This window comes from Artemia franciscana, chromosome 5 (assembly GCF_032884065.1).
Source record: "Artemia franciscana chromosome 5, ASM3288406v1, whole genome shotgun sequence".
Classification (NCBI taxonomy): domain Eukaryota; kingdom Metazoa; phylum Arthropoda; class Branchiopoda; order Anostraca; family Artemiidae; genus Artemia; species Artemia franciscana.
This window is the reverse complement of record NC_088867.1, coordinates 7,535,934-7,680,112: the sequence shown is the minus strand read 5'-3', so window position 1 is coordinate 7,680,112 and position 144,179 is coordinate 7,535,934. Positions and strand designations below refer to the sequence as shown.

Here is a 144,179-nt window from a genome sequence, read left to right as displayed (position 1 = left end):
AAATGTATTACTTTTCGACTAATCACGCATTGGAGGTTCAAAATTTTTTTTGGGATTAAAGTATGATCCAGAACATTAAGACCTCTATATAATCTTATATATATATATAACCCTCTTTAGTGCCGTGTTTTTAGATTTTTAGTTGTCCGTGACCGGACAACTATCACCCAAGTGACATCCCAAATAGAACCAACTACTTACTATCATCATTCATTTCTGACTGAATAACGTAGACTAGAGAAGACGAAACATCCAGCCAGCGGGTACAACCACAACATACCCACCACGAAAACACCATAAATGATAACCCAATTCAATATGGAAACCCTCACAGACCTAATGAAGATTTAGAACAGGACATCCTAAATCCTAATTTTTTTAACTTAGGAATCAACTACCAAGTAAGGTCTTACATACTACTTCAGTCTATTGAATTAAATTAAGATAACGCCAAAGACAATTAAGATAACGCTTAAAATGCAGAAGAGAGTGGGAACAGGACGGAAGAACCGCAGTACCGTTGTACATTTGTACTTAAACTGCTGGGGATAGGTGATTCTGGGTTCCGCGCTTCCCATTTTGTAAAAGCGTAAATACAAACAGTCTTTACTTTTGCTAAATGGTGATAAATTAGAAAATAACATTATATTTGTTCAATCAGTAAATAGGGCAAGGACACGAAAATTGTGATTGGTGTTAAATTAATATCCAGAACTAATAAGTGATGAACATTTAAAAAGTGCCAAATAGTGAATTATAAATTTAATTAAATAAAAGTGCCAGTGGAAATCTTTTTATATTACGTTGTGTATTTTTATTTTTATTGTTAAAATACCTGGGATCAATTAAAAATCAAATATAACAGTTAAAATTTCAAGTAAAAATGAACAATTGGAACCAGGTATTCGTGTGTAATAACAGTTAATGTCAAGTGTTGTGGTTAAATAATTTTTTTAGTGCTAAGTGCAGGACATATATATAAGGTGAGGGAAAATATTTCTTAAATTTTGAATCATCATTTACAAGGTTATGGAATTATAATAAAATTTTTATAGACAATAAGGATTAAATGCAATATTTAAAGAAAGAGATTAGACTGATTAATGAGGACATCAATCTACAACGGAAAAGGGGATATGTAACATATAGACCAGCCCCCTCCCCTCTATAAAATTCAGGGCCAAATCCCTCATTCACACCCCCTTAGAAATCCTCAAATATAGGACCAAATCTCTCATCCATACTCTTCTAGAAACTCTTAAATTCAGGACTAAATTTCTCAGTCATACCCTTTACTAAATTTCAATTAGAATAAGGTTTGAATAAAATCATTTAGAATTTAGCAGTTGCTAAATTTAACAGTCTGCGTAGTCCAACGCAGTTGGACTACGTGCATTTAGAAGTTAAATGTTATTTAACAAGTTAACTAACTGGTTATTCTGAACTCTGGGTTTCTTCAACTCAAAACCAGAAAGGAAATCCTTGCCATAAAAATAACTTTTGGATGCGGGACTAGTCACATGATTGAACAATACCAATAGTAGCGGAGGTCAACCGCCACAGGTCACCAAGCCTGTTCGGTGAGTTCTTGTTTTTTAGAAATCGTGCGTTGGATATATCAGCCCAACGCAAGGAGCGAGGAGTGAGTTTTAAGGAGAGATTCGAATAGTCAAGATCAATTGCTCATGTTCACCTTTTCATGCAATAAGTCATTGAAGCTATTTGTCCAAAGTTGTATATTGTAAGTAAATAAACCTTATTGTATATAATCATCTTCTGTCTATGTATTAGGGCATCATGTACAGTTCCTCTAGTCTTCAGTTACGGTCCCAAGGGAATCTATATTTGTTTTAGGAGACCTCGAACATCATTGAGATGGTTCTGTCTCCCAGGCTACTGGGGATTATATATAAAGCTGTTTTGTTCTATTAATAATTTAGCTCCCATTTCCTATATCCACATTAAGCTATTAAGACTTTAGAAAAGTCCCAAGCACCTCAACGCAGACCCCCCTTAAGATAAATCCCACTCCAAACACATTATTCAACAAAACCACCCCGTAACAGATACTGAGCCTCTTCAATAGCAATGTCCTATCAGTACCAACGTATAGTTCCAAAGGCTCGGCGCTGACAAAACAGCTAGAGGAAAGGATCAGCAAAAAGCCAAATGGAACCAGTGAAAGCCTACAACTAGATTATGAGTAAAAACATTACCTAAATTAAAGCCACCAATTTTATCCCCCTTTCAAACCAGGATACAATCTGTCTGGTTTCATTGCGTGTGTACAAAAACAGCTAATTTTTTACAGAGCTTTTAGTCAATTAGGTCTGAAGGGACAGTAATTTGGCCTGAAAGCTTACCTATTGTAATTCCCTGATTTACTTCTTTACATATTAGGTCAAATTCTAGTTTACTGACTTTCGGCTATCTGGGAAAGGGGTTAGGTTAGGAAAATGAAACTTTCAAGGATGGGTCTACAGGCTAAAGTGTATCCCAGGAAGGTATTTTGAAGTACCTACCTCCACTCCCTCTTTCTCCCTCTAGAGGACCCTGAAGTTCACCTACATGACAGGTCTATACCTATTGAAATTTTAACAAAACAACATTTTACCTTAATTTTCAGTTACCAGTTGCTTTTTCTCTGCCTTTAGTTCTGAAAATGCAATTCCTGTTATTCAAGGAATTTCTAACACTCCTGTTGAGTAGAATTTCAAGCCATGTCAGTGTTTTTTTTCAAAATTTAGGAAATGTTTTTGTATATCTTTAAAACCTTATAAAATGGAATTGAGCTAAGTTATGAAGCTAAAAACAATTTTGTTGTGCTTAAATTAAGCAGAAGATCTATTCAGCATGGTTTCACTTTTATAACACACATGTTTTTAAAAGTCAGGGCCCTCTAGAGGTAGAAGTGGAGGTAGGTACTTCAAAATATCTTCCCGGGACATACTTTAGCCTGTAGACCCATCCCTGAAAATTTCATTTTCCTAACCTAAACCCTTTACAAGATAGCAAGAAGTCAATTAACTTGGATTTTACCTATTTTTTAAAAATTTAGGATATGTATTTGTATATCTGTTTTTGCTTTATTATTTGCATTATTTCTAATCTTGTGGTACCCTTAGTGTTAATTTAAGGGACCTACCACAGTGTTGGACTTTATATATTCAGATTTCTAGGAGGGTGTTCCAGGTAAAAAATCAAGTAACTTTAAAGTAACTAGAGAAGTTACTTGAATTTCACATTCACCAGGAACGGCTTTTGAAGTAACTAAGGTCTTATTCAGATAGAAAAAATATTACGACCAAGATTTTGTTAACATTTCCTTTAGACTCATTTAGTCGAAATCGAATAATAGAGAAACGCATAATAGATGGAAAGAGTATATCCACGGAACATTAAATTTTGCCCTTCCTGCAGATCCCCCAGATGGTCGACCCCTTTTCCAATTAGACATAAGTACAGAGGCGATTAGTATATATAATATAGAGACAGTACTACGTAAACTAAAGAATGGAAAAGCTGCTGACATCGATCGTACGCATCCTGAACTATTGAAATACGGTGTTGGAGTGCTACCTGAGCCACTACACGAAGTGTTAATGCAGATATGGGACACAGAGGATATTCCCACAGATTGGAAGAAAGGGTATATATTGAAACTAATTAAGAAGGGTAGAGTTGCTGATTACGACAATTGGCGAGGTATCACCCTACAGTCTGCTGGAAGCGAAGTCCTTAGCCAAGTACTTTGGAAACACATCAAGACAAAAGTTGAAGCCATATTCAAAGATGAACAGCATGGCTTCCAACCAAGTAGGTCATGTGCTTATATCATCTTTATTCTTAGAATATTTATTGAAGATTCAAATAAATGGCAGACTGAAATAATAATGGCTTTCATGGAATTCCAGAAGACTTTCGACTCAGTCCATAGAGACTCACTAAGGAATGTACTGCGCTACTATGGCTTCCCTGATAAAATGGTCAGAATTAAAATGGCGTTAAATGATAAACAAATGTGTGCTATTCAAACTAATGATAAGGACTTGACTGAGTGGTTCAAAGTCAACTCAAACGGTCGACAGGGGTGCATTCGGTCCTCAGTGCTGTTTATATTACTCATTGGTTTCATAAAGCGGACGTGCAACTTCATAAGTGGCTGGCACGTATGCAGGGGGGTGGAGGGGCCTTCGGGCCATGGCCCCCCGAAATTTTGTGAAATGTTTAATTTCCAAATGGTTTCTTGGGATTTCTGGCAAAAACAGGACATTTATTAAGAACCTAGATGCATATGTGAAGCCTTTTTTGGGGGATTTTACAGCATGTAATCATCCGTTCAAGTCACTGCCCAATTATTAATCCATTTTCTTTCTAACTTTTTACCATCTTTGAAGTAATTAGCATTTGTACTATTATTTTTGTTGTAAAGAGAGTTTGCTGTCCACAGCAAAATAGAATTATCCTTGATATTAGGGCGTTTATCCCCCCTTTTCAGGATAAAATCTTTTCAGGATCAATTTCGGAAACTATCATTTTTCATTTAAATCTACGTTTTTGCAATAGAAGAACTACCCCCCGCAGCACCCATATTGCACTGTTAACCCAAAATTTATTTTTCAGTGGGATATACTTGGTTAATCACTGGTTCTAAATCGCTATGAACATAACCTGAGCCTAAAACTAACTTTTGAGGCTTTAGTCTTCTCCCCCCCCCCATCCGCTACAATACTACATATTAAAAGTTAATCTGTATTTTCCAATATACGTGCTTTTTGCATTACTAAATAAAAAAGTGCTACTTTGCATCTGCTGTTTCGAAGGTTTCCCCCCCCAAAAAAAAAAAATCCTGCGTACGTGCCTGATAAGTGGCATCCAGTTGAACAAAAATCGAACTTTATTTGATGCAGATTTCGCAGACGATATAATTATTTTTAATTATTACAATCTCTCACATAAAACAAAACAGTATTATATTTCTCTTTAGTCCTGATTCCCCAAAGCAAATTTCTTAGCAATTAAACTCTTTGCTTTATAAAAAAAAGATTGTAATCTTGTAGCGGTGTAACGTGGTAATAACGTCTTAACACATAAGTGCATTGATCTACTCAATCACAGATAATAGTAAACAATACACAAATGAGAACCACAACATTGATGACGAACTCAGTAAAAACTAAAAGTTACATTTAATATTAAAATAGGGGAGGGCTCAAAGAAGATATTACAAAAATGGCAGAGATGATTGATTATTGGATTATCTGGACATTTCATGCCAAAGTGAAGTAACTTTATGTTATTCCAAGAATAAAACCCCAACATAGCTTAATCAGTCTTACATGTAAATTGTCCATGCATATAAATTGGTCTTACAATGACCATAGAACATTGAATTACGATAATCATAGAAAATTGGTCTAATAAAAGTCAACTTAGCATACACACATTTAACCAAAAATACAATATTCAGTTCTAGTCACTTCCACTCAGGTCCTTGTCTTGAAAATCCCCTTTCTGGACCTTTCCCACTATATTATTGAGGCTCTACAAACATAGGCTACACTTTAGTTTCTATTTGTCAAGATCATTTACTTGGTTATATTTCATAAGCATCTGCTTTTTTGGTTCTAGCCTGCAACTGGTATTTATAAATTCCTGAAATTTCAAAATTGGCTCGGAAGTTTTCCGAGTTGTCGGTAATACTCATTATAAATAATGTGTCGGTCTATTATAATTTCATCATATTTTGGTATATTTCATTATAAACCTAGCCTAAAATAAATATTGTTAATGAATAAACCTGAAATAAGCCAAATCAGATCGGTTAATTGCAGACAAAATAATTATTATATATAATGATATTATATATATACTCAAAATTACCGACTCATTCATTAGAGAGAAGACTAAACAGCCACTCGTTATTGATAAACTCATAAGCAGTCAGTGCCGATACTGGGGACTCATAGTTAGAATGGGTAGCAATCGTCGACCTCATGATGTTCACAATGCTTTAGTCATACCTGTTCAGAAGCGTAAAATTAATTAAGCTACACTTTAGCTTTTATTTGTCAAGATCTTTTCCTTGGTTATATTTCATAAGCATCTGCCTTTTTGGTTCTAGCCTGCAATTGGTATTTACATGAAATTTCAAAATTGGCTCGGAAGTTTTTCTTGACAGTCTTGAACCATTTTGAGAATAATATGAGGACCAAAGTTGTTTAAGGTTGGTTGGGAACTACAAATAGAGACCATTTGAAGTGCACAACAGTGAAAGTGAACCTTCACTGTGCCAGCCAGAGGGGAAATTTAAGAGGCTAAAATTTCAATAGCAAGAATTACAAAAATATAGGGCACATACACCAAATTTCTGAAATTTGGAGTTGGTCATGATATGACAACTCGCTATGAACAATGTGAGATAGAAATACTTTTTTTTCTATAGTCTGACCCATGCCGTCTTTATTGTCTTTACTTAAACTATTTCTGAAGCATAAAATTACACTTAGTATACACCTTTATATTATCTAACCTAGCTGTCCATGAGGATACCCTTCCCTTGATTGGTTCTTGCTTAAATACAAAGAAGAATGTAACTTATAGGTTAAATAAAATTTAAGTTGGAAATTCTCATATTTAGGAAATGGTCAAATGATAAGTTATTATAAACTGGCTACTTGAAAAAAAAATTGAGGGGAGGGGTTTGATATTGACTCTCTAGTTACAACTAAAAATTATTCATAAGACAACAAACAAAATAACAAACTTTCCAAGAATCAATAGATTTTCAAAATTATATCCATTTCCTGAGTCTAACCTAAACAAATATAGCTAACCTAAACAAAGCTAGGTGCCTCCTAGCCTAAAATAAATATTGTTGATGAATAAACCTGAAATAAGCCAAAACAGATCGGTTAATTGCAGACAAAGTGTGTAAATTGGAAAAACACTTACCATTTCAATAAAAAACTATAAAGCTGACTTGTGTCTAACCAATTCAGCACTGCAATCAAGATTAGTCTTTTTACAACTCTAAACTTCGTGTCTTATGTTGTGGGATTTTGGAGTTTTGTTTAAGAATCTAAAGCTGATTGGCTGACGTTGTTTCTATGTGTTGTCAGAATGATACAGCAATTCTGACGTAACAATGTCTCCATAAGTTTACAGTGAAAACCAAAAAAGAAAACCGTTTGCGTTTTAATTGGGATATATATGCTGTTTTGGTACATATTAATTATACAGAACACACCCAAGAAGTGAAGTAAGGGTAATCATATTGAAATATACCCAAATATGATGAAAATATAAATACTTTAGTAACAGAATTATGGGAACTACAACAAAGAATTATGGAAAACAGGCCGTTAATTTCCATAATTTTGTTTCTAAACTATTATAATTTCATCATATTTTGGTATATTTCATTATGATTAACCTAACTTCAATTCTTAAGCGTGTACTAGCTAACAAGAAAGTACCTAAGCTAATTATAGCCGAATACAAGAGAGAAAATAGGTTTACTCAGATCAAACAAAGCAAACCTCTTAAGCATGTTTTGGGTAACTAGCAAGTACCACATTTTTCACAAAATCCAACCAGCAGAAAAATATATTTGAATTTATCAGTCATCTTAAGAAGAAGCTAACAATGATCATTTGTGTGAATATAAGATTGCGACAAAGAACTGTGTTATCTACCTAATGGGAAAAAATATTGGGTTTGAACATATCCTTTTTTAAGCCTACCACTTGATTCCCCATTCAATACGCTTTTCTAAACATAATAACCACTATAAAAGTCTTGGCACCATCGGCAGTGTATTCCTCATGAGCGCACTGCCAGTGGTCAGATACTTGGAAGGATGACCAGTGGCTGGAGGTTGACAGAAATTAGCAGTAATAGGCTCCTACTTGTGCCTGCTAGTCCCACAAAAATGTTGTCATTATTACTCCCTATTAACTTAAAACTAATATTTTTAACTCCCTGGGCTGTCAAGACCCCAGTGCAGAAGAAAAAATTGGAAAGGAAATTTGGCTCCCCCACAAGAAGGCTAAATTCCATTTTTTGTTAGGGGACAAGCCTCCTGAATCTGAGCACTGAATAGGGCCTAATTTTTTTTTCTGATAAGTTGAGATTTCCAAGGTTCATGGTCTGGACTAAAGGACCTCAAATTTTTCATTTGAGGGGAGAGGGTGGTAGGGTGTCCAGAAGCAGGCCATACATGACATTGTCCCTGATAAATTTGCAATTGTAAGCCTCCTTACTAAAAAGACACTAACATTATTTTTAAGGCATTACCCCCCCCAAAGAAATCCCAAAAAGGACCATCATGTGTTTGTTTTTCCTTTTTCCGAAGTGGCTTGAAATCTTTACATTTAAGTTTTAAATGGGTTTAAATGGTGAAACACCTACACTTATTTGTGGCAATCATTTTCATTATGACTTGAGTATCCATTTTAATTTATATTTGCTTAGGCAGTCATCTAATTATCCATAGCATAGGGACAGATATAAACCTGTCAACTCAGGCAAAGAATCACATTTGGTTCCACCAGTTGACAAACCAATTATAGGCATCAGGTTATGGCTATTTTACTTCTTTGAAGAATATAGTTATTTATTGTATATATATTTAGTTGTTTTAGTAACATTAGCATATTCTTCTATTTATGCAAACCCTTATGGGTGAAGAGTCTTAAGAAAAACATAATGATTCATCATAATAATATTTTATTGCTGATAAATACAATCAATTTTATCCTGTAGATTAAAATTTAACTTTAAATGCTTTTATCAAAGCAAATGTCTTTATAGTGTTTTCATGTGATAGCTTTGAAGCCATAATGTGTTCTATGTCACATATGAATGAATGAATGTATTTAATACCCAGCATTGGAGAAATAAATTGAGCACAAAAAAAAAGAAGCACAAGACACTAATTCATCTGACACAAAAAAACAGATGCCAACTACTGCTGTAAAACATTGGCTCATAGGTGGGTCTTGGCTGATGAATTACATTGGTCAATTTGCGACAGAATTGCTTCTTCAGGTTTAGTAACACCATACTGGCCTGTAACATACATATTCCTTGTCCACAGTGATAAATGCAGCAAAAACTTTGCAAACTTGTAGTACATTGAGTATTCGAGTGTAATTTCAGTTTATCTGTAGCAAAATGTAAAAATGCACAAAAAGGGACTGAGATAAAGATAATGAGGAATAATCATAGCATTGTACACCTGGGCCAAAAGACAACAATCAAATTTCTGCTTATTTGCCACTATTCAGCTATACATAAAAAAAAGATCGCTTCTGAAAATAAGAGAGCAGTAACCACCATGTCTCTAACATTGATTGTCCAATAGGGAGGTGCAGATATACAATATCATCCACAAACTCAACAATAGAACCACCAAGTATGATGCTCTGAGCAGCATCTGATTTTGAGTTAAAAAGCAGCACTTCAGACTTTTCAGCATTGAAATGAAGTCCAATATGGGCATACTTTTGTTGCAACTTAATAAAATTAAGCTTCTAGTCCATTTCAAATCAAAGACAAATCAATACCAAACAGAATATAAGTCATAAGTGACTTTGATTGTGGCCTTACAATACTGTTATTAAATACTGTCAGTGACAAAATAGCACCTTGTCTTACCCCTTCTTTACTGAGAGAAGGGAATTTCCACGTGAAGAAAAAGCGAAATCACATAAGAGACTGGTAGTAAACTCGTTAGCTAGTAAAGGGAGTCTAAGTTCTACTTTCAGATTTTCATACATGTCAACCAGCAGGGCTAGGATGCAGGAATCAGCACTGGTGAAACCCAAGTCAAATAAAACCCCCTTATGGAGAAGCAAATGAAATGCACGTCTTACTATCGTGAGCAGCTAAAGCAATACTTTCCCAGTATTTTTTTTCATCAACTAAAGCAGATACCAAAGCAGAAAGGACATGACCACACCCCAAGCAAGACTGAAAATCAAAATGGTGGGCCTAGACTGTACATTTAGTTCTCAATTCATCAACTATCAATTTCTCAAAAATTTTACAAAATAAAGTTGCAACTGTTATTGGGCAAAAAGACAAACGTTCAGAAGGAGGTTTATTCTTCTTTGGGATAGGAGTCAAACATCCAATTGAAAAAGAATCAGGGACAAATCCCAAATTAAAATATTATTTGGTAAAGGAATACTAAGGGTTCCATAAACAGTTCACCACACAACAACAAATGCTGTGCAGATATCCTATCAAATCCTCTAGACTTTTTTTTCTTCAGTTTACTAATTGCAATTGGTTATTAACTCATTATTAGAAATAATCAGTCAAGGACTAGAAGCATGCTCAAAAAATATTCGAGTTTCCCTTTGAAACTATTTTGCAGATATGGAATTGGAACAGAAAATTCTCCTTTTATAATACTCAACCCATGAGGAAAGTGGTGTACAAGATGGTATTTGACTTGGCATATCTTTTACTAGACTGGACCACAACTGATTTGGCCAAGACCAAACTTCTTCCAAACAAGACAAAATAATTGAGCTCCAATTAAGAGAAATGTACTTTGCCAATTGGCATTTAGTATAATACAGTTTAGGCAACCACCCATTGTGTGGTTTATCTGCTTCAATCCAAACTGAAAGCCAAAACTTAGCAGAAAAGCAAGCATTTTGTAAGTTACCATTAGTTGACCAGCCAGGCTCTTCAGTTTCAACTTTCATTCACCTAATAGGTACTACCAATTTTTCTGCAAGAGCTAGGGCATGAGTAAGTTCACTACAATAAATGTTTAGTCTAACTCAAAAATCATACATATTCTTCCTTCAACTCTGCATCAACAAATCAAAATGGACACAAATCTTTGTGAGGAAATCATTACACGATTTCTGGAAAAGATCTAGAGATGCCCTATCCCAATTATTAGCACAAAATACAGATTGATTTTTTAGAAGCCATTTAGAAGAAGAGCCACAATCACCAATCAGAGCACTAAAAGACAAAGGGAAGTGATGTGACATAAAATTGGAATTACTAACAACAACTTAAAACACTTAAAACTCGGCTGAATCAGTTATATCTGACGTATATGATTCTTTGATGGTCGAATACTCGCCAAAATTTGATTTTATCGAAAAGCAACTAAAATCGCTAAAAAACAACTTCATGATACTCGAAGAGAGAGTGAGAAAGATCGAAAGTAGATTTGACGATATTGAGCAGGAAGATAGGTTGGATTCACTTATTTTCAGTGGTGTCAAACAAGCTCCGGGTGCTGATGTAAAATCTTGTATTAATGATATTATCTCGGACAAGATGGGCGTACAAGTTAATGTTTCGGAACTAACCAAAGTTTATAGATTTACCCTTCCAGCGAATCCTACGCGGCCTGATATGATTACACCGGTACTCGCCCAGTTTTCGTCTAAGGATGTGGCTAGAAAGGTATTTGCTGCTAATAGCAAACTGGCCAAATCTGGTATATTTGTGTCAGAAAGTTTAACTAAGAAGCGACAAGAAATTCTGCAACTGGCTCGTGATAGGTTAGGTAACCACAACGTATGGTCCGATCACGGCCGTATTTTCGCTCGATCTGGAAATGACGCTCGGACACGCCGTCTGTGGAGTTGTGACGACATCTAATCTGAATTTTTTTTTTTTCGTTTTAGTAGTTATAAATGTGTACTTCAGAATTTACATTCTTTCGTAGTAATAGTTCCTTAATAGGAAGTAGGATAATTTATTTATGAATGTTTTCACGATTACTACAGTTATAATATTTCGTCGAGCGATGTTGGTAGCCGGTCGGAATTTTCGGATAAACAGCCTGCAAGGCTTAGTAAATATGTTGCAGTAGATGATGTGAGTGCACCCGTTATGCTGTCCGGATTCCAGATTCTCCACTGGAATTGTCATTTAACTACTTCACATGAAGATGTAGTTGATATAATTAATAAACTTGACAGTGAGGTGCAAGTGATAGGTATTTGTGAATCATTTATTAGTGAACAGTGTCCTGCTTCGTTATTTAATTTTCCAGGTTACACACTTATTTCCAAAAACCGGTCATTGATGGGATGGGGAGGTTTAGCATTCATAATCAAGGATGATATAAAATTTAAAGTAAGGGAGATTTATCTTTATGGATTGAAGGTAAGATTGAAACTTTTGCTATTGAAATAGTGACAAGTAATAATAATCCACATCTTATTTCATCGGTGTATAGACCCCTTGGTGCTAATCCGGATTTTTTCCAAGAGGAATTCGAAATTTTAATATCTGAAATAAATCGAAATTTTGATAAAATTGTAATCATCGGTGATTTTAATTTTGATTTATTAGATCTTCAAGCCAAAAATTTGGATTTCCTTAATGTCATGCTTTCTTTTGGTCTTTTCCCATTAAATTCTATCCCATCCTAATTAACAGACCATTCTGCAACTTTGATTGATAATATTTTCGTCAGTGAAGTTATGGTGGAAGATAGCATGTGTGATGTATTAATCTATTCTGGTTCGGACCACTTACCGCTTCTTTGTTTGTTGCAGAAGTTATCAAATTGTAAAATTAAAAGAAAAAATAAGATTCTTCGGCGTGACATGAAAGAAGTTAATCTGGCTAAATTTAAAAATGAAGTTAGTTCGTTGGATTGGGAGGTGGTTTACAATGAAAAGGATGATGCTTCAAAAGTTTTTAATATTTTTTCAGATATTCTTTACCCTGTGTTTGAGAAAAATTGCCCATTGAATAAAATTAATTGCAAGAAAGCTAAACCGAGAAAGCCGTGGATAAATGATGAAATTTTGAGTTTAATATGACAAAGAAATAAGTTGTATTGTCAATATCTTGATAATCCATATGAAATGATTTTAAATGAGTTTAAAGAGTTGAGAAATTATGTAAATAATTCGAAAAGAAATGCAAAGAATGAGTATTATTTAAACCGTTTGAAGATTAAGGAAGGTAATATAAAAGATACTTGGGGCATTGTCCGTGAAGTGATAGGATGTGGAAAAAAGATATGTGTATAACCAATTTACAAACTAGTAATAGAATTATTCATGATAAATTGGAAATAGCAAATTACATGGGTGATTATTTTTCGAAAATTGGTAGTGTTATACAGAATGAAGTGTCTAGAGGTGGTTGTGCCGTCAACATTAACGCAAATCCTTCAAGCATGCAGATTGGGTTTGAATTTGTACCATGTAATGTAGAAGAAGGTGAAAAAATTGTTTGTAGCCTTAAATCAAATTCTTCTGGTGTAGATGGATTGAACCTAAAGGCTTTTAATTATGTGTCGGTGTATCTTTTACCGGTACTGGTTCATTTAATTAATCTCTCAATGGTTAAAGGGCATTTCCCGTCGGAACTTAAGCGATCTAAAATCATAACTTTACATAAAGGTGGGGACCCCTCAGACCCCTGTAATTGGCGACCAATTTCCATTTTACCTTTATTTAGTAAAATTTATGAAAACGTTATTTATAAACGATTGTATGATTTTTTGGATTCGAAGAAAATTTTGTATAATGGACAGTTTGGTTTCAGAAGTAAACATTCCACTAGTCATGCAGTACACCATCTTTTAAGTTTTGTTGATAATGCGTTTGAAAATAATATGGTTCCTTTAGCTGTTTTTGTAGGTTTCCGTAAGGCTTTTGACACTGTTGATTTTAATACTCTTCTTAGTAGACTAAGTGGGCTGGGGTTAGGTAGTACTTGTGTAAAGTGGTTTTCATCGTATTTGCATGGCCGGACTATCAAAGTTGCTTTATCAGATATATCAAGCAGAGAGTTCGGTGTTAAGTGTGGAGTGCCTCAAAGTTCCGTGCTGGGACCTCTACTTTATCTAATTTATGTTAATTCGTTGGCTTCACGTGTTGGTGTTGAAGCGCTGACCTCTTTCGCGGACGACACTGCGATAACAGTAATTGGTAGTTGTTTGGTGCAGGTTGCACATGAGGGTAATTTGGCACTTGAACGTTTGCGCAGTTTTACAGTAGGTAGTTCCCTAGCAGTTAATGCATCTAAAACAAATTACATTATATTTAGTAGAACAGGTAGGTTACTTAATGATAACAATAACATTTTTTTTGGAAATTTACCCGTTAAACAAGTTTTTGAAATTAGGTATTTGGGGTTTTATTTAGATAATAATATTAGTTGGAAAAAGCATTGTAGTGTTAATTGGTGCTAAAATGGCTAGGGGTCTAGGATTTTTGAGACGTGTAAAAAAAACTTTTCCGTTCAAGATTTTAAAAATCATTTATTTTTCCCTTGTTCATCCTTATATAGATTATGGTTGTGTTCATTGGGCTAGCAATTTCTTCTCTAATTACAAAAGGATCCAGATTTTGCAAAATAAAAGCATTCGATTGATTGCGGACATAAAAGAGCAGGTTGAATCCAAAACTACTGCTAGCTTTTCCCAGTGTAATGTTTTAAATGTTGGTCAGATTCGTGACTACCAGGCATCAATTTTTGTGTTCCAGAGCATGAAACATATATGCCCTGAGTATTTTCATGATTATTTTTCCATGAATCAGGAGTACCATAATTATGATACAAGAAATTCACAACTTTTAAGCTATGAACAAAGAAAAACAGTTCGATTATCATATGTGGTTCGTAATCTGGGGCCTTCTGTTTGGAATAGTTTGCCGGCTGGCATCAGGGAGTCTGTCACTTTATATGGGTTTAAAATTTTTGACATTTTTTTTTGCAGTTTATTGATGTGGGGTGGGGGCTGAAAACCGGTAAATGATATTTAATATGAATATTTTGTTGCATTTTGTTCATGTGTATGTGTTGTTATTTTTTATATATAAGATAGGCTAGGTGGTTATTCATGAAATGTTATGTTTAGATATTTATTTATAAGATGTAAATCATAATATGAAATTGCAGCAAAAGTCCTTAGGACTTTCTTTTTGCTGCAATAATTTATTAGTGTTGTCATTTTTTTATTTATGTTTGTATTGTGGATAAAATAAAACTTACCTACCTACCTACCTATTGATTTCTCTATTATTCGATTTCGACTAAATGAGTCTAAAGCAAATGTTATCAAAATCTTAGTCGTAATATCTTTTTCTATGTGAATAAGACCTTAGTTACTTCAAAAGCCGTTCCTGGTGAATGTAAAATTTAAGTAACTTCTCTTGTTACTTTAAAGTTACTTTATTTTTTACCTGGAACACCCTCCTAGAAATCTGAATATATAAAGTCCAACACTGTGCTAGGTCCCTTAAATTAACGCTAAGGGTACCAAAAGATTAGAAATAATGCAAATAATAAAGCAAAAACAGATATACAAATACATATCCTAAATTTTGAAAAAAAGGTAAAATCCAAGTTAATTGACTTCTTGCTATCTTGGAAAGGGTTTAGGTTAGGAAAATGAAATTTTCAGGGATGGGTCTACAGGCTAAAATATGTCCCGGGAAGATATTTTGAAGTACCTACCTCCACTCCTCCCTCTAGAGGGCCCTGACCTTTAAAAACATCTGTGTTATAAAAGTGAAACCATGCTAAATAGATCTTCTGCTTAATTTAAGCACAACAAAATTGTTTTTAGCTTCATAACTTGGTCTACAGGCTAAAGTATGTCCCGGGAAGATATTTTGAAGTATCTACCTCCACTCCTCCCTCTAGAGGGCCCTGACCTTTAAAAACATGTGTGTTATAAAAGTGAAACCATGATAAATAGATCTTCTGCTTAATTTAAGCACAACAAAATTGTTTTTAGCTTCATAACTTAGCTCAATTCCATTTTATAAGCTTTTAAAGATATACAAAAACATTTCCTAAATCTTGAAAAAAAATACTGATATGACTTGAAATTCTACTCAACAGGAGTGTTATAAATTCCTTGAATAACAGGAATTGCATTTTCAGAACTAAAGGCAGAGAAAAAGCAACTGGTAACTGAAAATTAAGGTAAAATGTTGTTTTGTTAAAATTTCAATAGGTATAAGACCTGTCATGTAGGTGAACTTCAGGGTCCTCTAGAGGGAGAAAGTGGGAGTGGAGGTAGGTACTTCAAAATACCTTCCTGGGATACACTTTAGCCTGTAGACCCATCCCTGAAAGTTTCATTTTCCTAACCTAACCCCTTTCCCAGATACCCAAAAGTCAGTAAACTAGAATTTGACCTAATATGTAAAGAAGTAAATCAGGTAATTACAATAGGTAAGGTTTCAGGCCAAATTACTGTCCCTTCAGACCTAATTGACTAAAAGCTCTGTAAAAAAATTAGCTGTTTTTGTACACACGCAATGAAACCAGACAGATTGTATCCTGGTTTGAAAGGGGAATAAAATTGGTTGGCTTTAATTTAGGTATTGTTTTTACTCATAGAGGGCGTTCCAGGTGAAAAATCAAGTAACTTTAAAGTAACTAGAGAAGTTACTTTAATTTTACATTCAGCAGGAACGGCTTTTGAAGTAACTAATGTCTTATTCAGATAGAAAAAAAATATTACGACCAAGATTTTGATAACATTTGTTTTAGACTCATTTAGTCTGAATTTAGAATAACTTCCTGTGCATAAGTCCTTGTAAATATTGTAGCTGAGGCCACCGACGAGTAGAGGAAACTCTTAGAATATTTTGGAACTGATCTTGAAATCAACAAAATTAGATACACTAGGGGTGTATGAATAGGATATTCTAGGCTAGTTGCATGTTTAAACTTGTTTGTCTTGGGTATAGTTTAAATAACGTAACCTCTCGCCAAGATAGCAAAAAGTAGCTAAACTAGAATTTTACAACAATTATTTTTTCTGCATTGTTTCCTGATTGATTAAGCTAGCCTAACCTATATCTTAAATTTAACCCACTGTATAAAATTGACCTACATTGTTCACAAAAAGAAAAGCAGAATGCTGCATAAATAATTTAATGCCAAATTCATTATGGAAAGGTATTAATTTTGCAATAAATCTGTGGGTATTAACCTAGATTTGGTTTAAATATCCTGTTTCTATATTAATTTCAGTGCATTAGTGTCTGAGATAGCATACAGTAGTGTTGACTATTGAAACTCTTTGGCTTAGGCCTATCACTTTCTTACATTTAGTTGAAATATTAAGGTTAGAAGTTTAGACTTGGCTAGTTAAAATTTCCAAATGATGGCCTTTTTGCTAGGCTATCTTGAAAAGTATTTGAGCTTACTAAATGATTTTTTAATGATGGATCTGCATCAAATGAGAGGGAGTTCCCCTAGATTTGGCAACATACTTTGGGAATTTTCATTGAAATATATATATTTTGGTACATATATCAAGGAACACCCCTCCTCAGATTTTCAAAATACATTCCCTTCCCCCTCCCATTTACAGTTTTGTAAATTAGTGCCATTTGTTAATTAGCATAGCAGAAAGACTGGTTTTGTCCTGGATTTTGTTTTATTTTATACTTGACTGATTCCAGCTTATTCATAGAAAATTGTAAGGGTTTCATGTTTTCATTTTTATGGAATTTGTTTTTTTTATTTATTTGCATAATTTTTTAGTATTTACTTATGAATAGGTTAAACTTGTATCAGATCAAAGGTATAAGCTATATAAAAAATGCCAATTTTTCATGATAATTAAAAATATTTTCTTTGGCATTAATTTGTGAACACTAAACATTTTGTTGTTAGGGCAATATGATTTTCAGAAACTTGTTTAATAACCAAATCAGGCTGATACTTAGGCCCATGACCTAAACTTAACAAGAGAAAGAAACAGAAACTTGCAGGTAGGATTTAATTTAGAGTAAAGTGGATGACATATATTTGAAATATTAAGTTCACCAAGTTTAACCTTTATAAAGCAGAGTAGTCACAACACAGTTTTCAGTTTACTGTATTTGTTTCTAATTAAATCTAGGCTTTCTTTGAGACCACAGTCCAAGATAAAAATGATTTATTCAAAGCCCAATATAGGAACAAAATTTTACAGCCTCCATCAAATATTCCAAAATTCATGAAAAATATAGCATAGAGATGGGTGCATAAAAATTCAATGGCTGATTTAGGATTTTTCTGTGAAGGGAAATTTCACTCTTCTGATGGCTGTTGAAAAACTGTTGTCTTTTGATAGGTAGAAAGCAAAAATAACTGAACCTATAGACTTTGTATGCATTCCTTTCATCTTAAATACTTGATACTCTTCAAAACACTCACTATTATTGAAACAGATATCTTACAAAATCCTAAAATATCAAATAACTTCAAAAATTCAATAGATTATCTCAGCTAGAAACAATTTTAGATTTTACAATTTTACAGCTTTTGTCAAATCTTCATACAATGAACTCTGCCAGTGGTACATCAGAAATGGCACAACTTGCTTATTGATGAAATAATGGATACTGATGTAGGATCAGATGAAAATGAAGAAAAATGGTGGTAAGTTTTAATATAATATTCAATTTAATCTTGCAAGTTATTATTTTTCTAGACACAATCTTGTATATTCAGGTATGGACAAAGTTCCAAAGCTGCCAATAGCACAATTAAATAGAATTCCAAAAGCTACTGACACTTTAGCAACAACTGCCAAATAGCATTACTACTTAGCTACCCCATTTTCTCTATTGTGGGGTATATATATAAATGAATGTTGGAGTGGAGACAAGTATTATGTTGACTAATAATTTGTATTTTTTTTTTATTTCATAGAAACAGTTTTTTAGGACCTAGAAAAAAGGATTCTGATTTTATTTAAAAATACATTATTTTGTTTTGCTACAAAGTCATTTATTGTTGTAACCTGCAATTATGATGTTATTCATCATCTTGTATACAAAGATGTCATCTTGTATACAATCATTGTGAGTCTTTATTTTGATGTGCATATTTGAAGAAAAAGTTTACCATATGTATAGACCAACTAACCCAAGAGGAACATTTTGACTAAATACCTGACAGCCTGTACAACCAACAAGTCTCTTTTTGCTTCCTGGCTTTTGGCTATGGTCTGTTATGCTTTCTATTTAGCTAATTTTGTTTTGCTGGTTAAATAGCAGAAATATTCTTTATTTGACTATGTTTTTGAGTTTAGGCTATTTTATGGTTTTCATTTAGTTATTTTCTTTTTTCCCAAGAAAGAATGTTGGTTAAATAGCAGAAATAATCATATAGGCTACATCACCTATCACTGTCTTTGTAGAATAAACTTCTAATTTCTTGGAATTAATTTTTTCAGGTTTGGCATTAATAAATTTACTCATAGATAACATTGGCCTCCAAAATTACAGTTTTGAAAATTCCGTAAAGTATTTTGCCAAGTTTCATGCTATTTGATATGTTAATTCCAAAAATGGTTCCCGTCATTCCCATAATGTCAGGATTTTCTTGAAAAATACATATTATTTTAAACAAAACCCAATTTGGAAAAGAATGATGTTGCCCAATTTCTCGTGTACTATCTGGTAACATTAGTTTCACCCAAAGCCAATAATAGTTTCCCCCTCCTTAATAACTCATTTTTCACCCTGAAGTTTTTAATATCTTATAAAAGTTTCTTAGGGGCCATTTTCATAAGGATTCAAGTTCAACTAAAATCCTTGTGAAACCAACAAAAGATGGATAAAATTCATCTTTTGTTCAACTTAGAGATGGGCTTCATAATCCAGTTAAAAATGCGGCAAAAAACATAATCCATCTCAGTGATACCTTAACTCATATAGCAAATTTCAAGCAGAACTAGCTTAGCCTACTAGCAGTTGTCTTTCATTTTGGAGAGGCCAGGCCACCCAAGCAAAGGGTGTATTGTCATTACAAATGAGCTGGTGGAAAACTATTAGGAAATTTACTGTTTAGAGATTAGGATATCACAAAATTAAGCATTCAATATGCTTGTTTGTAAATCTTAAGTAAATACAAACTCTGTTGGAATTTTGTTGATATCCATCTCACAATTAGTGTGTCTAAAGAAAGTTTCCAAAGAGCATTCAGTTTTCAGCATGCATTTATCTTTATTGATGGTTAAAGAAAGCAATAGATATACCTGCTGTAGCTGATTAGTAATAAATAACTTGCTGCCTTTCTGAATAAAAATGAGCATTTTTATGCATAATGTATAGCTTTTAAAGTCATTAATTCCTGAGAAGCCCCTTCTCCAGTTATGCCAGCTTTATGGGTAGTAAAGCCTTTTTAAAATAATCTGAAATTATTCTTTGGGGGTCCTTACCAGTGGCTTTCCTTTCTACTGCAATTAGTAATGGGTGAAATATATTGCAGTCACTAAAAATTTACAATCTTACCTATTTTACCACTATTAAGTTGCAAAAGGAGTGAACTAAATATTTACCATTGAATTTGCCACAAAAGAAATTTCTAGCTTCAAGAAATTCAATCATGCCTTTAGAACAAGGGATCCTAAGTTAGGTCAAAGTCTTGAAAATGTGCTTCTAGTATAAGTAATTTGTAAATAAAATTTTTTATCTTTCTAAAAAATGAGAAAAAAAAATTCCTGCAGAAAAGAAACAAGACAGATTAATAAAGGAAGAAATACCATGGATGCCCATGAAATGTAAGATAGAAATGAACAAAACTTCAATTATGCATCTGTTTTCTTTAAACAGACAGGAGGAATAAACCTCCAAGCTTTGACAAATTCAATCTCACTATTGGAACCAGGCATAAGACTAATTTCCAGAGAATGAAAACAGTAAATCCCTGGCTTTTCTATTGACACAGGCACTGAAGGGAATAAAAACACATTTATTGTTCTACCTATTTGTTCAACTTCTCTGTCTGTTCTACAAATTCTGTATTATATTTATTTGAAAAAAAAGGCAAAATGTCATAGATAAGATTTATTTGCAAAAAAGCCTGCAGGCCATAGCAAACACATGCAACTTTATACAAGCAAACAAACTTTCAAACACTTTATGAATTCAGAAACACCCATAAATAAACTCTTACCAAGCTAACTCCTCAAACATGATTCCCTATGCTTAATCCCTAAACAAAGATTAGATAAAAAAAAACTAGTTTTTTAAACTGATAGTAAGGAGCAATATTAAAACTTAAAATGAACAGAAATTACTCCGTATATGAAATGGGTTGTCCCCCCTGCAATCCATCACTTTTTACATTAAAGTTTTTAATTGTTTTAAAAAGTAGAATTGTGGCAAAGAATCAAACTTTAGCATAAAGAGCAAGAAATCGCAGAGGGGACAACCCATTTCATATACAGAGTAATTTCTGTTTGTTTTAAGTTTTAATATTGCTCCTTACTTTCAGTTTGAAAAACTTTTTTTTTTTATTTGATTTCTGAACATTTTTGAATTAATGCATTTTTGATTTTGGCTCTCCACACATAAATTATTAAAATGAAATTTGCATATTAATTTTTTTTTGGCTAAACGGGTTTCTCTTAGTTTTGATCAGATAATTTTGAGAAATAAGGGGTGGGGAAGGAGGCCTAGTTGCCCTCCAATTTTTCAGTTACTTAAAAAAGCAACTAAAACTTTTAATTTTTAACAAACGTTTTTATTAGTAAAAAATATACATAACTTAAGAATTAACTTACATAACAAACTTTTATACTCTTATATTTTTTTTTATTATGTATATGAGGGGGTTTGTCCCCTTATTAATACCTTACCTTTTATACTAAATCTTAAGTTTTGTCCCAATTCTTTAAGAATGACCCCTGAATCAAAAAGGCTGTGGAATAAATAGTTGAAATTACCACCACTACTACTATATCATCTACAAATAATATATATGATAGCCTGAACTGATCCAAAGATACAAATGGGGCTCCATTATTTTTTCATAAAACTGTCTAAATCATTAACAAACAAGGAGAAAAGCTTTGGGGATAAAGTACATCCTTGTTTCACACCCAAATGAGACATAACTAGTCTAGAAAATTTCCCCATCACCTTTACAACAAACTTCACCCTCCTATACATAGCTGCTATTATTGCTACAAAACAAGACGGCAAGCCTATTTCTAACAGGCTTTCAATTAACAACCTCCTATTTACTGAATCAAAAGCACTTATCAGGTCTAAAAAGATACAAATAGCCAACCATTTTTCCATCTCAATATTTCCAAAATAAAAATATGGTCAATAGTGCTGAATGTCAATCTGAATCCCACATGTACTGAACTCAGTATTTCCTCTTTATCTAACCAATCTCTTAGCCTAAATTTCAAAACCTTATTTGCACATTAGGGGAAGGGGGGGGGTGCATTATATCAAATACCTAACCTAACCACCTTTATATATAAATATTAATTTAAATGTAATTGCATCATAGCTTGTTTCACAAAAGAACCTAACTTTACTTATTGAGTGTGTTCTGAATAACACACAAGTACCTAACAACCATATTGATGCATAGCTTAGATTTTTTGTTATGCACTGATGTATACAATTCTTCTCAATTCCTATTTTGATAGCAATACTTGAGGGTTTGAGTTTCACATTATTTTGCGTAATTGCATAGCCTACTAGTTTTGACCCTATTTTCTTATGTAGCAAAAAGTTAGGCCTACTTAAAAAAGAAAAAAATTATATGCTGACCAATAGTCAGCATTGCACAGCAAGTGATATCCTGATTCAATGTCTGTAGCTGGGAGTGTTACAAAACATTGATTCTTCATTTGAATTCATTTGAGTGCAAAAACAATTTGATTCTTCTTAAGTTTTTCCTCTAAATTTCTCCAGGTAGGCTAATCATTATAGCTAGCTGTACTGTGGCTAAGCTTACAGAGTCACACCATTGACCCTTATCCCAACCAAAATAACAGCAACACCAGGCCTTAAACTCCTAAGCTTAGGTTTTCAGACCTGGAGTAGCCTATGAGAAACTTTGCTAGGAGGGCTCAAATGTATCTATAAATTAATATTAAAAAGTTGTTACAGGCTACCAATAAACTGCAAAGTTTTTTGAAGCACTTCAATGAATTGCAGGATTCAATCTAGCCAAGGCTAGCTCAAGTAATAATCATTGAATGTTTTAAATCAGCTTCCAGAGTAACACAGTGTTTCTTTCTGTCAAGTGGGATTGAACTAAGCTTTCTTTGAACTATATACATTTTTTTCTGGACAATTAGACCTATTACTCACTCTAGGCTATGCCACCTCTACAAAACAATTTACCATTGACTTTGGATAGGCTAGCAACTGTCCAAGGATTACAAGAATTTAATTAGAAGCTTCCTAAAGCAAGACCTGAAGACTTCACCCCAACAAACTATTCAACCAAGCTTCTCTAGATATGCCCATATCACATTAATGCTTTAACTTTACCAATGAATTTTTTTGTAAAAATCATTTTAAGGTCAAAATAAGATTGTTTACCATCACTAGTTCTCTGAACGATTGCAGTTCCATTCTCTTCCCTGCATAAAGGCTCATGGTCTTCAAACTTTTGTTTTAGCCACTATAAAAGTTTTATATATTATTCTGGTGATGATAATGATGTTAAGTTACTTAACTAAAGATGCTGGTTAACTATCTTTAGTAAAAGTTACTGAAAAAGTTACTTTGAAGTAACTTTTCTGTCGTTCCAGCTGCTAAATAGCATCAGCTGGAACGGAAAAAGTTACTTTTAGTAACTTTTCCGTAACTTTTAGTTACTTTTTGTCTCAGCTGGAACACGCTCATAATCTAGTTGTAGGCTATACATTATAGACCTAGTTAGAGCTTTCACTGGTTCCATTTGGCTTTTTGCTCCTTACTTTGCTATCTTGTCTGCTTTTTCATTTCCTTCTATACCTAGATGACTAGGTATAGGCTATATTGAAATTTAATAACAAAGCCTAATTTTCCAAGGCTGTTTAGGTTTTCTTTGGTTTGATTTAGGTTTATGACCAATGTTTCAAACTTAGGGTTTCTTAAGATATTGAGAGCAGATTTAAAGTCAGAGAATATTACTATGCATTAATTGCTCTGCTTTGGTTCAATTAGGGTCTCTAAGCCCAAATTGACAGCAGCTACTTCAGCTGTTGGGATACTAGTCCCTGACTTGTGTTTTCCATAATGCATAGGCTGTGCTCTTTTAAAAAGCAACCACTTCCACAACCCTCTTCACATAAAGACCCTTCAACATATAGTTAGGTATTTCCATTATATTCCTTTTCTTTGAGCTGATGAAATGATGGATTGCATTTTGGGTTTTTAAGTTTTATTTTAACCCTTGCAAGCAGTTTGTGTACAGAATTTGTCCTGACTCATTGGAAATAAGTGAGCTAAGAAAGTTTAAACAGGACTGGAAATTGTACATCAAATCTAAATCATCTGTTGAGAAAATGAAAGCTAGTTAGCCTGAGATTACTGCTATGCTCAAAGAGAAACTGTTTGTTGCCATCCTGAAGCAAGTTTCTCCTAACATGACTTGTACTGATGTAGAATTCCTCGTTCCAAGGGCATCAAGGACAAAAGAAATCAGCAACTTTGAGCATTCCAAAGTGTTTAAGCTGTATTTTGGGACCAGGAAGGACCTTAAAGATTTTCTTGTGGTATCAGTTTGGGTTGGCTTTGAGAAGCTGCCTGCAAGATTTCAAATTTCTCCCAAAAAGTTTATTTTCCTGTTATGAAGTTGGTCATATAGTGGCCAACTGTGTATTAGTGCCTATTTTTGGTTATTGTAGTGCTTCTGACCACACCTCCACAAAGGATAATAAGTGCACAAAAGATATGTACTGCATTTTGTGCAAAAAAAGGCCATACATACAACAGTGTAAGATGTCTGGCTAATCAGGCAAAAAACAATGCGAAACTCCATCAAAATGACTCTGAAACCTACCCACTCAAGGCTCAATGAAGAAATAAACCAAGGATCCTCCATCTCTTATACAATTGTCTCATAGAATTTAAATGGAAATTTGCTAAATCATTCTGTGTTTTTAAAGGACTTTTTATCTAAGTGTGACATAATGTGTATTCAGGAGCAATTTGCAACTACTTTGAGCCTGAGCCTTTTGGAACTGTCAACCAATCATAAAGTGTTCTTGGTCTCAGTCTTTTGGCCAGCCTTGTGGTAGTCTAGCAACCTTTCTGAAGTCAGTTTATCCTTCATCCATTTTCGACTCAGCAAGTGACTTTTTGGCAGTCAGAATCTGGAATTTTATTGTGCTAGAAATTTATCTGCCCACAAACTACCATGACAACCAATCTGAGAGACTTTTTGCCATTAGTGCTTCTTGTTTATCCAAATGTTTGTGAAAAATAAAAGAGCACAGTTTATACTTTATTGCAACTGGTGATTTCAATTTTTGATCTAACCAACCCACATAATTCTTCTGGTGATTCTGATTGCTCAAGTATTATTTTTGGACTGTTGAATGATGATTGTGTAGTTGCACTGAAGAATGAGAGTTTTACTTATGTCTATAATTTGGGTAGTACATCTAACTTAGACCATGTTTGTCATACATCATCTGTAACTATTGCCAAAGATGTTGTTAGTAATTCCAATTTTATGTCAGATTACTTCCCTTTGTCTTTTAGTGCTCTGATTGGTGATTGTGGCCCTTCTTTTAACTGGATTCTAAAAAATCAATCTGTATTTTATGCTAATGATTGGGACAGGGCTTAGATCTTTTCCAGAATGTATGTAATGATTTCCTCACAAAAATTTGTGTCCATTTTGATTTGTTGATGCAGAGTTCAAGGAAGAATATGTATGATTTTTGAGTTAGACTGAACATTTATTGTAGTGAACTTACTCATGCCCCAGCTCTTGCAGAAAAATTGGCAGTACCTGTCAGTGGTTTAGCAGGTAGTCTATTCACATTGCGCATGATATTTGTCTTCTGCGTGCTTATTGTTAAACCTACTCTTTCACCTAATTTCAAGAGCTCATTTATGTTGTATTGAAGCTCCTCTCTTCAGTGAGAATGAAGTGTTATATCGTCTGCGAAATCTGCATCAAATAAAGTGCGATTTTTGTTCAACTGGATGCCACTTATCGGGCACGTACGCAGGAATTTTTTTTTTTTTGGGGGGGGGGCAAAATCTTCGAAACAGCAGATCCATATCCTTCATCCATTTTCGACTCATTTATTTTAGTGAACTTACTCATGCCCCAGCTCTTGCAGAAAAATTGGCAGTACCTATTAGGTGAATAAAAGTTGGAACTTAAGAGCCTGGCTGGTCAACTAATGATAATTTACAAAATGCATGCTTTTCTGCTAAGTTTTGGCTTTCAGTTTGCATTGAAGCAGATAAACCACACAATAGGTGGCTGCAAAAACTGTATTATACTAAATGCCAGTTGGCAAAGTACCGCAGAAGTACAAGCAGATCCATATCCTTCATCCATTTTCGACTCAGCAAGTGACTTTTTGGCAATCAGAATCTGGAATTTTATTGTGCTAGAAATTTATCTGCCCACAAACTACCATGACAACCAATCTGAGAGACTTTTTGCCATTAGTGCTTCTTGTTTATCCAAATATTTGTGAAAAATAAAAGAGCACAGTTTATACTTTATTGCAACTGGTGATTTCAATTTTTGATCTAACCAACCCACATAATTCTTCTGGTGATTCTGATTGCTCAAGTATTATTTTTGGACTGTTGAATGATGATTGTGTAGTTGCACTGAAGAATGAGAGTTTTACTTATGTCTATAATTTGGGTAGCACATCTAACTTAGACCATGTTTGTCATACATCATCTGTAACTATTGCCAAAGTTGTTGTTAGTAATTCTAATTTTATGTCAGATCACTTCCCTTTGTCTTTTAGTGCTCTGTTTCGTGATTGTGGCCCTTCTTCTTACTGGCTTCTAAAAAATCAATCTGTATTTTATGCTAATGACTGGGATAGGGCATCTCTAGATCTTTTCCTGAATGTGTGTAATGATTTCCTCACAAAAATTAGTGTCCATTTTGATTTGTTGATGCAGAGTTCAAGGAAGAATATTTATGATTTTTTAGTTAGACTGAACATTTATTGTAGTGAACTTACTCATGCCCTAGCTCTTGCAGAAAAATTGGCAGTACCTATTAGGTGAATAAAAGTTGGAACTGAAGAGCCTGGCTGGTCAACTAATGATAATTTACAAAATGCTTGATTTTCTGCTAAGTTTTGGCTTTCAGTTCGGATTGAAGCAGATAAACCACACAATAGGTGGCTGTAAAAACTGTATTATACTAAATGCCAGTTGGCAAAGTACCTTTCTCTTAATTGGAGCTCAATTATTTTGTCTTGTTTGGAAGAAGTTTGGTCTTGGCCAAATAAGTTGTGGTCCAGTCTTGTAAAAGATATGCCAAGTCAAACACAATCTTGTATACCACTTTCCTCATGGGTCGAGTATAATAAAAGGAGAATTTTCTGTTCCGATTCCACATCTGCAAAATAGTTTCAAAGTGAAACTCCAATATTTTTTGAGCATGCTTCTAGTCCTTGACTGATTATTTCAAATAATCAGTTAATAACCAATTGCAATTAGTAAACTGAAGAAAAGAAGTCTGGAGGATTTGATAGGATATCTGCACAGCATTTGTTGTTCTGTGGTGAACTGTTTATGGAACCCTTAGTATTCCTTTACCAAATAATATTTAATCTGGGATTTGTCCCTGATTCTTTTTCAATTGGATGTTTGACTCCTATCCCAAAGAAGAATAAACCTCCTTCTGAACGTTTGTCTTTTTGCCCAATAACAGTTGCAACTTTATTTTGTAAAATTTTTGAGAAATTGATAGTTGATGGATTGAGAACTAAATAAACAGTTTATGCCCACCATTTTGGTTTTCAGTCTTGCCTGGGGTGTGTTCATGTCCTTTCTGCTTTGGTATCTGCTTTAGTTGATGATCCTAGCCCTGCTGGCTGATGTGTATGAAAATCTGAAAGTGGAACTTAGACTCCCTTTACTAGCTAACGAGTTTACTACTTGTCTCTTATGTGATTTTGCTTTTTCTTCACGTGGAAATTCCCTTCTCTCAGTAAAGAAGCGGTAAGACAAGGTGCTATTTTGTCACTGACAGTATTTAATAACAGTATTGTAAGGCCACAATCAAAGTCACTTATGTCTTATATTCTGTTTGGTATTTATTTGTGTTTGATTTGACACGGACTAGAAGCTAATTTTATTAAGTTGCAACAAAAGTATGCCCATATTGGACTTCATTTTAATGCTGAAAAGTCTGAAGTGCTGCTTTTTAACTCAAAATCAGATGCTGCTCAGAGCATCATACTTGGTGGTTCTATTGTTGAGTTTGTGGATGATATTGTATGTCTGCACCTCCCTATTGGACAATCAATGTTAGAGACATGGTGGTTACTGCTCTCTCATTTTCAGAAGCGATCCTTTTTATGTATAGCTGAATAGTGGCAAATAAGCAGAAGTTTGATTGTTGTCTTTTGGCCCAGGTTTACAATGCTATGATTTTTCCTCATTATCTTTATCTCAGTCCCTTTTTGTGCATTTTTACATTTTGCTACAGATAAACTGAAATTACACTCAAATACTCAAATGTACTACAAGTTTGCAAAGTTTTTGCTGCATTTATCACTGTGGACAAGGAATAGGTATGTTACAGGCCAGTATGGTGTTACTAAACCTGAAGAAGTAATTCTGTCGCAAATTGACCAATGTAATTCATCAGTCAAGACCCACCTATGAGCCAATGTTTTACGGCAGTAGTTGGCATCTGTTTTGTTTGTGACAGATGAATTAGTGTCTTGTGCTTCTTTTTTTTTATGCTCAATTTATTTCTCCATTGCTGGGTATTAAATACATTCATTCATTCATATTTGACATAGAACACATTATGGCTTCAAAGCTATCATATGAAGACACTATAAAGACATTTGCTTTGATAATTGCATTTAAAGTTAAATTCTAATGTACAGAATAAAATTGATTGTATTTACTTTAAGTGTTATCAGCAATACAATATTATTAGGATGAATCTTAAAGTTTTTCTTAAAACTCTTCACCCATAAGGGTTTGCATAAATAGAAGAATATGCCAATGTTACTAAAACAACTAAATACATATACAATAAATAATTATATTCTTCAAAGAAGTAAAATAGCCATAACCTGATACCTATAATTGGTTTGTCAACTAGTGGCACCAAATGTAATTCTTGGCCTGGGTTGACAGGTTTATATCTGTCCCTATGCTATGGATAATCAGATGACTGCCTAAGCAAATATAAATTAAAATGGATACTCAAGTCATAATGAAAATGATTGCCACAAATAAGTGTAGATGTTTCGCCATTTAAACCCATGTAGAACTTAAATGTAAAGATTTCAAGCCACTTCGGAGAAAGGAAAAACAAACATATGATGGTCCTTTTTGGGATTTCTTTAGGGGGGGGGATAGTGCCTTTAAAATAATGTTAGTTTCGTTTTAGTAAGGAGGCTTACAATTGCAAATTTATCAGGACAATCCCATGTATGGCCTGCTTCTGGACACCCTACCACCCTCTCCCCTCAAATGAAAAATTTGAGGTCCTTTAGTCCAGACCATGACCCTTGGAAATCTCAAGCTTATCAGAAAAAAAATTAGGCCCTATACAGTGCTCAGATTCAGGAGGCTTGTCCCCTAACAAAAAATGGAACTTAGCCTTCTTGTGGGGGAGCCAAATTTACTTTCCAATTTTTTCTTCTGCACTGGGGTCTTGACAGCCCAGGGAGTTAAAAATATTAGTTTCAAGTTGATAGGGAGTAATAATGACAACATTTTCGCGGGACTAGCAGGAACAAATAGGAGCCTATTACTGCTAATTTCTGTCAACCTCCAGCCACTGGTCATCCTTCCAAGTATCTGACCGCTGGCAGTGCGCTCTGAGGAATACGCTGCCGATGGTGCCATGACTTTTATAGTGGTTATTATGTTTAGAAAAGCGGATTGAATGGGGGATCAAGTGGTAGGCTTAAAAAAGGATATGTTCAAACCCAATATTTTTTCCCATTAGGTAGATAACACAGTTCTTTGACTCAATCTCATATTCACACCAATGGTCATTGTTAGCTTCTTCTTAAGATGACTGATAAATTCAAATAGATTTTTCTGCTGGTTGGATATTGTGAAAAATGTGGTACTTGCTAGTTACCCAAAACATGCTTAAGAGGTTTGCTTTGTTTGATCTAAGTAAACCTATTTTCTCTCTTGTAATTGGCTATAATTAGCTTAGGTACTTTCTTGTTAGCTAGTACACACTTAAGAATTGAAGTTAGATTAATCATAATGAAATATACCAAAATATGATGAAATTTTAATAGTTTAGTAACAAAACTATGGAAACTAACGGCCTGTTTTCCATAATTCTTTGTTGTAGTTCCCATAATTCTGTTACTAAAGTATTTATATTTTCATCATATTTGGGTATATTTTAATATGTTTGCCCTTACTTCACTTCTTGGGTGTGTTTTGTATAATTAATATGTACCAAAACAGCATATATATCCCTATTAAAACACAAACGGTTTTCTTTTTTGGTTTTCACTGTAAACTTTGGAGACATTGTTGCGTCAGAATTGCTGCATCATTCTGACAACACATAGAAACAACGTCAGTCAATCAGCTTTAGATTCTTAAACAAAACTCCAAAATCCCACAATATAAAACGCGAAGTTTAGAGTTGTAAAAAGACTAATCTAGAATGCAGTGCTAAATTGGTTAGACACAAGTCAGCTTTTTAGTTTTTTATTGAAATGGTAAGTGTTTTTCCAATTTACACACTTTGTCTGCAATTAACCGATCTGATTTGGCTTATTTCAGGTTTATTCATCAACAATATTTATTTTAGGCTAGGAGGCACCTAGCTTTGTTTAGGTTAGCTATATAGACTCAGGAAATGGATATAATTTTGAAAATTTATTGATTCTTGGAAAGTTTGTTTTTTTGTTTGTTGTCTTATGAATAATTTTTAGTTGTAACTAGAGAGTCAATATCAAACCCCTCCCTTCAATTTTTTTTTCAAGTAGCCAGTTTATAATAACTTATCATTTGACCATTTCCTAAATATGAAAATTTCCAACCAAAATTTTATTTAACCAATAGGTTACATTTTTCTTTGTATTTAAGCAAGAACCAATCAAGGGAAGGGTATCCTCATGGACAGCTAGGTTAGATAATGTAAAGGTGTATACTAAGTGTAATTTTATGCTTCAGAAATAGTTTAAGTAAAGACAATAAAGACGGCATGGGTCAGACTATAGAAAAACAAGTATTTCTATCTCACATTGTTCATAGCGAGTTGTCATATCGTGACTAACTTCAAATTTCAGAAATTTGGTGTATGTGCCATATATTTTTGTAATTCTTGCTATTGAAATTTTAGCCTCTTAAATTTCCCCTCTGGCTGGCACAGTGAAGGTTCAATTTCACTGTTTTGCACTTCAAATGGTCTCTATTTTTAGTTCCCAACCAACCTTAAACAACTTTGGTCCTCATATTATTATCAAAATGGTTCAAGACTGTCAAGAAAAACTTCCAGAGCCAATTTTTGAAATTTCAGGACTTTATAAATACCAGTTGCAGGCTAGAACCAAAAAGGCAGATGCTTATGAAATATAACCAAGGAAATGATCTTGACAAATAAAAACTAAAGTGTAGCCTATGTTTGTAGAGCTTCAATAATATAGTGGGAAAGGTCCAGAAAGGGGATTTTCAAGACAAGGACCTGAGTGGAAGTGACTAGAACTGAATATTTTATTTTTGGTTAAATGTGTGTATGCTAAGTTGACTTTTATTAGACCAATTTTCTATGATTATCGTAATTCAATGTTCTATGGTCATTGTAAGACCAATTTATATGCATGGTCAATTTACATGTAAGACTGATTAAGCTATGTAGGGGTTTTATTCTTGGACTAACATAAAGTTACTTCACTTTGGCATGAAATGTCCAGATAATCCAATAATCAATCATCTCTGCCATTATTGTAATATCTTCTTTGAGCCCTCCCCTATTTTCATATTAAATGTAACTTTTAGTTTTTACTGTGTTTTTCATCAATGTTCTCGTTCTCATTTGTATATTGTTTACTATTATCTGTGATTGAGTAGATCAATGCACTTATGTGTTAAGACGTTATTACCACATTACACCGCTACAAGATTACAACCTTCTTTTTTTTATAAAGCATAGAGTTTAATTGCTAAGAAATTTGCTTTGGGGAATCAGGACTAAAGAGATATATAAATACTGTTCTGTTTTATGTGAGAGATTCTAATAATCAATTCACTTGAGTTTTTTTTTTCTTATTAATAAAACTTGAAATTGCTGCTTGTAATGTATCCTTAAACCTTCAAATTATGATTTATCTAGACTTACATTCTACTTAGGCTGCATTAAAGCTTTTAAAGCACCAACATAGCTGTTCTAGTGTTAAGTTGCTTTGGCTTTTTATATTTTTTTTCAGAATAAGTTGAAGAGTGGAGGATAGCGTATATACTGCACATATACGTTTTTTTTTCAGGCTTCTCAATTTACTGATGTGCAAATAGAAGATTTGAGAGCATCATTTGCCCTTTTTGATCAGGATGGAGATGGTCACATTACCACCTCAGAATTAACAGCAGTCATGAAGTGTCTTGGACAAAACCCTACAGATGCTGAAATCTTAGCCATAATAAAAGAAGTAGATGCTGACGATGAGAAGTTTTTATTTTTTTTTTCTCAATCTTCTCCTTCTCCGCAAATTCTTTGCTGTGTTGGCCTCAGGTGGCTTTGGTTAGGTTAGGTTAGTACGTTACTGCAGTAAGTTGTTAGTAGTAGAAGTATTGTGATTTTGTTTAGTGGTGATTCTGTTTTCAAGATGGGTTTTCTAATTTCCTCTGAAAGATGTCTTTGAAAGACTTGTAATTCATGAATCTTTGTTAAGATCTATAGCAAACAATTTGAAAGCCCTGTTGTATTCTTGGGTCTTTTAGACGCTGAGGACAAGGAGCAAAATTTCTACCAGTCAAACATAGTGGTTAGGAAGTAACATGGAAATTGCTTGGGAAAGGAGTTGTTAAAAAAAATTGCAGGTTGGGCTGATCTCTTATGTTTTTATTGATGGTTTGTGAAATAGCCTCGCATTCTCTGCTGTCATGGCTGTCTCCCTGCTTTTCTTAAACTCATTAAAATTTGATTTGATATATCATGGGTGCTTACAATTCATGTTAAATGCTAAAACCAGACTAAAGCAATATATACATAGGTTGTTTTTGAAGCTGTGAGGAATTCAAAACTAAAACGATAGTTATTTATGTTATATTATTCTCTTTTTAAAAGTATTTTAAGAATAGTAATACATCCTGTCTGGCTGTAACGACAACGCAGTCTGACAGTTGCTTTTTGGATTTGTTTGTAGACAGAAGAGAATCATTTGTATATTTTAAAGGAATTGACATGATCCGATAAAAAGTAAAACAATATAGTAGAAAACTAGATAGCATCTTTCCAGATAGTAATGGCAATCTATTATACATTTTTCACTTTTTTTTTATTTTTTTTTTATTTTTTTTTCTTTTTTTTTTAGAACAGTGATTCAGGGTAGTAAGCTTACATGAGCACGACAACATAGGTAAACATGATTAAAAGGCAGGTAAAAGAGCATAAGTAATAAAATAAGACTATTTTGAGTGCTCTGAGGACAGGGTTGTAAGCATGAGCTATGACTTGTGAAGTAAAGAGATAGTGCGTTGCACCGCTCAAGTATTTTTCGCAAGCAGGTGTAGAGGGACGACCAACGGCTTTTACAAGTATATCATGTAAACAGATGGATGAAGTGGCAATCAACTACATGTAGCAAGTACAACCCAAGGATAAATGTCGCTGATCAACTTTGCCACAATTTTGTCACGCCCCATCATTGAATTTGTGGTGCCAGAACAGAACCCTGCCTAGTTTTGCAAATGGGCAACTCCTTGGGTACGCCCATATCCGTCGTCTCATCTGCCATTATAGAAAATGTTGTTTATCTAATTTGTTCAACAATCTTTTCTTAAAAAAGACGGTTAATTCTTAGTGACTCAAAAACTAAGTTCGTCTAAACGCACGTGGAAGTTTTCTTGAGCCAGAAACAGTGTTTTTTGCTATCCAATGTCAAATGGACGGTTATGTCTGGATTTTTTTTTTTAAGATGAAAATTTCTAAGATAAAAACTTTGGGTCTCTCCTACGAGAACGACCTATTTTTTAGCAACTTTTTTTTTAGTCTTAATAATCGTAACAAGTGTTTTGGATGTCAAAAGCAGTTTTCAACCATTCGTGAAAGCGAGAAAATAAAGACTTTTGACGTATTTTGAAAAACTACAAGCCCTTGACATTCTTACAGACCAAGGTAGACATCCTCCTGGATTACTGATTAATCAAATTGATCGATCATATTGAGCTGACACCAAAACGTCACGTAACAAGAGTTCTGTAAAATCCCAATAGGACAACATATTTGATACATAGAACAGAAAGCTATAAAAGAAACTATTTTTAGGAAACGGTACGATCGAGTTTTCTGAATTTGTGATTTCGATGACTAAGAGTGTCAACGACATTGATGCTGAAAAAGAAATCAAAGAGGCCTTCGACGTCTTTGACAAAGACGGCAACGGACATATCAATGTAGAAGAACTTCGATACGTTTCTGTAAATTTGGGCGAAACATTCTCTGATGAAGATATAGCCGAGATGCTTAAACAAGCTGATTTCGACGGTGATGGTGTTGTAAACTATAAAGGTATTTTTTTATGCTTGGATATTTTTCTAAAACCTTTAGATGGATGCAAAAATTCAGCTTATAAACTTTTATTTTAATGCACATAAAAATCTCACTTTAATTTGAAACTAGAATTTTTCATTAAGCGATGGTCTTATGCTTGTCTAGCCAGAATGTCATGTCTAGACATGTGTCTGCCCAGAAATACAAGTCTTGGCACCTACCATTCACAAGTAAAATTTAGTATTTCGCTTAAAACAAAACAGCTTTTCCTGGCAACAACACGATATTAATAATATTACGGGACCTAAATACCCAGGCTAGTACAAAATGGGGAAATATGGTATCCTAGTGTACACTGATTTTGTGCTAGGGCAGAAAATAGTAATGACAATAGACTACTACAATTTGGTAGGTGGGATAATCTGGGTAGTTATAAACAACGTGATGTTTAGTCCCAATGCAGCCCATGAGTTAAAATAGTGCTTGCATTAAGTCTCGTTCTAACTTATTTTTTACTTTCTTCAAAGTTTTTTTTTGTCATTCCTCAACTTAATTATGACATGGAAGGAATTATTCTTTAATAAAACAAGAAAAATTTGCCTATTTGTTATTTGTCAAGTAAAGTTAAGACCATTCCTTTATAAAAACAAAGCGAGTGAAGAATTCACTGAAACGAGGATTTCGTAATAATAAAGGCTATTAGGGAGGATAACTGCCAATAGAGTAGTTGAGGTGTTGCTAGACTTCAGGAGGACAATTTGAGATGAATTATTCTTTTAAGGAGAAAAACTGGATGAATTTCGAGCAATATTAGCTTGTTAGAAGAGACAATGATTTTTTGCAAGAGGCCTCCGGGTGATAGATCGTAAAAGAGCAAGAAGGGAAAAGGAAGTAGGGAAAGCATTAAAGTATGAGTTTAGGTGTCACTAAATGGATGCCATAAATTAGATCAATCAAGATCTGGAATACGCAACCAGACAGCTTAATTAATTTTACGCTTCTGAACAGGCATGACTGAAGCATTGTGAATATCATGAGGGTGACGATTGCTACCCATTCTAACCATGAGTCCCCAGTATCGGCACTGACTGCTTATGAGTTTATCAATAACGAGTGGCTGTTTAGTCTTCTCTCTAATGAATGAGTCGGTATATTTGTCCCTCCAGTAGATTCTGAGAAACCGTCGAAGACAATTATTTTCAAAACTTTGGATCCTTTCCTCTAGCTGTTTTGTCAGCGCCCTGCTTTTGGAACCATACGTTAGTACTGATAGGACATTGCTATTGAAGAGGCTCAGTATCAGCTTCAAGCAGAAAGTGGCACTTCTCCAAACGTTTCTTAACATATCAATGGCGCTTCCTGCGTACGTGATACATGTGGCAATTTCATGCTCAGGGCTTCCATCAGTGCTCACTAGACTCCCAAGATATCTAAACATATCTGTCTCTTCAATTTTCATTGCTTTAACTGTCAGTGGTTTAGCAGGTAGTCTATTCACATTGCGCATGATATTTGTCTTTTGCGTGCTTATTGTTAAACCTACTCTTTCACCTAATTTCAAGAGCTCATTTATGTTGTATTGAAGCTCCTCTCTTCAGTGAGAATGAAGTGTTATATCGTCTGCGAAATCTGCATCAAATAAAGTGCGATTTTTGTTCAACTGGATGCCACTTATCGGGCACGTACGCAGGAATTTTTTTTTTTGGGGGGGGGGGCAAAATCTTTGAAACAGCAGATATAAAGTAGCACTTTTTTATTTAGTAATGCAAAAAGCACGTATATCAGAAAATATAGATTAATTTTAATATATAGTATTGTAGCGGATGGGGGGGGGGGGAAGAAGACTGAAGCCTCAAAAGTTCGTTTTAGGCTCAGGTTATGTTAATAGCGATTTATAAACAGTGATTAACCTAGTAAATCCCACTGAAAAAGAAATTTTAGGGTTAACAGTGCAATATGGGTGCTGTGGGGGGTAGTTCTTCTATTGTAAAAACGTAGATTTTAATGAAAAATAATAGTTTCCAAAATTGATCCTGAAAATAGTTTATCCTGAAAAGGGGGGATAAACGCCCAAATATCAAGGATAATTCTATTTTGCTGTGGACAGCAAACTCTCTTTACAAAAAAATAGCAGTACAATTGCTAATTACTTCAACGAGGGTAAAAAGTTAGACAGAAAATGGATTAATAATTGGGCAGTGACTTGAACGGATAATTACATGCTGTAAAATCCCCCAAAAAAGGCTTCACATATGTTTTTAGGTTCTTAATAAATGTCCTGCTTTTGCCAGAAATCCTCAGAAACCATGGGGAAATTAAACATTTCACAAAATTTCGGGGGGGGGGGGCGGGCCCGAAGGCCCCTCCATCCCCCTGCATACGTGCCAGCCACTTATGAAGTTGCACGTCCGCAGGATGAAACCAATGAGTTATATAAACAGCACTGAGGACCGAATGCACCCCTGTCGACCGTTTGAGTTGACTTTGAACCACTCAGTCAAGTCCTTATAATTAGTTTGAATAGCACACATTTGTTTATCATTTAACGCCATTTTAATTCTGACCATTTTATCAGGAAGCCATAGTAGCGCAGTACATTCCTTAGTGAGTCTCTATGGACTGAGTCGAAAATCTTCTGGAATTCGATGAAAGCCATTATGATTTCAGTCTGCCATTCATTTGAATCTTCAATAAATATACTAAGAATAAAGATGATGTCAGCACATGACCTACTTGGTCGGAAGCCATGCTGTTCATCTCTGAATATGGCTTCAACTTTTGTCTGGATGTGGTTCAAAAGTACTTGGCAGAGGACTTCGCTTCCAGCAGACTGTAGGGTGATACCTCGCCAATTGCTGCAATCAGCAACACTACCCTTCTTAATTAGTTTCAATACATACCCTTTCTTCCAATCTGTGGGAATATCCTCAGTGTCCCATATCTGCATTAACACTTCGTGTAGTGGCTCAGCTAGCACTCCAACACCGTATTTCAATAGTTCAGGATGCATACGATCGATGCCAGCAGCTTTTCCATTCTTTAGTTTACGTAGTACTGTCTCTATATCATATATACTAATCGCCTCTGTACTTATGTCTAATTGGAAAAGGGGTCGACCATCTGGGGGGTCTGCAGGAAGGGCAAAATTTAATGTTCCGTGGAAATACTCTTTCCATCTATTATGGATTTCTCTATTATTCGATTTCGACTAAATGAGTCTAAAGCAAATGTTATCAAAATCTTGGTCGTAATATTTTTTTCTAAGACCTTAGTTACTTCAAAAGCCGTTCCTGGTGAATGTAAAATTTAAGTAACTTCTCTAGTTACTTGATTTTTTACCTGGAACACCCTCCTAGAAATCTGAATATATAAAGTCCAACACTGTGGTAGGTCCCTTAAATTAACACTAAGGGTACCACAAGATTAGAAATAATGCAAATAATAAAGCAAAAACAGATATACAAATACATATCCTAAATTTTGAAAAAAATGTAAAATCCAAGTTAATTGACTTCTTGCTATCTTGGAAAGAGTTTAGGTTAGGAAAATGAAATTTTCAGGGATGGGTCTACAGGCTAAAGTATGTCCCGGGAAGATATTTTGAAGTACCTACCTCCACTCCTCCCTCTTCAGGGCCCTGACCTTTAAAAACATGTGTGTTATAAAAGTGAAACCATGCTAAATAGATCTTCTGCTTAATTTAAGCACAACAAAATTGTTTTTAGCTTCATAACTTAGCTCAATTCCATTTTATAAGGTTTTATTAAATTTTGAAAAAAAACACTGATATGGCTTGAAATTTTACTCAACAGGAGTGTTATAAATTCCTTGAATAACAGGAATCGCATTTTCAGAACTAAAGGCAGAGAAAAAGCAACTGGTAACTAAAAATTAAGGTAAAATGTTGTTTTTTTAAAATTTCAATAGGTATAAGACCTGTCATGTAGGTGAACTTCAGGGTCCTCTAGAGGGAGTGGAGGTAGGTACTTCAAACTACCTTCCTGGGATACACTTTAGCCTGTAGACCCATCCCTGAAAGTTTCATTTTCCTAACGTAACCCCTTTCCCAGATAGCCGAAAGTCAGTAAACTAGAATTTGACCTAATATGTAAAGAAGTAAATCAGGTAATTACAATAGGTAAGCTTTCAGGCCAAATTACTGTCCCTTCAGACCTAATTGACTAAAATCTCTTTAAAAAATTAGCTGTTTTTGTACACACGCAATGAAACCAGACAGATTGTATCCTGGTTTGAAAGGGGGATGAAATTGGTGGCTTTAATTTAGGTAATGTTTTTACTCATAATCTAGTTGTAGGCTATACATTATAGGCCTAGTTAGAGCTTTCACTGGTTCCATTTGGCTTTTTGCTCCTTACTTTGCTATCTTGTCTGCTTTTTCATTTCCTTCTATACCTAGATGACTAGGTATAGGCTATATTGAAATTTAATAACAAAGCCTAATATTCCAAGGCTGCTAAGGTTTTCTTTGGTTTGATGCAGGTTTATGACCAGTGTTTCAAACTTAGGGTTTCTTAAGATATTGAGAGCAGATTTAAAGTCAGAGAATATTACTATGCATTAATTGCTCTGCTTTGGTTCAATTAGGGTCTCTAAGCCCAAATTGACAGCAGCTACTTCGGCTGTTGGGATACTAGTCCCTGACTTGTGTTTTTCCATAATGCATAGGCTGTGCTCTTTTAAAAAGCAACCACTTCCACATCCCTCTTCACATAAAGACCCATCAACATATAGTTAGGAATGTCCATTATATTCCTTTTCTAAGAGCTGATGAAATGATGGATTGTATTTTGGGTTTAAGTTTTATTTAAACCCTTGTAAGCAGTTTGTGTACAGAATTTGTCCTGACTTATTGGAAATAAGTGAGCTAAGAAAGTTTAAACAGGACTGGAAATTGTACATCAAATCTAAATCATCTGTTTAGAAAATGAAAGCTAGTTAGTCTTAGATTACTGCTATGCTCAAAGAGAAACTGTTTGTTGCCATCCTGAAGCAAGTTTCTCCTAACATGACTTGTACTGATGTAGAATCCCTTGTTCCAAGGGCATCAAGGACAGTAGAAATCAGCAACTTTGAGCATTCCAAAGTGTTTAAGCTGTATTTTGGGACCAGGAAGGACCTTGAAGATTTTCTTGTGATATCAGTTTGGGTTGACTTTGAGAAGCTGCCTGCAAGATTTCAAATTTCTCCCAAAAAGTTTATTTTCCTGTTATTAAGTTGGTCATATAGTGGCCAACTGTGTATTAGTGCCTGTTTTTGGTTATTGTAGTGCTTCTGACCACACCTCCGCATAGGATAATAAGTGCACAAAAGATATGTACTGCATTTTGTGCAAAAAAAGCCCATACATACAACAGTGTAAGATGTCTGGCTAATCAGGCAAAAAACAATGCTCAACCCTATCAAAATGAGTCTGAAACCTGCCCACTCAAGGTTCAATGAAGAAATAAACCAAGGATCCTCCATCTCTTATACAATTGTCTCATGGAATTTAAATGGAAATTTGCTAAGTCATTCTGCGTTTTTAAAGGACTTTTTATCTAAGTGTGACATAATGTGTATTCAGGAACAATTTGCAACTACTTTGAGCCTGAGCCTTTTGGAACTGTTAACCAATCATAAAGTGTTCTTGGTCTCAGTCTTTTGGCCAGCTATGTGGTAGTCTAGCAACCTTGCTGAAGTCAGTTTATCCTTCATCCATTTTCGACTCAGCAAGTGAGTTTTTGGCAATCAGAATCTGGAATTTTATTGTGCTAGAAATTTATCTGTCCACAAACTACCATGACAACCAATCTGAAAGACTTTTTGCCATTAGTGCTTCTTGTTTATCCAAATGTTTGTGAAAAATAAAAGAGCACAGTTTATGCTTTATTGCAACTGGTGACTTCAATTTTTGATCTAACCAACCCACATAATTCTTCTGGTGATTCTGATTGCTCAAGTATTATTTTTGGACTGTTGAATGATGATTGTGTAGTTGCACTGAAGAATGAGAGTTTTACTTATGTCTATAATTTGAGTAGTACATCTAACTTAGACCATGTTTGTCATACATCATCTCTAACTATTGCAAAAGTTGTTGTTAGTAATTCCAATTTTATGTCAGATCACTTCCCTTTGTCTTTTAGTGCTCTGATTGGTGATTGTGGCCCTTCTTCTAACTGGCTTCTAAAAAATCAATCTGTATTTTATGCTAATGATTGGGATATGGCATCTCTAGATCTTTTCCAGAATGTGTGTAATGATTTCCTCACAAAAATTTGTGTCCATTTTGATTTGTTGATGCAGAGTTCAAGGAAGAATATGTTTGATTTTTTAGTTAGACTGAACATTTATTGTAGTGAACTTACTCATGCCCTAGCTCTTGCAGAAAAATTTGCAGTACCTATTAGGTGAATAAAAGTTGGAACTGAAGAGCCTGGCTGGTCAACTAATGATAATTTACAAATGCTTGCTTTTCTGCTAAGTTTTGGCTTTCAGTTTGGATTGAAGCAGATAAACCACACAATAGGTGGCTGCAAAAACTGTATAATACTAAATGCCAGATGGCAAATTACCTTTCTCTTAATTGGAGCTCAATTATTTTGTCTTGTTTGGAAGAAGTTTGGTCTTGGCCAAATACGTTGTGGTCCAGTTTTGTAAAAGATATGCCAAGTCAAATACCATCTTGTATACCACTTCCTCATGGGTTGAGTATTATAAAAGGAGAATTTACTGTTCCAATTCCACATCTGCAAAATAGTTTCAAAGTGAAACTCCAATATTTTTTTAGCATGCTTCTAGTCCTTGACTGATTATTTCTAATAATCAGTTAATAACCAATTGCAATTAGTAAACTGAAGAAAACACAAGTCTAGAGGATTTGATAGGATATCTGCACAGCATTTGCTGTTGTGTGGTGAACTGTTTATGGAACCCTTAGTATTCCTTTACCAAATGATATTTAATCTGGGATTTGTCCCTGTTTCTTTTTCAATTGGATGTTTGACTCCTATCCCAAAGAAGAATAAACCTCCTTCTGAAAGTTTGTCTTTTTGCCCAATAACAGTTGCAACTTCATTTTGTAAAATTTTTGAGAAATTGATAGTTGATGGATTGAGAACTAAATGTACAGTTTAGGCATTTTGGTTTTCAGTCTTGCCTGGGGTGTGGTCATGTCCTTTCTGCTTTGGTATCTGCTTTAGTTGATGAAGAAAAACACTGGGAAAGTATTGCTTTAGCTGCTCATGATAGTAAGACGTGCATTTCATTTGCTTCTCCATAAGGAGGTTCTATTTGACTTGGGTTTCACCAGTGCTGATTCCTGCATCCTAGCCCTGCTGGCTGACATGTATGAAAATCTGAAAGTGGAACTTAGACTCCCTTGACTAGCTAACGAGTTTACTACTAGTCTCTTATATGATTTTGCTTTTTCTTCACGTGGAAATTCCTTTTCTCAGTAAAGAAGGGGTAAGACAAGGTGCTATTTTGTCACTGACAGTATTTAATAACAGTATTGTAAGGCCACAATCAAAGTCACTTATGACTTATATTCTGTTTGGTATTGATTTGTCTTTGATTTGACATGGACTAGAAGCTAATTTTATTAAGTTGCAACAAAAGTATGCCCATATTGGACTTCATTTTAATGCTGAAAAGTCCGAAGTGCTGCTTTTTAGCTCAAAATCAGATGCTGCTCAGAGCATCATACTTGGTGGTTCTATTGTTGAGTTTGTGGATGATATTGTATATCTGCACCTCCCTATTGGACAATCAATGTTAGAGACATGGTGGGTACTGCTCTCTCATTTTCAGAAGCGATCTTTTATATTTATAGCTGAATAGTGGCAAACAAGCAGAAGTTTGATTGTTGTCTTTTGGCCCAGGTGTACAATGCTATGATTTTTCCTCATTATCTTTATCTCAGTCCCTTTTTGTGCATTTTTACATTTTGCTACAGATAAACTGAAATTACACTCAAATACTCAATGTACTACAAGTTTGCAAAGTTTTTCCTGCACCACCCTCTCCCCTCAAATGAAAAATTTGAGGTCCTTTAATCCAGACCATGACCCTTGGAAATCTCAAGCTTATCAGAAAAAAAATTAGGCCCTATTCAGTGCTCATATTCAGGAGGCTTGTCCCCTAACAAAAAACGGAATTTAGCCTTCTTGTGGGGGAGCCAAATTTATTTCCAATTTTTTCTTCTACACTGGGGTCTTGATTATAAGATTACAAACGCTACAAGATTACAACCTTCTTTTTTTTTATAAAGCATAGAGTTTAATTGCTAAGAAATTTGCTTTGGGGAATCAGGACTAAAGAGATATATAAATACTGTTCTGTTTTATGTGAGAGATTCTAATAATCAATTCACTTGAGTTTTTTTTTTTTCTTATTAATAAAACTTGAAATTGCTGCTTGTAATGTATCCTTAAACCTTCAAATTATGATTTATCTAGACTTACATTCTACCTAGGCTGCATTAAAGCTTTTAAAGCACCAACATAGCTGTTCTAGTGTTAAGTTGCTTTGGCTTTTTATATTTTTTTCAGAATAAGTTGAAGAGTGGAGGATAGCGTATATACTGCTCATATATGTTTTTTTTTCAGGCTTCTCAATTTACTGATGTGCAAATAGAAGATTTGAGAGCATCATTTGCCCTTTTTGATCAGGATGGAGATGGTCACATTACCACCTCAGAATTAACAGCAGTCATGAAGTGTCTTGGACAAAACCATACGGATGCTGAAATCTTAGCCATAATAAAAGAAGTAGATACTGACGATGAGAAGTTTTTATTTTTTTTTTCAATCTTCTACTTTTCCGCAAATTCTTTGCTGTGTTGGCCTCAGGTGGCTTTGTACTGCAGTAAGTTGTTAGTAGTAGAAGTATTGTGATTTTGTTTAGTGGTGATTCTGTTTTCAAGATGGGTTTTCTAATTTCTTCTGAAAGATGTCTTTGAAAGACTTGTAATTCATGAATCTTTGTTAAGATCTATAGCAAACAATTTGAAAGCCCTGTTGTATTCTTGGGTCTTTTAGACGTTGAGGAAAAGGAGCAAAATTTCTACCAGTCAAACATAGTGGTTAGGAAGTAACATGGAAATTGCTTGGGAAAGGAGTTGTTAAAAAAAAATTGCAGGATGGGCTGATCTCTTATGTTTTTATTGATGGTTTGTGAAATAGCCTCGCATTCTCTGCTGTCATGGCTGTCTCCCTGCTTTTCTTAAACTCATTAAAATTTGATTTGATATATCATGGGTGCTTACAATTCATGGTAAATGCCAAAACCAAACTAAAGCAATATATACATAGGTTGTTTTTGCAGCTGTGAGGAATTCAAAACTAAAACGATAGTTATTTATGTTATATTATTCTCTTTTTAAAATTATTTTAAGAATAGTAATACATCCTGTCTGGCTGTAACAACAACGCTGTCTGACAGTTGCTTTTTGGATTTGTTTGTGGACAGAAGAGAATTATTTGTATATTTTAAAGGAATTCACATGATCCGATAAAAAGTAAAACAATATAGTAGAAAACCAGATAGCATCTTTCCAGATAGTAATGGCAATCTATTATACATTTTTCACTTTTTTTTTTTTTTTTTTTTTTTTTTTTTTTTTTTTTTTTTTTTTTTTTTTTTTTTTCTAGAACAGTGATTCAGGGTAGTAAGCTTACATGAGCACGACAACATAGGTAAACATGATCAAAAGGCAGGTAAAGGAGCATAAGTAATAAAATAAGACTATTTTGAGTGCTCTGAGGACAGGGTTGTAAGCATGAGCTATGACTTGTGAATTACAGAGATAGTGCGTTGCACCGCTCAAGTATTTTTCGCAAGCAGGTGTAGAGGGACAACCAACGGCTTTTACAAGTATATCATGTAAACAGATGGATGAAGTGGCAATCAACTACATTTAGCAAGTACAACCCAAGGATAAATGTCGCTGATCAACTTTGCCACAATTTTGTCACGCCCCATCATTGAATTTGTGGTGCCAGAACAGAACCCAGCCTAGTTTCGTAAATGGGCAACTCCTTGGGTACGCCCATATCCGTCGTCTCATCTGCTATTATACAAAATGGTGTTTTATCTAATTTGTTCAACAATCTTTTCTTAAAAAAGACGGTTAATTCTTAGTGACTCAAAAACTAAGTTCGTCTAAACGCAAGTGGAAGCTTTCTTGAGCCAGAAACAGTGTTTCTTGCTATCCAATGTCAAATGTATGGTTATTTCTGGATTTTTTTTTTTAAGATCAAAATTTCTAAGAAAAAACTTTGGGTCTCTCCTACGAGAACGACCTATTTTTTAGCAACTTTTTTTTTAGTCTTAATAATCGTAACAAGTGTTTTGGATGTCAAAAGCAGTTTTCAACCATTCGTGAAAGCGAGAAAATAAAGACTTTTGACGTATTTTGAAAAACTACAAGCCCTTGACATTCTTACAGACCAAGGTAGACATCCTCCTGGATTACTGATTAATCAAATTGATCGATCATATTGAGTTGACACCAAAAGGTCACGTAACAAGAGTTTTGTAAACTCCCAATAGGACAACATATTTGTTACAAAGAACAGAAAGCTATAAAAGAAACTATTTTTAGGAAACGGTACGATCGAGTTTTCTGAATTTGTGATTTCGATGGCTAAGAGTGTCAACGACATTGATGCTGAAAAAGAAATCAAAGAGGCCTTCGACGTCTTTGACAAAGGCGGCAACGGACATATTAATGTAGAAGAACTTCGATACGTTTCTGTAATTTTGGGCGAAACATTCTCTGATGAAGATATAGCCGAGATGCTTAAACAAGCTGATTTCGACGGTGATGGGGTTGGAAACTATAAAGGTATTTTTTTTATGCTTAGATATTTTTCTAAAACTTTTAGATGGATGCAAAAATTCAGCTTATAAACTTTTATTTTAATGCACATAAAAATCTCACTTTAATTTGAAACTAGAATTTTTCATTAAGCGGTGATCTTATGCTTGTCTAGCCAGAATGTCATGTCTAGACATGTGTCTGCCCAGAAATACAAGTCTTGGCACCTACCATTCACAAGTAAAATTTAGTATTTCGCTTAAAACACAACAGCTTTTCCTGGCAACAACACGATATTAATAATATTACGGGACCTAAATACCCAGGCTAGTACAAAATGGGGAAATATGGTATCCTACTATACACTGATTTTGTGCTAGGACAGAAAATAGTAATAGCAATAGACTACTACAATTTGGTAGGTGGGATAATCTGGGTAGTTGTAAACAACGTGATGTTTAGTCCCAATGCAGCCCATGAGTTAAAATAGTGCTTGCATTAAGTCTCGTTCTAACTTATTTTTTACTTTCTTCAAATTTTTTCTTTTGTCATTCCTCAACTTAATTATGACATGGAAGGAATTATTCTTTAATAAAACAAGAAAAATTTGCCTATTTGTTATTTGTCAAGTAAAGTTAAGACTATTCCTTTATAAAAACAAAGCGAGTGAAGAATTCACTGAAACGAGGATTTCGTAATAATAAAGGCTATTAGGGAGGATAACTGCCAACAGAGTAGTTGAGGTGTTGCTAGACCTCTGGAGGACAATTTGAGATGAATTATTCTTTTAAGGAGAAAAACTGGATGAATTTCAAGCAATATTAGCTTGTTAGAAGAGACAATGATTTTTTGCAAGAGGTCTCTGAGTGATAAAATGTAAAAGAGCAAGAAGGGAAAAGGAAGTAGGGAAAGCATTAAAGTATGAGTTTAGGTATCACTAAATGGATGCCATAAATTAGATTAATCAAGATCTGGAAAACGCAATCAGACAGCTTAATTAATTTTACGCTTCTGAATAGGCATGACTGAAGCATTGTGAACATCATGAGGCCGACGATTGCTACCCATTCTAACCATGAGTCCCCAGTATCGGCACTGACTGCTTATGAGTTTATCAATAACGAGTGGCTGTTTAGTCTTCTCTCTAATGAATGAGTCGGTAATTTTGTCCCTCCAGTAGATTCTGAGAAACCATCGAAGACAATTATTTTCAAAACTTTGGATCCTTTCCTCTAGCTGTTTTGTCAACGCCCAGCTTTTGGAACTATACGTTAGTACTGATAGGACATTGCTATTGAAGAGGCTCAGTATCAGCTTCAAGCAGAAAGTGGCACTTCTCCAAACGTTTCTTAACATATCAATGGCGCTTCCTGCTTACGTGATACATGTGGCAATTTCATGCTCAGGGCTTCCATCAGTGCTCACAATACTCCCAAGATATCTAAACATATCTGTCTCTTCAATTTTCATTGCTTTAACTGTCAGTGGTTTAGCAGGTAGTCTATTCACATTGCGCATGATATTTGTCTTTTGTGTGCTTATTGTTAAACCTACTGTTTCACCTAATTTCAAGAGCTCATTTATGTTGTATTGAAGCTCCTCTCTTCAGTGAGAAAGAAGCGTTTTATCGTTTGCGAAATCTGCATCAAATAAAGTGTGATTTTTGTTCAACTGGATGCCACTTATCAGGCACGTACGCAGGAATTTTTTTCGGGGGGGGGGGGGGCAAAACCTTCGAAGCATCATATATAAAGTAGCAGTTTTTTATTTAGTAATGCAAAAAGCACGTATATCGGAAAATACAGATTAACTTTGATATGTAGTACTGTAGCGGATGGGGGGGGGGGAGGAAGAAGACTTAAGCATCAAAAGTTCATTTTAGGCTCGGGTTATGTTCATAGCGATTTAGAACCAGTGATGAACCTAGTATATCCCACTGAAAAAGAAATTTTAGGGTTAACAGTGCAATATGGGTGCTGCGGGGGGTAGTTCTTCTATTGCAAAACCGTAGATTTTAATGAAAAATGATAGTTTCCAAAATTGATCCTGAAAAGGGGGGATAAACGCCTTAATATCAAGGATAATTCTATTTTGCTGTGGACAGCAAACTCTCTTTACAAAAAACAATAACAGTACAATTGCTAATTACTTCAGAGAGGGTAAAAAGTTAGACAGAAAATGGATTAATAATTGGACAGTGACTTGAACGGATAATTACATGCTGTAAAATCCCCCAAAAAAGGCTTCACATATGTATCTAGGCTCTTAATAAATGTCCTGTTTTTGCCAGAAATCCCAAGAAACCATGGGGAAATTAAACATTTCATAAAATTTCGGGGGGGGCGGGTCCGAAGGCCCCTCCACCCCCATGCATACGTGCCAGCCACTTATGAAGTTGCACGTCCGCAGGATGAAACCAATGAGTAATATAAACAGCACTGAGGACCGATTGCACCCCTGTCGACCGTTTGAGTTGACTTTGAACCACTCAGTCAAGTCCTTATCATTAGTTTGAATAGCACACATTTGTTTATCATTTAACGCCATTTTAATTCTGACCATTTTATCAGGGAAGCCATAGTAGCGCAGTACATTCCTTAGTGAGTCTCTATGGACTGAGTCGAAAGTCTTCTGGAATTCGATGAAAGCCATTATGATTTCAGTCTGCCATTCATTTGAATCTTCAATAAATATTCTAAGAATAAAGATGATGTCAGCACATGACCTACTTGGTCGGAAGCCATGCTGTTCATTTCTGAATATGGCTTCAACTTTTGTCTGGATGTGGTTCAAAAGTACTTGGCAGAGGATTTCGCTTCCAGCAGACTGTAGGGTGATACCTTGCCAATTATTGCAATCAGCAACTCTACCCTTCTTAATTAGTTTCAATATATACCCTTTGTTCCAATCTGTGGGAATATCCTCAGTGTCCCATATCCGCATTAACACTTCGTGTAGTGGCTCAGCTAGCACTCCAACACCGTATTTTAATAGTTCAGGATTCATAGGATCGATGCCAGCAGCTTTTCCATTCTTTAATTTACATAGTACTGTCTCTATATCATATATACTAATCGCCTCTGTACTTATGTCTAATTGGAAAAGGGGTCGACCATCTGGGGGGTCTGCAGGAAGGGCAAAAATTAATGTTCCGTGGAAATCACCGTTTTCTGCTACGGGTCGCATGATTTTCAAACAGTCTCTACCCAAAGCCTCCACGACGTCAAATTAAAGAGAACAGAGGCACTGGAAAAAACTACTATCGAGGCCAAGCTTGCTTTCTATGAAATGGACAATGACCCAGAAATCTACCAGCCATACTTGGAAAATTATCGTGCTAAGCGCAAGGGCACTGTTTCTAACAGCACTGAACAACCAGGACATCTTTCGAAAAATCATCCCTCAAATCCAAGCCCGGATATAGGCAACCAATCTTCTGACCTGAACATGAGACTAACTCAGACCCAACAAGAATTGGAAGCTGTAAAAGTGAATCTCAGGGATGAAATCTCACGTAAAGTTTCTGATCGCATAAAAAATCAACTCTCGCACTCGGCTGAATCAGTTATATCTGACGTATATGATTCTTTGATGGTCGAATACTCGCCAAAATTTGATTTTATCGAAAAGCAACTAAAATCGCTAAAAAACAGCTTCATGATACTCGAAGAGAGAGTGAGAAAGATCGAAAGTAGATTTGACGATATTGAGCAGGAAGATAGGTTGGATTCACTTATTTTCAGTGGTGTCAAACAAGCTCCGGGTGCTGATGTAAAATCTTGTATTAATAATATTATCTCGGACAAGATGGGCGTACAAGTTAATGTTTCGGAACTAACTAAAGTTTATAGATTTACCCTTCCAGCGAATCCTACGCGGCCTGATATGATTACACCGGTACTCGCCCAGTTTTCGTCTAAGGATGTGGCTAGAAAGGTATTTGCTGCTAATAGCAAACTGGCCAAATCTGGTATATTTGTGTCAGAAAGTTTAACTAAGAAGCGACGAGAAATTCTGCAACTGGCTCGTGATAGGTTAGGTAACCACAACGTATGGTCCGATCACGGCCGTATTTTCGCTCGATCTGGAAATGACGCTCGGACACGCCGTCTGTGGAGTTGTGACGACATCTAATCTGAATTTTTTTTTTTCGTTTTAGTAGTTATAAATGTGTACTTCAGAATTTACATTCTTTCGTAGTAATAGTTCCTTAATAGGAAGTAGGATAATTTATTTATGAATGTTTTCACGATTACTACAGTTATAATATTTCGTCGAGCGATGTTGGTAGCTGGTCGGAATTTTCGGATAAACAGCCTGCAAGGCTTAGTAAATATGTTGCAGTAGATGATGTGAGTGCACCCGTTATGCTGTCCGGATTCCAGATTCTCCACTGGAATTGTCATTTAACTACTTCACATGAAGATGTAGTTGATATAATTAATAAACTTGACAGTGAGGTGCAAGTGATAGGTATTTGTGAATCATTTATTAGTGAACAGTGTCCTGCTTCGTTATTTAATTTTCCAGGTTACACACTTATTTCCAAAAACCGGTCATTGATGGGATGGGGAGGTTTAGCATTCATAATCAAGGATGATATAAAATTTAAAGTAAGGGAGATTTATCTTTATGGATTGAAGGTAAGATTGAAACTTTTGCTATTGAAATAGTGACAAGTAATAATAATCCACATCTTATTTCATCGGTGTATAGACCCCTTGGTGCTAATCCGGATTTTTTCCAAGAGGAATTCGAAATTTTAATATCTGAAATAAATCGAAATTTTGATAAAATTGTAATCATCGGTGATTTTAATTTTGATTTATTAGATCTTCAAGCCAAAAATTTGGATTTCCTTAATGTCATGCTTTCTTTTGGTCTTTTCCCATTAAATTCTATCCCATCCTAATTAACAGACCATTCTGCAACTTTGATTGATAATATTTTCGTCAGTGAAGTTATGGTGGAAGATAGCATGTGTGATGTATTAATCTATTCTGGTTCGGACCACTTACCGCTTCTTTGTTTGTTGCAGAAGTTATCAAATTGTAAAATTAAAAGAAAAAATAAGATTCTTCGGCGTGACATGAAAGAAGTTAATCTGGCTAAATTTAAAAATGAAGTTAGTTCGTTGGATTGGGAGGTGGTTTACAATGAAAAGGATGATGCTTCAAAAGTTTTTAATATTTTTTCAGATATTCTTTACCCTGTGTTTGAGAAAAATTGCCCATTGAATAAAATTAATTGCAAGAAAGCTAAACCGAGAAAGCCGTGGATAAATGATGAAATTTTGAGTTTAATATGACAAAGAAATAAGTTGTATTGTCAATATCTTGATAATCCATCTGAAATGATTTTAAATGAGTTTAAAGAGTTGAGAAATTATGTAAATAATTCGAAAAGAAATGCAAAGAATGAGTATTATTTAAACCGTTTGAAGATTAAGGAAGGTAATATAAAAGATACTTGGGGCATTGTCCGTGAAGTGATAGGATGTGAAAAAAAGATATGTGTATAACCAATTTACAAACTAGTAATAGAATTATTCATGATAAATTGGAAATAGCAAATTACATGGGTGATTATTTTTCGAAAATTGGTAGTGTTATACAGAATGAAGTGTCTAGAGGTGGTTGTGCCGTCAACATTAACGCAAATCCTTCAAGCATGCAGATTGGGTTTGAATTTGTACCATGTAATGTAGAAGAAGGTGAAAAAATTGTTTGTAGTCTTAAATCAAATTCTTCTGGTGTAGATGGATTGAACCTAAAGGCTTTTAATTATGTGTCGATGTATCTTTTACCGGTACTGGTTCATTTAATTAATCTCTCAATGGTTAAAGGGCATTTCCCGTCGGAACTTAAGCTATCTAAAATCATAACTTTACATAAAGGTGGGGACCCCTCAGACCCCTGTAATTGGCGACCAATTTCCATTTTACCTTTATTTAGTAAAATTTATGAAAACGTTATTTATAAACGATTGTATGATTTTTTGGATTCGAAGAAAATTTTGTATAATGGACAGTTTGGTTTCAGAAGTAAACATTCCACTAGTCATGCAGTACACCATCTTTTAAGTTTTGTTGATAATGCGTTTGAAAATAATATGGTTCCTTTAGCTGTTTTTGTAGGTTTCCGTAAGGCTTTTGACACTGTTGATTTTAATACTCTTCTTAGTAGACTAAGTGGGCTTGGGTTAGGTAGTACTTGTGTAAAGTGGTTTTCATCGTATTTGCATGGCCGGACTATCAAAGTTGCTTTATCAGATATATCAAGCAGAGAGTTCGGTGTTAAGTGTGGAGTGCCTCAAGGTTCCGTGCTGGGACCTCTACTTTATCTAATTTATGTTAATTCGTTGGCTTCACGTGTTGGTGTTGAAGCGCTGACCTCTTTCGCGGACGACACTGCGATAACAGTAATTGGTAGTTGTTTGGTGCAGGTTGCACATGAGGCTAATTTGGCACTTGAACGTTTGCGCAGTTTTACAGTAGGTAGTTCCCTAGCAGTTAATGCATCTAAAACAAATTACATTATATTTAGTAGAACAGGTAGGTTACTTAATGATAACAATAACATTTTTTTTGGAAATTTACCCGTTAAACAAGTTTTTGAAATTAGGTATTTGGGGTTTTATTTAGATAATAATATTAGTTGGAAAAAGCATTGTAGTGTTATTGGTGCTAAAATGGCTAGGGGTCTAGGATTTTTGAGACGTGTAAAAAAAACTTTTCCGTTCAAGATTTTAAAAATCATTTATTTTTCCCTTGTTCATCCTTATATAGATTATGGTTGTGTTCATTGGGCTAGCAATTTCTTCTCTAATTACAAAAGGATCCAGATTTTGCAAAATAAAAGCATTCGATTGATTGCGGACATAAAAGAGCAGGTTGAATCCAAAACTACTGCTAGCTTTTCCCAGTGTAATGTTTTAAATGTTGGTCAGATTCGTGACTACCAGGCATCAATTTTTGTGTTCCAGAGCATGAAACATATATGCCCTGAGTATTTTCATGATTATTTTTCCATGAATCAGGAGTACCATAATTATGATACAAGAAATTCACAACTTTTAAGCTATGAACAAAGAAAAACAGTTCGATCATCATATGTGGTTCGTAATCTGGGGCCTTCTGTTTGGAATAGTTTGCCGGCTGGCATCAGGGAGTCTGTCACTTTATATGGGTTTAAAATTTTTGATATTTTTTTTTGCAGTTTATTGATGTGGGGTGGGGGCTGAAAACCGGTAAATGATATTTAATATGATTATTTTGTTGCATTTTGTTCATGTGTATGTGTTGTTATTTTTTATATATAAGATAGGCTAGGTGGTTAATCTTGAGATGTTATGTTTAGATATTTATTTATAAGATGTAAATCATAATATGAAATTGCAGCAAAAGTCCTTAGGACTTTCTTTTTGCTGCAATAATTTATTAGTGTTGTCATTTTTTTATTTATGTTTGTATTGTGGATAAAATAAAACTTACCTACCTACCTACCTATTGATTTCTCTATTATTCGATTTCGACTAAATGAGTCTAAAGCAAATGTTATCAAAATCTTAGTCGTAATATCTTTTTCTATGTGAATAAGACCTTAGTTACTTCAAAAGCCGTTCCTGGTGAATGTAAAACTTCTCTTGTTACTTTAAAGTTACTTCATTTTTTACCTGGAACACCCTCCTAGAAATCTGAATATATAAAGTCCAACACTGTGCTAGGTCCCTTAAATTAACGCTAAGGGTACCAAAAGATTAGAAATAATGCAAATAATAAAGCAAAAACAGATATACAAATACATATCCTAAATTTTGAAAAAAAGGTAAAATCCAAGTTAATTGACTTCTTGCTATCTTGGAAAGGGTTTAGGTTAGGAAAATGAAATTTTCAGGGATGGGTCTACAGGCTAAAATATGTCCCGGGAAGATATTTTGAAGTACCTACCTCCACTCCTCCCTCTAGAGGGCCCTGATCTTTAAAAACATCTGTGTTATAAAAGTGAAACCATGCTAAATAGATCTTCTGTTTAATTTAAGCACAACAAAATTGTTTTTAGCTTCATAACTTGGTCTACAGGCTAAAGTATGTCCCGGGAAGATATTTTGAAGTATCTACCTCCACTCCTCCCTCTAGAGGGCCCTGACCTTTAAAAACATGTGTGTTATAAAAGTGAAACCATGATAAATAGATCTTCTGCTTAATTTAAGCACAACAAAATTGTTTTTAGCTTCATAACTTAGCTCAGTTCCATTTTATAAGCTTTTAAAGATATACAAAAACATTTCCTAAATCTTGAAAAAAAATACTGATATGACTTGAAATTCTACTCAACAGGAGTGTTATAAATTCCTTGAATAGCAGGAATTGCATTTTCAGAACTAAAGGCAGAGAAAAAGCAACTGGTAACTGAAAATTAAGGTAAAATGTTGTTTTGTTAAAATTTCAATAGGTATAAGACCTGTCATGTAGGTGAACTTCAGGGTCCTCTAGAGGGAGAAAGAGGGAGTGGAGGTAGGTACTTCAAAATACCTTCCTGGGATACACTTTAGCCTGTAGACCCATCCCTGAAAGTTTCATTTTCCTAACCTAACCCCTTTCCCAGATACCCAAAAGTGAGTAAACTAGAATTTGACCTAATATGTAAAGAAGTAAATCAGGTAATTACAATAGGTAAGGTTTCAGGCCAAATTACTGTCCCTTCAGACCTAATTGACTAAAAGCTCTGTAAAAAAATTAGCTGTTTTTGTACACACGCAATGAAACCAGACAGATTGTATCCTGGTTTGAAAGGGGAATAAAATTGGTTGGCTTTAATTTAGATGTTTTTACTCATAATCTAGTTGTAGGCTATACATTATAGACCTAGTTAGAGCTTTCACTGGTTCCATTTGGCTTTTTGCTCCTTACTTTGCTATCTTGTCTGCTTTTTCATTTCCTTCTATACCTAGATGACTAGGTATAGGCTATATTGAAATTTAATAACAAAGCCTAATTTTCCAAGGCTGTTTAGGTTTTCTTTGGTTTGATTTAAGTTTATGACCAATGTTTCAAACTTAGGGTTTCTTAAGATATTGAGAGCAGATTTAAAGTCAGAGAATATTACTATGCATTAATTGCTCTGCTTTGGTTCAATTAGGGTCTCTAAGCCCAAATTGACAGCAGCTACTTCAGCTGTTGGGATACTAGTCCCTGACTTGTGTTTTCCATAATGCATAGGCTGTGCTCTTTTAAAAAGCAACCACTTCCACAACCCTCTTCACATAAAGACCCTTCAACATATAGTTAGGTATTTCCATTATATTCCTTTTCTTTGAGCTGATGAAAGGATGGATTGCATTTTGGGTTTTTAAGTTTTATTTTAACCCTTGTAAGCAGTTTGTGTACAGAATTTGTCCTGACTCATTGGAAATAAGTGAGCTAAGAAAGTTTAAACAGGACTGGAAATTGTACATCAAATCTAAATCATCTGTTGAGAAAATGAAAGCTAGTTAGCCTGAGATTACTGCTATGCTCAAAGAGAAACTGTTTGTTGCCATCCTGAAGCAAGTTTCTCCTAACATGACTTGTACTGATGTAGAATCCCTCGTTCCAAGGGCATCAAGGACAAAAGAAATCAGCAACTTTGAGCATTCCAAAGTGTTTAAGCTGTATTTTGGGACCAGGAAGGACCTTAAAGATTTTCTTGTGGTATCAGTTTGGGTTGGCTTTGAGAAGCTGCCTGCAAGATTTCAAATTTCTCCCAAAAAGTTTATTTTCCTGTTATGAAGTTGGTCATATAGTGGCCAACTGTGTATTAGTGCCTATTTTTGGTTATTGTAGTGCTTCTGACCACACCTCCACAAAGGATAATAAGTGCACAAAAGATATGTACTGCATTTTGTGCAAAAAAAGGCCATACATACAACAGTGTAAGATGTCTGGCTAATCAGGCAAAAAACAAAGTGAAACTCCATCAACATGACTCTGAAACCTACCCACTCAAGGCTCAATGAAGAAATAAACCAAGGATCCTCCATCTCTTATACAATTGTCTCATAGAATTTAAATGGAAATTTGCTAAATCATTCTGTGTTTTTAAAGGACTTTTTATCTAAGTGTGACATAATGTGTATTCAGGAGCAATTTGCAACTACTTTGAGCCTGAGCCTTTTGGAACTGTCAACCAATCATAAAGTGTTCTTGGTCTCAGTCTTTTGGCCAGCCTTGTGGTAGTCTAGCAACCTTTCTGAAGTCAGTTTATCCTTCATCCATTTTCGACTCAGCAAGTGACTTTTTGGCAATCAGAATCTGGAATTTTATTGTGCTAGAAATTTATCTGCCCACAAACTACCATGACAACCAATCTGAGAGACTTTTTGCCATTAGTGCTTCTTGTTTATCCAAATGTTTGTGAAAAATAAAAGAGCACAGTTTTATTTTCAATTTTTGATATAACCAACCCACATAATTCTTCTGGTGATTCTGATAGCTCAAGTATTATTTTTCGACTGTTGAATGATGATTGTGTAGTTGCACTGAAGAATGAGAGTTTTACTTATGTCTATAATTTGGGTAGTACATCTAACTTAGACCATGTTTGTCATACATCATCTGTAACTATTGCCAAAGTTGTTGTTAGTAATTCCAATTTTATGTCAGATTACTTCCCTTTGTCTTTTAGTGCTCTGATTGGTGATTGTGGCCCTTCTTTTAACTGGCTTCTAAAAAATCAATCTGTATTTTATGCTAATGATTGGGACAGGGCATCTCTAGATCTTTTCCAGAATGTATGTAATGATTTCCTCACAAAAATTTGTGTCCATTTTGATTTGTTGGTGCAGAGTTCAAGGAAGAATATGTATGATTTTTGAGTTAGACTGAACATTTATTGTAGTGAACTTACTCATGCTCCAGCTCTTGCAGAAAAATTGGCAGTACCTATTAGGTGAATAAAAGTTGGAACTTAAGAGCCTGGCTGGTCAACTAATGATAATTTACAAAATGCCTGCTTTTCTGCTAAGTTTTGGCTTTCAGTTTGGATTGAAGCAGATAAACCACACAATAGGTGGCTGCAAATCTGTATTATACTAAATGCCAGTTGGCAAAGTACCTTTCTATTAATTGGACCTCAATTATTTTGTCTTGTTTGGAAGAAGTTTGGTCTTGGCCAAATAAGTTGTGGTCCAGTCTTGTAAAAGATATGCCAAGTCAAATACCATCTTGTATACCACTTTCCTCATGGGTTGAGTATAATAAAAGGAGAATTTTCTGTTCCAATTCCACATCTGCAAAATAGTTTCAAAGTGAAACTCCAATATTTTTTTAGCATGCTTCTAGTCCTCGACTGATTATTTCTAATAATCAGTTAATAACCAATTGTAATTAGTAAATTGAAGAAAAACAAAGTCTAGAGGATTTGATAGGATATCTGCACAGCATTTGTTGTTGTGTGGTGAACTGTTTATGGAACCCTTAGTATTCCTTTACCAAATAATATTTAATCTGGGATTTGTCCCTGATTCTTTTTCAATTGGATGTTTGACTCCTATCCCAAAGAAGAATAAACCTCCTTCTGAACGTTTGTCTTTTTGCCCAATAACTGTTGCAACTTTATTTTGTAAAATTTTTGAGAAATTGATAGTTGATGGATTGAGAACTAATTGTACAGTTTAGGCCCACCATTTTGGTTCTCAGTCTTGCCTGGGGTGTGGTCATGTCCTTTCTGCTTTGGTATCTGCTTTAGTTGATGAAGAAAAACACTGGGAAAGTATTGCTTTAGCTGCTCATGATAGTAAGACGTGCATTTCATTTGCTTCTCCATAAGGAGGTTCTATTTGACTTGGGTTTCACCAGTGCTGATTCCTGCATCCTAGCCCTGCTGGCTGACATATATGAAAATCTGAAAGTGGAACTTAGACTCCCTTTACTAGCTCACGAGTTTACTACTAGTCTCTTATGTGATTTTGCTTTTTCTTCACGTGGAAATTCCCTTCTCTCAGTAAAGAAGGGTTTAAGACAAGGTGCTATTTTGTCACTGACAGTATTTAATAACAGTATTTTATGCTGCTCAGAGCATCATACCTGGTGGTTCTATTGTTGAGTTTGTGGATGATATTGTATATCTGCACCTCCCTATTGGACAATCAATGTTAGAGACATGGTGGTTACTGCTCTCTCATTTTCAGAAGCGATCTTTTTTATTTATAGCTGAATAGTGGCAAACAAGCAGAAGTTTGATTGTTGTCTTTTGGCCCAGGTGTACAATGCTATGATTTTTCCTCATTATCTTTATCTCAGTCCCTTTTTGTGCATTTTTACATTTTGCTACAGATAAACTGAAATTACACTCAATGTACTAAAAGTTTGCAAAGTTTTTCCTGCACCACCCTCTCCCCTCAAATGAAAAATTTGAGGTCCTTTAGTCCAGACCATGACCCTTGGAAATCTCAAGCTTATCAGAAAAAAAATTAGGCCCTATTCAGTGCTCATATTCAGGAGGCTTGTCCCCTAACAAAAAACGGAATTTAGCCTTCTTGTGGGGGAGCCAAATTTATTTCCAATTTTTTCTTCTACACTGGGGTCTTGATTATAAGATTACAACCGCTACAAGATTACAACCTTCTTTTTTTTTATAAAGCATAGAGTTTAATTGCTAAGAAATTTGCTTTGGGGAATCAGGACTAAAGAGATATATAAATACTGTTCTGTTTTATGTGAGAGATTCTAATAATCAATTCACTTCAGTTTTTTTTTTCTTATTAATAAAACTTGAAATTGCTGCTTGTAATGTATCCTTAAACCTTCAAATTATGATTTATCTAGACTTACATTCTACCTAGGCTGCATTAAAGCTTTTAAAGCACCAACATAGCTGTTCTAGTGTTAAGTTGCTTTGGCTTTTTATATTTTTTTCAGAATAATTTGAAGAGTGGAGGATAGCGTATATACTGCTCATATACGTTTTTTTTTTCAGGCTTCTCAATTTACTGATGTGCACATAGAAGATTTGAGAGCATCATTTGCCCTTTTTGATCAGGATGGAGATGGTCACATTACCACCTCAGAATTAACAGCAGTCATGAAGTGTCTTGGACAAAACCCTACGGATGCTGAAATCTTAGCCATAATAAAAGAAGTAGATACTGACGATGAGAAGTTTTTATTTTTTTTTCTCACTCTTCTCCTTTTCCGCAAATTCTTTGCTGTGTTGGCCTCAGGTGGCTTTGTACTGCAGTAAGTTGTTAGTAGTAGTAGTATTGTGATTTTGTTTAGTGGTGATTCTGTTTTCAAGATGGGTTTTCTAATTTCTTCTGAAAGATGTCTTTGAAAGACTTGTAATTCATGAATCTTTGTTAAGATCTATAGCAAACAATTTGAAAGCCCTGTTGTATTCTTGGGTCTTTTAGACGTTGAGGACAAGGAGCAAAATTTCTACCAGTCAAACATAGTGGTTAGGAAGTAACATGGAAATTGCTTGGGAAAGGAGTTGTTCAAAAAAAATGCAGGATGGGCTGATCTCTTATGTTTTTATTGATGGTTTGTGAAATAGCCTCGCATTCTCTGCTGTCATGGCTGTCTCCCTGCTTTTCTTAAACTCATTAAAATTTGATTTGATATATCATGGGTGCTTACAATTCATGGTAAATGCCAAAACCAAACTAAAGCAATATATACATAGGTTGTTTTTGCAGCTGTGAGGAATTCAAAACTAAAACGATAGTTATTTATGTTATATTATTCTCTTTTTAAAATTATTTTAAGAATAGTAATACATCCTGTCTGGCTGTAACGACAACGCAGTCTGACAGTTGCTTTTTGGATTTGTTTGTGGACAGAATAGAATTATTTGTATATTTTAAAGGAATTCACATGATCCGATAAAAAGTAAAACAATATAGTAGAAAACTAGATAGCATCTTTCCAGATAGTAATGGCAATCTATTATACATTTTTCACTTTTTTTTTTTTTTTTTTTTTTTTTTTTTTTTTTTTTTTTTTTTTTTTTTTTTTTTTTTTTTTTTTTAGAACAGTGATTCAGGGTAGTAAGCTTACATGAGCACGACAACATAGGTAAACATGATCAAAAGGCAGGTAAAAGAGCATAAATAATAAAATAAGACTATTTTGAGTGCTCTGAGGACAGGCTTGTAAGCATGAGCTATGACTTGTGAATTACAGAGATAGTGCGTTGCACCGCTCAAGTATTTTTCGCAAGCAGGTGTAGAGGGACAACCAACGGCTTTTACAAGTATATCATGTAAACAGATGGATGAAGTGGCAATCAACTACATTTAGCAAGTACAACCCAAGGATAAATGTCGTTGATCAACTTTGCCACAATTTTGTCACGCCCCATCATTGAATTTGTGGTGCCAGAACAGAACCCAGCCTAGTTTCGCAAATGGGCAACTCCTTGGGTACGCCCATATCCGTCGTCTCATCTGCTATTATACAAAATGGTGTTTTATCTAATTTGTTCAACAATCTTTTCTTAAAAAAGACGGTTAATTCTTAGTGACTCAAAAACTAAGTTCGTCTAAACGCAAGTGGAAGCTTTCTTGAGCCAGAAACAGTGTTTCTTGCTATCCAATGTCAAATAGATGGTTATGTCTGGATTTTCTTTTTTTTTTTAAGATCCAAATTTCTAAGAAAAAACTTTGGGTCTCTCCTACGAGAACGACCTATTTTTTAGCAACTTTTTTTTTAGTCTTAATAATCGTAACAAGTGTTTTGGATGTCAAAAGCAGTTTTCAACCATTCGTGAAAGCGAGAAAATAAAGACTTTTGACGTATTTTGAAAAACTACAAGCCCTTGACATTCTTACAGACCAAGGTAGACATCCTCCTGGATTACTGATTAATCAAATTGATCGATCATATTGAGTTGACACCAAAAGGTCACGTAACAAGAGTTTTGTAAACTCCCAATAGGACAACATATTTGTTACATAGAACAGAAAGCTATAAAAGAAACTATTTTTAGGAAACGGTACGATCGAGTTTTCTGAATTTGTGATTTCGATGGCTAAGAGTGTCAACGACATTGATGCTGAAAAAGAAATCAAAGAGGCCTTCGACTTCTTTTACAAAGGCGGCAACGGACATATTAATGTAGAAGAACTTCGATACGTTTCTGTAAATTTGGGCGAAACATTCTCTGATGAAGATATAGCCGAGATGCTTAAACAAGCTGATTTCGACGGTGATGGTGTTGTAAACTATAAAGGTATTTTTTTTATGCTTGGATATTTTTCTAAAACTTTTAGATGGATGCAAAAATTCAGCTTATAAACTTTTATTTTAATGCACATAAAAATCTCACTTTAATTTGAAACTAGAATTTTTCATTAAGCGGTGATCTTATGCTTGTCTAGCCAGAATGTCATGTCTAGACATGTGTCTGCCCAGAAATACAAGTCTTGGCACCTACCATTCACAAGTAAAATTTAGTATTTCGCATAAAACACAACAGCTTTTCCTGGCAACAACACGATATTAATAATATTACGGGACCTAAATACCCAGGCTAGTACAAAATGGGGAAATATGGTATCCTAGTATACACTGATTTTGTGCTAGGACAGAAAATAGTAATAGCAATAGACTACTACAATTTGGTAGGTGGGATAATCTGGGTAGTTGTAAACAACGTGATGTTTAGTCCCAATGCAGCCCATGAGTTAAAATAGTGCTTGCATTAAGTCTCGTTCTAACTTATTTTTTACTTTCTTCAAATTTTTTTTTTGTCATTCCTCAACTTAATTATGACATGGAAGGAATTATTCTTTAATAAAACAAGAAAAATTTGCCTATTTGTTATTTGTCAAGTAAAGTTAAGACCATTCCTTTATAAAAACAAAGCGAGTGAAGAATTCACTGAAACGAGGATTTCGTAATAATAAAGGCTATTAGGGAGGATAACTGCCAACAGAGTAGTTGAGGTGTTGCTAGACCTCTGGAGGACAATTTGAGATGAATTATTCTTTTAAGGAGAAAAACTGGATGAATTTCAAGCAATATTAGCTTGTTAGAAGAGACAATGATTTTTTGCAAGAGGTCTCTGAGTGATAGAATGTAAAAGAGCAAGAAGGGAAAAGGAAGTAGGGAAAGCATTAAAGTATGAGTTTAGGTATCACTAAATGGATGCCATAAATTAGATTAATCATGATCTGGAAAACGCAATCAGACAGCTTAATTAATTTTACGCTTCTGAATAGGCATGACTGAAGCATTGTGAACATCATGAGGCCGACGATTGCTACCCATTCTAACCATGAGTCCCCAGTATCGGCACTGACTGCTTATGAGTTTATCAATAACGAGTGGCTGTTTAGTCTTCTCTCTAATGAATGAGTCGGTAATTTTGTCCCTCCAGTAGATTCTGAGAAACCATCGAAGACAATTATTTTCAAAACTTTGGATCCTTTCCTCTAGCTGTTTTGTCAACGCCCAGCTTTTGGAACTATACGTTAGTACTGATAGGACATTGCTATTGAAGAGGCTCAGTATCAGCTTCAAGCAGAAAGTGGCACTTCTCCAAACGTTTCTTAACATATCAATGGCGCTTCCTACTTACGTGATACATGTGGCAATTTCATGCTCAGGGCTTCCATCAGTGCTCACAATACTCCCAAGATATCTAAACATATCTGTCTCTTCAATTTTCATTGCTTTAACTGTCAGTGGTTTCGCAGGTAGTCTATTCACATTGCGCATGATATTTGTCTTTTGTGTGCTTATTGTTAAACCTACTCTTTCACCTAATTTCAAGAGCTCATTTATGTTGTATTGAAGCTCCTCTCTTCAGTGAGAAAAAAGCGTTTTATCGTTTGCGAAAGCTGCATCAAATAAATTGTGATTTTTGTTCAACTGGATGCCACTTATCAGGCACGTACGCAGGAATTTTTTTCGGGGGGGGGGGGGCAAAACCTTCGAAGCATCATATATAAAGTAGCAGTTTTTTATTTAGTAATGCAAAAAGCACGTGTATCGGAAAATACAGATTAACTTTGATATGTAGTATTGTAGCGGATGGGGGACTTAAGCCTCAAAAAGAAGAAGACTTAAGCCTCAAAAGTTCATTTTAGGCTCGGGTTATGTTCATAGCGATTTAGAACCAGTGATGAACCTAGTAATTCCCACTGAAAAAGAAATTTTAGGGTTAACAGTGCAATATGGGTGCTGCGGGGGGTAGTTGTTCTATTGCAAAACCGTAGATTTTAATGAAAAATGATAGTTTCCAAAATTGATCCTGAAAAGGGGGGATAAACGCCTTAATATCAAGGATAATTCCATTTTGCTGTGGACAGCAAACTCTCTTTACAAAAAACAATAACAGTACAATTGCTAATTACTTCAGAGAGGGTAAAAAGTTAGACAGAAAATGGATTAATAATTGGACAGTGACTTGAACGGATAATTACATGCTGTAAAATCCCCCAAAAAAGGCTTCACATATGTATCTAGGCTCTTAATAAATGTCCTGTTTTTGCCAGAAATCCCAAGAAACCATGGGTAAATTAAACATTTCACAAAATTTCGTGGGGGCGGCCCGGGCCCGAAGGCCCCTCCACCCCCCTGCATACGTGCCAGCCACTTATGTAGTTGCACGTCCGCAGGATGAAACCAATGAGTAATATAAACAGCACTGAGGACCGAATGCACCCCTGTCGACCGTTTGAGTTGACTTTGAACCACTCAGTCAAGTCCTTATCATTAGTTTGAATAGCACACATTTGTTTATCATTTAACGCCATTTTAATTCTGACCATTTTATCTGGGAAGCCATAGTAGCGCAGTACATTCCTTAGTGAGTTTCTATGGACTGAGTCGAAAGTCTTCTGGAATTCGATGAAAGCCATTATGATTTCAGTCTGCCATTCATTTGAATCTTCAATAAATATTCTAAGAATAAAGATGATGTCAGCACATGACCTACTTGGTCGGAAGCCATGCTGTTCATTTCTGAATATGGCTTCAACTTTTGTCTGGATGTGGTTCAAAAGTACTTGGCAGAGGATTTCGCTTCCAGCAGACTGTAGGGTGATACCTTGCCAATTGTTGCAATCAGCAACTCTACCCTTCTTAATTAGTTTCAATATATACCCTTTGTTCCAATCTGTGGGAATATCCTCAGTGTCCCATATCTGCATTAACACTTCGTGTAGTGGCTCAGCTAGCACTCCAACACCGTATTTTAATAGTTCAGGATTCATACGATCGATGCCAGCAGCTTTTCCATTCTTTAATTTACATAGTACTGTCTCTATATCATATATACTAATCGCCTCTGTACTTATGTCTAATTGGAAAAGGGGTCGAGCATCTGGGGGGTCTGCAGGAAGGGCAAAAATTAATGTTCCGTGGAAATCACCGTTTTCTGCTACGGGTCGCATGATTTTCAAACAGTCTCTACCCAAAGCCTCCACGACGTCAAATTAAAGAGAACAGAGGCACTGGAAAAAACTACTAACGAGGCCAAGCTTGCTTTCTATGAAATGGACAATGACCCAGAAATCTACCAGCCATACTTGGAAAATTATCGTGCTAAGCGCAAGGGCACTGTTTCTAACAGCACTGAACAACCAGGACATCTTTCGAAAAATCATCCCTCAAATCCAAGCCCGGATATAGGCAACCAATCTTCTGACCTGAACATGAGACTAACTCAGACCCAACAAGAATTGGAAGCTGTAAAAGCGAATCTCAGGGATGAAATCTCACGTAAAGTTTCTGATCGCATAAAAAATCAACTCTCGCACTCGGCTGAATCAGTTATATCTGACGTATATGATTCTTTGATGGTCGAATACTCGCCAAAATTTGATTTTATCGAAAAGCAACTAAAATCGCTAAAAAACAGCTTCATGATACTCGAAGAGAGAGTGAGAAAGATCGAAAGTAGACTTGACGATATTGAGCAGGAAGATAGGTTGGATTCACTTATTTTCAGTGGTGTCAAACAAGCTCCGGGTGCTGATGTAAAATCTTGTATTAATAATATTATCTCGGACAAGATGGGCGTACAAGTTAATGTTTCGGAACTAACTAAAGTTTATAGATTTACCCTTCCAGCGAATCCTACGCGGCCTGATATGATTGCACCGGTACTCGCCCAGTTTTCGTCTAAGGATGTGGCTAGAAAGGTATTTGCTGCTAATAGCAAACTGGCCAAATCTGGTATATATGTGTCAGAAAGTTTAACTAAGAAGCGACGAGAAATTCTGCAACTGGCTCGTGATAGGTTAGGTAACCACAACGTATGGTCCGATCACGGCCGTATTTTCGCTCGATCTGGAAATGACGCTCGGACACGCCGTCTGTGGAGTTGTGACGACATCTAATCTGAATTTTTTTTTTTCGTTTTAGTAGTTATAAATGTGTACTTCAGAATTTACATTCTTTCGTAGTAATAGTTCTTTAATAGGAAGTAGGATAATTTATTTATGAATGTTTTCACGATTACTACAGTTATAATATTTCGTCGAGCGATGTTGGTAGCCGGTCGGAATTTTCGGATAAACAGCCTGCAAGGCTTAGTAAATATGTTGCAGTAGATGATGTGAGTGCACCCGTTATGCTGTCCGGATTCCAGATTCTCCACTGGAATTGTCATTTAACTACTTCACATGAAGATGTAGTTGATATAATTAATAAACTTGACAGTGAGGTGCAAGTGATAGGTATTTGTGAATCATTTATTAGTGAACAGTATCCTGCTTCGTTATTTAATTTTCCAGGTTACACACTTATTTCCAAGAACCGGTCATTGATGGGATGGGGAGGTTTAGCATTCATAATCAAGGATGATATAAAATTTAAAGTAATTGAGATTTATCTTTATGGATTGAAGGTAAGATTGAAACTTTTGCTATTGAAATAGTGACAAGTAATAATAATCCACATCTTATTTCATCGGTGTATAGACCCCTTGGTGCTAATCCGGATTTTTTCCAAGAGGAATTCGAAATTTTAATATCTGAAATAAATCGAAATTTTGATAAAATTGTAATCATCGGTGATTTTAATTTTGATTTATTAGATCTTCAAGCCAAAAATTTGGATTTCCTTAATGTCATGCTTTCTTTTGGTCTTTTCCCATTAAATTCTATCCAATCCTAATTAACAGACCATTCTGCAACTTTGATTGATAATATTTTCGTCAGTGAAGTTATGGTGGAAGATAGCATGTGTGATGTATTAATCCATTCTGGTTCGGACCACTTACCGCTTCTTTGTTTGTTGCAGAAGTTATCACATTGTAAAATTAAAAGAAAAAATAAGATTCTTCGGCGTGACATAAAAGAAGTTAATCTGGCTAAATTTAAAAATGAAGTTAGTTCGTTGGATTGGGAGGTGGTTTACAATGAAAAGGATGATGCTTCAAAAGTTTTTAATATTTTTTCAGATATTCTTTACCCTGTGTTTGAGAAAAATTGCCCATTGAATAAAATTAATTGCAAGAAAGCTAAACCGAGAAAGCCGTGGATAAATGATGAAATTTTGAGTTTAATATGACAAAGAAATAAGTTGTATTGTCAATATCTTGATAATCCATCTGAAATGATTTTAAATGAGTTTAAAGAGTTGAGAAATTATGTAAATAATTCGAAAAGAAATGCAAAGAATGAGTATTATTTAAACCGTTTGAAGATTAAGGAAGGTAATATAAAAGATACTTGGGGCATTGTCCGTGAAGTGATAGGATGTGAAAAAAAAGATATGTGTATAACCAATTTACAAACTAGTTATAGAATTATTCATGATAAATTGGAAATAGCAAATTACATGGGTGATTATTTTTCGAAAATTGGTAGTGTTATACAGAATGAAGTGTCTAGAGGTGGTTGTGCCGTCAACATTAACGCAAATCCTTCAAGCGTGCAGATTGGGTTTGAATTTGTGCCATGTAATGTAGAAGAAGGTGAAAAAATTGTTTGTAGCCTTAAATCAAATTCTTCTGGTGTAGATGGATTGAACCTAAAGGCTTTTAATTATGTGTCGGTGTATCTTTTACCGGTACTGGTTCATTTAATTAATCTCTCAATGGTTAAAGGGCATTTCCCGTCGGAACTGAAGCGATCTAAAATCATACCTTTACATAAAGGTGGGGACCCCTCAGACCCCTGTAATTGGCGACCAATTTCCATTTTACCTTTATTTAGTAAAATTTATGAAAACGTTATTTATAAACGATTGTATGATTTTTTGGATTCGAAGAAAATTTTGTATAATGGACAGTTTGGTTTCAGAAGTAAACATTCCACTAGTCATGCAGTACACCATCTTTTAAGTTTTGTTGATAATGCGTTTGAAAATAATATGGTTCCTTTAACTGTTTTTGTAGATTTCCGTAAGGTTTTGACACTGTTGATTTTAATACTCTTCTTAGTAGACTAAGTGGGCTTGGGTTAGGTAGTACTTGTGTAAAGTGGTTTTCATCGTATTTGCATGGCCGGACTATCAAAGTTGCTTTATCAGATATATCAAGCAGAGAGTTCGGTGTTAAGTGTGGAGTGCCTCAAGGTTCCGTGCTGGGACCTCTACTTTATCTAATTTATGTTAATTCGTTGGCTTCACGTGTTGGTGTTGAAGCGCTGACCTCTTTCGCGGACGACACTGCGATAACAGTAATTGGTAGTTGTTTGGTGCAGGTTGCACATAAGGCTAATTTGGCACTTGAACGTTTGCGCAGTTTTACAGTAGGTAGTTCCCTAGCAGTTAATGCATCTAAAACAAATTACATTATATTTAGTAGAACAGGTAGGTTACTTAATGATAATAATAATATTTTTTTTGGACATTTACCCGTTAAACAAGTTTTTGAAATTAGGTATTTGGGGTTTTATTTAGATAATAATATTAGTTGGAAAAAGCATTGTAGTGTTATTGGTGCTAAAATGGCTAGGGGTCTAGGATTTTTGAGACGTGTAAAAAAAACTTTTCCGTTCAAGATTTTAAAAATCATTTACTTTTCCCTTGTTCATCCTTATATAGATTATGGTTGTGTTCATTGGGCTAGCAATTTCTTCTCTAATTACAAAAGGATCCAGATTTTGCAAAATAAAAGCATTCGATTGATTGCGGACATAAAAGAGCAGGTTGAATCCAAAACTACTGCTAGCTTTTCCCAGTGTAATGTTTTAAATGTTGGTCAGATTCGTGACTACCAGGCATCAATTTTTGTGTTCCAGAGCATGAAACATATATGCCCTGAGTATTTTCATGATTATTTTTCCATGAATCAGGAGTACCATAATTATGATACAAGAAATTCACAACTTTTAAGCTATGAACAAAGAAAAACAGTTCGATCATCATATGTGGTTCGTAATCTGGGGCCTTCTGTTTGGAATAGTTTGCCGGCTGGCATCAGGGAGTCTGTCACTTTATATGGGTTTAAAATTTTTGATATTTTTTTGCAGTTTATTGATGTGGGGTGGGGGCTGAAAACCGGTAAATGATATTTAATATGATTATTTTGTTGCATTTTGTTCATGTGTATGTGTTGTTATTTTTTATATATAAGATAGGCTAGGTGGTTAATCATGAGATGTTATGTTTAGATATTTATTTATAAGATGTAAATCATAATATGAAATTGCAGCACAAGTCCTTAGGACTTTCTTTTTGCTGCAATAATTTATTAGTGTTGTCATTTTTTTATTTATGTTTGTATTGTGGATAAAATAAAACTTACCTACCTACCTACCTATCGATTTCTCTATTATTCGATTTCGACTAAATGAGTCTAAAGCAAATGTTATCAAAATCTTAGTCGTAATATCTTTTTCTATGTGAATAAGACCTTAGTTACTTCAAAAGCCGTTCCTGGTGAATGTAAAATTTAAGTAACTTCTCTTGTTACTTTAAAGTTACTTTATTTTTTACCTGGAACACCCTCCTAGAAATCTGAATATATAAAGTCCAACACTGTGGTAGGTCCCTTAAATTAACGCTAAGGGTACCACAAGATTAGAAATAATGCAAATAATAAAGCAAAAACAGATATACAAAAACATATCCTAAATTTTGAAAAAAAGGTAAAATCCAAGTTAATTGACTTCTTGCTATCTTGGAAAGGGTTTAGGTTAGGAAAATGAAATTTTCAGGGATGGGTCTACAGGCTAAAATATGTCCCGGGAAGATATTTTGAAGTACCTACCTCCACTCCTCCCTCTAGAAGGCCCTGACCTTTAAAAACATCTGTGTTATAAAAGTGAAACCATGCTAAATAGATCTTCTGCTTAATTTAAGCACAACAAAATTGTTTTTAGCTTCATAACTTGGTCTACAGGCTAAAGTATGTCCCGGGAAGATATTTTGAAGTACCTACCTCCACTCCTCCCTCTATAGGGCCCTGACCTTTAAAAACATGTGTGTTATAAAAGTGAAACCATGATAAATAGATCTTCTGCTTAATTTAAGCACAACAAAATTGTTTTTAGCTTCATAACTTAGCTCAATTCCATTTTATAAGCTTTTAAAGATATACAAAAACATTTCCTAAATCTTGAAAAAAAAATACTGATATGACTTGAAATTCTACTCAACAGGAGTGTTATAAATTCCTTGAATAACAGGAATTGCATTTTCAGAACTAAAGGCAGAGAAAAAGCCACTGGTAACTGAAAATTAAGGTAAAATGTTGTTTTGTTAAAATTTAAATAGGTATAAGACCTGTCATGTAGGTGAACTTCAGGGTCCTCTAGAGGGAGAAAGAGGGAGTGGAGGTAGGTACTTCAAAATACCTTCCTGGGATACACTTTAGCCTGTAGACCCATCCTTGAAAGTTTCATTTTCCTAACCTAACCCCTTTCCCAGATACCCGAAAGTCAGTAAACTAGAATTTGACCTAATATGTAAAGAAGTAAATCAGGTAATTACAATAGGTAAGGTTTCAGGCCAAATTACTGTCCCTTCAGACCTAATTGACTAAAAGCTCTGTAAAAAAATTAGCTGTTTTTGTACACACGCAATGAAACCAGACAGATTGTATCCTGGTTTGAAAGGGGAATAAAATTGGTTGGCTTTAATTTAGGTAATGTTTTTACTCATAATCTAGTTGTAGGCTATACATTATAGACCTAGTTAGAGCTTTCACTGGTTCCATTTGGCTTTTTGCTCCTTACTTTGCTATCTTGTCTGCTTTTTCATTTCCTTCTATACCTAGATGACTAGGTATAGGCTATATTGAAATTTAATAACAAAGCCTAATTTTCCAAGGCTGTTTAGGTTTTCTTTGGTTTGATTTAAGTTTATGACCAATGTTTCAAACTTAGGGTTTCTTAAGATATTGAGAGCAGATTTAAAGTCAGAGAATATTACTATGCATTAATTGCTCTGCTTTGGTTCAATTAGGGTCTCTAAGCCCAAATTGACAGCAGCTACTTCAGCTGTTGGGATACTAGTCCCTGACTTGTGTTTTTCCATAATGCATAGGCTGTGCTCTTTTAAAAAGCAACCACTTCCACAACCCTCTTCACATAAAGACCCTTCAACATATAGTTAGGTATTTCCATTATATTCCTTTTCTTTGAGCTGATGAAATGATGGATTGCATTTTGGGTTTTTAAGTTTTATTTTAACCCTTGTAAGCAGTTTGTGTACAGAATTTGTCCTGACTCATTGGAAATAAGTGAGCTAAGAAAGTTTAAACAGGACTGGAAATTGTACATCAAATCTAAATTATCTGTTGAGAAAATGAAAGCTAGTTAGCCTGAGATTACTGCTATGCTCAAAGAGAAACTGTTTGTTGCCATCCTGAAGCAAGTTTCTCCTAACATGACTTGTACTGATGTAGAATCCCTCGTTCCAAGGGCATCAAGGACAAAAGAAATCAGCAACTTTGAGCATTCCAAAGTGTTTAAGCTGTATTTTGGGACCAGGAAGGACCTTAAAGATTTTCTTGTGGTATCAGTTTGGGTTGGCTTTGAGAAGCTGCCTGCAAGATTTCAAATTTCTCCCAAAAAGTTTATTTTCCTGTTATGAAGTTGGTCATATAGTGGCCAACTGTGTATTAGTGCCTATTTTTGGTTATTGTAGTGCTTCTGACCACACCTCCACAAAGGATAATAAGTGCACAAAAGATATGTACTGCATTTTGTGCAAAAAAAGGCCATACATACAACAGTGTAAGATGTCTGGCTAATCAGGCAAAAAACAATGCGAAACTCCATCAAAATGACTCTGAAACCTACCCACTCAAGGCTCAACGAAGAAATAAACCAAGGATCCTCCATCTCTTATACAATTGTCTCATAGAATTTAAATGGAAATTTGCTAAATCATTCTGTGTTTTTAAAGGACTTTTTATCTAAGTGTGACATAATGTGTATTCAGGAGCAATTTGCAACTACTTTGAGCCTGAGCCTTTTGGAACTATCAACCAATCATAAAGTGTTCTTGGTCTCAGTCTTTTGGCCAGCCTTGTGGTAGTCTAGCAACCTTTCTGAAGTCAGTTTATCCTTCATCCATTTTCGACTCAGCAAGTGACTTTTTGGCAATCAGAATCTGGAATTTTATTGTGCTAGAAATTTATCTGCCCACAAACTACCATGACAACCAATCTGAGAGACTTTTTGCCATTAGTGCTTCTTGTTTATCCAAATGTTTGTGAAAAATAAAAGAGCACAGTTTATACTTTATTGCAACTGGTGATTTCAATTCTTGATCTAACCAACCCACATAATTCTTCTGGTGATTCTGATTGCTCAAGTATTATTTTTGGACTGTTGAATGATGATTGTGTAGTTGCACTGAAGAATGAGAGTTTTACTTATGTCTATAATTTGGGTAGTACATCTAACTTAGACCATATTTGTCATACATCATCTGTAACTATTGCCAAAGTTGTTGTTAGTAATTCCAATTTTATGTCAGATTACTTCCCTTTGTCTTTTAGTGCTCTGATTGGTGATTGTGGCCCTTCTTTTAACTGGCTTCTAAAAAATCAATCTGTATTTTATGCTAATGATTGGGACAGGGCATCTCTAGATCTTTTCCAGAATGTATGTAATGATTTCCTCACAAAAATTTGTGTCCATTTTGATTTGTTGATGCAGAGTTCAAGGAAGAATATGTATGATTTTTGAGTTAGACTGAACATTTATTGTAGTGAACTTACTCATGCCCCAGCTCTTGCAGAAAAATTGGCAGTACCTATTAGGTGAATAAAAGTTGGAACTTAAGAGCCTGGCTGGTCAACTAATGATAATTTACAAAATGCCTGCTTTTCTGCTAAGTTTTGGCTTTCAGTTTGGATTGAAGCAGATAAAACACACAATAGGTGGCTGCAAAAACTGTATTATACTAAATGCCAGTTGGCAAAGTACCTTTCTATTAATTGGAGCTCAATTATTTTGTCTTGTTTGGAAGAAGTTTGGTCTTGGCCATATAAGTTGTGGTCCAGTCTTGTAAAAGATATGCCAAGTCAAATACCATCTTGTATACCACTTTCCTCATGGGTTGAGTATAATAAAAGGAGAATTTTCTGTTCCAATTCCACATCTGCAAATTAGTTTCAAAGTGAAACTCCAATATTTTTTTAGCATGCTTCTAGTCCTCGACTGATTATTTCTAATAATCAGTTAATAACCAATTGTAATTAGTAAATTGAAGAAAAACAAAGTCTAGAGGATTTGATAGGATATCTGCACAGCAATTGTTGTTGTGTGGTGAACTGTTTATGGAACCCTTAGTATTCCTTTACCAAATAATATTTAATCTGGGATTTGTCCCTGATTCTTTTTCAATTGGATGTTTGACTCCTATCCCAAAGAAGAATAAACCTCCTTCTGAACGTTTGTCTTTTTGCCCAATAACTGTTGCAACTTTATTTTGTAAAATTTTTGAGAAATTGATAGTTGATGGATTGAGAACTAATTGTACAGTTTAGGCCCACCATTTTGGTTTTCAGTCTTGCCTGGGGTGTGGTCATGTCCTTTCTGCTTTGGTATCTGCTTTAGTTGATGAAGAAAAACACTGGGAAAGTATTGCTTTAGCTGCTCATGATAGTAAGACGTGCATTTCATTTGCTTCTCCATAAGGAGGTTCTAGTTGACTTGGGTTTCACCAGTGCTGATTCCTGCATCCTAGCCCTGCTGGCTGACATATATGAAAATCTGAAAGTGGAACTTAGACTCCCTTTACTAGCTAACGAGTTTACTACTAGTCTCTTATGTGATTTTGCTTTTTCTTCACGTGGAAATTCCCTTCTCTCAGTAAAGAAGGGTTTAAGACAAGGTGCTATTTTGTCACTGACAGTATTTAATAACAGTATTTTAAGGCCACAATCAAAGTTACTTATGACTTATATTCTGTTTGGTATTGATTTGTCTTTGATTTGACATGGACTAGAAGCTAATTTTTTTAAGTTGCAACAAAAGTATGCCCATATTGGACTTCATTTTAATGCTGAAAAGTCTGAAGTGCTGCTTTTTAACTCAAAATCAGATGCTGCTCAGAGCATCATACTTGGTGGTTCTATTGTTGAGTTTGTGGATGATATTGTATATCTGCACCTCCCTATTGGACAATCAATGTTAGAGACATGGTGGTTTCTGCTCTCTCATTTTCAGAAGCGATCTTTTTTTATGTATAGCTGAATAGTGGCAAATAAGCAGAAGTTTGATTGTTGTCTTTTGGCCCAGGTGTACAATGCTATGATTTTTCCTCATTATCTTTATCTCAGTCCCTTTTTGTGCATTTTTAAATTTTGCTACAGATAAACTGAAATTACACTCAAATACTCAATGTACTACAAGTTTGCAAAGTTTTTGCTGCATTTATCACTGTGGACAAGGAATAGGTATGTTACAGGCCAGTATGGTGTTACTAAGCCTGAAGAAGCAATTCTGTCGCAAATTGACCAATGTAATTCATCAGTCAAGACCCACCTATGAGCCAATGTTTTACAGCAGTAGTTGGCATCTGTTTTGTTTGTGTCAGATGAATTAGTGTCTTGTGCTTCTTTTTTTTGTGCTCAATTTATTTCTCCATTGATGGGTATTAAATACATTCATTCATTCATATGTGACATAGAACACATTATGGCTTCAAAGCTATCATATGAAGACACTATAAAGACATTTGCTTTGATGATAGCATTTAAAGTTAAATTTTAATCTACAGGATAAAATTCATTGTATTTACTCTAAATGTTATCAGCAATAAAATATTATTATGATGAATCTTAAAGTTTTTCTTAAAACTTTTCACCCATAAGGGTTTGCATAAATAGAAGAATATGCTAATGTTACTAAAACATCTAAATACATATACAATAAATAACTATATTCCTCAAAGAAGTAAAATAGCCATAACCTGATACCTATAATTGGTTTGTCAACTGGTGGCACCAAATGTAATTCTTGGCCTGGGTTGACAGGTTTATATCTGTCCCTATGCTATGGACACTTAGATGAAGTAAGTTTAAAAGAATCTTTCTTTGCCTCGTCTGCTGAAGCATATTTGCTTCATGAACAAAGGGTTGCTAGTTATGATCCGAACAAAAATTGCTTGAACACGTCTCGCTGAAAGATTACTTCGTATCCTTTTTTTACATATTGTATTACAAAAGAAACCCTCATTATCTAGCATACCGAAATTTTTTACACAATCTCACATGTTTACAAGAAATTTCTGCGTTCTTGCTCTGTTAATTTTTTTTTTTGCCTTGTCACGCCTATGAATATATATACTCTACTAAGAAACTCATCACACAACCGGATTCACAAACTCATGACCTAGCTTGCACAATAAAAATAAAATCCTTTCGCTTGAGGACGATGCAATTTTCGAAAGAGGCATTTTACCGATATAAAATCGAGAGACTTGTGTTATAAAGTGCAAACCAGATTTAAAGGAATTATATATTAGCCTTACATGATACGCCATCTTGGAAAAAGGGTCAAAAGCTAACGTTATAGCCTAGAGCACGCTCCGGTTCTAGATTCTTAAGTGTGAATATAACACCCCATTAAGTATAAACGTAACACCCGACTCAACAGAATATATTAATGAAGGAACATAAAACTACAAATAAAAGAGTAAAATTTGTATAAAATAAATATAAATATACAGACTAGTTTTCACGGAACTAGAAGGAGATATGCGGAAACAATCTATCCCACTCTCCTCTCTTCTTTCTCCCCTTGGCTAATGTCCAGTTTTTCTTCCTTGCATTCTTCATTTGGTTTTACGAATGTTATGGATAAAGTTGAAAGAATTTACATCAAATTTTATTCTCGGTATTTTCGATTGGATTGTTTTCAGACAAAAAAAAGTCTCCGCCTGTTCCCCCCCCCCTCAACTTTGAAAACAGATAAATTTCTCTCTCTCTCCCTCTCTCTCTCTCTTTCTTTCTTTATTTCTTTTTTTTCTCTTTCTCTTTGCAAATCGAGTTTCCATCGTTCTCTGTGTTCATTACCCTTGGAATTTATGTCGAGAATAAATATATGCATGTATGTTTGTGTACATTGCTTGAAGCCAAACATTTTAAGAACCTAATGGATGATTTGACCTGAATTGCCTTACAATATCACCAGAAATGTTGGGTCTTTTCGAGACAGGCCAAAAAGGTCAGAACTTTTGTGATGAATTAATTAGGGAAAAGTAGAAGTTGAGTTACAGACCTGACAACTCAACAATCAATTTGATGGCTACTAGATACTCAGAATTTTTTTTCTTCTGTGCTATTTTCAGAATCGTTTTTTTAAGCAAGTACACCCAAATGGGACGAATATGGGGCATCTTGCTCACCCTGCTAAGGTCAAAATACATACAAATCACATTTTTTTAAATGTCAAAAAAGGCACTTTTTTTTTATCAAAAAAGATGTTTATACAAAAAGGCGAAAAATAGCTGGGTGTCACTCGTTATTTAGCTGTATGGGAAAGTAGCTTGATTTTTTTTTTTTTAGATCGGTGATTCTGATCCATTGACTGGTTTCCAGTAATAGACTCACTATTTACTGGAGGATAAGGGTTGATTTTTTTTTTTTTTTTTTTTTGGTGGGATGGGGTTCAGATATTCGTCTTTGAGTTTCTAAGAATATACTTTAAACTGTAAACTCTGAGGCTCTGGTGACCAAAAACATGTTCTTTTTCATAATAAACTCATCACCGATGAAATGATGAAATTCTAATTTAATTGCCAGACCAATATGCTGGTGGTTCTTGCTCAACAGGGCTGATCTTTATGAAAGCCAAAATCCCAATATAATACGAACTTAGTTGTACTTATACTTGCCTTGTCGTTTTAGGAAGCTGTTGATTGTGTCAAAGAACAGATGCACGATAAGTCAATTGTGCAATTCATCGAGAATGGTCTCAATAACGCTATTGAACGTAAGCCAGTTGCAAGAGCTGATTTTGGGAAACTTCTCAGGGAGCTATTGACGAAGCAATTGATATCCCGTGAAGGATTTGTTAAAGGTTTTAGGACTATCTTGGAAGGAGCTATTGATATAATTGTGGATATTCCTCAACTGTTTGAGAATTTAGCTCAAATTCTAGTGCCTGCCTTGGAGCAAGATGCTCAATGTTTGCATACAGTTAAAGATATGGAACAGTTAGTGTCTGAAGAGATAACGACGAGGGGACGTTTGGCTGCCGCAGTTTTAGCTGAGTTAGTAAAATCAAAAGTAAGTTCTTTTGTCTCTCAGTTATGTTTAATTCCGCACCTATGATACGAATTTAGCCAGCCGAATCATGTCCTTTATTTAAAAATTAATGTCTATATGACTTTATGCGCTGAGCTTAGAGTAGAAGTAAAGGAGCCAAAGCAAAGAGAAGTAAAAGTAAAGTGTAAAGAAGTTGGAGCAGAAGTAAAGGAGTTTAAGTAAAAGTAAAGAGAAGTAGAACTAAAAGAAGTAAAATAAAACCCTTCTTTTCTAAAAGAAGTAAAATAAAGTAAAATAAAAGTAAAAGTTTTATTTTAAAAATAAAAAGGACGTTTGGCGGCTGCAGTTTTAGCTGAATTAGTAAAATCAAAAGTAAGTTCTTTTACCTCTCAGTTACATTTAATTCCAAACCTAAGATAAGAATTTAGCCGGCCGAGTCATGGCCTTTATTTAAAAATTAATGCATGTATGACTTTATACGCTGAGCTTAGAGTAGAAGTAAAGAGAAGTGGAAGTAAAGTGTAAAGAAGTTAGAGTAGAAGTAAAGAAGTTTGAGTAAAAGTAAAGAGAAGTAGAAATAAAAGAAGTAAAATAAAACCATTAAAACATAAGACGTATATTTGCTTCCTCTAATCGTTATTTACTAAGGCTGACCAATAAAGTTCTAGGCTTAACGCGAATTTAAAAGCAATTTTTTTATATTTTTTCTTTTTCAAAAGGAAAACAAATTTGGGCCTGATCATGCGTTTTTTGCTTGACAAAATATGAATACGAATGATAGGCATCTCAATACGTGTCCCCTCCTCCCATTGAAGATCTCTGACAGCCCCTTTCACAATAATATTTTTGTGATTGGCTTAAATATTTTGTGATTGGCTAAGCTTTAGCTAAATTTCAGTACTGGTGAGGTCCCGTGGTGAATGGGACATTACTGACGCTGAAATAACTGCACTGATTTCAGTATCAGGATTTTGGCGTTAGACGCAGCCGAGTAAAAAATATTCTCCAGCCAATAGTAACCTAAACCATTTAATGACCAGCTTGACCCAGTGAAAAACACTTGGAGAAATTCTGAAAATTAATTCAATGCCGGTTTTCATTTTAATCCCCCACCTATTTGGTGGTTTTTGATTACATGCTTGGTTAATTTCATGCTATCTTAATCAGTCACCAATAAAAAACATACGATGTTTATTTTCACCAATAGAAACAGGATTTATTTAAACGGACTTTCCCAAATTTACCTCTAAAACGGTTATTGGTTTTTTGTAGCAAAAAGATTTGTTTTAATTGTTGATTATAATCCTTATGTTTTGGGAAACATAGGGACCTTTTGGCTCCATGAAGCTTAGGATCCCTTAGTGCTTATTTCAAGGAAAACCCTGAAAAAAAGTGGACTTGGTCAATTTAGCTTCTGAAATGCATGCATGATGATGATGTAACTACTCAACAGACTTCAATATGGTGGCTTTTGCTCAACAGGACTGATACCAAGACAATGTTTTTCTTCAGTGTTGACATTTACTCGTAGCATATTTTCAACTGTGTATTTCCGTAATTTCAGGATAAAGAGACAGCAGCTCGTTTATGGCACGCTTCCGTTCTTACTTGGGAATCTTTTGGAGCCAAAACTAGTGATAATGTAGAGCAACTTATTAGTTCGGTAAGCTCTTTTTTTTTTTTTTTTTTTTTTTTTTTTTAGTGTCACCATATCCTATCTTGTACATTTATAAGTTATTAGTTGAAAATCTGACGACAAGTATATAGAAATAGAAAATAATCTAATCACAGAACAATAAATCGTTAATTATGCGATAAATCGATAAATCAAATAATAAAATGAATATCCTCTACTGACCTGTGAGAAATGAATCGAAACATAATTCAAACATACAGACAAGAAAGGGATTTTGTTACGCAGATAAGTAGATAGCAAGAGGAGGGGAGGCGGGCATAAATAAGAAAATGAATGTGTATGTTAATCAAGTCACAAGAGCTGGATTGGCTCTTTGCTCATTATTGCAGCAGTAGTTGAAATGTCCAAAAGATGTAGAGCTTGCAAAATTGCTTTGAACAGATTCGCTTTAATCTGTATTTGTTTATTGTTTAAAGTTTTCGCCTGAATGGTACTGTACCTCATGTTACAAGTTAATATTAATTCGGCTGAGATGACTTAAGATCCGATGGAATAAATTTTTTTTTTCAAACTTAAGCTGACTTACGACTTACTTAAACTTACAACTTAGGCTTACAATCTAACATTTTAAGCTCAACAAGCTCTATCGACAAAACTACCGAAGCTTCTGAATTAGATTTTTTTTTTTTTTTTTTTTTTTTTTTTTTTTTTTAAGGCGTTGCATCTTCTTTGTCCTTTTCCTTAGAAAAGTCGAAAATATAAATCTCTACAACTAAATTTTATTTGCTGTATCTTGGCTTCCATATAAAACCTTCATGTCACTGTCACCTGTTTCCTAACAATAGTCATCTCACTTACTTTTTTCCCTTTCTCTGTTAAATAAAAGTGTTAAGTATGTAGTATGCAACATAACGCCTTTTAAGTTACAATAGACAAATCGTTTACTTGTCTTGCAATATTAAAGTGTCCCTTCTCCCCTCTGTATGTTATCCATTTAAATAGTAAACTTAAGTCTACATACGATATTGGGATTTCGGGAATAATAATCATGTAATCGTTGGCTCGCTGCGTTTTTATTTTCGATAGAGAAGAAGAAACTGTTTACGGAGTTTTCATCAATGTTTAGCCCTCTCTGAACTATACTTCTTTAATAATCATAAAAACATAAAAAAATGTGTATTTTAAGGCTAAATTTTCTCTTTTTTTATCCATGATCCCCAGCCGCCCCGCATTCGAAATGTTTTATTTGAAGGGTAATTACACGTCAAAACCTGAACTTCGAACGTTAAATAGCTGTATTACTTTTATTTGTTAATTGTCGTTTTTCAATATTTTGAGACAGTTCCACAGCTTTGAAATTCACTAAAACCCAAGGGTAGTTAGTGTCATTAGAAAAATAATTGGGCGTCGAAGGTGAAGCCGGACTCCGACGAACGCGAAAATTTAGAAATTTGTAGTTCTTACAACTTTAAAGTGTCCCCTCTCCCTTCTGTATGTAGTCTATTTAAATTAGTAAACTTAACTCTACTGAGATTTCGGGGAATAATAGTAGGGCAATCGTTGGCTCGCTACTTTTTTTTCGATAGAAAAAGAAACTGTTTATGAAGTTTTCATCTATGTTTCCCTCAATGTTTAGCCCTCTCTGACCTATACTACTTGAATATTCATAAAAACACACAAAAAAAAATGTGTATTTTAAGGCTAAATTTTCTCTTATTATATCTAAGATCCCCAGCCGCCCTACATTCGAAATAAAGTTTTACTTGAAGGCCAATTACACGTCAAAACCTGAACTCCAAATGTTAAATAGCTGTATTTCTTTTATTTGATAATTGTCGTTTTTTTTTTATTTTAAGACAGTTCCACAGCTTTGAAACTCACTGGAACCCAATGGTAGTTTGTGTCATTAGAAAAATAGTTGGGAATCGAAGGTGAAGCCGGACTCTGATGAACGCGAAAATTTCGAAATTTGTAATTCCGATGCGATGAGGCGAAAATTAAGCAATTTGTAATTCCGATAGTGTAATGAGGCAGTTAAACAGTTTACTGTTTCTAAGAGACTGTAGAATAATAAACAGCTGTTAGTAGGTAATAGAACAATCGGTCTATCTCTGATGAAAATGATAAACTGAGTGTTTCTTCATTTTCAGTTGAAACATAATACTCGAAGTGTAATGTGAACATTGCTTTAGATTGTATAAGCCCTTCGAAATTTGAACTGAGGTCATTGGCTAAAATTGGCGTGTTCTTAACTAATTAAGAACCAAAGTTCATAATCTCTAATAACCCAAGCCATTCTTCTAGCATGCCCCATAGAAATTTTCAAAAACCAATTTACCTTGAAACAAATGCAGTTTAGATAGTGCTTTGATCAAACCTCCCTTGTATTTGTCAGCTAGATTCTTCTCATTTCTTTGTTTGATTTTAAGATTTTTTTTTTTAAAGTATTGAATAATTGTATTACATCTCTTTTCTAAGAAATATATATATATATATATATATATATATATATATATATATATATATATATATATATATATATATATATATATATATATATATATATATATATATATATATATATATATATATATATATATGTATATATATATATATATTTATATATATATAAATGTATATATATATCTATATATATATATATATATATATATATATATATATATATATATTTATATATATATATATATATATTATATATATATATATATATGTATATATATATATATATATATATATATATATATATATATATATATATATATATTATATATATATATATATATATATATATATATATATATATATATATATATATATATATATATATATATATATATATATATATATATATATATATATATATATATATATATATATATATATATATACATATATATATATATATATATATATATATATATATGTATATATATATATATTACTGGGCCCAGGCACTCGGCATGCGTTAGGCTTCTATATATGGATCCTTATTGTCGTTTGTTTTCAAAACGCAGACGATTTAAGCCTTTGCTTGATGTCATGACAACAAAAAGGACCTTAAATTAGAAGAAGTGCCTTTGTAAAATTTCTTCTTTTTATTCATTGGTCCTTTAACTTTTGCCTTATCCATGTTAAAATTCAGAAACCCATATTATTATGAAACCCAAGCTATCATTTTGAATTTGTTTTTTTTATTTTTCCTCGGGTTGTCTTGTCATTATGAAATACATATCACAAAACCTTTTTTTTTAGCAAAGATATGGTGGGGATTGATGACCTTATCCATGTCAAAATCCCAAACTGAATCATCATCGCTATCATTTTCATTTTTGACACGTTTTGATTCTCGCTCTCCAGGCTGATTTTCATTGACTCGGTCACATGCTCATATAACCGCGTTTGTCTTTGCTCTTCATTTCATTATTGACATGCCATCACTTTTTTTCCAACCGCGTGTATATTTACTCTTCACTTTCCTTTCTGACTTGTTCGCATGCTTGGTGCCGCATGTCTTCTAACCGTGTGTGCTTGCTCTTCATTTTCATTTTTGACATGCTCTAACTGTCGTTTTGTATATCTTCTAACCGCTCATATCTTTGCTCTTCAATGTGATTTTGAGAGGTTTTTGTATTTTGAGTACTTCAGACAATTTAGCAATGGCCTTTGCTTTAGCTGTCCGTATTGGTGTTGTTGCAAATGGTGGTCCGGGTTGTCGATTTTTACATCTTATCAGGTTTGATAGTTCAGGTGTTGGTTCCAAAGAATCATCATTTATAGTAACTGCAAATGCAAATTTTGATTTTGTGGGCTTTCCATCAGACAATATATTATATAAATAACTGATACGTTGGAAACTCAATAATTTTATTTATGCTAAATATGTGCAAATATTTTTTAAATCGCGTTAGACCACGAACAATAGACGCTTTAGGCTCAGCAAATTTGAGTGGACACAGATGATATAAAAATAGTATTCAAATTTTTCCGCCTTAATATTGTGAATATATCGTTGTATTTTGTGGTTGAATGCTTCCACAGTATGTGACTTGTATTTGACCGGTGGGTTTTGAGATTAGAAGTGATAATGTTGCTGAAAAATGCAATATTTCAGAGACCCAAAAGTGCTTGCCAAAGTTGCCAAAACTTTGTTTTTCTGGCTGAAAATGCACACTAAAGTTTCCACCATTTTGAGGCAAAACTATTTGAAATATAAAATCCATGTCCTTTTCATGGTCTCGGATAAAATGTTACATTAAACGATTTCTATTTTGAAGCTTCCCTTTCTTTAGCAATTCTGTCTTTTCATCATCTAACTCCTTCATACTACCTTTTCAGAAGGAGGAAAGAATGCGAAATACTGGAGAACAATTAAGAGAAGAAAGGGACAAGATGGAAGGCCAAAGGCAGGAAGAGCAACGCCAACAAGTACGCCTTGCAGAGGAACGTACACTATTTGAAGAGGAGAGAAGGAAATTCGAACAGGAAAAAAGAAAATTGAAAGAAGAAGCTCAAAGAAAATGTGCAGAAGAAAAGCATCTGCTTGAAAAACAGAGGGCTCGAAAAGCAAAGGAGCTGGAAAAACAAATGGAGGAGGTTATTTTGATGTTTTGTTATGATAATAATTTTATCCAAGTATATCCAAAGAAGTCTAATTTTATTTTCACCAAAATTTTCATGGTACTGCCAAATTTTTTTTTTGGTATAGTCACATTAAAAAGCGATGCTAAAAAAACAACAAAAAAACAAAGAAAACAAAACAGTTATCAATCCTCCTGATTTTTGTTATACATTTTTACAAAACTAGGTATTGTAAACAAATCATTATTTGGAAAATATTAGTAACAAAAACGTATTCATAGCGTCTTTCAAGAACTATCAGAAAAGCCCATTGGATTGTTTATCATGGCCTTAATGTCCTTACAACCTGATATACATTCTAAGCTTTAAATATATGCAAAAAGAAAACCTAGAATGAATCATTATTAGCTTCCTAGAAAATAACGTTTCAGTCAACTCTTGAACTGGTTAACATTTTCTGCCTTCCTTTGGCTAAAGGTTGACAATTCCACACCTGTTGTTTTGGAAAACACCAAAACAAGATGCTCATTGAGTACTCCAAGCTTTTGACAGTAATCATAAATAACTTCGGTTTTCATCACAATGGGAAAAGGATTTGAACCAAAATGTTTCCCAAAAGCTTCTGACCGATATCGATTTAACATTAATAAACAAAAATTGAGTAATATTTTTAAACCTTGCGTTATCACCTAAATTACAAACAAACAAGATAATCACCTAATGTGATGAGAGAATTACCGTGATCACCTAAGACAACTAAATTTGTAAAAGCTAAAAAAAGCTTTTCCCATGCTGACCAAGGGTTCATGTGGCGGGGGTTCTGACACCCTGATTTACTTCCCTCAGCCTAGAGTCCAAATTTACAAAATAAATTTTACAAAATTAAAATGCAGTTTCCAGCTTAACATACAATCAAAGTAAAACCTGAATAATTGAAACTTAAAAGTTTAGAATGTACAATTCAGACCCATTTTGTTTTCTATGACATAAGGAATATCAGCTTCACTAATTTATCTTAGAAGCATTCATGGATAAAAGAAAACTACAATTAGAATATCTTGCCAATTCATCCAGGTGTTCATTAGCCTTTTCAGGAAAAAGAATTACACTAGATGGTGAAACTATAAACACGTCATCACCAATGACTGACGTAAGTAATCCCCAGAGATGTAAAATAAATGTTATTTACACAAGTCAGGCACAGTACGCATTAAAATTTATGGAATAGTGCAGCAGAAGTTAACCGGAAATGCACCAGAAACCATCAAGACTCACTCTAAGCATTGTCTCTGTAGGATACTAGTCAAACCAGTACCAAAAAATATCTTTAACCCCTAAGCAACTTACCCTTCTCAATCACATCTTAAGAAGAAAATATTAAAAACCTCTAAAATCTATTAATAAAAAAATATATTCACCTAATATCGCCGGTATTACTTGAATTTTATTCACCTATCTTTGTGCATACATTACTTGAGACGTAGAAAATCGCTAATAATTTTATGATTGTTATCATTTTACCTTTCATATAAATAACAATATTATACGATTTTTTTTCTCTATATATTCAATCTTGTGTGGGCCCCGTAACATCGTTCAAGGAACCTCAAATTAATTTTAATTTTCCAAGGACTACCTGAGTGATCCTAAGGATGCCTTCGGGTTCGTTGGGGCCAGTTTGGATACCACTGATGTAAATACATGAAGTTCAGAATCCCTTAGCATCATACCTTAGGTATTAATGACACAACATGGCGTAGGCATTGATGATTTATGATTGGTACTAGAGATATAACATGACGATAAGATAAGATTTTTCGCAAAATGGACTATCATATGCCCTGATGGGCTAAATTTGTATTTCAAGTGTTCAAAACAAAAATGAAATTAATATAAAATAAAAAATCAAATAAAAAAAACATAAAATTAAATGTGGTAGCATAAAACTAAAATGAAAACTATATAAGGCAAAAAAAACTCATCTACCTATATAAGTGGTGGTAAAAATTATATAAGGCAAAAAAAAACTCATCTACCTATATAAGTGGTGGTAAAAATTATATAAGGCAAAAAAAAACTCATCTACCTATATAAGTGGTGGTGTCAATCAATAATTGGTGGTAAAAATTATATAAGGCAAAAAAAACTCATCTACCTATATAAGTGGTGGTGTCAATCATTCACTCCGACTAGTAACTAATCTAGAAAAAATCATTTGAGGGTTCTGACAAGTACCTGAAGTAATTCTTCACTGTACAACCAGGTTCAGTTGGTTTCAATGTATAAACAATATACCAAAATATTTCAGTGCCGGTGGTTTGAGTATAAATAAGGAAAACCACTCTACATTTTCTTCGAATTTAAACTAGTTTAAAAAAAATTAAAAAAAAAATCTTTTTTGAAACCGCAACAACAGCAAAATTTAATTAAAAAAAACAATACATGATGTTGGAAATCAAGGAAAAATTATGTCACCATCTTGAGCATTGTTGTCAATTAGAGGGTCAGGAGAACTTTACCCCCTAGATTTTAGTGGCAAAGCCCTTTATTCTCAAAAATGTCTTTTTTTGGCGGCATTTCCGTTGAACTTTCATTTTTGCTGTGTTCACTGAAAAATTGGAAAAATGACAAACTTGGCTCAACCCCCTAGATATTGAAAATATACTCTCTCACCCCTAAGTTTTTGTAAATTTATGCCACTGATTTCGAATATGCAAGTTTTCTCATACAACAAACGTCTCAGATGGCCACTTCTGACGTGAGGGTAAAATACTATTTTCAAAATGTGGTTCCTCAAACCACAGGTATTATGGACAGAAAATTCAATGTTTTTTAAATTTTCTTTCTTTCAAGTTGATTATTCTCCTTCTTCTTTTATGGTGTGACTTTTCCTTTTTCTTATTCCTTGTCTTTTTATGAAGATATCTATTTTAAACGGCATGGTTTGGTTTGTCAGACTATCGACAAAAAAAATGAATATAATATCTAAAATTCCTATAAAGAAGATTGTTTACAAAGAAGGAGATTGTTTAAGTTCATAAGAGTATCTTTTATACTCTTGTTTGTGTGATTACACTTTTTAATTTTGGTTTGTTTTGGGTTTTATTTATTTATTTATAGTGATTTCTGTTCGTCTTGCGTTTGAATTATTACATAAGTTTCTTTTGCGTGTCTTAGGTTTTTAGAATTTCGCAATTTTTATGTGCAAGCGTGTAATAGGGGTTTTGCGGAGGGGTGATTGCTCCTCTTGTTGCTGAAAACTTCTTTTTTGTTCTCTGTAACATAAACGACTGAATTCTTTTGCTTATTAAATAAAAAAAGCAAGTTTTTTTTTAAATGAAAATAATAGGCGACATTAAAAACTAAAGCGAACCGAAATTATTCCGTATTCATAATGGGCTGTCCCCTCCTCAACGCCCCACCTTTACGGTAAAGTTTTTTATTGTTTTAAAAAGTAGAGTTCTGAGAAAGAGGCAATCTTTAGCGTAAAGAGCGGGGCGTTTAGGAGGGGACTGCCCCTCTCATATACAGATTAATTTATGTTCGTTTAAAGTTTTAATGTCACTTCTTACTTTCAGATAAAAAAAACGTGTTGTTTTTTTTTCTGAAGGTTTTTTAAATAATGCGTTTTGATTTTGACCCACCGTACATGAATAATTAAAACAAAAATTGAATATTAATTTAATTATTTAGCTAAATGGCTTTTTCAAAGTTTTGATTGGACGATTTTGACAAAAAAAATTGCAGTAGAGGAGACCTAGGTGCCCTCCAATTTTTTCAGATACTTAACAAGGCCACTGGCACTTTTAATTTTATTTACGAACGTTTTTATTAGTGATAGTCGCTAGTAACTTACATATTAACTTACGTGACGAACTTCTGTATTCGTATATTTTTATTACTTATATAAGGGGGTTCGTCCCCTCGTCAAGACCTCGTTCTTTACGCTAAAGTTTGAATTTTGTTCGAATCTCTTAAGAATGACCCCTGAATCACAAAGGCCGTTTAATTAGAATAAATAGCTCATTTGAAAGTACTAAAAATACTTTAGTGTAAAGAGCGAGGTATTGAGGAGGGAACGAACCCCCTCATATACGTAATAATTTATGTTCGTTTTAAGTTTTAATATTGCTCCTTACTTTAATGTAAAAATGTGTTTTTTTTTACTCGATTTATCGTTTTTTTCAAATAATGCTGGAAAATCCAGTACCCCCTTCATAGAAATTATCCTCCCTCATAATAAATTCGTCCATGGAAAGATCCTCTCACGCAACCCCCTCTCCACCACCAGAAAAAAATCCCCCTGAAAACGTCAGTATACTTCCCAATAACCAATACTATGTGTAAACAGTGGGCAAAGTTCATAACACACAGCACTCCCCCTGGGATTGTAGGGGATTAAGTCGTCCTCAAAGACATAGTCATTATATTTTTTGACTATACTGAACAGAATGGCTATCTCAAAATTTTTGTCAGGTGACTTTGAGAAAAATGAGAGTTGGAGGGGGCCTAGTTGCCTTCCAATTTTTTGGTAACTCAAAAAGGGCCCTAGAACTTTTAATCTCCGTTAAAATGAGCCCTCTAGTGACATTCTAGGACCACTGTGTCGATACGATCATTTCTGGAAAATAAAAAACAAATATACACGCATCCGTGATCTCTCTTCTGGCAAAAAACAAAAAAATAACACATTTTTGTAGATAGGAGCTTGAAACCTCTACAGTATGGTTTTCTGATACGCTGAATCTGATGGTGTAATTTTTATTAAAATTATATGACTTTTAGGGGGTGTTTCTCCCTTTTTTGATAAATAAGGCCAATTTTTGCAGACTCATAACTCTTGAATGGTAATATCAAACTTGATGCAACTTGTATATTTCAAATCAGCGTAAAATTTCGATTCTTTTGATGTGTATATTGGTATCAAAATTCCATTTTTTAGAGTTACGAATGCTATTGAGCCTGGTCGCTCTTTACAGTTCGCTACCTGGTCGCTACCACGAACTGTTTGATCGGCCAAAATCTAGAGGGGTGGGTCTGGGATTATCAAGAGTACAGCCAAAAAACTTCTAAAGGGATAAATGCTACCAGTAGCTTTGCTTTTACTGACTTTTGAATTTTCATTCCCCTCCCCCATGCAATTATTCATGGGGTAACTCTTTATAAGCAAATAACCTTGTCCGAAAAGCTTTTCATAAGAAAAATTGGAAATAAAAGACCTATAATTCATTTTTGATATTTCAGATCATCCTCCCCCTCCCCTCTCCTCACTTAATAAGTACACAAAGGGTCAAAAAGCTTTTCATTTGCATTCTTAAGACTAATTTACAGGTTGACAAAATGTAATTTTTTCTTTTTTTTTAGAACAAATAGTGTTTTAGTTGCATTCATGCGAAAAATATTATGTCAGATGTTGTTTTTTGTTGGGGGAGAGGGGGGGGGGGGGCTCAAACATGGTAGCTCTCTTTCCTCTGTTTACGTACCTGAAACTGGCAGTTTTCGTTTTTTCTTTTATAATGGCATTAAATATATAAAACAAAGTGTTTGATTAAATCAGAGATCAAAATTAACACTTGAAACGAATAGAAGTTATCCTTCATATAAGGGTGGATGCCCCCTAACATTTAATTCAAGTTTTATTTGTGTTTTTCAGATGTCATTTTTGAATAAAACAATTATAGCCAGTTGTAAACACGTTTACATGTATCTTTCTCCTTCTACTTCGTTGGTCTTTCTGTCAGTTGAACTTCACTCAATCACATTGTGTTTTTAAGATGGATAAAAGAAAGCAAGATATTGAAAAGCAACTGCATGAGGAACGGAAAAGAAATGAAAGGCTGGAAGTGGAAAAGGAGCAACTTCTTGGAGAACAATTATGTCTTGAAAAAGAGCTTGAAGTATTTAAAGAGGAAATACGTAAATTCGCACAAGAAAATTTGGAATTAACAAGAGAGGCTGAAAGAAAATATGAACAGGAAAAGAAACTACTAGAGGAGAAATGGTGCTTAATCAATGCTAAAGAATTGATTAAGCGTCAAAAACAGTTTGAGGATGCACAGAAACTGCTAGAAATAGAGAGGGCTGAAAAAGTGGAGGAATTAGAAAAACAGCTAGAGGAGGTAATTCCTACTTTGTTATTATCAAAATTCCACTGAACTACATTTTCCTCGAGGGGGGGAGGTAAATATTAAGAAATAAGGTTTAGCCTAAGCAACATCAATTTTTAACATTGTACAATTCAATAGATCGTAAGTGTTCTATATCTACTAGGGATGGTGCATTTATTACCCACTGCCCTTGTATGAGGGCAACTACGCAAGGTGTCTAAATTATAAGTACCACGTTATAGTCTATTTTTCCACTTTTAACATAGGTTTATTAAAATAATCAAACTTAACCTAAATTTATGGAAAGTATATCAACATTTACAATTACTGTTGTTCCAACCGATTAGAAGCTTGAAAACAACGTAAATCTTAATGAGTAAATTCTTTTTAAAATGTTTTTCCTGTTCTTTCTCAAGACCTGTATTCTTAACACTAATTTATTCAAGACAGAGTTTGACGGAAAGACAAACCGTTGGCTCTTCGGCATGTAGGTTGGGTCTCTTTTTCAAAGTTTTTCCTGTTTTTTCTCAAAACGTGTATTATCAAGACTGATTTATTCAAGATACAGTTTGACGGTAAGACTAAGTTCGGCTCTTCGGTATGTGGGTGGGGTCTCTTTGGATATAAAGTCGGGGCAACAACTTCTTGTTTTCAGGTCACAAGAAATTTAGAGATATCTAACACCGAGATGTCAGTTATTAGTTTGGTTAAAAGAACCTGCAAAGTAATGCAGATCATATAAAAGTTCCCCTGTTTGTACAGGGATATAGTAGGGTCAGTACTTGCCAAAATCCTTACGCCAAGAAAACGGAAGTCAATAGTATATATGGAAGAAAATGGGATACATTTCTCTCGCTTTATTACTTCCACACCGCAACACCCCACTGATCCACAATGTAAAGCTTGAGGAACACATATTTCTTCTAGAAAGTACCGATGGCTGCCTTACCCTGTATGCAGGGAAAGAAAATAAAACTGAAATTTCTTTTTTTTTAATGTTTTCCGTATTATAACTTAAATAAAGGAAAAATGCTTGATATTTTAAGGAATAATTTATTTGTATTTTTATAGTAAAGTGCAAATTATGTTCTGGCCTTGAGAAGGCAAAAGGGTTGTGAGTCCTACTAATGTTACTTTCTGCTCGTTTTAGGCCTGTCTTGGTTATTGATTATAATTTCTTTTTGTTTTGGGTTTTATTTGATTATTGAGGCTGATCTGTGGAAGTTCTACGCTTGATGGATAATTTGATTTTATTTTCGCTCATTTTTGGTTTAATGCAGTTCTTTACTTTTTTTGAAAAATGTATTTCGTGAAAAAGTATTTTTAATTAATTTCTGTTTTAAACAATAGTTTAATCTAGACGTTCCCTAAAACTTTCAACTTAGTGCCCTTAGTGTTAATAGTTACAGTAACCGTACAAGTATTATTAAAAGTATACACACATAGGCTAGTGTCTTCTGGCTAGTTCAAAATCTGCCACAACTTACCCTGAAAGGTCTAACTTGTGCCGTTATTGTGATATTCCTTTGTCACCCTTTTGACGATCTGCATGATCATAGTTCGTTTTTATTTAGTTTAGCAACTTGAATATCCGCCTAAATATTCCTTGAAAGCTGTACCTTAATATCCTTAGCTTGTGTATTAGCAATAGTTGTAGTAGTAATTGCAGCATTAGTACAATTATGCAAATAGCCCTCTTCAACACTCGATGAAAGTTTCAACTTAATACCATTAACCGATCCTGAAGCATTGCTTATGTGCCGTCTTGACAACCTATGTGGGCGTAATGTATTTTGGTATTTTTCAATACAGTTTCAATATTGCCCAAAATTCTCACCAGTACCCTTAGCTTTAGTAGCAGTAGTACCTGCACTAGTAGTTATAGCAGTAGCAGTAGAATTTATGGTAGAGGTTTCAGCTTTAGTACCAGTAGTAGTAGAAGCGGTAACAATAATAATAGCAGTCATAGTAGTTGTAGGAGTAGAAACAGTAGTATTATGATTCAGATATTGTCTGTTGGTTTGTTCAACATCCCCCACAATACGCCTTTTAAAATTAATTTCACACACAAATTTTTTTCTAAGATATTGCTGATATGCTCTTCTATATAACCTATGTACGAATGGCGTGCTGTGACTCAGTTTACCTTCCGCCTATAACCTCTCTGAAAATTTTACCTGCATACCCTTAGGTCTTGTTGTAACAGTAGTCACATCAATAGTATTTTACTCAACTTTTAGCCATTGCTATGACATCGTCGATATGTCCCTTTCATAACCTCTATATTCACATACATGTACTTCGTAAAATTTTCATCTTAATGCTCTTAGCCTTACAAGTAATCTCAACAGAAGAATTAGTTGGAACAATAGTAATAGTAGTAGCAGAACTAGTAAATCTAGCAGGAGTAGTAGCAGTGTGCACATATTGCCTTTTGGTCAGTTGCTCTTCCCCCTTAAGAAATCTTATTGCCTTTTGGTCAATTGCTCTTCCCCTTTAAGAATTTTCTGAGTATTTCAACTTAATACACAGATCAATTCTTAAGATCCGTTCTTTTGACAATCTATCCACATAGTGTCTTTTGTGAGCTCGAAATTGCCATCAGTATTCTCTCGAAGTTTACTTTCATAGACTTAGCCTTAATAGTATTAGTATCACAGTAGTTGCGGTGGTAAAGGGAGAAGTAGTTGCTGTTGTATTAGTTGTTGTAGTAACAGTAGTAGCAGCAGCATTAATAGCGGTAGCAGCATGTATATCTTACCTTTTGGTCAGTTGAACATCTCTTTCATGATGTCCTGGAAGTTTCACCTTGATAACAGGTAAGCCGCTCCCAAAATATTGTTGATGTGTGCTTTTGAAACCCCTTTTACATCCTTTCCATCTTAGTTGCAGCAATTGAAGTTGTAGTTTAGTAGCAGTAGTAGTGTTAGTAAAAGTAGTAGTGGTTGTAGTGTTAGTAGTGACATGTATATATTACCTTTTTGTCAATTGATCTTCCCCTTTAAGTATTCTGTGAAAGCTCCAACTTAATACCCCATTTTATGCTTGACATACTGCCTTTTGACAATCTGCATGCAAGAAGTGTGTTTTAATGTAGTTCAAATTCCCCCTCAATATTCTATTAAATTTTCACCTTCATACTACTACTACTACTACTAGTTATAGCTCACTGTAGCACCAAGCCGCCTGAGGCCAACACAGCTACGCACGCTCTTCTTCCAACCTAAACTATTCAAGGCCTCCCTCTTCACACCCTCCCAGGAAGTTCCCATTTCCTTTACATCTTTATTTATGACATCCTCCCAACCCAGACAAGGACGACCTGCTTTCCGTGTAGCCCCTGACGGTTGGCCAAAGAGGACAATCTTCGGTAATCTGTCATCTGTAATCTGTTATTCAAACGGGCTTTACTTCTAAAACGGTATATTGATTTTTTGTAGCAAAAAGATTTGTTTTCATTGTTGATTATACTCTTTGTGTCTTTAAGTGTCTATATTATGTTTTTTTATGAAAAAAGTGGACTTGGTCAATTTAGCTTCTGAAATGCATGCATGATGATGATGTAGCTACTTAACAGACATGGTGGCTTTTGCTCAACAGGACTGATACCAAGACAATGTCTTCCTTCTATTTTGAAATTGATTCGCATCATATTTTCAACTGTGTATTTCCTTAATTTCAGGATAAAGAGACAGCAGCTCGTTTATGGCACACTTCCCGTCTTACTTGGGAATCTTTTGGAGCCAAGACTAGTGATAATGTACAGCAACTTATTAGTTAGGTAAGCTCTATAAATTTTTATTTATTGTTTTTTTTTTAATGTCACTATATCATATCTTGTACATTTATAAGGTATTAGTTGTAAATCTGACGACAGCTATTTAGAAAGAAAAAAAATAATCGAATTTGCAGAACAATAAATCGTCGATTATGCGTCATAGATCATAATATATATATATATATATATATATATATATATATATATATATATATATATATATATATATATATATATATATATATATATATATATATATATATATATATATATATATATATATATATATATATATATATATATATATATACACATATATATATATATATCATGAAAAGAGAAATCACCAATGCAACAGCACAAAAAAAAAAAAGAGAAAGAAGGACAGAAGGAGAAAAGGAAGACTGTTTTCCTAAATTAGTGATTAATATAGACCAGCGCTTGAATGAGGCCTTAACCCTACTCATCCATACAATCACATAGGTCAAACAGCATAGCCATACACAATCAACCATAAAGAATAATCCATGGACAGGCAGTCATGTCGTCAATAAGTATAAGTTGTCATTTACCAAACAATAGAAAAAATAATAAAGACAAATAATTCAGAGGTAACAACCCATATATATATATATATATATATATATATATATATATATATATATATATATATATATATATATATATATATATATATATATATATATATATATATATATATATATATATATATATATATATATATATATATATATATATATATATATATATATATATATATATATATATATATATATATATTTATATACATATATATATATATTAAGTATAAGTATATATTTATTATTGACAATCTACAGTGGAAAATGAAATCCACTACTAACCTGTGAGAGATGAATCGAAACAAACAGATAGCGAGAAGAGGGGGGCATAAATACAAAGAAGAATATGTATATTAATCAAGTCACAAAAGCTGGATTGGGTTTTCTCTCATTATTTCAGCAGTGATTGAAGTATCCAAAGATATAGAACTTGCAAGACTGCATTGAAACAGATTCGCTTGAATCTGTATTTGTTTATTGTTTTCAGTTTTCGCCTGAATGGTATTGTACCTCTTATTACAAGTTAGTATTAATTCGGCTGAGATGACTCAAGATTCATTTGGATAAATCATTTTTTCAAACTTAAGCTGACTTATGACTTACTTGAACTTACAACTTAGGCTTACAATCCAACGTTTTAAGCTCAGCAATCCCTATCTTCAAAATTATTGAAGCTTCTGAATTTGATTTTTTTTTTAATGCGATGAATCTTTTTTTCTCTTTCCCAGAAGGGTTGAAAATGCAGCCTTTGACAGCTAAATTTTACGTTTTTTATTTTGGGTGCAAAAAAAAACCTTCATTTCACTAGCAGCTTCTCCCTAACAATAGTCAACTTCCCCAAGACACACTTTACTTTTTTTCCCCTTCTATGTTAAATAAAAATTTTGACTATGTAGTATGCAACATAACTCCTTTTGAGTCACAATAGACAAATCATTTACTTGTCTTGCCACTTTAAAGTTTCCCCTCTCCTGTCTGTATGTAATCCATTTAAATAGTAAACTTGAGTCTACATACGATACTGAGATTTCGGGGAATAATAATAGTGTAATCGTTGGCTCGCTACGTTTTTATTTTCGATAGAGAATTATTTTCGATAGAAGAAGAATCATAAAAACACAAAAAAATTTGTATTTTAAGACTAAATTTTCTCTTAATTTATCAAAGATCCCCAGCCGCTCCACATTAGAAATAAAGTTTTACTTGAAGGGTAATTACACGTCAAAACCTGAACTCCAAACGGTAAATAGCTGTATTTTTTTATTTGTGAATTGTCGTTTTTTAATATTTTAAGACAGTTCCACAGCTTTGAAACTCACTGGAAGCCAACGGTAGTTTGCGTCATTTCTTTTATTTTTCATATTTCGTCGTATTTCTGTATCTGTTGTATTTCGTATTCTATTTCGTTCGTCTTTTGTCTTTATTTCGTCTTTTTTTTTGTCGCATTTCATCTTTATTTGTCGTGTTTCGTCTTTTTACGTATTTTGTCTTTATTTGTCGTATTTCGTGTCGTATTTCTTTTATTTGTTAATTGTCGTTTTTATGGCACTTGGTATTAACCAATTGACAAATAGAGATCGCAAATTCTCACGGTCTGTCGGTCTGTCCCGGTTTTGCTACTTTAGGCACTTCCAGATAAGCTAGGACGATGAAATTTGGCAGGCGTATCAGGGACCAGACGGGATTAAATTATAAATAGTCGTTTCCCCTATTCGACCATCTGGGGAGGGGGTGGGAGTGTGGTGACGGTTAATTCGGAAAAGTTAGAAAAAATGAGGTATTTTTAACTTAGGAACGGGTGATCGGATCTTAATAAAATTTCATATTTAAAAGGACCTCGTAACTCAAATCTCTTGTTTTAAATCCCGACCGGATCCAATATCATTGGGGGAGTTTGGGCGGGGGGAACTGGAAATCTTGGAAAAGGCTTAGAGTAGAGAGATCAGGATGAAACTTGGTGGGAAGAATAATCATAAGTCCGAGATACGTGGCTGACATAATTAGACTGGATCCTCTCTCTTTGGGGGATTTGGGGGAGGGGATAATTCGGAAAAATTACAAAAATGAGCTATTTGTAACTTACGAACGGGTGACTAGATCCCTATAAAATTTGATATTTAGAAGGATCTTGTGCTTCAGAACTCTTATGCCAAACATTGGGGGGAGTTGGAGGAGAAAACTAGAAATCTTGGAAAACATGAAAATTTAGGTATCTTTATCTTACGAATCGGTGATCGGATCTTAGTGAAACTTGATATATAGAAAGATTTTATGCCTCAAATGCTCCATTTCCAATCGGAATCTTATCCGGGGACATAGGGGGTTGGAGGGAGGAAACAGAAATCTTGGAAACCGGAAATCTTGGAAAACACTTAGAGTGGAGAGATCGGGATGAAACTTGATGGGAAGAATAAGCACAAGTTCTAGATACGTGATTGACATAATTGAAACGTATCCGCTCTCTTTAGGGGAGTTGGAGGGGGGGGGGGGGTGTTGATTTGGAAAAATTACAAAAATTGAGGTATTTTTAACTTAAGAACGGGTGACCAGATCCTTATGAAATTCGATATTTAGAAGCAAGTCATGTCTCAGAACTCTTAGTTTAAATTGTGACCAGAGCTGGCGACATTGGAGGGAGTTGGCAGGGGAAACCGGAAATCTTAGAAAACGCTAAGAGTGGAGAGATCGGGAAAAACCTGGTTGGTAGAACAAGCAAATGTCGTAGATACGTGATTGACGTATCCGGATTGGATCCGCTCTCTTTGGGGGAGTTATGAGGGGTCCAGTGCTTTGGTGAGTTCGGTGCTTCTGGACGTGCTAGGATGATGAAATCCCTACCGGTATTAAGCCTCTGATTTTCCTTTTAAATCAATTTATTGATTCTTAGAATTTTGCTATAGTTCATGCCATATGAGCTCTTGGCTCTTCCGGCCTCGTCACAAGAGCCATATGAGCTCTTAGCTCTTGTTTAATATTTTAAGACAGTTCCACAATTTTGAAACTCACTGGAACCCAATTGTAGTTAATGTAATTAGAAAAAAAGTTGGACATGGAAGGTGAAGCCGGACTCTGATGAATGCGAAATTTCAAAAATTTATAATTCTGATTGTCTTAACAGTTAAACAGTTAGTTAAACAGTTTACTGTTTTTAATGAGACTGGAAACAGACTGAAGAATAATAAACGGCTGTTAGTAGGCAGTAGAACAATCGGTCTATCTCTGATGAAAATGATAAATTGAGTGTTTCTTCATTTTCAGTAGAAACGTAATACTAAGTGTAATGTGAACATTGCTGTAGATTGTATAAGCCCTTCAAAATTTGAACTGACTTCATTGGCTATAATCGGTGTGTTCTTAACTAATTGAAGAACCAAAGCTTACAAGCTTTAATGCAACCCAAGCCAATCCTCTAGTATGCCCCAGAGAAATTTTCAAAAATCAATTTAACTTGAAACAAATGCAGTTCGTATAATGCTTTGATCAAACCTCTCTTGTATTTGTCAAGTAAGATCCTCATTTCTTCTCACTCCTCATTTCTTTGTTTGGTTTTGAGATTTTTTCAAGCATTGAATAATTGTATTACATCTCTTTTCTAAGAAAAATTTGGATTTCACGAGGGATTCACCCGGAAGTCACCTTTATAGGATATTCAAGGAATCAAATAGGGACGACGCCATTGCACAGGCTCAAGTATTTTGTGCTTCTTTTCTATATCGTATTTTCTGTTTTTTTGTCAGTTTTATGTTTCTTGCTTTTCTCACAATTTCCCAGCTTAGTTCTCCAATTTTACATGCATGATTTTGCTTTAGCCATATGGTTTTATTTTGCTTTTAGCACGGGTTTAGCCATGTCGCTATATTAAATTTAAGTTTAATGTATTTTGCACATTAATCTTCAATGTTTTTCTGCGTAATATTTATAAAGCATAGTGGGGCAGTAAATTAATATTTTCGGTTATTTAACATGGAAAGATAGGAGTTGAAAACTACTATTGTCAGATGCAGCGTAGTGGTTGGCGAAATCATCAAATATCGTTAAATAAATAGAAAAATTCAAGTCGAACTAGATAATTGGTAAAGGCCTAACCAAATAGTATTGAAAACTCATAGTTTCTCATGCTCTTTGGGCCTGATCTGTACATTAATATCACTTAAAGGTGAAGTCTCTGTGTAAGTCGTATAAATCAAGTATTTGGCTGTTTAAGGTAGTCTAACCTACTGTTTAAAAGACAAATATAAGGCCTAGCCTATTTGTCTGTGATGGCATAGGGTTATGCCTAATTTTCTTGGTAATATAATTAGGCGTAGTACATATTAGTCGGTCTAGCTTTGATGAGGACAAATCATAGATAATTAATTAGGCTTTAAAAATGCCAAATTTTGCCAGTCGCTAGATGGCGTTCTTTGGTCTTTATGTTTTATATTTGATGTATTGGTATCTCTTTATCCTCACTCTTCACGTAGATTTTTCTTTAAAGAAACTTAGATATCAGAGAAAAATATAAAGCTTGCCGTCATGTTGTTTTTCTTTTATGGAAATGTGTTAAATATCGCATTTTTCTTCCAACAGACATAGTATAAAAATTACTGTTTCGTTGTACGGACAGAAATTGTTCCGTATATGAAAAGGGTTGTCCCCTCCGAAACGCCTCGCTCTTTACGCTAACGTTTTTTATTGTTTTAAAAAGTAGAGTTGTGACAAAGAGTCAAACTTTAGCGTAAAGAGGAAAAGCCCCTGACATATACGGAGTAATTTCACAACTCTACTTTGCGTAAAGAGTGAGGTGTTGCGGAGGGGACAACCCCTTTCATATACGGAATAATTTTTGTTCGTTTTAAGTTTTAATGTCGCTCCTTAATTGCAGTTAAAAAAACTTTTTTTTTTATTTAATCCCATTTAAAGGCGTGAGCTCTAGAAAAGGCATACTAATACAAATATTATCATCTTAAAAATCTTAAAGTTTTTTTGTCAGCCTCCGCTTAAATATTCGACTAAATGATCATAAAACTGTTGATCCTAAACCAAAGCCGTGATCATGAACCAAAGTTGTATGTCGCATTTACATAATTTTGTTTTGAGTTGAATTGAAGATTGTAATTATATGCGGTAACATATTTCTTAGAATCAAATATATAAAAAACAAATCCAGAATAAATAATATTATAGACCTTACGTGAATAATGCGGTCTTAAGTATTTGGGTTGAATTTATTATTATCAAACTTAAGTCTTTTTTAGCCTTACACACTATAATGTTCAAAAATACCACTTGAAACTTGTTGGATTATACGGAGTTGAAATTTTAATATAATTGTTGAAATTGGTCTTCTAAGATTTTTAAGCATCCCCTTCTTCAGACTACATGTGCTGCACGAATGCTTGCTATCCTTCTCCTCCCCCCATATATGAATTCATAACTATTAATTCTGTAATATAACTTTTTATATCAATGGACTGTTTTAAGCTTCGTTTGACTCAGTTATTTTATCGCTGAAATGATGAAAATTAACACTTATGACCAGACCAATACGATGCTGGTTTTGCTCAACAGGGCTGATTACGCTCAACAGGTGTAAACCCTTTTTTATGATAAATTGAATAAAAACAGATTCAACGCACGTTCCTTCTTATTAAAAAAAAAAATCAAGTACCTCTTACCTCTTGCCCAGGAATAATACTTTTCCAGTGAATCCTTCTCTAAAAATATAGACGTAACTACCTGAGGCTGAAGATAAGGTGTAATCTAAGATAATGGTGTAATCTCAGGTACTCTCAGTGGATCAGCTATCCCAATTAGTTGTGTGAATATATATAAAAGAAGGGAAAGAACCTGATTTCCCAGCTGGCTCCCCACCTGAATCTTCACTCCCTGAAATTGAACAGCACGAAAATTCATCTGTAAAGTTAATATATCACTACAAAGAAGGTTTATTTTCTTTTTTTTTTCAAAATGAAAGCTTGGTTTTCTCTCTTGGGATTAAATTAAATATAAGATTATATTATCTTCAAAAATATTATATTAGATACAGGATAGTTTAAATATTAGATTATATTATGTTGGGTTATATTATAAATACATTCCTTCTCATTTAAAAAAAGATCAAGTACCTCTTGCAAATACATATCAATTCAGTTGGAAAATATGCATTAAATTGCCAGGGTACAAACTCATTTACAATAAAGATTTTTTTTTTTTTTTTTTTTTTTTTTTTTTTTTTCATCAGCACCAGGTACCTAAAAGTTCAGTTTTTGCAGTGAGAGTGGCTTTGCCGAATAGAAGTCCGGTGAAATATCTGCTTAGTCTTTTTTTGCCAGTACGTTTTTTGTGATAACTTGTGAATTTATTTACTCATAAGGCGGCCAAGTCCTTGGTCACGTTTGGGCATGTCGAATATACGCCAGTTGTATTAAGCTGACATATCCAAGGTCAGAGGGCCAAGCCCTTGATCATGTTTGGCCATGTCGAATATGTGACAAATGTTTTAGGCTGACATATGCCGGGGTCATATAAGACAATTTAATTATTTACCAGTTTTTTTGTTTTATTTTAAATTGGGGTATGCAGATTTTACAAAGAAGGTGCATTAATTGCCCAAATCCTTTGAGAATCGTTTGGTTTTAGAAAAGGTATAGGATGTGTCAATAAATTTTCACTCATAAATTAATAATATAGGATTGCCTCAGTTATTAAACATCTTTGGTCCTTAGTTTTATAGATCATGAGCAAGCGTTCGATTCTGTTGATGAAAGAGCTTTAGCAAAGATTTTATCCTTGTATGGTATACCAGACAAATATATTAAAGTGTTGAGTGCTATGTACGAGAATAACGCTGCTGCGATCAAGATAGGGAATGAGGTTAGCTGCTGGTTTTGTATTAAATCAGGAGTTAAGCAGGGTTGTGTTCTATCTCACTTTATATGGATCATTTTGATGGACTTTGTCTTAAGGAGTAGGGAAAGACAATGGGAGAACACGGAATCAAATGGGGAGGAAAAACTCATATAATTAGATGATGCTGATAATTTAAGCATCCTAGATGGTCACTAAGTTTAGGGATAAGTGAAGATGAAAAGGTGACGTTTGGTAACGAAAAGATTGATCCGGTAGTGAGCTCCACTTACCTTGGTAGTATTACTAGTAAGCATCCTGATATTTTAAGCATCCTAGATGAAAATGTGAGCAGAATGAATGAGCTTTTAGAGGCTTTGCGAGTTCAGGATGCTAGAATAGGTTTAAAAATTAAAGTTGAGAAGACTAAGTCACTAAGTTTAGGGATAAGTGAAGATGAAAAGCTGACGTTGGGTAACGAAAAGATTGATCCGGTAGAGAGCTCCACTTACCTTGTTAGTATTACTAGTAAAGACCGTGGGAGCAGTGAAGATGTTAAAAGTAGAATAGCCAAATCTTGGGGTGTTTTTTTACAGTTAAAAAAAGTTTGGAAGAAATAGGAAGATAAGTTTGCGAACCAAGATTAGAATATGGGAAGCCACAGTGGTGAAAAATGGCTCTGAAGCATGGGCGCCTCGAAAAGCTGATGAAGATCAACTAGATGTTTTCCAGAGAAATTGACTGCGGATTGCTCTCGCTACCTGGCTGACAGACCGTATTTCAAACGGTAGGCTTTACGAAAAGTGTGGTTCAATCCCGCTTTCTAGGGCTATAATGAGAGAAAGGTTTGAGATTGCTAGAGCTCGTTCTGCGGATAAAGGATGACAGATTGCCGAAGATTGTCCTTTTCGGCCAACCGTCTAGGGCTAAAGGGAAAGCAGGTCGTCCATGGTTGGGGTGGGAGGATCTCATAAAGAAAGATCTAAAGGAAATGGGAAGTTTCTGGGAGGGTGTAAAGAGGGAGGCTTTGAATAAGTTGGGATTGAAGTAGAGCCTGCATAACGGTGTTGGCCTCAGACAGCTTGGTACTGTGATAAGTTGTTAGTAGTAGTATTAGTTTGAGAATTGTAGGTGGCACGTAAGAGACTCAATGGAAGGATTCCAATGCAAGTCCTTTTTTGGTAAGCCATTCGAGACAGTATTAACTGTCAAAGTAAGACCGTTACTAATATATTTGGCTTTTCATGTTTTTACGAAGGTGCAAACTGATAGCTGTGTTAAACCACCTTAAAATTGAACCTCAACCGGCTTTTTTGTCGCATTCTAATAGCCGCATCCCATCATTAGAATAACGAATAATTCCAGCAAAAAAATTGAAGTTCCCATACCCATGGCGTGTAAAAATGTGTGTTTATGTTATGATGAATAAACAATCTGCGTTATCATCCTGAATTCATCATTGATGCCAAATTTTATCTGAAAATCCATACAAGTTCAACTGTCACATTTTTTAACTTTTTTGCGCGTACTACTTAATTTATTTTTAAGGAGCCTCCTCCAGTTCTTGAAACATCTGTTGCTGCACCAAAGGAATCAATTCTAATACCACAAAATACTAAACATGAACCAGATGTAGAAGAAGGGAAAGAATCTGATTTCCCAGCTGACTCCCCGCCTGAATCTCCACTCCCTGAAATTGAACAGCGCGAAATTCCATCTGTAAAACTAATATCTCCCTATAAAAAAGGTTTGTCTTTTTGTTTATTTCAAAATGAATACTTGGTTTTCTTTCTTGGAATTTCATTAAATATAAGATTATACTATGTTTAATAATATTATATTAGATTACAAGATAGTTAAAATATTAGACTGTATTATGTTGGGTTATATCATAAATATAAGATTATATTTGGAATTAGATTAAATATGGGATAACTATTTTAAAATAGTCCAAAATTAGCTAAATCGCTTATTTTCTTTATGCCCACTTAGCAACCATGGATTCTTCAATAACTAATGGGAGAAACAACCTACGTTCTAGTTGACAACCTACTCACTTATAATAGTTAGGGAGACTCACTCAAAATAGTTATTGTGAGCCAGCTTCTACCCCCGCGTAAAATCCCCCAACATGCACAACTGAGCAGCTAAAAATTAAGTACAAAATAGATACCTCTTCAATTTAGGTACAATACCCAATATTTTTTGTTTTAGTTAGACTTCTTATTCTTTAAATTATGTTTATATAAATAAAAACTTGCCCTTTGAGGTAGCTAGTTCTTTCTTTTCGATATTAGACATTAGACCCAATATTTTTTTTTGTTTTTTAGACTACACTCTATTTAATTTTATTTGTAAAAAAAAAAATTTTCCGGTATAATACCCAATATCTTTTTTTTTTTAAACAATATGTTAGATATTGTTTAATAGATACTATGGGAGGTATGGGAAATAAACTCGTTGGTTGGCTGAAATAAACTTGTTGGTTGGCTGAATAGCATTTGGCGAAAACCAAGTGTAAGCCGCCATACTAAGATTCATATTTACAACGCTTCACTCAGTACCGTGTTACTGTATGGAGGAGTGGCGTGGCCAGTCGCAAAATGTGCCCTATACACCTTTGATGTCGTGCAGACCATACATCGTCGAAGAATCGAGGGTCTTCTCTGGACTAACAGTTACCAACCCGACTCTCCTGTCACGTACTTCGCAAGCTCCTTTATCGACGTAGCTTGCCCAGAGCAATGTTTGCCGGAGTGGTCACCTCCTTCGACTGTCAGATGACGCCCCAGCACGTGTTATGTTTGACTTTGACCCCACCCTATACAGATGGAAACATCCCAGAGTATCCCTCCCCTACTAAATGGATGACAGAATGTCAAATTACTCATTGCCAAAGCTCACAAGCCAGGGAAGAAACCCCGAGCTTAACAAGCAATGGTTCAGCCTGGATGTGCCTGGTCTCATCGTTCTTTACACCGTCCTGGCAAGAGCCATAAGGGAAGTTATAGAAATTCAACCCACTGTCAATTATTCGTATCGTCACCTTCAAACTTTTTCACCTTTATATATATAAAGGTGACCTTCGTCACCTTCTAAAGCTTATATTCGTCACCTTTTAAACTTCTTGCTCTGCTAAGCTTCAGCTTTTACTCAGAAAAGGAAAAAATCTATTCTCTACCTGCTTCTCTCATTTTCTTTCTCTCTTCATACCTGAGATAGTGAGTTATTCGAGAATTTGTCTTCAGGTGAGTGTAGCATATGAAATCGTGCACTCGAAACAGCTTTGTCTATTTCTGTATTTAAAATTTATTTCAAAATATCGATTTACCCTTTTTGTCATCTGTGGAGGGGGTTGGATTTAACACTATCTTGAACTCAATTCAAACGCTTTATTAACCTCGAAAATCAAGAGTATATATAAAAAAAAACGGAAAAGTACACTTGGCATAAAAATATGACAATTTATCAACTAGTTAATTAAGCTTCAAATAGTTTTTAATGCCTAAATGTTTGTTGTAATTTATATAAATTAACAAATTAGATCTGATCTGTTAGAACTAAAGAACTTATCATTTAAACTTTTTTTTTCAAAGACACAGCTGTAAATCTTAAATTGAACAAGGACACAACGTATTTTGATGCGTTTCTACAAATAGTTTTTTTTTTTTATTTATGAAACTATAGGGTTCAGGAATATTGGGCTGGAAATTCAGCTAACAACCTAGGCACAATTTATCATTATAGATATTGCATTGACTTTTTGGTATTTATTACCATTAGGATAATAGCCCAAGGACTTACAGCTTTAAGGTTGAAACTGATCAAAGACAAAAAAGTTTTTCAGTTCTCTTGCACAAATAGTGATTTTCACAGCTATGAAACTAGAAGCTCTGGAATAATCCGCAAAAAATACGGCATACAATTCATTTATCGTCTTTTTTTGTAGAGATTTTGTCCCTCTATTTTGATGCATGATTCTAGGTGGTGTTTAAGGATGTTTTAATGGCACCTTGGGATCTTTTTGGGGGGATGCGCTCTTCAAAAAATAATTGTGGTTTATTGAGTCTATCTTGGCCCAAGGAATGGCTAATATAAATTTTGTGCTGATCAAGGACAAAGGGGGAAATTTGAAAATCTGTCGTTTTCTCATTTGTTAGAGTTTTTAAAGATATTCTGTTAATAATAAATCTTTGAAGTTGCAATTAATATCCTTTACTAAGTAATACTGTATACAAAAAGGATATATTGTTAATTATATTATCATTAATGTTGTGATTTCTGAGAATAGAACTATGTATAGTGCACTTCTGCATTCAACTTTATTACCATTTACAGAACTTGTGCTCTATACTATGTCGCTTATGGCTTTTGTTTTTAGATACTTTTTTTTTATGGATTTAGATAAAGACCATTAGGCTTTACATTTAAACCAGGAGTTTGGCAAATATTGAATTTTATTTTATCTTTTATAGCCCCCCCCCCCCCAAAGAAAAAAAAAAGACAGTAGCATATTTGCTCCGAAGCCTTATGCGTTTGCCAGTTTATAAAGTTGAGGTCAACATTCACCCCAAAACTGCGAAAGAGATGGTGGAGCATATGATAAATGGGTACCAAGCACAAAAGGAGGATGTTATAAAAGACTGAAAAAACATAGCCAATTATTGGTGGTTCCAGAGCCCAAGTTTCTAGTATTTTTAGTGTGGAACCAAGTTCATTGCTTTAACTACCGAGTCTGTTTTAATAATGTTGTGTTACTATCAAGTGCAGGTGTCAATTTGTTTGATGTTAGAAAATGGATAATTTGATAAATGATGAATAAATTCTGCGTTATCATCCTGTATATTCCTTGATCCTTTGTTAACATTTAATGATGTAAAAGTCCGTTAAAGTGGTAATATTTTTAAAATTTATTTTTTAAAATAATGTATGTTTCGCTTTTTTCAGGTCAATGGAGCCCTTTAAATCCAGACGGCACGAAGAAATACGACGCGGAATTTTTGAAGATGATACAAGATTTGCCGTTGTCCAAAATAACTCCCAACATCCCAGCCGAGATCTCTTCTACAGGTCCATCTTTCAAAGTAAGTTTTTAAAATATTTTCTTTGTTATCTATTTAATTGTTTATCATTGATATTTGCTATTTTGTTTTAATTGTGAACAAGATGAGGGCTACTAATGGATTACTTAGGACGAATCCAATTATTTTCTCAGTCTCATCGCAAATTATTAATTTTAACAGATGATTTTAAAATTTTCAGTAAAAGACAACAAAGAAGTTTTTTTTTCAAAGAAGCTGAAAGATCGCTATTTAAAGTTGTCTACGTCTAATATTTTTGGTGGTTAGACGGAATAGAAGCCAGTTATGATTGTGAGGAATGTGGGACCCACATATTTTATTTCATATTACTATTTCTCGACCAAGGGGGTCTTGACTCCCAAAGGAGTATGATCTTTTGTGTATACAAAGTGTCGGAGTTGGTTGATAAAATGTATTGATTTTGTATTAACGAATGTTTTATCAATTAAAACGTTTCAATTAACTATACATATAAATAAAAAAAAAAGAAAAAAAAATATTCGTGCATCAGTCGCAATTAAGTGAGATAATTAGATCCTACTGGTAAAAAAGAAAATTAGTATCAAATTATCAATTGTAATATGGGGGCTATGGGTTGAACATTTTCTCTTCTTGATGGTCGTGGCTCAAAATAGCTTGAGACACGATAGTTTAAAATTTCTGCTAGTTGAAAATTTAGCTGCGCGAGACATTTATCTTTTGACTATTGATATTAAAATGACCATATTTTCTGGCAATTTTGCATATTTGCTTAGAATAATTTTTTTTTAGCCAAGCAACTGTCTGTTTTTCTATGTTGTTAATGTCATTTATAATCAAATTTACTTGTATCTTCGTATATATATAGATGTTCTAAGAAACTATGGTTATTTCTAAGTCTGCCTATTCTATTCTTGCATATATTGATGCATTGATAAATAGAAAAATGTTAAAATAGTAATATAAATAATATATGTTAAAATAAATAATAAATAAATAAATAAATAATAATAATAATAAATAATAAATAAATAAATAAATAAATAATGTTAAAATAATAATATAATAATATAAAATAATAATAATAAATGTTAAAAAGATAATTAGTTGACGGAAAAAAAACAGATGTAGTCTAATGGAGCAGATTCTCCTTTGGGTGAGCTTAGATTCAGACCAAACACTCATTGTTACAATGGGCTTTAGCTATATTTACGTTGAGGGACTAGAATATTGTCTTTCTCGGCTCTTTAAAGGATAATTTTTTATCCTTTTTCTGATAATTTGATTTCGGCTTTTTCTGATAATTTTTTCCTAAAACTTTCACAGATCTAACCTTTCTTCCGTGTTTAATATCGAACAATCAACTTAAGATGAACCTATTAGTGAACTTTTGAGAGGTTGAAGGTAAAGCCTATATATTAATAGCCTACATAATAAAAACTCATGTTGCACTTTTTAGTTTTTGCCTAAGTTAAAATTAAATCTTTTTAATAAGGCTTATATCTAATCTCTATATAAAATTTACATTTAAGAAAATTAAAAACGAATGAGTTAATAAAAAATGATTAATAAGTGAAATTAGTTTAAAAAGTTAGTTAATAGTTAGAATAGTTAAAAAGAGTTTTAAAAAAATTATACAGCTTCCGTGATGGAAGTAAAGAGCAAAGTGAATCCATTAAACGCACGAAACTATTACTTGCAAATTATGCAACATCAAATGGAGCAGATTCTGCTTTGGACGAAGTTAGCTTCAGACCAAACACTCTCATTCCATGTTTTCGCAATCTAACCCAAATAAAAGACAGGACAGCACAAATGTGCTTTAGCTTAGGTTCCCACACAATTTCTGTTCAATCAAGTCTTCAGCTATTATTATTAGGAAACGTTTCCATTAGCATAATTTACTGTTTCTTTGTGTACTAAAGTATTTGATAGACTAGGATTTATTTTTACAGCAACCTGCTAGCTGGAATCAAGGACGAAAGCAGATGAATCAAGGATATTTTGACACTGCGGGAGCTGACGCAATGTCTCCTGCTTATCTTCGCCCTTCACTGCAAGGAAATAGAACCCCTTTGCCTCAGCGTTCGAGCCAGGGTAAAGGCATGCATAGACCTACTACTGTGATAAATATTCCTGTTGCTCAACCGAAGGCTGCATTTCCAAGTTGAAAATGCTTGGGTTCCTGACACTTTTGCCAAGAAGAAAGTCACTGATTGGGAAGAACAGAAGAAAGTCACTGATCGGGAATTGCTTTAATATAGTAAAATGTGAGTCTCGACCTATTTTAACTGAAATCATAAGTGTATTTTCTTAGAAACTATCTAGTCAGAAATATTTTGCAGCAAACAGTGATTCAGATTTAGCTCTAATTTCAAGTAGTAGTAGTAGTACTTTCGAGTAAATGAAATAAATTTCTTAGAATTTCAGAAAAGACCCTGAAACTCCTCGGAAATGACTTCAAGTCGAAGTAACAGAGTAATACAACTTAAATCACCATCTTTGAAAGCTATGTACTGCAGGTCTAAAGTACACTCACCTTGAAAAAAACTAGGGAAATCATAGTTTTGTATGGATAGGACTTGTGTCTCTTGTTTCTCCCTTTTTCTCAGGACTAATCGCATGGTAAAAGTGGCTGTAGAATATTTTTAGAAGGCTCTATTGAACCAAATTACAATACCTCATGTCCCTCTTAAGTAACAGAAAAGACCGTGCGAGCACCAAGTGCTGTTTTCTGCCTTTTATTTGTCATAAAAATCAAATGTGTCCAAAAGAGGGTCAAACGTTTTAGAAAGCTAATCAATTTGCCTTGCTTTGAAACCCCGTTCAGTGGAGATTTAAAGTTCATTATTTTGAAAATCAAGGAGAATCCCAAAAGAAAGTTGAGATTTTCAGGAATGATATTTTTATTAATTTAAAAAATTTCGTTCACCTGGCTCTCTTTGAAATACAAAATAAAGTTTATCTGACGAGCCTGTCTTTAAATGAGTGGTAGTTGCAATGTTTAATTGAGGGTCGTTGGGGACTAGATTTTATTTTTTCTCTTTATCTGTTTTGATAATTATTTCTTAAAAATTTCACAAATCTAACATTACCTCCATGTTTAATATCTAATAATGGATTTTTCTCACAGCCCGATAGAGCCAAATTGATTTTTTTTTGTAAGAACTAAGATACAGGGTTTTTATAAAATTCTGTTCATGGAATTCAGGAATGCAATTATGCTGTAAACATTAGCAGCACGTTTTCCTAAAGTCTTCTTGATGCTATGCAATAAATGAAGAAACCTCATGTGTTGCATAGCTTGATGTTATTCAAGGACAACTGCAGACTAGATAGAGACTATACTCACTAAATAAAGAATACCCCTGGACTGTAATTCTGGAATTGAAAACTGCAAACATAAGCGGTGCGTTTGTCAATAGTTTTCTTGATGTTTTTGTATAGAAACTTCAACGTTATTTAAGGGTGACTGCAGACTGAATACAAAGTAGGCTCACTACATAAAGTACACTTCAGGACTGAAATTCCTGAATTGAGGACTGTAAATATAAGCAGCGCTTTTTGCACAAGTTTTCTTGATGCTATGCAATAAATGAAGAATCCTCATGTGTTGCATAGCTTGATGTTATTCTAGGGCGACTGCAGACTAGATAGAGACTACTCACTAAATAAAGTATACCCCTGGACTGTAATTCTGGGATTGAAAACTGCAAACATAAGCGGCGCTTTTGTCAATAGTTTTCTTTATGTTTTGTAATGAAACTTCAATGTTATTTAAGGGTGACAGCAGACTGAATACAAAGTAGGCTCACTACATAAAGTACACTTCAGGACTGAAATTCCTGAATTGAGGACTGTAAATATAAGCAGCGCTTTTTGCACTAGTTTTCTTGATGCTATGAAATGAATGAGCAAACCTGATATGTTGCATAGTAAACATAATGTTATTGAATGGCGATACTTAACACAAAATTTCTGTCTGTAATTGTCTGTAACTTTTCAAAAATATGCTTGATAATATACTCCTCATGACAGGCGCATATATTTTTCTTTGGACCTTTAAGAGGTAGGAGTTAAAACTTATATTTAATAGCCTATTTAATAAAAACTCATGTTCGACTTTGTAGTTTCATCGCCTAAGTTAAAATTAAATCTTCTTATAAGGGTTGTATTGCACGTCTAAGAAAATCAAAAACTAAAAAGATGATTAATAAATTAAGGTAGTTAAAATAGTCAGTTAATAGTTACAATAGTGAATGCATAGTTAAAAGTAAAAAGAAATAGACAGTTTCTGTGATGGAAGTAAATGCCGAAATCGATCCATTAAACGCACAAAATTATTGCTTGCAGCTTATACAAAATCTGTCAGCGAGGCTGACTCAAATAAACCGAATCATACATTCCTGAAAAAATATATTTACTATTAATTAATAATATTAATAATATATTAATATTAATTATAATATTAATATAATATTATATTAATTAATAATAATATTAATATATTTATATTAATATTATTATAATATATTAATTATTAATAATATATATTATTTGATAAAAAAAAATTCTGAAAAAAACAGCGGTCTACTGAAAACTGAGCTTGTTCGAGTTTTAAGTGCATATATTTGGCTTTGGACTATGTTCGATTTTCAAATGTTTTTGTTTTATGTGAAGACTTCAGTTTATTTCTAGTTTTTAGTTTGATTTAGATTATAACATTGACACTTTGTCATTAGCATATACTTGGAACATACTAGTATTGAAGGTTTTTCCAGTTATTTTCGCGTCATTTCTACTTTCCATATGTGTAGAGCAGGTTTGAGGTTGAAATGAATAAAGAATGTAAACCAGTCATAAATTTCAGTTTTATTTATTAACATTGATGGCATCAGTGTGACTGTGTACGCTCTTCAGTCATTCTACTGTGTCTAAGAAGAAGAAGAATAAAGTCCATGTGAAGGAATATTTAGAGTCTTGATGCACATATCCTATTATACGACCATTAATAATCATTTGCCAATAAGAGCGAAGATTAAAATTTTTTTTTTAGTTTTTAGTTTGATTTAGATTATAACATTGACACAGTGTCGTTAGGATAAACTTAAAACCAACTAGTCTTGATAAAGGCTTTCCTAATTATGTTCATGTCGTTTCTGCTTTCCACGTGTATAGAGTAGATGTGAGATTGAAAGGAAGAAAGAACGTTGATAAATTTTTCAAGGAAAATTTTCAAGCAAGGAAAAAAGAACATAATAAATTTCGGATTCATTTGTATATGTATGACATGAGTGTACCTGTGTGTACACTCTTCAATCATTCCACTATGTCAAGAAGAAGAAGAAGAAAGTCCCCGAGAAGGGATATTTCAATTAACAAGTTGAATTATGGTAAGAACTAAGAGAGAACAAATGAAATGAAGAAAGAACGTAAACCAGTCGTAAATCTTGTTTTTTCTTATAAATATGTGTGACATTTGTGTGATTGAATATGGTCTTCACTCATTCCACTTTGTCTTAGAAGAAGAAAGCCCCCGAGATGGGCTTTCTCGGCCCTGAGAAGAGGCTTTTCTCGGCCCTCAGCTGGAGAGAGAATATTTATATTCTTTATGCACGTACACGTTTGTACGACCATTTAATTGTCTTATCGTAAAATGTTTCTTCTGAATAAAAATCCTGCTTTTTTGCTGTGAGTTAGGGCCCAAATAATAAGCTGATAGGAGTTTTTTCGTCAGCCGGCGCTTAAATATGGCTCTATTCGACTAAGTGATTATAAAATTATTGATTCTAAACCAAAGCCGTGATCAAAAACGAAAGTCGTATGTCGCATTTTCATAATTTTGTTTTTGAGTTTGGTTAAAGATTGTAAGTACACACGGTAACATATTTTTAGAATCAACTTCAACTTCAACTTTTTTTTTATTCAACTCAAAAAATACACAAACAATATTATGCCCCAACAGAGAGCAGAGCTCGTAAGGCTGGGACAGTGCAAAAACATAAGAAAAAACATCAACATCTCATCGTAATAATGATTTCAAAATATAATACGGTAGAAGATACACAAAATAGAAAAAAAACTCATAAAAGATAAGTAAATATATAAATATTGGACAGGAGGGGCGTGGGAGGCCGTCCCAGACACAGGGACACAAAAACGAACACACAAATAAAAAGATCAAATAATTTAAATTTCCATCATCAATGGTGAATAATCAAAATTTTAGCAAACAATCTTTAATATTTGCTTTTTTAAATTTAGCTGAGATTTTTGCTGAGATTTTTGGGATGGATCAAACAGAATTTTATCATTCAGCTTATGATTGTTAGCAATGAAGGGTATTTGGTATCTAATCGAAAACCTTGACCTTTCAGAGCTTACAAAAGGAATCTGATACATCCTAGACCTCCGACAATCCGAACGAGGAAGTAAGATTAACAGAGATTTGTCATAGAAATAATTTTTAGAATTTTGGATTTGAAAATGCCATATGGATGTATTTAGTATTCGTATATCATTTAAATCCAACAAATTTAAGAAGAGGAATAATGTTTTAGTTTCCGAAACATTTTCAAGTTTTGAAGGTCGATGTAAGAAATTCAAATATATAAAAAACACATATAGAATACATAATATTATAGACCTTACGTGAATAATGCGACCTAAAGTATTTGGGTAGAATTTATGATTATCAGACTTAAGTCTTTTTTAGCCTTACATACTATTATGTTCAAAAATACCACTTGAAACTTGTTGGATTATACGGGGTTGAAATTTTAATACAACTACTGAAATTGGGCTTCTAACATTTTTAAGCATCCCCCTCTTCAGACTTCATGTGCTGCACGGAATGCTTGCTGTCCCTCTCCTCCCCCCGTATATGAATTTCTAACTATAAATTTTGTAATATAACTTTTTATATCAATTGACTGTTTTAAGTTTCATTTGACTCGGTTATTTTGTCGCCAAAATGATGAAAACTAACGTCTATGACCAGACCAATACGATGGTGGCTCTTGCTCAACAGGACTGATTTTGTTCAATTTTTTTGATTGTTCATTTTATTCTAAACAATTGTATCTAATGATGGTTTCTTTTGCGCAGGATCTAAAGAAAGCTATCAGAGGTAGACTAAATAAGCTGACGCCTGAAAATTACGATAAAATTTCCAAGAACATTTTGGAAATGGAGGAAAACACAGAGGAAAGATTAAGTGCTATAATTCAAATCTTCTTTGACAAAGTAAATATTTTAAGATAGAATGAATAACGAATATTTTGTTTTCTTTGTGATTTGGATGAAGTTAAAATATGCCGGAATTATTGTGTATCGAGTCAAGCATTGGCCCTCAGATATTATACCTTATTGTCTACTTTTGAAGTTATGCAAGGAAAGAAAAAGCAGAGGCAGCCCCAACTTGAGCATAATGCAACATGTTTTCAAATCATGTCCTTGTGTTACACAAATACACACACCCAAAGAAAAATAAATTTTGTGACTATTTGATTATATTAAAAGGCAAATTACAATAACATGGTTAATATTCATACCAAACTTTTCCTGAAGCTTTTTTTTATCTTCTTTTTATTCTATGAATCTTTAAATTAAGAATATTTCTCTGGATTCATTTTCTTAGCCAAGTTTAAACTATTCCTAGTTCTTAGCTTGTTATTAGAGATATAGGTATTTGAGGTGGTATCAGTGACGTCAAGACAGTCGGACTTAATTAATTGTCTTTTTGGCCTAAGCTCGAATTATAACATTTAGTTCCATATATTCGATAGAACTTTATGAAATTTTCTTCATTAGCCAAGTTTAAACTATTCCAAGTTCGCAGCTAGTTATGGGAATTATCAATATCGGATGTGGTATCAGTGACGTTGAGACATTCGGACTTAAATAATTGTCTTTTTGGGCTAAGCTCAGATTATAACATTTAGTTCCATATATTCGATAAAACTTTATTAAAGTTTTCTCATTAGCCAGGTTTAAACTATTCCTAGTTCGTAGCTAGTTATTGGAATTATCGATATCGGAGGTGATATCAGTGATGTCGAGACAGTCGGACTTAATTAATGGTCTTTTTGGGCTAAGCTTAGATTATAACATTTATCTCCATAATTTATGTTCGATAAAACTTTTATTTAATCTTTCTCGTAAGTAACAATGGCTTGCAAAATTGTTAGGTACTAGCATCTTCACTTTACAGATTTGGTACTGGTAGTCGATACAACATGTCAGGTATATATATATATATATATATATATATATATATATATATATATATATATATATATATATATATATCTTTAAGAATTCTAGTTCGACTTTGCCTTTTATTACGCTTTTTACACGCTTATTTCCATTTTTCATGGCACATGGTATTTACCAAGTGACATATAGCGATTATAATTTCTGTCGGTCCCGCTTTTGCTAGTTTAGAATAGGTGACTTCCAGTGTGACCTCTTCTTGAAAGGAAAGTTACAGGACGTTCTTATGGCATGTATTTCGTGTGACTATTCTCCATATATTAAAGATCAAAACTTTACGTTCATTCACAATTCAGGAAGCACGAGTAATATTGATCACGTCTTTTCTAACTTTTATATTCCCTCACCTGTACATGTGGATTCAGACCATACCGCAAGTGATCATCTTGGTCTTAAGTTTAATGTTGCTTTAAGTCACGATGTTAAATCAAAAAGGCCAGATTATACAGAAAGACGCGAGTGGAAAAAGATTAACCTAAGTCTATACCAGTCGACGTGTGACGAAATTTTGGATAATATAAAAGTCCCGTTCCAGCTTCTTGTCCATGGGTGCGATGACAAGATTGCACTGAATACATACTGCGCTGAAATTATTCATGTGCTAAATTTTTCTACGTCTGCAGCCGTACCTAGTACACTTAATAGGAAAGTTACAAGGAAAAGATGACGGAGTGACCATCCTTACGTGAAGAATGCCAAATGGAGGTCTAAGATGTGGTATTCTGTTTGGCGCGACTCCGGCAAGCCGAGGACCGGTACTGTCTTCAATCTCTGTCGTAAAACAAAAAGAGAATACAAAGCATGTGTGGATGAGCTGAAAGTGAAGGAAGCAGAAACTGCTTCGGAAGAGGCTATCCGTGACCCACAAAATATGTGGAAAATATTCAAAAATAGTAAAGTGCAGGTTAACAAGGCTCCTGGTCTTGATGGTGTCAGTGGTAATCATCTGCACAATGGTTCACCGATTTTGATCCAGCATATGCAACTACTTTTTCAGATGTGTATAGATAGTGCCACCGTCCCCAAACCGTTTTGTACCGGAGTCGTTACGATCATCCTGAAGAAAGGAAAAAATGCAAATGAGTTTAGAGGCTACAGGCCGATTACTGTCTCGAGTACATTGAGCAAGGTGCTGGAAAAATTGGTCCTTCGCGAAGTTATATCGAAGTGTTTGATAGACTTTTGGCAGTTTGGGTTTCAAAAGCATCTCAGCTGTGCTTTCACATAGACTTCTAAAGCGCATTCCTGCCAAGGCTGATTCACTTGAGTTATCCGTACATATATGTGGTGTTGACATTTCCGCTGCATTTGATTCAGTAATACAGTCTGCTGTGTTCCAGACCCTACTAGATGCCGGTGTGAACGCCCATATAGTAGCTATGTTATCATTTTGGTACTCTAATAACTGTATAAGAGTAAAACTTAGGCTTTAAAAACTCAGTGAGTCAGTTAAACTAAAGAAAGGACTTCTACAAGGTTTCGTCTTATGTCCGATATTGTTTAGCACGTTGACTTTTAAGGTTACAAAACAAATTTCTGGTGGGCTAAGATTTTATACTTGTTATTTGAGTTTAATAAGCTACGCTGATGATTTACTTATGTTGAGTTTCTCATTGAGTGTACTGCAGGATAATTTAGATAAGCTTGTATCTGGTTATAGCGCTGTTGGTCTACAAGTTAATGGCCAGAAAACTGAATTTCTGGTTTTCAGCTCTGCGAAACAATAGGGACCAGCACCAAATGTATCCGTAGATGGTGCTCTTATTGCACCTTCTTCTTCGCTCAAATATTTAGGTCTTTCGTACGGCTGAGATAAGAAAACTACAAGAACTCTTTGCCTTGATACCCTTGTGTCTAACCTGTGAGTGAGCTATGCTAAACTAGCCCCTCTGAAGTATTCTCACAATCAGTGAATATCGGCGAGGATGTACAGAGCAGTGGCATTACCACATGTCCTTTACCTTTCCACGCTTTGGGAATGGTTCACAGAAACAGAGAGACTAAAAGTTAGGTCCGCGTTTTGTAGTTCTTTGAAGTTTTTGATACGCATACCGCTATTCGACAGAAACTCATTTCTTTTGAACAAGTATCAAATTACAGATCCCCGTGAAGCTGAGGCAGAACAGAAAAGTAATGCTAGAAAAGCTGCCCTTGAGTACCTTTATGATTTCCTGCCGTTGCACGTCATAGATAGATAGATAGATAGATAGATAGATAGGTGTATTTCAAAAACCCATGGGCCATATACACACAAAAATATAAATAAATAACAAACAAGCAAGGAAATTAACAACAGTACGAATTACAAATACGCACAAAAAACAGAATTCAACGCAAAAAGTGCCTATTCTAACAACAAAAGAAAATAGTCATATAAAACTGTTTTTTCTTATTAAGGATTTATCTATATATACTCCCACTCGAAATATTGTGGTTGTGTTACTATTTTGTAGAATACCCGGAAGCATCAAATTAATCCCATACAAATAAATTTCCCGTAAATCCAAGAGCACCGGGCATTTCTGGAGAAAACGATCCAAGTCTTCATCATCATCATTACATAGGGGACAAACATACCGCCTATCAGGACCAACTATCATTTTATTTTTGTCGAAAGTTTTTTGCCTGTTCTGGATTGGAAGACAATACCTGTTCTGGATTGTCATATACGAGCTATGAATATATATAGTGAATGTAATTTAATCGTTTAATCTTGAAGTACTGTTTTTCACCTTTTTCTTTTTCCTTTTTATTTTTTTTCTTTATGCTCCGCCCTGTTGTTGTTCTGATGGTGGGCTAAAATAAAATATTTATCTATATATATATATATATATATATATATATATATATATATATATATATATATATATATATATATATATATATATATATATATATATATATATATATATATATATATATATATATATATATATATATATATATATATATATATATATATACTCCCCCCAATATATATACCCCCCCCCCCCCCCCAAATCCCCCCAAAGTCATCGGATCTGGTCGGAATTTAAAATAAGAGATCTGAGACAAGATGTTCTTCCGAACATTAAATTTCAGTAAGATCCGACCACTCCTTCGTAAGTTAAAAATAGCTCATTTTTCCAATTTGTTCAGAATTAACCCTGTCCCTCCCTCCAACTCCCCCAAAGAGAGCGGATCCGTTCCGGTTATGTCAATCACGTATCCAGGACTTGTGATTATTTTTCCCACCAAGTTTCATCCCGATCCCTCCACTACTAAGCGTTTTCCAGGATTTTCGCCCCCCCTCCATCGATTCCCCCCAATGTCACCGGATTCAGTCGGGATTCAAAATAAAAGCTCTGAGACACGATATCCTTCCAAACTTCAAATTTTATTAAGATCCGATCACTCCTTCGTAAGTTAAAAATACCTCTTTTTTTCTAATTTTTCAGAACTACCCCCCCCTAACTCCCCCAAACAAAGCATATCCGTTCCGGCTATTTCAATAACGTATTTAGTTCTTCTGCTTATTTTCCCCGCCAAGTTTCATCCTGATCCCTCCACTCAAAGCGTTTTCCAAAATTTTAGGTTTCCCCGCTCCAACTCCCCCCATTGTCATCAGATCTCGGTCGAGATTTAAAATAAGAGCTCTGAGACACGATATCATTCCAAATATCAAATTTCATTAAGATCCCATCACCCGCTCATAAGTTAAAAATACTTCATTTTTTCTTATTTTTTTCCGAATTAACCGGCCCTCCACTCCCCTCCAGATGGTCAAATCGGGAAAATGACTATTTCTAATTTAATTTGGTCTGGTCCCTGATACGCTCGCCAAATTTTATCGCCCTAGCTTACCTGGAAGTGCCTAAAGTAGCGAAACCGGGACCGACAGACCGACTGACCGACAGACAGACCGACAGAATTTGCGATTGCTATATGTCACTTGGTTAATACCAAGTGCCATAAAAACCAGAAAATTGTGAGGTTTCAAAATTGTTTTGAGCGTTAAGCTCTTTTGGAATTTCTAGACCAGTAACAAAGAAACTAACATTATAACGGAAAGCAGGCATAAATTGATCTTGATTTTCGATTTGGGCACCAAGTGACGTCATTTGGAAACATGAGTTATATTTTTGGATTTTATATAAAAAAAAAAAACGGCTTAGATTCTGACGTAGTTCCAGTAAGCAAAGTATTCAATGGCTCTGGTGGTGCAGATATGTAGAGTAACATCCTATATTCGTTCCACCAAAGTATCCTTCTGCTCAAGTTCTTCATAAAACTTGTTCTTAACACAATTCGAATCCAAAAAACCCAAGTTAAATCTGGTTCTAAGGAAGAATGGTCGCTGTTTCTTACAAGGGAATCCACTCTCCTTCTTTTTCCGCTTGTTCAGTTGTTTACTCAAGTAAATAAACAGGCACGCCACTCGTTAATCATTTTTAGAGATATTTTGTACAGATGGTGAGTGCAAATGAATTGCAAACAAAACGTTATTCAATGCTTTTTCTTTCTTTTTATCCAATTTGCTTTTCACTATAGATATTTCTAATTTTAAGTTATATTTGAATATACTCTATGAGCTTTACTAAGTAACAAGTGGAATATTTGTTATTTATACCAGAACACTTGTTTTCAAAATTAACAACTTTATTTTAATCCCTAACCTCATTAATCTCTTGTTTTTAGATAGTTTACTAGAGTGTAGAGAGTTTACCAACGTTTACTAATGAAATGTTGAAAAAAAGTCAATATTCACACCACTTGACTTGACTACGGAAATGGAATGGAGTTTTTCACCTTTTCAATACCAACCAGTCAAAAAACTTAATTATGTTTTTGTATAGGGGTTTCATATGTTTGTTCATAAAATTGTATAAACTACTATATATACCCCTGAGGATTTTTATAGTTATTTTGATACAAGCCATTCAATCATATTTCCATGATTGGGTGTTTATAAGTCAAAATTTTTACAGGACTTTCTTTAAAATTCTCTTACTTAATGCTATATCTTAGCCGATGTTTCAAATTTTTATTTTTATGCTCAACAAACATGTCAAGATTTAAACGTTCTCATTTAATATCTGGAAATCTGTAGGTTAAAAAAATTTAGAAATCTACCACAGCTTGGAACCTTTTGAACTTAAATTACCAATCTATGCCTATAAGATACAAAAATAACAAACTCGTAATTATTTGTTTTTTAAGAAGTATTTTGACTCATAAACATAGTTTGAAGCACATGAAATGCATGATTATTGGAGTTCATATTTTTCGGACGATTTTGGTCTTTATTCGAATATTCTAGGATGAATAGAAGAGAAAATACTAAGGAAGAGCTCTAAACTGACAGGATTCTAGACTGGCAGCACTAGACTGGTTCAACAAAATATTGAGGTAGCCATAGACCGTGTAATAAATACATATGACGGTTGTGGAAATAAAGAAATATACTATTCTTATAAAATTGTGAATTCTGTAACTCAAGCGAAATCCATAGAACTTTAAAAAGTGGAAAGATACGCTACGTTGTTTTGAAAAGTGAAATTTTGATTAATAGCTTCTAATATTTCGTCAAGGTTGACCCTATTTATTGAAATATATGTTAACTCATATATATTAACTCTTTTTAAAAACATTTTTTAGACTTACCGGTTTTGGTACTTTGAATAGTGAAACATACCATATTTTGCATTCCAGAATTGAAACTAGAAAAGAGGCTGGTGTTGGAATGGCATTAAGTAGTCGGTCCAAAAAATGCCCAGTGGACTGGGAACCTATTAATGAGTAGATCCTTCGTGCTCGCTTTGCCACTTCTCAGGCCAAATTGACAGTTATCGTTGTGTATGAACCAACCAATGATACCTTTGATGACACCAAAGATGATTTTTATCGCGTGTTGTCAAATGTTGCTGCTAAAGCGCATCGGCACGATATTATGACTTTGTGTGGGGACTTTAACGCTAAAATTGGAAGTGATGCCTCCTATGCCCCAGCTATCCTTGGTAAGCATGGACTGGGGGAAATCAACGATAATGGCATACTTTTAATTGACTTTTGTGCCACTCATAAACTTATCGTCGGCGCATCATGGTTCCCTCATACACAAATTTACTTGGAACTCGCCTGATGGTGTAACAAGAAATGAAATAGACCATATTTTAATTGCCAAGCAGAGGCGACGTGGTTTAGAGGATGTTAGGACCTTTCGAGGTGCCGACTGCTATTCCGACCATCAACTTGTTGTTGCTAAGTTTAAGCTGAAACTAAAAACTGTCATAAAGCACCAGCGGTCTGTAACAACATTTAGTGTGAGAAAACTGCAGGACCCATTTATATTACAAAAGTATACATCTACTTTGTCAAATAAGTTTTCTATGCTAAGGGACGAGTTGTCAATTGATAATCAATGGGAAAAGATAGTCGAGTCCCTGAAAGAAGTGGCACAAGAGGTTGTGGGAAATAACAGGAAGAAGAAAGAGCAGTGGATATCTGAAAGTAACTGGGATATCATTGATCAAAGGGCAGAAGTCAAAATTCTCGTACATAGGCATGAGTATAACACAACATGTACTAGAGAATATCTAGATGATTTGAAAACGTAGTATAAGCGTCTCAATAAACAAGTCAAAACACGGACTAGGAATGTACCTCGAAACTATAGCTGATTAGGCTGAAGTAGCCGCCAGGCGGGGAGACAGTCGTACTTTGTACGCTATAACGAAGGAGCTTGCGGGTATTTCGAAGGCTTCTTCAACCCAAGTTGAAAACAAAGAAGGCATCTTATTAACCCAGACGGATGACATAAACCGACGCTGGATGGAGCATTTCAGCGAGGTATTAAATCAGGTGCCTCCCAAAACTTCTTTAAATATCCCTGAAGAAACACTGTTTGATTTTGGAATATATTCCGGACCTCTCTTGCTGAGTGAAGTAAAAGAGGCTCTAATGACTTTGAAAAACGGAAAGGCTGCCGGAAATGATGGCATACCCCCAGAACTGTTGAAATGTAGTAGGAGCGGCCTAGCAGTGCCCATGTTTGAACTTTTGTCGCGTGTTTGGGATGATAAAAAAGTTCCGAATGAATGGTCAAAGGCAGTAATTGTCAAACTCTTCAGAAAAGGACAAAAGACTAAATGTGATAATTGGAGAGGCATCGCTTTACAATCCGTTGGTAGCAAGGTTTTGTGCCAAACTATTGTCAATAGAATTTAAAGTAAAGTGGAGGAAGTTCTGAGAGATGAACAACATGGATTCCGCCAAAACAGATTGTGTTGTAATCTATTATTTAGCCTGAACGTCCAGCTCGAAGAATCTAATAAATGGCAGGTTCAACTACTCACAGTATTTATAGACTTTCTCAAGGCCTTCAACTCGATACACCGCGAGACTGTGTGGAAAATTGTAATATATTACGGCATCCCGATCAAAATTGTAAATATAATTAAAGTGCTATACCTGGATAAAAATTATGCAGAGAATATTAAATATCGTTTATTATAGATGGTCACCAGCTTTTCATTTTTTTATTACCTTTTATCTTTCTTTTTATGACTATTATAAAGGGCACTAGCCCTTTCAATTTTCAATCAAATGAGCCCTTTTCAAGGTTTCTACGGAAACTTTCTCGATAGGAAGTGTCCTGGTCTAAACAGAAAAAAAAATACATTGTGCCCATATCACTCCTTACTTAGGAAGTGCTATTGTGCTCTCTGTGAAAAAAAACATATCATCCTCTCAATTTCCAATCGAATGAGCTATTTTTGAAGTTTCTGCGACAATAAATGGCCATCTCAAGACTTCTATCTTATACATTTCGGGAGAATAGGAGGTCTAGGGGGGGGGGGTATCCACAAAACTTGAGTTGTTTGCTCTAGTAAAAAAAAACACTTCTCGTTAATTATTTTTCGAGATGTTTTGTTCAGATGATGAGTGCTAATGAATTACAGACAAAAACTTGCTCAATGCTTTTTCTTTCTTTTTATCCAATTCGCTTTCCACTCTATATCTTTCTACTTTTAAGTTATAACTGAATATATTCTATGTGCTGTATTAATTAACAAATGGAATATGTATTATTTTATACCAGAACACTGGTTTTCAGAATTAACAACTTTATTCTAACCCCTACCCTCATTAATCTCTTGTTTTAGAGAGGGAGAGATCGAGGGGGCTGGTACTGCCTGTTCTTCCAGATAGCAACTACATCATATATGATATTATGAAAACGACTACTTCTCATCTCAAACCGGGCTCACGTTTGCAAATCTCGTTATCCCAGACGTTTACTTTCTTATCGACTTTGCTATTCTGGTGGATTTCATAGAGCAACTATTGGAAGCGCTCCGAATTCTTTGAAATGAAACAGCAAAGGTTGAACTTAAGATGAATTAAAATGACACAATAATGATGGCTATTAATCCGTCCCCTCTAGTTGGTGACTCTTAAGGTAACGTGGATAACAACACTAACAGTGAAGTTGTTGCAGCGTTTATCTACTTGGGCTCTATAATTTCTTCTACTGGCTCGATTCTCTCTAAGCTGTAAATGAGATCATTCGAGGCCTCTTCTGCCATGGGCAGGCTGAATTTTTTTGTAGGGTGAACATCAAACATCGTTCGTATAACAAAGCTGCTGTTTTTCAACGCCCTAGTTGGCTCTATAATGCTTGAAGAGCTAAGAGAGTCCACTATCAACTACAATTCTCAAGCAAGTAGTGGTTTTTCAGACGAAGATCCAAAAAAAGGCTTTTGATTATTCGACTTCTTTAACAATGAAAGGTTGCTCCAGCTCACCAGTTAATCTCGGTTTTTACCCAAATAGCTGAGTAAACATTACTTTGGTTTTAGAGCCTGCTTAGAATTCCACCTAGCCAACCCTCAAATAACATCTTCGATTTCTGCATTTACAAAGATCGTTGGAAACGACTCCTGGCCAACCGAAGAAACCCTGGTTTGACAGCTTGTTCGCTTTTCTGGCACTGATTAACATTAAGTGCCAGTTCAGATGTACTGATGAAGTACATGTGCCCATGAAAGGAGTATATGTCACTCTACAATGAACAGTGTCCGGCAGGAGACGTAAGTCAAGTCAACATGTAGGATTTGACAGAACTTGACAGAACATGTAGGATTTGGCAGTTCTGAAATTGTTTGATTGGATTAATGATTCATTTGAAGCTGGTCTTATACCTGCAGCTGTGTTTTTGGATATGAGAAAAGCGTTTGATACGGTGGACCACCCAGGGCTTATTCAAGTTCTTGCCTCGATTGGGGTGAGGGGTTCAAGCCTTGAGTGGTTTTCGTCATATCTACACGACCGGTATCAGATAGTACAGAATGGATCATTTTAATCTTCAAAAAAGAAAATAGAGTGCGGGGTCCCACAAGGGTCAATCCTGGGACCCCTCCTCTTCATCATTTTTATTGATCGAATGAAGCATTACCTGTCGGAGGCTAATATCATCCTATTTGCAGATGACACTTTGCTCTTTCTAGCTGTGCCTTCGCTTGACGTTTTGTATAATAAAATTCATAATGCTGTCACTGAATTTCTAACTTTTTCTCAACAAAATTTGTTAACCCTAAACTTTTCTAAAACTCTTTTCATGATATTCTCTAGACTTTCGTCAAGTGTTGGCAATGATCAAATCATGGTTCGAGGAAATGTGATTAAAAGAGTAGCAACAACAAAACATTTGGGGTTTCTAATTGATGAAAACCTGTCGTGGAAAAACCATTCAAATGCTATAGCTGAAAAATTAAGCAGAGGTCTTGGGGTGATGCGAAGAATTAAAAATCTAGTCCCAAAATAGATTCTAAAAATGATTTATTTTTCTATATTTTTCTATATATAACGGATGCTCTATACGGGCAAGTAATTTTGTAACATGTTTCAAAAGGGTACAAAAACTTCAGAATAGAGCTGTTAAATTATTATCGGAATTTTATGATTCTGATGATGTTCCTGCTCATGAATTTTTAAAAGAATTTTAAAAAGAATAAGTTAATGGATGTATCCCAAATTCGTGATTACCAAGTTGCGATTTTCTCGTATAAATATTTGAATCGCCTGCTCACCCCTGCTTTTGAAAATCTTTTTACTTTTAATAGAGACCATCATGATTATAATACAAGAAAAGCTGATAACTTAACTCATGAGATTAGGAGTACTACTCGGGCATTTTTTGTGATTTGCCATATGGTCCCCATGTTTGGAATATTTTGCCCGAGGGTGTGCAAAATGTGCCTAGTCTTCCGGCTTTCAAGTCACGGGTAAAGAAGTTTCTTTTATCTCGTGAATAATTTTGATGTAAGCCCCGTTCCAGGCTGTCATTCTATTCAAGGCATTTCCCTGATTTACTTGCTGTTATTTTTTTTCTCTGTCTTCTTCTTGTCTTTTTCTCCTTTCCCTTTTTCTCCTTTCTCCTTTCATCAGTTGAGCTTGTTTTGTATTGAGTAGCGTGATATGAATGTGTTTTTAATTAGCTGAGGGTGATAACCTCACTTGCCTTTACAAGCTTATTGCCTTATTTGGCAGACGAATGGTGAATAGTGTTTGTTTTCTTTTCTTAATAAATGTATATCTAATCTCACAAATATATCTCATCTCTCTCTCTCTCTCTCTCTCTCTCTCTCTCTCTCTCTCTCTCTCTCTCTCTCTCTCTCTCTCTCTCTCTCTCTCTCTCTCTCTCTCTCTCTCCCTCTCCCTCTCCCTCTCCCTCTCTCTCTCTCTCTCACAGTCTCCATGGGAGGGGTTACAAGTATTAACTTTGACCTGTGCTTACATATAGTAATGGTTATTTGGAAGTGTACAGACGTTTTCAGGGGGATTTTTTGGTTGGAGAGGTGGGTTAAAAGAGAAGGATATGTTGGGGGAACTTTTCCTGGAGGAATTTATCATGGGGGAAGAAAATTTCCATGAAGGGAGCGCAGGATTTTCTAGAATTACTTAAAAAAAGCAATGAAAAAATAAATATGAATAAGTTTTTTCAACTGAAAATAAGGAGCAGAATTAAAAATTAAAACAAAGAGATATGATTACGCATATGATGGGCTCACCTCCTCCTAATACCTCGCTGTTTACGCTAAAGTATTTTTAGTGATTTCAACTATTTATTCTACGGTTTTTGTGATTCAGGGGTCATTCTTAAGAAATTGGGACAAAATCTAAGCTTTAGTTTAAAGAGCGAGGTACTGGGGGGTGAACCCCCCCCCCATATACGTAATAAAAACATGAGAATACATAAGCTCCTTACGTAAGCTAATGTATAAGTTACGTATATCTTTTACTAATAAAAACATTCGTAAAAAATTTAAAGTTCTAGTTAACTTTTTAAGTAGCCAAAAAATCGAAGGGCAACTAGGCCTCCTCCCCCGCTCCTTTTTCTCAAAATCATTCGATCAAAACTATAAGAAAGCCATTTAGCCAAAAAAATAAATATTGAAATTTTGTTTTAATTATTCATCGGCGGAGAGCCAAAATCAAAACATGCATTGATTCAAAAACGTTCAGAAATTAAATTTAAAAAACAAGTTTTTTTTTAACGGATAGTAAGGAGCGGCATTAAAACTTAAAACGAACAGAAATTACTTCGGATGTGAAAGGGGCTGCTTCCTCATCAATGCCCCGCTCTTTACGCTAAAGGTTTTACTGTTTTAAAAAGTAGAGATAAGAGGAAGAGTCAAACTTTAGCGTAAAGAGCGGGGCGTTGATGAGGAAGCAGCCCTTTTCACATACGAAGTAATTTCTATTCGTTTTAAGTTTTAATTCCACTCCTTACTTTTCGTTAAAAAAACCTGTTTTTTATATTTAATAACCAAATAAAGCTCGATTTGTACACTTATATGCTCTATGTTCTTTCTTCCAGGATTCATGCATGTAATGGTTTTCATTTTATACGAAAACAATGTCATATCTGAACAGGCCTTCATATTATAGAAAGAATGTCCACCTAAAAGTGAGGATGAAGGTGACGATATTTGTATGAAATCACTTAATCGATTCTTCCAAGCTTTAGTATACGAAAGGATCATCTTTGAATTTTAGTTGCCATTAAAGAGTTTTTGTTCTTATCTGTTGGTGTGGCATTTCTTGCGAGGGTTAGAGGCTCTTGAAAATCTAAACTTTAAATTTATCAAGTTTAATCTTGTAAAGAAAATAAGCATCTCTATAAAAACAGATGTGATCAGATTTATTTTTGTGTAAATAGCATAAAATAGACTAGAAGTAAAGCTTCTAGATCATAGGATTTTCCATCAGAGATAAAAATTTATATTCTTAAATAAGATATGACATCATTAAGGTTCGATTTATAAAGGTTATATCAACTTCAGGAAAGAGATTGGTTCCTGTCAAATTCATTCTCTTATCCCAAGTGAATTTAAGATGGTTTTATTTTTTACCGTTATTGGATTAAAAAAAAAAACTGTGTTTAAGGCTAGCTGTGTAGAGGTTTGCTTTTGCAGCTATTTTCTTCGCTGTCTCATATAATTTTGTCTCATATTTCCAATAGATTGGAACGTGTCTTGTATTTTGCTGCGTTAAATGCAATACGACAATGTGTAGGGAAAATTGGTGAAACTTTATGTATAAAGTTTCTACTAATTTTTAAGATTTGTTTGTAGGTTGTGTGGCCTCTAGTTGTATAATGAAGTGTTTGTGGAAATAAAGGGCATTTATAGACAAGGGTAAAAGGACAGTAACCCTGATGAATAACCAAAGTAAATAAAAGTGGCAATTCCTAGTATTCTGTAACAATATGCTACTTCTAACATGCTAAGCCTCCCCCCCCCTTGCCCTTGGAAAGTTTGTCTGACTAATCCCTTTGTACTCGTTCTTAAATATATATGAAATGTTGCTATACCTTTGTAATAAATTATGATATATCAGATTGAGCATACTTACGCTGTCAAGCTCATATATTGTTTTAATCACCATGGAAGTATATAATAAAGCAATACTGTCCGCTGGACATATTAATGTGATGATTTTTTATTCTGCTTACGTTAGATAGATAGACTGAAAAAATATCTTATTATATGGGAAGAACCTCTCTTTCATTGATCGAAAGAGGCCTTACACAAAGATACACCTTAAAAAACTGCCTTAAAAGAAGTATTTTTTTTTGTCTTGGAGGTCGCCAGCTCCTAACCCCTTGCTCCTGAATTAATATGCCTCTTTTTTAAAGGTACTTTTGTTAGTTTTTGTAGCAGACCAAGGTGATGTCATCAGTGCTTTAAACTATAAGTTGTGATCACTGGACTCGTGTGAAACACTTTATTTACCAGCTTGGATATGCCAATGTAAAAATGCATTTGAAAAGGGGTTTGTTGGAAATAATAAGGTCCTTCTAAATATCAAAATTCACTAAGATCTGATCACCACTCGTAAGTTATAAATACCTAATCTTTTCTAATTTTTCCTCTCCCTTCAGCTCCCCAGATGGTCAAATCGGGAAAAACGACTTTATCAAATCAATTTGTACAGCTCCCTGAAACGCCTACCAATTTTCATCGTCCTATCATATCCAGAAGCACCAAACTCGCCAAAGTACTGAACCCCACCCCCTAACTCGTATCTACAATATTTGCTTATTCTACTCACCAAGTTTCATCCCAATCTCTTCAGTCTAAGTGTTTTGCAAAATTTCCGGTTTCCCCATCCAACTCCACTCAATGTCAACAGATCTGTTCAGGATTTGAAATAAGAGCTCTGAGAAGTGAGTCCCTTCTAAATATCAAATTTCGCTAAGATCTGGTCAACCGTTCTTAAGTTAAAAATACCTCAATTTTTCTAATTTTTTCAAATTAACCCCCCCCTGCTCCCCAAAGAGAACGGATCCGTTTCAATTATTTCAAACACGTATCTATAGCTTGTGCTTATTCTTCCCATCAATTTTCATCCCAGTCTCTCCACTCTAAGTATTTTCCAAGATTTCCGGTTTTCAATATTTTCTGTCTCCCCCCTCCAGCCCTCTATGTCCAAATTAAAAACGGGTCATCTGCGACATAAGACCCTTCTATATATCAAGTTTCATTAAGATCCGATCACCCATTCGTAAGATAAACATATCTCAATTTTCACGTTTTACAAGAATTCCGGTTCCCCCCTCCAACTCCTCCAAATGTCACAAAATGAGAGCTCTAAAGCACAAGATCCTTCTAAAGATCAAATTTCATTAACATCTGATCACTCGTTCGTAAGTTACAAATCCCTCATTTTTCTAATTTTTCCGTATTACTCCCCCCTCCCCCAACTCCACCAAAGAGAATGAATACGGTCCGGTTATGTCAGTCACTTATCATGGACTTGTGCTTATTCTTCCCACCAAGTTTCATCCTGATTTTTCCGCTTTAAGTGTTTTCCAAGATTTCCGGTCCCCTCCCCCAATGACACTGGATCCGGTCGGGATTTAAAATAAGAGATTTGAGTTACGAGGTCCTTTCAAATATGAAATTTCATTAAGATTCCATCACTCCTTCGTAAGTTAAAAATACTTCATTTTTCTAATTTTTTCCAGAATCAACCCTCCCCCCAACTCCCCCAAAGAGAGTGGATCCGTTCCGGTTATGTCAATCACGTATCTAAGACTTCTGCTTATTTTTCCCACCAAGTTTCATCCCGATCCCTCCAATCTAAGCGTTTTCCAAGGTTTTAACCCCCCCCCAAACTCCCCCAATGTCAACTGATCCGGTCAGGATTTAAGATCTGAGACACGATATCCTTCCAAAGATAAAATTTCATTAATATCCGATCACCCGTTCGTAAGTTGAAAATAAAAACTATAAACAGCCTTTTTTTAAAGGAAAACCAAAACAATTGACCCCCTCCCCCCTGCTCAAAAAAAGAAAACCAAATATATTTAAGCAACTCCAACAAAATCTAGGCAATAAGAGTCTAACCAAATACAGGTTATATTTTAATTACTTTTAATTTTAATGACGATTACCTTTTCCTCTTCACTTGATCAGTTGCAATCCCTTTTTCTTGTTGTTAGGCGTTTCTGTAAATTTTTTTTTTCAGGTTCTTATCGGCATTGAACATGCCTCGTTTGACGCGTATTTTTTATTAAAAAAATTAGCGTCCATTTTTATTTATCTTTGCTTCTCCTTTTACGGTGGTCGGCGTTAACCCCCTGGAAAATACCCGACCCCCTGTAGAAAATAAGGCCATCAGAAAATAACCCCCAAAAAATATCCGTCCACGGATTTCCCCCGGAAAATTTACCTTCTCACGCAAAAGACTAGAACTTCCAATTTCTGATCCAATGGGTAAACTCAGAAGCTTCTGTGACCTTGAGGTGGAGGTGAGGATGAGGAAGGGACAGTCCTCCTTCTCTACGGAATACATTCTGCTCATTTTGGGATTTAGTGTTATTTTTTACTTTCATAATAAACCAGAAATATTTCCAGATATCGTAAAGGAGTATATATATCAATTTCACATTTTTGATGAGTTTTTAAAGTTTCTTTTGTCCCCTCCCCCACTAAAAAACCTGCTGGAAAACACTCTTTTGTTGTATTTTTGCCGGGAAACTTTTCCACCGAAAATAGGATTACCAACAAGATTTTAAAAACCTCAGAAATTAAAGTATTTTTCAAATGAAAGTGCACTGAGAAATACCCCAGATCATCTGGAAGAAATTTTCTGCTAGAATGGAATTCAAGAAAAATTTCCCTTGAAAGGGGGAGAACATTTTTACGTGAAAAATACTTTCCACGGTAGTATTTTTCCATGGGTGAAAGAATTTTTCATGGAGGGGGGAGCTGGATTTCTCGGTGTTATTGAAAGCGATCAGAAATTAAATTATAAGAATTTCTTCAGCTGAAAGTAAGGAGCAACATCAAAACTTAAACGAACAGAAATTATTATGTATATGAAAAGGGTTTCCTCCTCCTCAAGGCCTTGCTCTTTACGCTAAAGTTTTGACTTTTTGTCCCAATTCTCTAAAAACGACTTTTGAAACACAATGGCTGTTTAATAAGAATAATAAGTTGTTTTTTTTAACTTGCTATCACCTGTTATGAAAAAGTGTCGATGGATGCAGAGAGGAGAGAGAGGATGGTGTTTGAAATCACCTCGAGGGAGCCGGATTTTCTGGGATGATCTGATTAACAAACGGAAAATAAAATTATTGAAAATCAGTTTTTCCAACTTAAAGTACAGAACAACATTTAAAAAGACAAAAATTAGTCTACGTATGAGCGGGCTGCACACTCCTAAATCCCTTAAGCATTCAACTAACGTCTCTATTGCCTTGACAAAAGCTTTTTATTCTAATTAAATGGCTCTAATATTTGTTAAGCCTTTCTTACAAAATTGAGAAAGAAGTCAAACTTTAGCGTAAAGGGAGAGGGGCTCAAGAGGTGGAAGCTTGTTTATTTAAAGTTTTAACATAGATCCTTAATTTTAGTTAAAGAAATCTTGTTTTTTCTATTTATTTCCATAATAAGGTTAATGTATTGAAATAAACGACACATCATTCGCACAAAGGTTCTGATTAACTGATATTTTTTTTTGGGCTTGTTTTGTTTTGGTGGGGGTTTTCGGGCTGAAAAAGTTTCTTCCCGGCTAATTTATCTACTATGGGTTGTCTCCCCATAATAGTACAACATTTGCAGACATGAATATATCATGTGTATAAGGAATGTTTGTGCAGGATTTCGATTCTTGTTGATAGAAGAGAATAATCAAGTACTGAAAACTACGCCGTGACAAAGAATGGGTCCAGGATTGTGCAAAGCGTCCATTCATACTGGAGGTCCCAGGGACTTCTTCATGTTCAGTTCTAACCCGGTTTAAGTGCCTCGGTGTAGACATGGGAGGATGTGCTGGTCCCCACCCTGCACTGGTGTCCGGGACAATTTTCCTAAGGACAAAATAATTTCAATGATTTAAAGAACATGAAAATTAGAACTTGAAATGTTTCGACGTTAAAAAGTAACTATCGCATTGACATTTTGACTGACAAATTCACGCAATTCGAACTGGACTTATTAAGAGTTTCAGAAACTCATATCTCAGGGATAGGAAGCATGATATTAGGTGATATAGAATTTTTTCATCACGGCAGGAAGGATGGGGTACGTGGTTCAAACAGTCCCGAAGATCCTTGATACCGGGCAAGGTGGAAATACCTTATTTCTACCACAAGTACAAATTACAATATATATATATATATATATATATATATATATATATATATATATATATATATATATATATATATATATATATATATATATATATATATATATATATATATATATATATATATATATATATATATTGGGGTGGCGCTTTGCGCCACCCCAACACCTAGTTGCTGGGGGCCAAGACGTCTCTTTTTTAATAAATGCCACCTGTGATTTTTAAGTGAAGACGCGAGATCAGCCTGGTTGAACTTTTCTTTAGCAAGTACCAGGGCTAATCCTGGCTTAGGCAACCAGGTTTCAGTTGAAGATATTGTTTCTAATTCAAGGTCTGTGTCTCGTTTTTGTTCCTTAGCCTAGAATGTCCCATCCTTGTAATGGTTACTACAGAAAATGTGGAACTGGGTCATTCCAGTGTTCAAAGTGCAATGCATGGTTGCACCCAGCCTGTGCTGGCCTCACAAAAAGTAGTCGCCTAAAAAACCCTAAATGGTTATGCGTACAGTGCCGATCAACAATGGTCGTAAATGACGAGATTATTACCAACGATAACCAACCTGAAGTAATCCAACCACCCGAGGTTAAAAACTCCCACCTTATTTCTAGTGAAGAAAATTCAACTAATTCCAATGATAATCAACCGGAAGTGAGCGTTCCAATTGGTATTGTTAATTCCCCATCCATACCTTGTGTTTCGAATAATGATAAAAATAGTTCCCCTGGATCGATTGATTCTTCAAAAATTACCACCTACCATCAACCCCAAATTACCCTACAAATTTCTTGCTCCAGTAAAGATGAATTGACGTGCAGTGCAAAAAAGGCTAGTGTGTTTGAGCCCCATACCTGTGAAGATTGCCTAAAAAAAGATGCAGAAATCGTCAATCTCAAGAAACGGATTACTAATCTCGAATTTCTTTATGATAGCTTGTCTGATCTTTACGAGCACCGTAGCTGTAGTAGTAGCGTGCAAATCTTGACTTTTTGGTCAACTGAGTATTGTCCTTACCCTGTCCTTAAAGTTCCCAATTGATATACACAGTCACTCCTCAGTAAAGACCTTTTGAAAACCTGCTTGCACATGATATTTTTTTTATTTAGTGCAACACTCCCCTCAACATTTTCTGAAAAGCTCACCTGAATACCCTTTTCCTTTTTTGCAAAGTAAAGGTCAAGCATACACTCTTTTCACAATAACATATACTATTTACAAATGGACGAATTCCATAAATTATAGTCCATGCCCTTTAAGCAGTGGGGGTGGGTTTGACATCCCCAAAGACCAAGTTATTGCACCTTTAAACCATACTGGACAAAAAGAATCTCAAAATTTGCATTAGATATGCTTGGGAAATTTATGGGCATGTATGGGGGCTGGTTGCCCTCCAATCATGTTTGACTCTTTAAAGTAGAACTAGAAATTTCAATATCCAATCGAATCAGCTCTTTTTGAAGTTTTACAACAACTCCTTCTCTACGAAGTACCTTGGTAAAAAGAAAATAATAAAACAAATAATGCATTATGCCCACATAGCTCTGTACTTAGGCAGGGCTATTGCACTTTCCATTTTGGGGGGGGGGGGTTTAATGACGACTCTAGGTTTGAAACCTAAATAACTGTTGTGTTCAATTGGTGTTGGAGTCTCATGACCTTTTGATGGAGCGTTTCCCAACAGTTGTGACATGTTGCATTTACTTTTGATTTCTGGCTTACTTTTATTATCGTATAGAATATCTATAGACAGAAGTATACTTCCAAGGAAGATACTTTTGTTAACTACTGCTAAAAAATATGTTAATAATCTGCAGAAATTTTACCGATTTCTCAAACTTGTTGACTTTCTTCTAATCCTTTTTGGCTATGAGACAAGCTATTCCAAAATACTAAATTTCAAGTACAATTTGCAATACAAAAAACTTAGGCTAACTGATAAGATAGCCATGGTAACATAGATAAAATGAAAGTGACACAAATGTTTGGTTAAATTGCTTTTTATAGTACACTAGCTGTTGGGGTGGCGCTTCGTGCCCCCCCAAGCCCCCCCGCGCGCGTAAGTCGTTACGCGCCATTGTAGTTGTGTCCCTGTGTCCCATGTGGGAATATAGATAGATTTATATATGTGTTTCAAACTACGTAAAAATTGCGAATATACAACATTCTTGGCTTTCCCACTACTGGGAGCTTTCCGTTTCCAATTGCCAGCAATTGATCTGAAAATGTTTGACCAGAGTCATCGTTTTGCAATCGGACACGCATATTTGTAGTTAATTTTAATATTTTTACGTGTGCCCATAAATTAGAATTTTTCAGGGAAGCATTCATTTCGTCTGCAGGAGTTAAACTACGTAAAAATTGCGAATATACAACATTCTTAACTTTCCCATTGTCTGTGCATATACAAAGCCGTATGTACTAATAATGACGTCATATGCAAACGCTCTTTTTACAAACAAACAAACATGCATACACACAACTCGTTTTTATATAGATAGATAGATAGATAGATACAATACAAATTAACTGTGTAAAACTTGCGAATATACAACATTCTTCGCTGTCCAATTGTCGCTACATATAAATAGATTTTCAGGTTTACCGACCCTCGAACATGCAACGTACAATTGTCCATGGGAAAAACAATCAGTATTAAGATCTATACCACATTTTTCTAATGATTGACCTTGAGCTTTGTTAATGGTGATTGCAAATGCTAATCGAATTGGGAATTACAATCTTTTAAATTGAAAAGGCAGATCCGTTGGAATCATGGGAATGCGAGGAATAAGAACAGCCTCACCCTCAAAAGGCCCTGTCAAGATTGTGGCCTCTATTAGGTTTTCCATTGTTTTTTTTTACGGCAAGTCGCGTGCCATTGCAAAGCTTTGGTGGGTTGATATTTCTTAAAAGTATTATTGGTACGCCTATTTTTAGTTGTAGCACGTGTGGTGGAAACCCTGAAAGATCTATGGAATTTAAAAATTCAGATGGATAATTAACCGCTTCATTTGGTTCCAAAACTGTGTCGACTGACTTGTAAAGGACTGCCTGGTCTCGAATCTTGGTCAAAACAATATTGTTGATTTCGTGGACGTCTATATTTTTGGGTGCGAGAATCGCTCTTTCACTTAGCCATTTATTATTTTTATAATTTTTTAGAATATTCGGAAATACTTTTTCAATCAAGTCATTTTTGGACGTCATTAAATTACAGAAATCAGCAGGTAGTTGTATACTTCCTGAAATTGAGTCTACTGGGAGCTTTCCGTTTCCAATTGCCAGCAATTGATCTGAAAATGTTTGACCAGAGTTATCGTTTTGCAATCGGACACAATATTTGTAGTTAATTTTAATATTTTTACGTGTGCCCATAAATTAGAATTTTTCAGGTAAGCATTCATTTCGTCTGCAGGAGTTGATCTAGGTATTATAGGTAATGTTTGCCTGAAATCTCCCGCAAGCAATATTAATGTGCTGCCAAGGGGTTTCGACTTCCCTCTCAAATCTTTCAAGCGTTGATCCAGAGCCTCGAGCAATTTTTTGTGTGCCATTGTGCACTCATCCCAAATAATAAGTTTGCATTGCTGCAATACTTTACCCATCCCAGATGATTTGGAAATATTGCACGTGGGAGTTTCTGTAGAATGCAAATTCAGAGGCAATTTCAAAGCGGAATGAGCAGTTCTTCCACCATGCAGCAATGTTGCGGCTATTCCGGACGACGCAATTGCCAACGCTATATCATTTTTTGATCGAATTGATGCCAGAATCAGTTTTATCACAAACGTTTTACCAGTACCTCCTGGCGCATCCAAAAAGAAAATTTCTCCAACGTTGTTATCGACACAATGCATTATCGTATCATAAATGTCTTTTTGTTCCGACGTTAACTTGGAAATGTTATTTTGTACATACGACTATAGATCACTCGTACTGTAACTTTGTTCACGATCCAATTCTACACATGTCGAAACAGCAGCGATACGGTTAGGTGAAGGCATTCCCAAATCCTGAAGAGGTTTGTTTGCCATACGTACGCACAAATCTTATATAATAACTAAAGTGTAGTTATAAATTTCTGATGTAAAATCAAAAGTCATATCTGACGTCTCTAACTGTTTTCGATGGAGTATATCTTCTATGGAAAATCCCAAACCCAGTCATCATCGCTATCATTTTCAGTTTTGATATGTTTTGACTCTCGCTGTCCAGGTGGATCTTCATCTAACTGCGCGGTTTTGCGTTCTTTAGCCTCAAGCCTGTTTCCTTGCTGTTCTTTTGATTCCTCGGCACGCTTTCTTTTCTGACTTTCTCTATCAGCAGCAGGTTTTTTGGCATAGACTCTTTGAGCATCTTCATCGGCTTTTGACATTGTAAGTTCATCAGTCATTTTAAACTTAAACATTAATAGATTTCTACGTGAACATATATGTCTTAAATATCTTTAATGACGTCACCTTCATAGCAAAAATGACGACAATAAAATGATGCCAAACAATGCACGAATTTGACTTGGGGTTGACGTTTCGCACGCTTCATTGATGCAGTTATCCCAGTGTTGGTCATTCTCCAATAAATTCAGAGCTTGGCATGCACTAGGGTAAGTGTCATGTATAGTACCGTTTACAGTTCTCAAATACTCAAAGGAAATTGCCTTTTCAGGCATTTTCAGGAAATTGCCTTTTCAATTTAAAAGATTGTAATTCCCAATTCGATTAGCATTTGCAATCACCATTAACAAAGCTCAAGGTCAATCATTAGAAAAATGTGGTATAGATCTTAATACTGATTGTTTTTCCCATGGACAATTGTACGTTGCATGTTCGAGGGTCGGTAAACCTGAAAATCTATTTATATGTAGCGACAATTGGACAGCGAAGAATGTTGTATATTCGCAAGTTTTACACAGTTAATTTGTATTGTATCTATCTATCTATCTATCTATATAAAAACGAGTTGTGTGTATGCATGTTTGTTTGTTTGTAAAAAGAGCGTTTGCATATGACGTCATTATTAGTACATACGGCTTTGTATATGCACAGACAATGGGAAAGTTAAGAATGTTGTATATTCGCAATTTTTACGTAGTTTAACTCCTGCAGACGAAATGAATGCTTCCCTGAAAAATTCTAATTTATGGGCACACGTAAAAATATTAAAATTAACTACAAATATGCGTGTCCGATTGCAAAACGATGACTCTGGTCAAACATTTTCAGATCAATTGCTGGCAATTGGAAACGGAAAGCTCCCAGTAGTGGGAAAGCCAAGAATGTTGTATATTCGCAATTTTTACGTAGTTTGAAACACATATATAAATCTATCTATATTCCCACATGGGACACAGGGACACAACTACAATGGCGCGTAACGACTTACGCGCGCGGGGGGGCTTGGGGGGGCACGAAGCGCCACCCCAACAGCTAGTGTACTATAAAAAGCAATTTAACCAAACATTTGTGTCACTTTCATTTTATCTATGTTACCATGGCTATCTTATCAGTTAGCCTAAGTTTTTTGTATTGCAAATTGTACTTGAAATTTAGTATTTTGGAATAGCTTGTCTCATAGCCAAAAAGGATTAGAAGAAAGTCAACAAGTTTGAGAAATCGGTAAAATTTCTGCAGATTATTAACATATTTTTTAGCAGTAGTTAACAAAAGTATCTTCCTTGGAAGTATACTTCTGTCTATAGATATTCTATACGATAATAAAAGTAAGCCAGAAATCAAAAGTAAATGCAACATGTCACAACTGTTGGGAAACGCTCCATCAAAAGGTCATGAGACTCCAACACCAATTGAACACAACAGTTATTTAGGTTTCAAACCTAGAGTCGTCATTAAACCCCCCCCCAAAATGGAAAGTGCAATAGCCCTGCCTAAGTACAGAGCTATGTGGGCATAATGCATTATTTGTTTTATTATTTTCTTTTTACCAAGGTACTTCGTAGAGAAGGAGTTGTTGTAAAACTTCAAAAAGAGCTGATTCGATTGGATATTGAAATTTCTGAAAAAACTGGATCAGGTGGCGTCAAAACTGAAAAAACTAAAAAAGGCAAAAACTACAAAAAAAACTAAAAACTAATAAAAAAATTAAAAAGCTAAAAAACTAAAAAAACTAAAAAAAGGCAAAAACTACAAAAAAAACTAAAAACTAATAAAAAAGCTAAAAAACTAAAAAGACTAAAAAAAGACAAAAACTACAAAAAAAACTAAAAACTAATAAAAAAAATAAAAAAGCTAAAAAACTAAAAAAACTAAAAAAAGGTAAAAAACTAAAAAAACTAAAAACTAAAAAAAAACTAAAAAAAAGGAAAAAACTGAAAAATAAGCTAAAATAAAGGTAAAAACCAATAAAAAACTAAAAAAAAAACTGAAAAAACTAAAAAAAGGCAAAAACTACAAAAAAAAACTAAAAACTAATAAAAAAAGTAAAAAAGCTAAAAAACTAAAAAAACTAAAAAAACTAAAAAAAGGTAAAAAACTAAAAAAACTAAAAAATAAAAAAAAACTAAAAAAAAGGAAAAAACTTAAAAATAAGCTAAAATAAAGGTAAAAACCAATAAAAAACTAAAAAACTAAAAAAAACTAAAAAAGGTAAAAACTAAAAGAAAAACTAAAAAAAACTAAAAAAGGTAAAAACTAAAGGAACTAAAAAAGAAAAAAATAAATGACGACACTCAAAGAGAAAGCGACCAGGACAAAAGGAATGTTCGATTAGCAATCAACAAAGCACCGGGACACAGGGAGTATAAATGACGACCAGGACATAAGTAAAAAAAAAAAATAACAAAACTAAAAAGAAGGTAAAAACTACAAAAAAACTAAAAAGAAAAAAAAACTAAAAACTAATAAAAAAACTAAAAAATCTAAAAATCTAAATAAACTAAAAAAGAAAAAAAAAAGGAAAAAAATAAAGGAGAAAAACAAAACTAAAAAACGAATGTATATACAGACCGGGACACCGGGATACAAATGACGACCGGGACACAGGGAATATAAATGACGACCGGGACACAGGGACACAACTACAACGGGGACACCGGGGGAAACAGGGGGATATAAATGACGACCGGGACACCGGGACAGGGAATGGTCGATTAGCAATCACCATCAACAAAGCTCAAGGGCAATCATTAGAATCATGAGGTATAGATCTGAATACAGATTGTTTTCCCATGGACCATTATATGTTGCATGTTCAAGAGTCGGTAAACCTGACAATCTATTTATATGCAAAGACAATGGGACAGCAAAGAATGTTGTATATTCGCAAGTTTTACATATTTAAAACCATATATATATATATATATATATATATATATATATATATATATATATATATATATATATATATATATATATATATATATATATATATATATATATATATATATATATATATATATATATATATATATATATATATATATATATATATATATATATATATATATATATTCACAGGTGGGACATAGGGACACAACTACAATGGCGCGTAACTATTATGGCGCGTAACGACTTACGCGCGCGGGGGGGCTTGGGGGGGGCGCGAAGCGCCCCCACCAACTAGGTGTTGGGGTGGCGCGAAGCGCCACCCCAACAGCTAGTATATATATATAAATAAGTTGTCTGTGTGTGTGTGCGTCTGTCGGGTGACGTCATGTTTGTGTGTTGACTGACGTTATGTTTTCGACTGACGAAATAACAGACCGGGACATCGGGACACAAATGACGACCGGGACACCGGCACATAGGGAATATAAATGACGACACTCAAAGAGAAAGCAACCGGGACACAAGGAATGTTCGATTAGCAATCACCATCAACAAAGCACCGGGACACAAATGACGACCGGGACACAGGGAGTATAAATTATAAACCGGGACACCGGGATACAAATGACGACCGGGACACAGGGAATATAAATGACGACCGGGACACAGGGACACAACTACAACAGGGCCGCCGTAGGGAACAGGGGGATATATAAATGACGACGGGGACACAGGGAATGTTCGATTAGCAATCACCATCAACAAAGCTCAAGGGCAATCATTAGAATCATGAGGTATAACTAAAAAAACTAAAAAAAAGGTAAAAAACTAAAAAAAAAAGACCAATTAAAAACCGAATGTATATACAGACCGGGACACCGGGACACAAATGACGACCAGGACACCGGGACACAAGGAATATAAATGACGCCCGGGACACTCAAAGAGAAATCACAGACTGGGACACCGGGACACAAATGACGACCGGGACACAGGGAATATAAAAAATGACCGGGACACAGGGACACAACTACAAAGGGGACGCCGGGGGGCACAGGGGGATATATAAATGACGACGGCGACACAGGGAATGGTCGATTAGCAATCACCATCAACAAAAGCTCAAGGGCAATCATTAGAATCATTAGGTATAGATCTGAATACGGATTGCTTTCCCGAGGACCATTATATGTTGCATGTTCAAGAGTCGGTAAACCTGACAATCTATTTATATGCACAGACAATGGGACAGCAAAGAATGTTGTATATTCGCAAGTTTTACGTAGTTAGTTAAAAACATACACACATATATATATATATATATATATATATATATATATATATATATATATATATATATATATATATATATATATATATATATATATATATATATATATATCTATATTCACAGATGGGGCATAGGGACACAACTACAATGGCACGTATTTAATATGGCGCGTGACGACTTACGCGTGCGGGGGGGCTTGGGGTGCGCGAAGCGCCCCCACCAACTAGGTGTTGGGGTGGTGCGAAGCGCCACCCCAACAATATATATATATATATATATATATATAAATATATATATATATATATATATATATATATATATATATATATGCCTCTGAATTATTTGTCTATATTATTTTTTCTATTGTTTGGTAAATGACGACTTATACTTATTGACGACATGACTGCCTGTCCATGGATTATTCTTTATGGTTGATTGTGTGTGGCTATGCTGTTTGACCTATGTGATTGTATGGATGAGTAGGGTTAAGGCCTCATTCAAGTGCTTGTCTATATTAATCACTAATTTTAGGAAAACAGTTTTCCTTTTCTCCTTCTGTCTCTCTCTCTCTTTTTTTTTTGTGTGTGTGTTTGTGCTGTTGCATTGGTTATTTCTCTTTTCATGATATATATATATATACTACTACTACTACTACTACTAATAACTCACTGCAGCACCAAGCCGCCTGAGGCCAACACAGCTACGCACGCTCCTCCTCCAACCTAATCTATTTAAAGCCTCCCTCTTTACACCCTCTCAGGAAGTTCCCATTTCCTTTAAATCCTTATTTATGACATCCTCCCAACCCAGACAAGGACGACTTGCTTTCCGTGTAGCCCCAGACGGTTGGCCAAAAAGGACAATCTTCGGTAATCTGTCATCCTTCATCCGTAGAACGTGGCCTAGCCATCTCAACCTTTCTTTCATTATAGCCCCAGAAAGCGGGATTGAACCACACTTTTTGTACAACCTACTGTTTGAAATACGGTCAGTCAGCCGGGTACCCAGAACAATCCGTAGGCAATTTCTCTGGAAAACATCTAGTAAATTTTCATCTGCTTTTCGGAGTGTCCATGCTTCAGAGCCATATTTGACCACTGTCATAACTGTAGCTTCCAATATTCTAATCTTGGTTTGTAGGCTTATCTTTCTATTCTTCCAAACTTTTTTTAACTGTGAAAAAACACCCTGAGCTTTAATATATACATCTGTTTTTTGATTTATGACGCATAATTAACGGTTTATTGTTCTGTAATAAAATTTTTTTTTTCTCTATATACCTGCTGTCAGATTTACAACTAATAACTTCTAAATGTACAAGATATGATATGATGACACTAAAAAAAAAAACAAAAAAAAAACGATAAATAAGAAATTTAAAGGACTTATCGAACTAATAAGTTACTCTGTTGTCACTAGTTTTGGCTCCAAAAGATTGAAAATATCCATATATCCATAGTTGAAAATATGCTACGAGTCAATTTCAACACAGAAGGAAGACATTGTCTTGATGTCAGTCCTGTTGAGCAAAAGCCACCATATTCAAGTCTGTTAAGTAGTTACGTCATCATCATGCGTGTATTTATTAAGTCCACTTTTTTTTGAGGTTTTCTTGATAAAGGCTGGATCCTAAGCTTCATGGAGCCAAAAAGTTGCTTATTTCCCAAAACACAAGGATTATAATCAACAATGAAAGCAAATCTTTTTGCTACAAAAATCAATACCCGTTTTAGAGGTAAATTTGAGAAAGTCCGTTTAAATCAATCCATTTCCTATTGGTGAAAAGTTTCTATTGGTTAAAAGAAACCTTGTATGATTTTTGTTGGTGAGTGGTTAAGATAGCATGAAATTAAACAAGCATATAATCAAAAAGCACCAAATCGATGGGATTAAAATGAAAGCCGACAATAAATTAATTTTCAGAATTTTTCCAACTGTTTCTCACTTGGTCAAGCTGGTCCTTGAATGGTTTCGGTTACTAAGGGCTGGAGAATATTTTTTACTTGGCTGCATCTAATGCTGCAATCATGATACTGAAATCAATGTAGTTACTTCAGCGTCAGTAATGTCCCATTCACAACGGGACATCACCAGTACTGAAATTTAGCTAAAGCCTAAGCCAATCAGAAAAATCGCAACATGAAAGGGGCTGTCAGAAATCACGATTGGGAGGAGGGGCCATATACTGAGATTCCTATAATTCGTGTTCATATTTTGTCAGTCAAATAGCCCATAATCAGACTGAATTGTTTTTCTTTTTTATACTTTTGAAGAAAAAATCGCTTTTAAATTCACGTTAAGCCTAAAACTATATTAGTCAGCCATTGTAAATAACGATTACAAGAAGACTGGATTGATTAGTCGGGATTCAACGCATCTAGAATAATTCCTAAACGTCTTAGGAACCAAACTAGATAGGGGAAACGAATTGAACCATTGGAACTTGCTTTGTTTGAAGGATTTGAGAAAAATCATGCTCAAATCTGTTTTCTTTTTTTTCCTTTTGAAAAAAAATATAAGAAATCGCTTTTAAATTTGCGTTAAGCCTAAAACTATATTGGTTAGCCTTTATAAATAACGATTAGAGGAAGCAATTATGCGTATTACATTTTAAAGGTTTTATTTTACTTCTTCTTTAACTTCTTTACTCTTTACTTCTATTTCTCTTTACTTCGGCTCTTTTACTACTACTCTAAGCTCAGCACATATTAAAAGTCATATAGACATTAATTTTCAAATAAAGTCCATGATTCAGCCGGCTAAATTCATATCATAGGTTTGGAATTAAACGTAACTGAGAGGTAAAAGAACTTACTTTTGATTTTACTAACTCAGCTAAAACTGCAGCCGCCAAACGTCCCCTCGTCGTTATCTCTTCAGACACTATATGATGCTTTTTTGTCTGTTTTGCAAAAGGGGATAACATATAAACTCTTGCATCATGTACATAACCAGGCATACCAGTAAATAGACTTGTAAATCTAAGTGTATTATCACACACTGCCTGGAGCTTAGGAGCTGGAGCTAGAGGGGCTGGAGGAGAGAGAGGGGAGAGAGAGAGAAAGAGAGAGAGAGAGAGAGAGAGAGAGAGAGATTCTTTCAAATAAGACCAAATTTCTCCTGGTTGTGTCGCCAAGTGCTGTTCACTCTTTGATTCTGAATTTAAAGAAAAAATCTTCCTCTGGTGTTGATTTTATTTCAGCAAGACACTTGTAACTTGTAGGTTCTTTAATCTTTCCCCTTTCCCCTTTTTTTCCGCTACAAAATATATTTATAGAGAATAGGCAAATGTGCATATTTTACGGCTCTTATCCAAGGGGCTCTGGGGGTTATGTTATCCTAAGATGCAAATTTGTATATTTTCAACCATTCGGAACAAAATGGTTAGCCTACCTTAAAATGTTGATGGGATGTCCAAATGGGTTGGTTGCTCCCTGATCGCAACTTTCAAAAAAGAAACTAGACCTATCAGTTTCTGAGTAAATGAGCATCCTCCTAAGTTTCTACGACCGACAGGGGGGGGGGGATTGAGGAGGATGTTGGCCCCTTTCTATACATGATAAATTATGCTCATTTTAGGATGTAATGTTACGTTTACTTTCATTATAAAGGCGTAAACCAGAAAAAGGCGTAATAGTGAGTTTAAAAAAGCTTGGAAAACAAAACATCGGCCCTGACGAGACTTTGTTCAATTGTTCATCCATAGTGACCCCTTTACTTTTCAATAAGCTATAAAACCTTAGTCTTCTTCTCAAAACTACATCCCCAAAACAAAAGATGAATAAGTTCCATTGCCCGTCACACATGGGCAACTGAACATGGGTTTTCAACTAGTACAGCAATAGGTATCACGAAAACACAGAAAAGGATGGAAGCGAAAGCTAATGTTCACTGAAAATCGAGAGATTAAAATGTAAAAAAAGAATCTCGATCCTTGAGATTGTTGCTGCTTGTGCACGTTACCCTTTGAATATATGTTTGTTATTAGGTGGTACGTGCCGTCAGAATTCCAAAGGCGGCGGGGTGCCAAAGTTTTCAAATAATCAGCTATTTACTCCCACCGCTCATTTTCCAGCATCTTATATCCATTAAACATACCTCCTGACTGTGCTAGCAGTGCCTGACCACTTCACGCATGCCAAAGAGAATAGCAATGTAAAATCAGGGGAACAATTTTTACAATCTGCAAGACATCCCAAAAAACAAAGTACCCCACCCCCCACCAAAAAATGGACTTCTGTCTATTTATATGGTGCTCATTTAGACATGCAACAAATAGGGCTGGCACAGACCATGAGGACTCAAGAACGTTGAGATTTGGCCACTTACGTTTCAGAGTAACAATCTCACCAAAGTTAATTTAGAACAAGAATGCCAAGATAGAGAATCACTTAATCTATAAACAACCACAGTTTTGATATTCTATAATTCTATATTTTTCTATATATTCTATAATTTTAGGATGGATCAACGATATTGACGGTTCTCTGCACAGGCTACATACCTTGGTAGGATATCACTCAACTATACTATCGCGTTTTGATTTGCATCAATTTTTGGCGAGAATATTATACTTTTTCAAAGATAAATAACCCATCTTAAACTTCCCTTTCAAATGAACTTTTACAGGGCCATATCCAAGCCAATAAGCAAAATATTTCACACAAATCAAGTGATCACTACTTAAAGTTTAACACATCGATGGCATCACCATAATCAGCTCAAACTAACAAAATAACCTTTATAAAAGAGGAATATTCATACAGGTGATAAGGGTTAGGAATTGGCAACCTTCACGAAAAAAAAAACAAACAAACAACTTTCAAGTTCGTCTTTGAATTGCATCTTTGTGTAAAGCCTCTTCTGGTAGATGTTCTTCTCATATAATCTGAAATAAATTTTTTTTCAAATCTATGTCTCGAACGTAAGCTGAATAAAAACCATCATATTAAAAAGTTCAGCATGGCAATTAACACCATATTCGAGTTTGATGACTAATTTGATTGAGCAACATTTGATATATCCTTAAGAAAGAGGAGAAAGGGATGAGTAGACAAGCTTATCAAGGGCGAAAGGGGAGGGGGAGGAATACAAAGGCTTTGTTTTCTAGAACTAGGAAATTGTTAGATAATAGCGTGGATTGCCACTTTTGTTTACTTTGGTTATCAAGCGTAGTTGTTGTCCCTTTGCCAATATCTGGGAATAACCTATATTTCCACAAAAACCTCATTATGCAGTTAGAAGCCACAAAACGTACTATCAAATCTCAAAAAATTAACAGAGCGAAAACGATTTTCTCATTTTATTAATTATTTATACATAAAGTTTCACCACTTTTCCCAATGACGATGTCGCCATCGTCATTTATATATCCCCCTGAGCCCCCCGGCGTCCCTTCGTCATTTATATATCCCCCTGATTCCCCCGGTGTCCCTGTTGTAGTTGTGTCCCTGTGTCCCGGTCGTCATTTCCCGGTGTCCCGGTCATCATTTGTGTCCCGGTCTGTATATACATTCGTTTTTGAATTGG

The 144,179-nt window shown here is 34.6% G+C and overlaps 3 protein-coding genes across 12 annotated transcripts; all 3 read left to right on the top strand.

Moving 5' to 3' along the window:
- Positions 1–883: 883 nt before the first annotated feature.
- On the top strand, positions 884–10,537 carry LOC136026825 (uncharacterized). Its single transcript, XM_065703528.1, has 3 exons — positions 884–901; positions 3,342–4,169; positions 10,385–10,537. The coding sequence occupies exons 1-3, from the start codon at positions 884–886 to the stop codon at positions 10,535–10,537; spliced, it is 999 nt and encodes a 332-aa protein (XP_065559600.1).
- Positions 10,538–34,406: 23,869 nt separating this feature from the next.
- On the top strand, positions 34,407–58,578 carry LOC136026941 (calmodulin-like). 2 transcript variants are annotated; one of them, XM_065703800.1, is made up of 4 exons: positions 34,407–34,644; positions 43,236–43,494; positions 45,233–45,475; positions 58,405–58,578. In XM_065703800.1, exons 2-4 carry the CDS (start codon positions 43,341–43,343, stop codon positions 58,419–58,421), a joined length of 414 nt encoding a protein of 137 aa, XP_065559872.1. In that variant the 5' UTR covers positions 34,407–34,644; positions 43,236–43,340; the 3' UTR covers positions 58,422–58,578. The 2 variants fall into 2 exon arrangements, with proteins under 2 accessions (XP_065559872.1, XP_065559871.1); XM_065703799.1 differs by lacking the exon at positions 34,407–34,644 and adding an exon at positions 37,916–38,012.
- LOC136026940 (putative golgin subfamily A member 6-like protein 3) lies at positions 58,522–125,002 on the top strand. 9 transcript variants are annotated; one of them, XM_065703794.1, is made up of 10 exons: positions 58,522–58,664; positions 60,415–60,657; positions 65,171–65,283; positions 75,694–76,074; positions 77,618–77,716; positions 96,373–96,465; positions 101,152–101,350; positions 104,551–104,687; positions 106,619–106,933; positions 124,798–125,002. In XM_065703794.1, exons 1-9 carry the CDS (start codon positions 58,580–58,582, stop codon positions 106,832–106,834), a joined length of 1,566 nt encoding a protein of 521 aa, XP_065559866.1. In that variant the 5' UTR covers positions 58,522–58,579; the 3' UTR covers positions 106,835–106,933; positions 124,798–125,002. The 9 variants fall into 9 exon arrangements, with proteins under 9 accessions (XP_065559866.1, XP_065559865.1, XP_065559867.1 ...); XM_065703793.1 differs by lacking the exon at positions 124,798–125,002 and adding an exon at positions 111,771–111,898; XM_065703795.1 differs by lacking the exon at positions 124,798–125,002 and adding an exon at positions 109,534–109,684.
- Positions 125,003–144,179: the final 19,177 nt, after the last annotated feature.

Coding starts and splice junctions, on each gene's coding strand:
- LOC136026825 (XM_065703528.1), top strand. Junction 4,170..10,384: donor ACTTCATAAGTGGCTGGCAC/GTATGCAGGGGG, acceptor ACTATTTTGCAG/ATATGGAATTGGAACAGAAA.
- LOC136026941 (XM_065703800.1), top strand. CDS start 43,341: ATGAAGTGTCTTGGACAAAACCATACGGATGCTGAAATCTTAGCCATA. Junction 43,495..45,232: donor TCAGGTGGCTTTGTACTGCA/GTAAGTTGTTAG, acceptor AACTATTTTTAG/GAAACGGTACGATCGAGTTT.
- LOC136026940 (XM_065703792.1), top strand. CDS start 58,580: ATGAGAAGTTTTTATTTTTTTTTCTCACTCTTCTCCTTTTCCGCAAAT. Junction 82,304..88,062: donor TGGAAAAACAAATGGAGGAG/GTTATTTTGATG, acceptor TGTGTTTTTAAG/ATGGATAAAAGAAAGCAAGA. Junction 88,408..92,077: donor TAGAAAAACAGCTAGAGGAG/GTAATTCCTACT, acceptor CCTTAATTTCAG/GATAAAGAGACAGCAGCTCG.